Genomic DNA, 144,179 nt, shown 5'->3' with positions numbered 1-144,179 from the left:
CTAATGACAAATCACATCCAAGTAACTTTCTCGTATTCTCAGCAAATATACACCGGCAATTTGGTTAATAAACTTTTAAAACGTGTCAGAGGATTATTGGAATATTTTTTTTCTTTCTTTCTTTTCCTGATATTTACCCCGCCACAAGGCTAGTACGGTCAAAATTCCCATTAATAATTCAAAGCAGTGTGGCTAAAAATATCTTTGGCGTCATTTGGTAAGTAACGCTTCAGTTTAATGCGTTTCATCGGTCTTTAAGTCTTAGGCTAAGAGACAATCTGTGCTCTTTCAAATGGCATCCATCTCTTCTCCTACCATGCTCGGTCTCCTTCACCTTGTTGCGGTTTTCCTCACATTTTCTACTGCTCATTCAGTACTAGATTGCTACACATCCATCTTCAGCTTCGGCGACTCGCTTGCCGACACTGGTAACTCAATCCGTGAATCGAAAAATGCCCAGTTCGTGGGCCATTTCCCATATGGAGAGACATACTTCCATCGTCCCACCGGTCGGTTCTCTGATGGACGCCTGATAGTCGACTTCATCGGTATGATCTAAGAGATCTTAATTTGGATTCCAACACCTTTTGATCTAAGAGATTCTACCGTTTTCAGTTTATTTTATTTTATTTTATTTTTTACACGACGTACCCACACACTCACGCCACAGTGAGATTTCACCGCAATGGGTACTCAAACCCATGAACCCGTGTTGAAACTCTTGTGAGTCTACCACCGAGGCATGAGTAATGACCCTTTCAGGGTTAAATCTCTTAGATCCATTGGTGAGGAATCATGTGTCCTCAATATATATATATATATATATATATATAGAAATTTGAATTATACATGCATGTATGTGTATCTCTTTCATGGTACAACAGCACAAGAACTCGGACTTCCATATCTGCCTCCGTACCTTGGGTCTTCCAGCGACAGAGATTTCCATCGAGGAGTGAATTTTGCAGTTGGAGGAGCTACGGCACTCGATGCTGCTTTCTTCCAGGAGAGGGGGATTCGTAACGAGTTGACAAACAACTCTTTGGGAATTCAGCTGAGATGGTTCAAAGATCTGTTGCCTTCTCTCTGCCCCAATCCACCAGGTAACTCCTCTCTTTATTTGTTTATTTAAGAAATTTCAAAATTCAAGCCTCTTACTTTTCCATTTGTTTTTTTATTTTTATTTTTTCTACACCACACAAGCCACCGACTTCCGTAGCGGTTGACGTCACCAAGTTCTGTGGGCACCACCATGATCTATGTGTTATATCCACACCGTTCATCCATTTTGTGAAATTGTTTTAGGACATAAACCCAGAAAAAAAAAAAAAATCACATCCAAACATCAAGTGGACCATACCACAAAAAAGCAGTGGGACAAGGATGCCCACCGTTCAAACTTTCCTAGCGCCAACCATCACGGAGTCACACAGACCTGGATGAAGGAAAACAAAAATATCAGCTTGATCTAAAACTTCTGACCTCAATCTCCATTGCTCCTGGGGTGTGGTTCAATGGAGGTTTCTGATCTTTTTAGACTCATTTCCTAAAACGATCTTTTAAAATATGTATGGACCATTTGGATATAACACATACAGTATAGTAGGGCTCATATAATTTGATGACGTCAACACACCACATGGTCCACTTCCGATCTGATAGTGCTATCACGATGGACGTGATTGCATACTGACATTGCCAGCAGCGACATCACTACTGGACGATAAGTGGATTATTGGTGGTGTGCCACACGCCACTGATATCCATGGTGTGTTGGTGTCACCAAGTTTTATGGTTCTCACACTGATGCATGTTTTATATAAATGGGGTTTATTTATTTCATGAGATCATTTTAATACATGAGACAAAAATTATATGTATCCAAAGCTCAATTGAACCATACCACATAAAGCAGTGGGAATTGAATACTTATTATTGAAAACTTCTTAAGGGCACCGAAGTCTCAAGCTTATAACATGTTTTACCCTTCATCCAAGTATGTGTGAGCTTATGAATAAGTTGGACGCATATAAACATTATAGTAACCCTAGTAAGGTTTCAACAGGGCGCATCATTGACCCCTCTAATTTTTGTGGTGTAGTGCACTTGATCTTTGGATATGCATCATGTTTAGGCTCATGCCCTAAAATCATCTCACAAAAATGAATGGATGGTGTGGATATAACACATAGATCATGGTGGAGCCCACAGAACTTGGTAAAGTCAATGCACCTCCAAAGTCAGCACACCATCAGGCAATCCACATCCTACAAGACATGCTCTGTGGACCCCACCATGAAGTACGAAACAATGGTGATTGAACACCCACCATTGAAAACTTCTTGGGGGCCACAAAAGCTTTGGATCAAGCTGCAATTTGTTTCCCTTCTTCAACTTAATGTCACCTTAGCAACGGATTAAATGACAAATAAACATTACAATGGGACTTGCGAAGCTTCTACCAGTGGGCATTCAATCAACATCATTTTCATGTAGTGTGGTTCACCTGAGATTCGTATCTTCCTCATTTTAGGGCTTGTGCCCTAAAATCATCTCCCAAAATGAATGGATGGTGTGGATGTAACTCACACATCATGGTGAAGCCTAGAGAACTTGGTGATGTCAACAAACCACCAAGGTCGGCACACCATCACCCAATCCACATCATCATACCAGATGTGCTGTGTGGGCCTCACCATGAAGTAGGAAACAGTGGTGATTGAAAGCCCAGCATTGAATATATCAAGCTGCAATTTGTTTCCCTTCTCCAGGTCAATGTCACTTGATCAATAGATTAGATGGCAAGTAAACATTACAGTGGGACCTAGGAAGCTTTTACTGGTCGGTGTTCAATCACCACTGTTTTCATGTAGTGCGGTCCACCTGGGATTTGTATCTTCCTCATTTTTAGGACCATGCTCTAAAATGAGTTGGAAAAATGAATGGATGCCTTGGATATCCAACACGCCCAATGGTAGGGCCTCACCCTGCCTCACCTTATCTGCGCCCGTAGGAGATCAGTTTTATGGACCATTTAGAAAATGATGGCAGCTCATTGTCCTCACATGTGGCACTCGTGCATAAGTATCCAAAAGATCTAAATTGTGGATTAGATTGTGGGCTCTATAATCATAGTGATCTAGCAATCCTATCCGTCCAATTAATGTCTATTAAATGATAGGTAAACTACAAAAGTAAGTGACCCAAATTCAAAGGAAAAAAGAAAGGGAGGACGGTTAGCATTATCTTCTCAGTGTAATATTCAATTACGTTCCATCCATATATGGGTGGGACAGAAATATGGACCGTCTAGATTGCCGTACGACAATGTTTGCATTTTAAGAGTCACTACCATTTTCTAAACATAGTAGCTGACCTGTCATCAGAGAAGGGAGTTACATGGTACAAGGGGCTAGGCGCGCGACTCATATCCGCTTTGAAATCATAGACAGGGCACACTACTTAAATGGGCGCCGATTAGATACTGACAAGGTCAGTAGCCAAATCACTACTGAAGTGACGTCACCAAGCTCTGTGGACCCCACTGTGATGCATGTGTTGTATCCATACCGTCCATCCATTTGGAGAGATCGTTTTATGGCACGGTAAAAATAATGAGATAGATCTAAAGTTCAAGTGGACCCCACCATAGAAAACAGTGGGGACAGTGACATCCACCATTCAAAACTTCTTAGGGGCCATAGAAGTTTCCCATCAAGCTTATATTTTTGTTTTCACTTCATCTATCTATATGTTAGCTTATGAATAGATTGGATCTAAAAAATACATCATGGTGGGCCCTATAAATGCTTCAACGATGGGTGTGACTGATCCCACGGTTTTCTATGGTGGGTCCATTTTAACTTTAGATATATCTCATTTTTTTCTCATGCCATAAAATGATTTCTACAAATGGTTGGATGGTACGGATACAACACATGCATCATAATGGGTCCACAGAACTTGGTGACATCCTTCAATAGCAATTTGGCTACTCACCTTGTCAGTATCTAATCCGCTACCTACTTATATAATCACATTACATCTCGTCATGGGAAGCCTTTCGCTGTTAAGTTCCCGTGCACACTGAAACCTAGGTGGGGGCCAACCTGATGTTTGTGAGAAATCTATCCCATCCATCCATTGTTTTAGCTCATTTTAGAATTTGAGACAAAAATTCAACAGAATCCAAGACTCAAGTGGGCTGCACAAATGGAAAAGGTGGTTAAGAAAATTTCAACCGTTGAAACCTTCCTAGGCTTGACAGTGATGTTTACAGGCCATCCATACCGTTCATAACGCCATTCCTACTAAGATGAACTGAAAAAACAAATATTATACTGATTCTAAACTTATTTGGGCCCATGAATATTTCAACTGTGAACGTTCAATCCTCAAGTTTTTGGATCACTTGAGTCTTGGATTACGTTCATTTTTTACCTCATGTCTTAGAATGAGCGTAAGAAATGAATAAACAAACCAAATTTATCACAAACATCACGGTGGCCCCACTTGACTTTCCAGGGCAGCGACTTCATGCGAAAGGCTTTAGCAGGAAATCCGCGTCCCTTTTTGTTATGCATGTCTTTCTTTCCCACCAACCGGCTATATGCCACTTGTGTAAGAAATCCGTGCCATGCAGCCGTCAGGCCCCATCATTTTATCGCCCTAAAAGAAAAACATCTTGATATGCCCAGCAGGTGGGCCACATCAATTAGATAAATGGACAACCAATTGCCTGAGTCAGCACACAAGTGTGACCGATCTGATGAGTGGATCAGCCTCATTTTCGAAATGGTTGACATTTGTGAAGCAGCCTACTGCCTATCTTGTATGGATGTGCTCCACAATTATCATATTGGCACAAAAAATCTAGATATGCCAGCAAGACAGGCTATGGTGACTTTGACTGATGGTATTGATACCTGTAATATACTATGGAGTTTGGTGAGGTCGCTGCAATACAATGAAAACTCACCAGGAATATCATATATTAATGGAAAGCCACCTAACCTTATCTGTTTTGGACTTAGGTGCAACATGCACATCAAGGTGGGCTCCACCGAGGTTTTTTTCTTTTGTTTTTACTAAATTTGCACCGGCCAGGAAATTGGCGTCTTACTACATTCTGGGTCGGTCTTAGATTGATGGTTGTTTTCTGTTTGGGTAGATTGTGGAGACATCTTCAGAAGGTCGGTGTTTCTCGTGGGAGAGATTGGAGGCAACGATTACAACTACCCTTTCTTACAACGAAGGAGCTTAGAAGAGATCCGGACCTTGGTACCTTTGGTCATCAATTCCATTGGATCAACCGTCGATGTGAGTTAGAAACCAAAATTAAAAACAAAAAAAATAAGAGGAAAACAAAAAGATGAATGCAAGTGTGTAAAATGGAATGGTCAATAGTCCAATTCAACAATGGAGTGTAGCCATTAATAAAAGATAAAATACATATCCAATTCACTTGATTTTCGGGATATGGAGAGATCCGCAAATTGGACGGTAGTGTTCAGGCATATGTACCACACACCAGCTATATAGCTGGTGTATTCACGTCAGCAAGTAATGTGGGTCCCATCATCAGGTATGTGTTATATCCAAACCGTCCCTCCATTTGGCGATCTCGTCTTAAGGCTTGACCCAAATATAAAACAGATCTAAAGTTAAAGTGGACCACACTGCAAAAAGCAGCGGGGGATTGAACGTCTACCATTGAAACCCTTTTGGGGGTCACAGAAGTTTTGAATCAATATAAAAATTTGTTTTTCCTATTCACCCCGGTATTTGTGACCTTATGAACAAATTAGATGGAAAATAAACGATATATTGGGGAAAATCATTATACCCGCTGCTATTTTTGGTGTGGTTCATTTGAGTTTTGGATATGATTCATTTTTTGGATAATGCTCTAAAATGATCTTGAAAATCTGGTGAACGGTGTGGATATAATAAGTAAATCACTGTAGGGCCAATGCAACTTTGATCTCCTTTGAACCGTTCGTACAACTCGAGCTCGAGCGCTCGTCTTCGCACGACACGTATCTATACCAGCTATATAGCAGGTGTGTGGTACACCTGCCAATCCGCTTCCAATGAATAGTCATACTCCTTTAGGGAATCAAACAACAGTAGAGTGATTTGATATGCTGGAAGAGTATGACAAGCCACCCGCTGTACATTTACTTTTTTCGCATGTTGTACACATGGACAAGCAAATGTACCCGAAAACTTATGTTACGAAAATAGATTTTTCATGTACGGAAAATATAATAATTTTTAGGTAAAAACAACTGAAAAAGTATGAGTATTTTCATCTTTATTAGTTTGTTCATATAGGTAGAGGCTTAAATTTGTAAGGTAGGTTTGTCCCGGTAAAAATAAAATAAAATTGGTGGATGGAAGGTCTTATTTAGTTGGTTTCACAGTACATGTGGCTGGCCGCGCATGTAGGAAGAGATGGAAAGGTGAAGGAAAGATAAGGCGGTCCACATTTTGTAACGCCAATATTTTTTTTTAATAAAAAATTTTAATTTTAAATTTTAAGTTTTAAAGGTTAAGAGAGAAAGAGCAAGAGTTCTATTAAAACTGAAAGAAACAATGAATAACTCGTAGAAAAAGAATACGAAAGGAAAAATGGAAAGGAAGAATTTATTTGGAATTCACTTATTGAGGTAAGTAATTTTATATTATTTTTCTTATTTATTTATGCAATATGTAATTTGACATAATCTACACATTGGATGGATTAGATCAATTAAACATCCATTGTGTAGGTTTAATTAATTCATGTAAAAAGGTATGCACATGACTTACTAAAGTATAGAACGTGAGATTTTAAGATATGCGCAGGACTTCAAGGCTAATATGTAGAATGTGATTTCTTTTTATGATGGGTAGAGATCAGTATGATCTATACTGTTCATGGGTGTTATAAGAATTAATTATATAATATTTTTTAAGAATCAAATCAATTTGACACCTTAATAGACCGTACTAGTCATATATCTATCAATCTTCTTCCTTAACTTAACGAAAAAAAATGGAAGAATAATTCTCTGTGCAAGATACAATTTGGTATAGAGAATTATATGACATATTTTGAAATGTTTGATTAAATCATCATCATTCATTAGTTCCTTAAGATTAAAATAAATTAAAATCTTAAATTCAAGACAAATCAGACCATTGGATGAGCAATATTAATCTGAATAAATAATAAATCATACGTTTTATTCATTATATGTAATTGTAAAATTTAAAGAAAATTCTTATTTATGTAATTTTAGGAAGTCCTAATTCAATTTAAACCGTTGGTTCACGGAATCATCTCCACCACATAAGGTGAGTGATCCCGATGTGTTTCTCATCCATCAAATTAAAATAGATGGATTGTTGATGTATTGTATTATTATCCTGATTTAATTACTATGATTTAATTGACATAATTAAATTGCCATGTACTCTTAGTTGATTTAAAGGACTGTGATTTCTGTATTAATAATGATATGATTTAATTAATGTGTTAGAATATGTTAATTCAAATGTGATAATTAAAATAACCTATGCAATACATGATTCATGATTTCATGGTACATCTATTAATTGCATGCACAACACGTGTTGGATTCCTGAGGGACTTCTTTGAATGGTATATCCTGGTAGAATTGTTACCAGAAACCCACTATACTAGTTGAAGCCTACTCAAAAAGTAGATGGGGGCCTTGCCTATGCCTACCAAATGGTAGAAGTCTGCCAAGGGATAGATGTGGGTTGACGGGTTTCCAATTCAAGTAAGTGGACAGATTCCCACTTGATGCATTATTGCATTATATTTGTATTTTTTAAAAAATTTATATTGTGTATGATTATTGGGCATTTTATTATAATTTGATGTAAATAACTATGTCGGGAATTCTCACTAGGCTTAGCTAGCTTATCCTTTTTATTGATGGAAAAACAGTATAGATGTGAATGAGGGTGAGCCGGTGGCTCAACAATAGGAATACATGGCTGAGCCGAAAGAGAATTTAAGGGACACGTGGCCCTACTTGACAGAGGAAGAAATTACTGTCTTAGAGTAGCCATGATTTTTTTCTTTAATTATATTTGATTTTCTTAGATTGTTAATTAATTTTTTTCAAGTTGTTGGACATGTTTATTTCATTTCATAAACCCCGAATGGGAGGGTCTTCAACTATGTTTATAATTGATTATTGGAATCAATGGTTATTTCTTCTTTATGAGATGCTTCTTAGTATGAATGGAATATAGATCTACAATTAAGCTACTGGGTAGATGAGATTTTTTGTAAGCAATTTAATAGTTTAGTGTACAAGTCATAACATAGATCTCGAGTTCAAAGTATACGCTAGGTATCCAAAATCTGGGTCATGACACATTTGGCACACACGTGTGCCTTTGGGCCAACCAATGAATGGCATGGATCTCCCATGTGGACACGTAAGAACCAATGTTGAATCATTGAAATCCATTTAAAGCTAATCTATTATTTCAATGGATGTGTTGCATTCCAGACATTAATCAAATACGGGGCTAGGACACTTGTGGTACCTGGTAACCTACCAATCGGATGCTCGGCAGCATATCTAACGGTCCTGGAGAGCCCAAGAGGAGAAGACTACGACCCTCGAACCGGTTGTCTCACGTACTTGAACGAATTCTCCAACTATCACAATCGCAAACTGCTGCAGGAGCTGGACCGATTGCGGGCACTGCATCCAAACGCTACCATCATCTACGCAGATTATTTCAATGCTGCTATGGGCTTCTACCGCTCTCCACGCCATTTTGGTGCGCTCTCTTCCCTTTTAACAAATTATCTACCGGGAGGAAATATGTTATGTTGGATCCATCAATCGCCAGCCCAAACCCAGTACATTATGTTATGTTGGATCCATCAATCGCCAGTCCAAACCCAGTACATGTAGTAAACGGGCCAGGATTAATTCTGGTCCAAACCTAATGGATAATCCAAATACCCGTAACCCTACCCGACCCAATTAATTCTAATAGAGTGCTGAATGACCCAAGCTGACCTGGTACGATCCAACTTAGTTTGTTTTGGGTTTTGGGCCAGGTCGGGTCATCTAGCCTAGCCTATTGATTACTTACATGAGCAGGTCATGATGGGTAGGGTTCAATCCCGCCCAACCCAGTTCCTTATTACTGACCTGAGTCTTATTCCCATTGGATTATCCTACACAAATGACTGGTCCCTTCCTAGACATGGGCCTCGGTTGAATATGTCCACGTGCATTGCGCTTGCCGATTTAAATTTACTGGTGTTTATGGGAGGTGCAGGACTTCTGGCCTTTGTGAATATATGTATCTCTCTGTGTCATGTAAATGTAGGATTCTACGGCGGGGCTATCACAGCATGCTGCGGAGGGGGTGGGCCATACAATTACAACACATCTGCCAAGTGTGGCTACCAAGGGGCCACGATGTGCGACAACGCATCATCACATGTGGCTTGGGATGGAGTTCACCTAACGGAAGCAGCTTACAGATGGATCGCTGATGGTTTGATAAGAGGACCATTTTTCAGTCCTTCCATCGAAACCCCCTGTCTGTCATTGGGCAGCCGTGACCATTCTTACTACGAGTAAGAGAATATGGATGTACGGTCGATTCAAGAAAATGTTAGGATGTTACCTTCGGAATTTGGTGAATGTATACTCTATAATAGTTTTTCCTCAACTATTTTTTTTATTTTTTTCTGTGAAAGGTTGATATCTAATATTTGGTGGTATGGTACCCACCTTACAGACCATTGATTTGTGCACTGGGAATGAAAGCTGGACCATTGAACTGTTGGCATCTCTTGGATGAAACCGGGCCACATTGGAAATTCATGACCTTCCAATCTATGACAGCTTTTTATTCCTTGGACAAATCTGAGAACAAAACTATCCTAGAAAAAGGGTTTTAGAGAAACCCCATTTAGCATTGGCCCATCTGTGAGGCCAGCGTATCAATTGATCAGTGGGACTGATAATGTTTCTGATTCAGGCTGAAAAGTTAATTAGAGATGCAGCGGGATTTTAAGTGGGCCTTTAGGGGGGTGTTTGGATTGTAAGTTAATAAGTTACTTATGCCTCATGTAGCTTATCTTAGTTTCTACTTATTAAACAGATACGTGTGTGTATATATATACTTATCAGCTTCTCATCTCTTGATGCCTCTCTTCCGAAACTTATGAAAAGTAGAAAAGCTAAAAAGAAAAAATTTAACTGAAGTTATTAAGTAATTTTAAATATAAAAAAATTACTTATAACTAATCATAAACCAAACTTACTTATCTTAAATATGTTACTTATCTACTGCTTTAGATAGAAAAAGTAACTTATTTGGTGGGATCCAAGCGGGCCCTTAATTTAAGGTCCATTAACGGTCATTGCCATTATAAAAATAAATAGATCAACTCACAAGCTCAGGTGGGGCCATCAACAGGCGTGTGTAGGATTGTGTTAGGCCGGAATTTGAACTATTTTCTGGGCTGTCAAGGCATTCCCATTTAAAATTTTGTATTTGACAAACCAAGACAGCACAGGTCATGCCCTAATAGAAAATTCCATAAAATTTAGGCTCGGGCCTGAGACATTAACTAATTGGGCTTTGAAAAGGCACGTAGGTCTAACCTCTACGCATATCAGGGCGGGACCCATATGCCCAAGGACCAGTATAGCTGCTACCGGCTACCAAACTGCATTAGAAAAATTGAAGGAGAAAAGGGGGGTTCATAACTTCCATAATGGAGAATGGATCACCTGTCCGCTTGAACCATACTGCTTGCACAAGGCGCCTTCTTGAAAAAGGTGCCCGACTGTAAATTCTATATTAGGTAGGCTGGTTTTTTATTTTTTAATTTCATTTTGGTAAATTAGAAATAGAATGCGTGAATACCTGTGCAGCCTTTCTATATATTAGACGCTTTTTTTAATTTTTATTTTAGATTCCAGATCCATCTCATATAGCAAAATCCAAATCCCAATCCCACGTGGTACGCATGAGGTGTGTATATGACGAGTCTCCATCTAGTCTTTCGAGACTCAGTCTAGCTAGTCTCCTCCCGGCTATCTGGGGTACTGCCGTTGTCTTAGATATATAGATGGGGTTTTGGGAATATTAGGATGAGCTGATTAGGGGTGGTTCCTCCCTTGTATAGCTTTCTTTTATGATAGGCAGCCGCCTTCTTTTTAAGTTAGTGGGCCATCCGAATGTGGGTCTTCGGCCCTCCTTGTTTCCCTCTCGCCCCCTTTTCTGGGGCTTCTAATGAAAGTTTCTTTCAAAAGAAGAGAGAGAGAGATGTGTATACGGCGATTCAATCCATCATTCATCAGAAATAAGCAACGGTGGATCATAGAAAAAATTAGTAAACTTTAGTAATCCCGACAATCCAAATTAACTAATTAAAAATTAGTGTACTAAATCACTTAGTGTCCCATTTTTATTTTGGTTACTTAGGATTGTCCAATTACTGTAACTTTTGTCCATGATCCATTATGCAGTTGACCCCAATGAATGAACCATCTTGAATCATCATACATATGGTACATGTACAGTTTATTCTCTCGCTTCTTTCATTTATTTTAAATGAACCATGTCTACATAGACGGTTTAAAATTCAAATGTCTGCACCATCTTTCTCATTGTTGATAGAAATATCATGGCCCATCATATTTCTTCACTGTTGGAACTGCGAAAATACACACATAGGTGAATCAAGTGAAGTAATGCAATCACACCAACCAAGAACAATGCAAACCCACGTGATAGTTAGAGCAGGTGCCCTGACAACCAGTTGATATTTAACGTACATGTGTCGCACAACATACGAGGCAACGATCATGATCGTTGGTCCAGGGCATTTATACGGTGCCAGCCACCTAACGTGCAATTCTTTTTTACTTGGGGGGTCCCGATTCTTTCCTGATTCGATATTCACTTCTGGGAATTCCACGCACGTATGGTAAACGTCCATGGTTTTCAGGACCATTGATAAGTCTGGCTATCATGTAAAGCATTGCGACAAGCATATCCAAGATTTTGAAGATATCATGATATTTCTAAGAAAAATTCATCAAATGATCCAGCTGCAAGAATATCTTGTGACTTTCAAAATCTTGGCGGATTTACTTTTTCCCAGTAATTTCGTGATTTTAATGAAATAGGAAATTGAAGCTTTAGATTAATTTAATCTTCTTTGAAATTATTTATTAATTTATAATAAGTCATTTTGAACATGTAAAGTACTTTAAAATACATCCAACCAATCAGGCCTCCCAGAAAAGTATCAAGCCTGTCTAGCCGGCTGGCCGAAAAAATATCATCGACTAAAATCTCAAAGTGGGCCACGCCATAGGCAATGGTTGGAATAAAGAAATCATGAACCATGTGATGTTGGAATAAAGAAGTCATGAACCACGTGACATTTAAGAAACATCCAATCAATCAGTCCATTTTGGTAGGTGTAATAAAAACGTATTACCAATGCATAACTCAAAATGGGCCTCAAAGAAGTCCATTGTTGAAATCCTCTTGAATCATGTTATGTTTAGAAAACATCCAACCCATTCATAAGACAGGTGATGGGCGGTGATGGCAAACCCACACGCCTGTACTAATCATGTCCATCCACATGCAGGCAATCGTGCCAACATGGAATATATGTTCTTGATCAGATCTGTTCACTAGGTGGGTTGTAATTTTTAGATCTTCTTACTCAAAATTCAAGTCCTTTCACAAATAAAATAAATGGACGATCAAAAAGTCAACAGCATACAGAACAAATGTAGGCCCAGAAAGTTGGGCCCTAATTTTTGAAGCCCAAGATCGAAAAGATCAAAGAATTATTTCCTTGTAGATGGAAAGGTCTAGCATGCGGGGTCTATGTTAGCACAATATTTATCGGAGTATGGCGCTGCAGAGCCGTTGGTTGCTATCCGGAACCAGTGACGTGGGTGTGACCCTGACTGTAGGGCCCACCTCGATATATGAAATGTATATCCACGCCGGCCATTTGCTTTGGTAAATTATTTTAGGACGTGATCCCAAAAAAACTTCATGGGGCCAACTTGATATTGAAACCTCACCATTAAAAACTTCATGGGGCCAACTGGAATGTTTATTTTCCATCCAACTTGTTGATAAGATCACAAAAACCATACAAATATTAGTTTGATCCAAAACTTTTGTGGCCCATGAAAAGTTTTTAATGTTTGATGACGATTGTTTCTTGTATCATATTTCACTTAAAATTTGAATCTACTTCATTTATTGACATTGCCCAAAAATGAGTTTTCAAAATGGATGAACGACGTGGATATAAGGCATATACAACTAGGTGGGCCTTACTGCCAGGGATCCCGCCCACCTTGGTGGATCCGGAGATCCAATTAAGCCGTGCCCCGCTACAGGTTGGCTGACGTGACACGACAGGCTTTTAATGATATGGCTATCCTATGGCACTTGGGGTTTATTGTGATGTTTGAAATTTACTCCATCTATTTATTTTGATAGGTCATTTCAAGACACGAGACAACAATTTTTGTGGGCCACACAACTGGAGCAGTGGAAAGGTCAAAACAATAATATTTGTGGTCAACTAGGGGTAAGATTGACTTTTCAAATGTCATCAGATTCATGATCTGTTTAGGATCTATAAGTGCGAGCTGCTGGAGGACCTAAGTAAAATAGGTAGGTGGGTTTTGGTACATGGTTCAAAGGGTTTTAACTAACTGTACTAGTCTCGCGGTAAAATTTGTTCCCTCGACTATATTCTGTAATTGGCCTTCTGATTACTTTTTGGATTATTAGTGGGCAAAAATATCCATTCATTAGAACTTGGTTGCTTATGGAACTTTTTTTCTTTTTTACTTATTGATTTTCCTTGAATTTTTATTTTTTATTTTTAATTTCTTTTTCAAACATGTCTTTTAGGAAACTTTCATCGACTGTATTTTCCGGTGTACATTCACTACCATTAATTTCTCCGGCATATGGGTATCGCCAACAACTTCCAAGGGATAATAAAAATATTACTTTTGCTCCGACGACCACATTTCTTCGAGATAAAAGCCATTAATACGTGAGAGACATTTTAAATGAATTTTTTATTTTTATTTTATAGAATAACATTTCTTTAGATATGGAAGCCACTTTTAATTATGGATGGAGAAGGATGGTCATGGTTATTGTTATTGTGGGAAGAAGTGATTTTTGAAAAGGATTCAAGGTAAATAAAGATGGTTGTGATTGTTATGTGGAAGATAATTAAGAGGATAAAATTTGAATTTTGTAATGTATTGCCTAGGTTGAAGTGGTTGTCAAGTGTTAAAAGTCTGAATTATTTGTTTTAAAGGTATAGGTTGTCATGTGTTAAGGATTTGGATCTAAGTTGTCATGTGTTAAGAGTTTAGGTGGTCATGTATTAAGGGTTTAGGTTATCATGTGGATTTGGATTAAAGTTATCATATGTAATTAAGTGCCGGATCTAGGTTATCATACGTTAAGGCTTGGATCGAAGTTATCATGTGTTATGGGTTGAGGTTGTCATGTGTGAAGGGTCGAGGTTGACACATATATAGTAACTAGACCATTAACACATGACAACCTTGAGGCTTCAAATTAAAGCAATGGCTATGATACTGATGGTTACGGACTAAAATATTTTTTCGCTACAGATCTAGTTCGTATCTTTTGCTCCATTTTGATAGTGACTGCATGACAATCTCGACCCTGAAAAAGCAATGAATAAGATACCAATGATTATGAACTAAAATATTCTTTCACTATGGATCTAGTCGGTAGCCTTTATTCCATTTTAGTAATAAATACATGACAATTCGACCCTGAAAAAGCAAAACTATGGTACTAATGAATATGGACTAAAACTATAGATATTGTCTTTTCGCTATGGATTTAGTTTATACCCTTTGGTCTATTTTTTGTAGTGAATACATGACATAATTGACCTTTAACACAAGACAATCTCGACTCTTAATACATGACAACCTCGATCCTTAATGTATGACAACCTTAACTCTCAATATATGACAACCTCGACCTTAACACATGAGCCCCGGAAGGAGGTAGACCAAAGACTTAAATGGACTACACCACAAGAAACAATGGTGATTGAATTCCTACTGTCAAAAACTTCTTAAATGGACTACAAAAAAAAAAAAACACCTTCTGAGGGCATTTGTACACTATCTATGGGGTCCACCATTGTAAATGTGTGGAATCCACTCCATCCATTAACTTCAAAATTTTATGAAAGGCCATAGTTGGAAGCAAGATCAACATCCATTTGTCACATTGACCACATTACAAAAGAAAAGAAATTTGTATCGAACGAACAATATTAGTTATCAGGTTTTATAGGCCACAAAAAGATCATGTAAGCAACGAGTTAGCATCTTTCCATATAAATAGAGGGTTATAAAAAAAAATGAACGGATTAAATATAGGTTCCAGTAGGCCCAAAAGCCAATCTTATCGACGTCACTTTCTCAGAATTTGATATTACATAACTTCTTATTCACTCAAAATCCGCATAAATGTTGATTCAAGAATAGAAGTAATTTATTCCGAAAATGTTTTCAAAACCTTTTATATAACTAAAGTCTAAGAATATTTGAAACATCCGTTCCTTTTTAGGATTTTGACCACACTAATGTTTTAGTAAGGTCAAAATCCTTAGTTTAAAAGTACTAGGTTTTCAGTCCATAGCTGAAAAGGCAGGCTGCTTTTGAAAAAAATTCCTAAAATCTTGATCGGCTAGGGTTTCAACATGGACATTTTCATTCTCTGTTTATGGTGGCGTAGCCCCTTGAGTTTTGGATTTTCTATTTTCGAATTCCTGTCTTATTTTGATCTTGAGAAACTGTGGAGGAGTGGATTTGATGCGGAAATCTATGTGGGCCCAAGCAATTTGCAAAATCTTCTGTTAGTGGACTACTGTGGTGGTAGGTTTACAGTTGTAAGTACCTTTCCTGCCATTTGGTAAGTAACACTTCGGTACAATACACATCGGTCTTAAATTCTTAGGATAAGATATTTTAGCTCCGATCTATCTCTGCCATTTCAAAAGGCTTCCTTCTCCTACCATGTTCAAGATCATTCACCTTGTCACGGTTTTCCTCACATTTCCTATTGCTCATTCACTTGTAGATTGCTACACCTCCATATTCAACTTTGGCACCTCACTTGCCGACACCGGCAACGCGATCCTCCTAAGGAAGGAGCTCTACATGGCCCAATTCCCATACGGAGAGACCTACTTCCATCGTCCTACTGGACGGTTCTCAGATGGACACCTTATCATTGATTTCATTGGTATGATCTAAGAGATGTTAACATATTTGTGATTCCAACACCTTAGGATCTAAGAGATTTTAACGCTTTCAGGGTCAAATCTCTTAAATCTAACGGTGAGGAATCACCAGATCGTGTAAATGTAGGACTCTATGACAGAGCGCTCACAGCATGCTGTGGGGGAGGTGAGCCATACAATTACAACGCGTCCAACGATTGTGGCCACGATGGGGTCACAGTTTGTGACAACCCATCGTGGTATGTGTCGTGGGATGGAATTCACCTAACGGAAGCAGCGTACAGACTGATCGCTGATGGTTTGTTAAGAGGACCATTTTTAAGTAGTCCCATCACAACCCCGTGACTGTCATTGGGCAGCCGTGACCATCCTCATTATGAGTAATAAAACATGGGTGTGCACTCATTTCACAAATATGTTAGAATGTTTTTTTTTTTTTTTTGAATTTGGTGAGTGTATACTGTATGGTTTTTCCTCGATTGTTAAGTACTTGCTGCGAATGGTTGATATGTATATGGTAATATGGTACGCGGTACCCACCCTACGAACCATTGATTTGTGTAGAGGGGATGAAATTCGGACCATTGAACTGTTGGCATCTCTTGGATGAAACATAGCGCCAAGTTGAAAGTTCATGACCTTCCAATCCACAGTGCCGTTGTTTTTTTTTTTTTTTTCAGAATGTGGCCTTTTTCTATTAAAGAGAAAAGGCCTTACAAAGCTTTGGGTGGAGTTGTCAACCAAAAACAGAAGAACAGCCCCGCCTATCCTGAGATGAACCAGGAGGGTTATCCCTCTCTCAAACTGCCTAAACCTACCCTATCCTAAAACAGTAGCCCTCTAATGGTAGAGGGGAGATCAGACTGGGACTGGTATAATGTATGCATTTGGCAGTCGCTGGCTGGGCGAACTAGAGCGTTGACTAATACATTAGATTCTCTAGGGATGTAAGAAAGCTTGACCTCTAAGATGCCCGGGAGTCCCAAGATTTTGGCTTTCCAGTACCAGATGGTCCAAGCAGGAGAGGCAGTGTTGGAAAGGGTCTCGATCATGGGCTTGAAGTCACTCTCAATCTCCACCTTGTTGAGACCCAGCTCCACACTGCGCAAGAGCCCCTCCTAGATGGCTCTAATTTCGGCCTGGGTGTTGGATCTGCCATAACTAGTTGAGAAAGAAAATAGGACATCACATGTGCAATTTCTGTAGACACCACCACCCCCAGAGGGCCTAGGATTCCCAAGAGAAGATCCGTTGACGTTGATTTTGGTCCAGCCGCTCCTGGGGCTCGCCCATTTGACCACCTGGACTGGTTTCTGGCTCTCTGACCTCCCATGGATCCTCAGAGCTAAAAGGGTTACAGCTGTAGAACAACTAAGGACTTTAGGGAGAGGGAGGAGAGGGGCCCATCAAGGTGAACCAGTGGAAGACCTTGTGAATCACCTTATAAGCGCAAATCAAGGAGTCTTCAAAGCGAGCTAAGTTCTTGGCCAACCACAATTCCCAGAAGATGAGAGCAGGGTGAGGCCCTTCAGAATTTGTAAATGGTGGGAGGGGGCAGATGACGTCAACTATCTATTTGCCAGACGCGGGCCATCGCGTGGGCCGAATGGTGCATGCTGAATATGGGGTGGAAATAATTCCACACCGTAGTGGCTAGGGCGCCAGAGGAGAAGATGTGGTCGATGGATTTGACATGGGGAGAATGGGGAAGGTGGCAGCAATTGCATTTCGACGCCAAGGAGATGCCTTTGGCTTGGATCCTGCTATCCACGGGAACCGCGTTGTGGATGATTTTCCAAGTGAGGAGAGAAATTTTCAGTGGAAGTTTGTGGTGCCACACCCATTTGGACCACGAATTCTTCACCTCGGCATGTCTTGAAATCTGCCAAGCCGATCTGACGTCGAATTTACTCGACGGAGAGTCGATCTAAATCTGCCTATCCTCCACAAGGGATGTGCAGATAATTGCGTTAGCTATGTGGCCTGGCACTACTTGGGGGAGGAGGACTCAAATTGCTGCAGGGTCTCGCCAGCCTTGTGGCCCGATGTAGCCGCTAAATTGGTGGGCGAGGGGGCCCTAAACCTGTAGCCTCCAATCCCTGAGTGGCCCTATGCCCGGCCAGTCATCTTCCCAAAAGTTATAGCTGCCCCGACCGATTAGCCAGTAAGACCAAGCATCGATAATAGAAAGCACTTACAAATATTTTCCAAAGGGGGAGGCAAAAGATGTTAGGTTGGAGCCATCGTGTGCGTGAAGGTCGATGGAATATTTGGCCCTCATGAAGGCCACCCAACAGTTGTCCTTTCCTCTGCGCGTCACTTACCATGCCATCTTTATCCTGAAGGCTTTCATGATACTGCCCAGGTTTTTTACTCCCAGCCCACCTTCATCCTTCGGTAACGCAATGGATTTCCAACAGACCCAGTGACAACGCTTGCGGGGACCCTCCCAGCCCCAAAAGAAATCTGAGAAAGCACGCTCCAGGTCCCCAAGTAAGGACACAGAGACGTCAGTCACTGCCATAGTATGGACAGGAATGCTGGATAGTACATGGTTGATCAGAAGTTGTCCTTTCCTCTGTGCGCCACTGACCACCTAGCAGTTGTCCTTTCCTCTGCCCATCTTTGACCACGCCAACTTTTGGTTGAGTGCGTGTTTTTTTATTATAAGTTATTAGATTGTTCCACCTAGCTATAAAAGTTTCTAATATAGATCATTTGATTGGTCCAGCCTTGATTTTGTTTATTTATTTATTTTGTTTTTAATTTTGTTTAGGTATGCTCTATCCAAGATGTGAATCAACAGGGGAGTGGTCAAGAATACTATTAAACCAAAGGCCCCGTCTGTCGGAATTTGAAATTCCTGTGGCTTGGCCCAAATCAATCGAGTTACCACCGACTTTTCAGTACTACTCTACTCAGGATCCAATGAGTCAATTGAGTACTTGGGTCTTGTAATCATACCTACAAATGATCATTGTTGGAGTTCTGACTCTTATCTCATGCCACTATGATATAATCTTGAGCCGCGATAAACGTAAATCAATTATAAGTATTAGAAATTCAAATCTAACACTAACGACAATTTGTGCGCTTTATAGAAGCACGTTCAACGAAAATAGAACAATCACAATAACTAGAATAACCAAACAATCAACCGAGCAAATTAAAGTGAGCTGGAAGTGGATTTACTGGCTAGGAAGGATCTTCTCCTTGAGGAGTAGAGGCCAAATAGAATTTGTCCACATCTTTCGGGAAGGGAACGACCCGGTAGACTCGTTGGCCCGCCTTGGCAGCGACTCACAGTCCACCGTCTCTTTCAACTGTTTAGCAAATCTCCCGGCACAGATTCGCGGTATGATTTTACTTCATAAAACAGGGCTAGGTGCGATTGGACAGGCTTAGTGTGCTCTCCGCGCCTCTATCGGCTTCCTTTGGCTTCCGTGTTGGTTTAGTTCACCTTTCTTCTCTGTTGTAAAGCGATATGATAGGTTTCCCCAGGTCCTTTTTCTCCTGGGGTCTCCCGAAATCAGGGCTATTGTATTTCCCCTTCTTTATCAATCATAGATACATGGTTTTAAAAAGCAGGCAAATACAGAACACGATATTTTACATGGAAAACTCTTGTGGAAAAAAAAAAAAAAACTACAGCATAAAAGGACAAAGATCCACTATAATCAAAACATTAGAGTTTACATCACTTACCTTCTTCAATTATAGGATCGCTCGATCTTCTCTTACAATGCGTACTTAGGAAAAATCCTAGTCCTTTGAAAAAATTCATTCTCAAGTCCTTACAAGTGTTTAGAACCCTATCACCTCACAAAACCCTTGCTTTAAGAGAAAACACTCGTATTAACCAAGACCTAATCGAAATTAAAATTAAATATTCCAATTTGCACTAATCTACATAAGCATTCGGTTGAATTGAATGGAACCTTCGGTCAGACAAAAAAAAAAAAAATCAATTCGCACATGTCGATCAAACTGAAAACGTATAAATCTTCACAGCGTGTACACTGAGAATCCATTCCTAATTAGGTTGGACCAATGATATACTGGTTTAATGGAAACAGGCTTTTCTATACTACCAAATTGGCAGAATCCAAGGCATCTTACAATACAATCATTTCTCTATTTCAAATAAGAAGTTATTCAAATAAATTGCACAAGCATTGCTAAAATAATATAAATTTTGCGTTAAATACATTACTTCATCTCCACATTCTTTATTTTTATAGTTTGACTAAAATGAGAATGACGTCAATAAGCTAGGTGTCTTTCTATTTCCAATAAAGGAATACATTGAAGACTTGTTTTATAGATTTTCTGTTGGAGGAGTTTTAAAATATACCACTATAAGAAAGAGGGTTTTTAGCGACGAAATTTTTTTTCGTCGCTAAAAGAGTACCTTTAGCAATGAGACTTTTAGCGATGAAAGTTTTTGTAGCTAAAAATCGTGGACGAGACTTTTAGCGACGAAAATATTTGTCACTACAGGCTCAAAACATTTTTTGGACTATTACTTTTAGCTACGAAACTTTTCGTAGCTAAAAATCGTGTATGGGCGTCGCTAAAAGTAATTTCCCGCTTTTTTAAAAATTTTCCAGCTAAGACTTTTAGCAACAAATATTTTCGTCTCTAAAATTTTCCAGCTAAGACTTTTAGCAACAAATATTTTCGTCTCTAAAACTTTCGTCGTTAAAAGTGTTGTGTATTCCAGGTTGAAAAAGGTGGCCCTAACTTTTAGCGACGAACCAAAACCGTCGCTAATAATTGTTTATTTCGAGAAGAGTTTTAGCGACGAATATTTTCGTCGCTAAAACATCTATCTCAGTTTGAAATTTTTGGCCCTGGCTTTTAGCGACGAACCAAGACCGTCGCTAATAATATTTTGAGTGACGAAAAGCTTCACTGCTAAAAGTAATTTCCAGAAGAGTTTTAGCGCTAAAAAACAAAAATTTTGGCCCCGACTTTTAACGACGAACCAAGACCGTCGCTAATAATTTTCCCTTTTTCTTAAAAATTTTCCCGCTAAAAGTTTTAGCAACGAATATTTGCGTCACTAAAAGAGTTGTGAAAATCTTGGCCTTGACTATTAGCAACGAACCATTAAGATTTTTAGCGACGAAAAGTTGCGTCGCTAAAAGTAATTTTCCGCTTTTTTAAAAATTTTCCCTCTAAGGGTTTTAGCAACGAATATTTTCGTTGCTAAAAAATAGAAATGAAGTTTTTTGTATTTCGGTTCATTTACTTTTGGCCCTGACTTTTAGCGACAAACCAAAACCGTCGCTAATAATACTTTTAGCGACGAAAATGTTTGTCGCTAAAAGTAATGTTGCTTTTGAAGAAAAAATAAGAAATTTGAAATTTTTGAGAAAAAATTTATAATATGAGAAGTTTTTTGAGATTTTGAAAATAAAAATTCTAATTTGTATTTTAATTTTTTTGAAATATTTTATAATAAAAATGATATTTTATTAAAAGAGTAAAAAATTATACATTTTGGAAAAAATGTTATTTTTAAATGTAAATTGAAATTTATCTGTGAAAAATAAAATTACTAAATTATTAGGGAGATCCACTAATTGAACCTTTAATCAACTCTTTTTGGACAATTTAATCAGTTCAAATTGAACAGTAAATAACTTCAGATGTTTAAATCAAATTCACCAATTTCTCCCAAATTGGATCACCTGCCCTCAAATTTTAAAATCTAACGTTCAAATCCTTGAATTTGGTGGAAAAAAAATGAAGAATCAAGCATTTCTTACCTATTGGCACTAATTTGGTACGATTTGAACAAAAAAATGGAGCAAAATGCAAAAATATGACATTGAGAAAAACTTTGACAATGTTTGAGAAAAAACTTTGAAAACAAAATGATGCTCTTGGAAAAAAAAAAAATCAACATTTTGAAACTTTTGAGGAAAAAATTTAAAATATAAGATTTTTTTTGAGATTTTGAAAATAAAAATTCCGAATTTGTATTTTTATTTTTATTTTTTGAAATATATTATAATAAAACATTATGGTGATCCATGGGTTTGCCATATCCCGGGACAAATTCATCGGGTTTGTTTGGCTCGTTTGGCATATCATAGGATTTTACCATCCCATCCCTCTTAATCCCTCTTAATCTGCTTGGCCAAACAGGCCCTGAATGTATTTGGTCTATCCATGTCATCCATCCATTTTTCTATCTAATTTAAGGAGTTGAGCCCAAAAGATCAAGTGGATCATATCACTGGAAACAATAGGGATAATAATTTCCACCGTAAAAACCTTTATAGGCCCCACAGTGATGTTTATTTGTCATCCAACCTGTTCATAAGATCATACAGACATAGATGAAGTTAAAACACAAATATAAGCTTGATCCAAAACTTCCAAGGCTCCCAAGAATTTTTCAACTGTAGATATTCAATTCAATTGTATCCAGTTGTGTGGTCCTTATGAACATTGGATATGCCTCATTTTTAGTCTTAATCCGAAAATTTATCTGTTAAAATTAACGGATGGACAAGATAAAATACATAAATTATGGTGGACCTCACAGAGTTTACTCGTAGTGAGTTACTCACTACGCAATCCGCTTCAATGGTAATAAGCTATATGGGCCCATAGAAGAGTTCAAAAATCAGGCAAATCTAAAATTCAAGTGGGCCACACGTCAGACAAAACGGGCAGGATGGAACATCCACCATTGGAAACTTGGCAGGACATCGGGATGATATTTGTGCCCATGGTTTTATTTGTGTGGTGATAACCTTATTAACGGTTGAGATGGTGTATAAATATCATAATGGGTTCTAGGAAGTCTCAATGGTGGACGTTTCCATTCTTAGTATTTCACTCGGAGTGGCCTAGCTTAGTTTTGAACCTACCCGATTTTTAGACCCTGTCCCATTACGAGCTTGAGAAAATCATGAACAAAGTGGTTTTGTTACTGCATTTCTGTGGGCCCACATAGCTTCTGGTCACAAGAACTTCCCATGATGCATTTCGTCATCCATCCCTTGGCATGCATTTTGCAGTGAGGATTTTGACAACTCACGGTGCCCCTTATCAGCATACATTGCTGGGGTGGGTTTTCAATATGTTTTGCTACCTAAACTATGATCTCCCCTGTTTTTGTTATAATCATGCCATAGATGCTATGGTAGCAATGCTTCATTGTTGATCCTAACCTATCATGCTTGGATTCGAATATGAGCCATTTGATCTTTAGTTCTCAATGTTTTAAATTTTCTGTCCTAGACAATCATTAGTTCAGCGAATGCTTCTTAGTATACACTAGAATATGAACAGTTTATTTCATCATCTAAGATGTATTTCGAGTTCTAAACCCATCCTCGATGGCTATGGTATGGTGGGCACCATTCTCTATCAAACCTCAAAGTGGATAATTATTCCAATTCCACGGAGCTTTTCTATATTCTTCATAAAGATTCCTCGAATCCACGAGAAAAAATAGAAATAAATTCTAGTAAATTCAAAAATAGCTTAATTGATGATAAAAAAATGGAATTACATGGGTTTTTAATTGTCACTTGCACAAATGTGATTCTTTACAATTATAAGCAAACCATGATAATCCTAACAAATGGATGAATCGAAATGTTGATTGGACCTATTTTTGTATAAATGATCTTGATCGTCCATTTTTAATTCCATTTACCGAATGGTCAAATTTACTAAATCAGTGTGATATTTTCATGGTAGTTCTTGAAATATGGATTATACCTGATGAACCGTATTGATCAATGGTTTGGACTGCCTAGGTTCTGAATAAAAATGGGAGCACTATAACTAATTGTGTTCGTAGGCACCGGAGCATTTCTAAATAAATAAATAAAAGAGTCCTTGTGGAGCAACAATATTTATGGGAGATGTGTTGGTGTTCTCTCACATAAATTTTTTTTTAAAAAAAATTAAAAAAAATTAGGGCTTGATACCAAAGATGAGAGGTATATAAATCTCAGGTGGACCACACCACATGATAACAATAGTGATTGGATATCGACCATTAAAACCCTCCTAAGGTCCATTGTACTTTCTATTTGACATCAAATCTATTGATTAGGTCATACATGCCCGGATGATGGGAAAAAGAAATATCAGATTGATCCAAAAATGTATATAGCCCCCAAAAGTAACTTAATGGTCGACGCTCATTCAACACTGTTTCCTATAATATGGTCCAGTTGAGATTGGGATATACCTCATTTTTTGTCTCATACCATAAAATGATATGGAAAAATAGATGGACGGCAGGGATGAAACACATTCAACATCGTGGGGCCCACACAACACCGACCACCAGCCACGGGCGTTGGTGTCAGCGCGAGTAGAGAGGAGATATACTCTCCTGTCTCTCACTCTCTCTGTCTCCTCTCCCTCGCGCACCCTCTCTCTCTCTCTCTCGGTCTCTCACTCTCTGTCTCCTCTCCCTCGCGCACCCTCTCTCTCTCTCTCTCTCTCTCTCTCTCTCTCTCTCTCTCTCTCGGTCTCTCACTCTCTCTGTCTCCTCTCCCTCGCGCACCCTCTCTCTCTCTCTCTCTCTCTCTCTCTCTCTCTCTCTCTCTCTCTCGGTCCCTCTCAACCGCGCCCTCTCTCTCTCTGTCTCTCTGTCGCTCTCTCTGTCTCTCTCGGTGCTCTCTCTCTCGCGCATCCACTCTCTCTCTCTCTCTCTCTCGGTGGATCGGTGGACCGTGATCGGGTATCTCTCTCTCTCTCTCTCTCTCTCTCTCTCTCTCTCTCTCACTCTCTCTCTCTCTGACCGTTCTCACTGTTGACGAAAATCCCCAATTTCTGGATTTTGGGATTCGAAATCCCTAATTTCTGGATTTGGGATTCGAAATCCCTAATTTGCCTGTATGGGATTCGGATTTGAGGATTCAGAATCGAAAATCCCTGATTTTTTGATTTTGTGGGGATTCATATCTGAAAATCCCTAATTAACAGATTTATTAGGGATTCATATCTGAAGTGGACGCAATGTACTTTAATTTGATTCTTCAATAATATCTGTTGATCTGTGTTGCGTCATAATGAGTGGTGTACCTTAGCAAGCAATTTTTACCAAGGTGGTTTTATTCAATGCTAGCATGCTTTCAAAATTGTTTTTTTGTTTGTTAGCCTTTCCCCCCATTTACAGGTTCAAATCAATCTGTTGTATAATGACATTGGTTCTTTAGGTCTTTAAGATTATATTTTCCTTGAAACTGTGGCTATTTGGCACAAATAATTTTGAGCAAGAATCACATATGTCCAGCCTTTATTCATATTTCAGGTATATAGGTATGCTGTCTGATGTTCTGAAATCTCAACATGAGGAAGGGGAAGCTTGCTTGTCTGAAATTGATGTTTGGCTTTCCTCCTTTTCTTTACATATCTTCAGGTAAAAGATGATCTAGCTTCATTTGTTTGTGTGCCCGCACACATGCAGGAAGGAGTTAGAAGATGTGTTGTCTATAGATGATCTCGAAAGCCTTAAAAACTTGCCAATGGCTAGTTTTGAGTCAGAACTTTGGAAAGTAGTTGGCCAGAATCGTTTGCCTGAAACAGACAGAAGAAAGGTGATACTTCTTGTTTGATAACTGTCATTCTCATTTACATGCTATGTCGTATCCCATTAAGACTGAGAAGTCAATCTCAGCATTATTTACCTTGTGAGGATGTTCATTATGATTTTTGTTTTTGTGTATTTGCTAAGTTGTCCATTTCATTGTTCAAGTGAGCTTGCTTTGGAAGCTTGTTAAAGTTCCACATCCTGAAAATGTAAGAGCTCAGGAAGTGCTTGTGCTCTTCCTTCTGTCTACTGGAATCAAGAACCCAAGTGTTGAATTGGGTGCAACAGTTTGAAGTCGAAGAGTGCACTACACCAAAATCATAATCATTATCAAATTCTTTTTTTTTATTTTTACAAACATCATGTCAGACTTCTTTTTTACTCTGTTCCATTTTTCTGTTTGATTTTTTATGTCCAGAGATACAGGTTCATCAACGAAAGAATTCCATTGATACATTGCTTGCCAAACAGGCTGTCCTTGTGGATATCTGTACTATGGAGGTTCAAGGGTGGACCTCACACCCCCCAGGTTCAATTGGATATGTTAGAATGGAAATATATAACCATAGTTTTTCTTTTCAATGTTTTCACAGCTGTACGGATCTACGGCACCATACAGTTATAAGTAGATGGTACTTCAGCAAATTGTCTCTAAATAATTGATATCAACTGAGTCCTCTTTTAGAGGTTGTATTTCAACCATAGCAGATCCTGTCAATAGGCTTAATATATAAAGACCCATGCATCTGTTATTCAAGAAACATGGTGGAAATCAAAGCCTTTGGTAGTATTAAATGACCATAAATATCAGTCAGGTGGTATTCCGTAGTTGCATATTTTGAGGAAAATGCTCAACCAGGTTCTTTAGAGATGGTTCAGGGAAGATCACTTTTTGTTTTCCAATAGGCTTTGTTGAGCTGTATGTATGGACTTCTGGAGTAGACTATGATGATATTTTGACTGAATTGAATCAGTTTTCTTGTTTCCTTTCATAGATTTGATTTTCTATTGGCGTGATGGCTTTAGAGCCTCTTTGGTGCAATGCCTTAAGAGTTTTGTGGCACAATTCCACATATTTATCTTTTTATTTGTTGTTTTGTCATTACTGTTGGCTGTTGCTTCATGGTAGATTTGTAGTCAATGTCTAGTATGCAGCCTGAAATTCGGAGAAAAAACTCTGAAAAGATTCCTTTGCGTGTAACGGTTAAAAAAAGATTCCTCTGCATATGAGATAAAAACAGAGAGGGGCTCCACTTCATCCAGTGTAGAAAGGTATATGAAAGTGAAAAAACCAGACATTGGACATAGAGAAGTAAACTTGCTTTATAGGGCCTTCTCTTGTAAATGGTTAGGTAAAATTTTGATCCTGTGTGAATGGTTGGGGCTACCAAGTATGTTGCGAGGAGAGTTTGGTACAGAAAAAACATTCGCCATCATATAATATTCTTCTGGAAGGCTGTTGGAAAAAATTATAATGATTTTTCTGCAAGTAATTTTTCCAACCTGCATTTCCCACCCCTGAACATTTCCCCAAGGAAGCCTTGAGAAGTGAATGAGATGTTCTTTATGCATGACTAGGACCCTATAATTATGATCATGATACCACTATGTGCAGGAAAAGGGTTTCAGCTCAGGTGATATCTTTATCAAAAGAGTTGTCGCCAAGGTAGGGGACTTTGTCGAAGTGAGTTTCCCCTCCAGCTAATTTTTTTAAAATCACTTTCATTGATCAAGAATGATTCAATATGCATTTGATTCCATACTTCATTTTCTAATGCTAAGCATCGGACATGCATGTGTTTTGCCTTTTGATAGGTTCGTGATGGAAAATTGATGGTGAATGGAGTAATCCAAGATGAAGATTTCATTTTAGAGCCACTTGAATATGAAATGGATCCTGTGGTAAGTTCTCCTTTTATAACTTAAAACTTGGCAAGAATTTTCAGATTGTCTCAACGATTTTTTTTTTTTTTAAAAAAAAGAGAGGAAGAAACTAGATCAGTTTTTGGTGTGTTGCTCATGGGAATTCAGGAAGCAATGGTTCTGTGCAGATTGGTTTTTAAAAAAATGATGAGCTGAAATGCTTTGAAACTTTTGCTGACTTCTTGTAACTGATCCTTGACCTAACATGTATGATCACTGAAGCAATCATGCTGCTGAAATGCTTTGGAACTGTTGCTGATGTCTTGTAACAGATCCTTGACCTAACATGTATGATGGGCAAAGCAATCATACCACCTAAATGCGTTTAACTTATTTACATGTAAATGTGTTAGAAACTAGTGATGATAACTTCCAACATGGTGGATACATTGGAATTGTCTTGTGGCACTTAATAATAAGACTTCTTCTTATGGGGCATGCACGTCTTCTATTAAGAAAGAGCTGCAAAGTGTAGCATGAGGTAAAGAATTTCATGGCCAGCCCATGAGAAGAAATTGTATTCAACATTGCATGGAGGTATTTAGGTGGGATAGGAGCTCTCTTTTAAGTGAGTTCAAATAGCACGGGAATCTCTGCCTTGCCCTATGCCTCGCATCTTATAGGTTAATCAGATTTTATGACCGGTGGAGGTCCTACTTCCTGGCCCCAAGAAATAGGATTATAATAACTTTTAGTTAGATGACCATCAGCATGTTGCTTGAAAGCCTTTATTAACATAGTTTGCATTTCAAGCGAGCCATTTCCACCATGAGCAGGGATTTTGATGTGTATCGTAATTTGCCTGTAGTACCGGATTTATGTCGATCTTTATTGAATAATAATAATAATTTATTTTTCCATCATGAGCAGGGATTTTGATGTCTACATTTGACATGAAGGATGAATCCAAGGTCCATCTCATTCCAAAAGCATGGTTGATTATTTCTGCAGTTCCCTTTACTATGTTCTTCTTTTGGCATGGTCACATCCACATAATCCATGCCCATGTTGTGAAAAATACTCCTACTCAATAATTTTTGATTGACTGTTTTATGAACCTGCAGGAAGTGATTTGGCAAGGTGAGATTGGTGGAGTATATGCGGCTTTGGATACATTCAAGGCTGACAAGGCATTTCCTATGTGCAAACTCACACATTTGTTGCGTGATTCATTGGGTGGGAGGACTAAGACATGTATAATTGGTGGGCCTGTCAAAATTGGACTGGGCCTGTCCTGTTCATTTGGTGGACTTAAAAATAGGCCCGTGTTTGACTTGCAGGCCTAAAATTAGATCAAGTTGGGACCATGGGGGCCAGGTTCGTACAGGACTTGTCTCTATGGGAACTGCACCAAAATGTATGAATTTAGTTTTCCTTTAAAACAAAAAAAAAAAAATATTTTCTTGGTGATTTTTATTTTCTCAGTTCTCATTTATTGGATATGTTCATTTGAATCCTTTTCTTACGTACATAAGTGTATATGTTCCATGTTTATGGTGGAGATTGTTGGAGAGTAGCAAGCCTTAATCTCTAAGGAGACTCGTGGGGCTTCCAACCTTTTCTCAACAAACCTTCTTTTACTACTGGGCTACTTGGTTAGAGCCGAAGACCTTACCTTCTTTTTTATTCTTTTTTTTTTTTTTTTTTTGGTGATCGACGATTGCATCATATTGCATTTGCAACATCAGGTTTGTTCATTCAGAACTTGCACTATGCTGATCAGCTACTGGAATGATCTCTTTTTGATTATTTTTACCATTGTCATATTTCCAAGTTTTAAGTCCTTGACTTAATTACATATGATCAGATGTTGGCAGTGGGAGGAATTCTAATATTGGAAAGGATAATGGGGTCAATCAAAGCACCGACAGAGGCCTTACATCCACCTCTTCACCAGTTTCGCAGGACAGAGAAAATAAGGCAACCATTCCAACCATGAGGTAAACTTCATTTATAGATTTTTCTGATCATGGGACCACCAGCCTTTGAGGATTTTCAGCCTTTGAATTTGAGGACTTGCAGGGAAAATTACAACAGATCAACCTATGAGCTTTATTGCACATGTGTGTTTGCTTAGCAAAGCTCTGCAATTGTTAGTCTAATAATTTCGAAATAACCAAATCTTAATTCCCTCATCGTTCATGACCTGAGCTCCAAATGACAGCAATATTCCTTTCAAGTTCAACTGGAAAGCAATGTTGCTGCCATGTGACTGATGGCTACTTTCCAACTGTGAATGCTAGGAAACATCACAATTTGGTTGGGATCAATTGGATTGTATTGCCTTGCATTTCTGTTTCTCCTAATTGCACGAGGATCAATTCTTCTCCGCCTCATAGATGTCCCTTTTGAGCATGTAACAAGGTACCACATTTGGTTGGGACATGTCACAATGGGGATCTTCACATTGCCAATATGGTTAGGAGATTTTTAGTAGGTGGGCCACATTGTTTAAAACTTATGGCCCGAAAAATCAGGTTGTTTTACTCCTAGGTATGCCACAATATGGTAATCACAGGACTCAAGAAAATGGTTAGTAATAAAAATCCTAGGAAGAAAATGAAAATCAAAGAAATGATGATCTTTTCATGGAAATGCAAGAACTTACAATCACATATTATGTTTTTCCTCTCCCAAAATGGCTTTGAGGCAAATGCATACTGTTTCTCTTGTAATGTTTTCCTTTTGCCTGCCAACAGATGTTATCATGTATTTATTTCCAAGTGGATAAAATAAAAAAATTTGATGTCCTGGTTTGTGTCCTTTATATATGTGGACATATTAGTGCATCTTTCCCACATGGTAGTGAAGCAACCATTTATGGAAAAATTGAAATCCCTCATAATTTGAAAAAAATAATTAAATGTTGGCCAAGAAAGATTGAAAATTAAATAATTTTGACATTCTTGTGTCGTTTGTACTATTTAGGTACCAATTCTCTTGGAGGCTTATATTGGGGTTTTTGCCCAAATGTATCTTTGGTTCACATTTTACTTTAAGTCATCCAATTTTTTATTTTTTATTTTTTTGAATAAGAATTTTAGGCTGAAGGTCAGTTTGATAGATATCTACATTAGTATTTTAATTGCTTGAGATCTAATTAGGAGATTTGCCTTCCATCCAGGTGGGCCACAACTCTATAAGTCACATTGGAGAATCTCCTTCTGATCAACTGGAGGAAAATCTTAATCATTTATTTTTATAAGTTGGCTTATTTTCATTTGGTCATGTTTCTATTCTTAATAACTTCTCTGAACTCTGATCAGGTACACGAATCCTTGACTTCAGGTCCTTCTCATGCTATTGACATAACAAGGGAGGTACACATTTTCCTTGAAAGTATGATACGTGAGCCTAGTTCATTTTGTCAAATTCAATGTATGATAGTGATGTTAATTTTTTGTTTTTGTGTTACCATTTCACATTTGATATTGCAATATCTTGCCTATATGTCATCGATATTCTGGCAATTTCTTTGATATTTGTGATATTGCAACTAAAATCAGCATAAATCAGAAAAAAAATCCCCCCTTTTTTATTTTTGGATTCTCTTGTAGATGTGTGTTTTTTTAAAAGGTCTTTGTAGATGTGTTTTAACAACTCTGCTGAGTTGTTTCGCATCAAAACACTAATTTAGTTGAGACATTGCAGTCGGAGAGGGATATTGAAGCATAGTTGTGTCCTCTAAAAATATGGAAAGCTATTGTGCATAGTGTTTTTTTTTTTTTTTTTCTTTTGGCGGGGTGGGGGGGTAGGGTAATGTTTTAAGTTCTATATCCACAGTCACGTGTCTTTTAACATCTCTGTACGTTTCACTAAAAAAATCCACCATTTTTGCGAAGCTTGCTCAATGTTTCCTTCAGAGTGCAATACGTTATGAGATGCATGCAATAATTCCTGATGTTTCCCATGTTGTTTCTGTATCCCAAGTGTGTGATACTGATAAATAAAACACTGGAACAACCCATTCCCCTCCAAATACTGGAAAGGGTTGGTCAATTGATAGAGTGGCCACAGCCTCTAGAAGGTCAAGAGGTTGCATGTGAAATTGTGAATGTATCCTTTTTGTAGAGTTAAGGAACTGTATTTCTATGGAAAGATGAACCTCAAGGTATTTTTTGCTTTGTGAGTATGGTTGGAAACAATTAACAGAGGGATGAAAAGTACAGTTTATAGCAACCAAATTAAAGGCACCTCTGATCCTGTTTGGTGGCGCTGGTTGCTGTAAGTTAACCTCAGATAGGCGAAGAGAAATCAGTACGCGGGAGAAGATGAAGCTTACGTTGAAAGGAAGGTAGCTACTGGTTGATTGGTGGCAGATGCTCTTCATCAAATTCCATTGATTTCAACAGGAGGGTGGATCAATTGATGAATATACTAATAAATACTTTGAGTTGGTGACTTGGGCTGGAACATGGGAAGTCAATGCCTTGACAGCACTATGAAGCAGGACTTAAAAACATAGATTCAGGATGAGCTGGGAACAACAAGATTGTGGACTGTTCTGTTGAAGGGGTACATTAGAGATCCCCTACGAAATGAAAAAAAGCTCAACAAGCAGATGGCTATCTGAAAGCTTCAGCCAGAAATTGGTGCATGTAGTGGACTAAGGGAGATAATGGCTGTAAAGTAGCCACCTTCAGTCGCATGGATCAAAATAAAGAGTGAGGAAGAGATGTGAACAGGCAAAAAAATGCTGACATCCATTGCTGTTTTCCCAATGCGGGAAGACACAGCATATGGCACACGAGTGTCCATGATGGAAGCCCAATCTAATCGAAGGAGATGGAGGTTATGAAGATTTGGAACAAGGAGAAGAAATATTATCCTTTATGCCATAGTACAGGGTGATGGGAGCATTATTGTCATTTTGCAAGTAATGTCTACAAAATAAAATGAGTGCCAATTATTTCTGCTCAAGTGGTAATTTTGGTGAGAAGACGTGTTTGGTGGTGCATGGTGGAGAAACCAGCGCGAATTCTTTTTATGCAGAACTTGTCAAAAGGTTGAATTTGAACATTGAGCAACATCCTCGCCTCTACATGGTTTTTGTGGTTGAACAAATAAAATTAAAGACAAAATAACCTTGCACAATCTAATATACATGGACTTCCACCAGGTGCGATTCACCTCAAATTGTGCGGCCCTTGCTTCCTAGCTGTTTATGCTTGCCAACATTTTGAGAATTGAAACAAATGCTTCCATGCTTATGACCTCTTGCACCAATATCTGTTGCCTGCTTCACGCTTTGTGCAACTATAGTTATGCTTTCTCTACTGGAGGCCCCATGACTTGTTCAGGCAAGCTATTAATCGTATGAAGTGTAGTAGACTAGTAGATTTTTGGACTCAATTGGAGGTAGAGCAAATATTACACACTGATTCGGAACTAGAGAGTTAAAAGAGGAGGAAGTTGATCATGGGATATGTATCATTCATTTAACAAAACTTTGCTTAGTTTTTCATGAACTCGTCCTTTTCTTGACTTTGTTTGAGAGTGATTCTATAGGCCACATGAAGTGATTTTTTTGCAGGTTCTTTGGGTGATTTGCTAATCAATCTGTTTGGTAAGATAACCTGCAAATCTATCAGTTGTGTCCACACCACTGTTTTGAATAGTGTCGTAGCGTAGCGTAGCTACGATGCTAAAGTTAGCAAATAGCGTAAATTCCTTCTGGCGTATGCTACAGTGGTCGCAGCCTATGTAGCGTCATAGTGTACACTAGGTTTTTTTGTATTTATTAATGATAATTATATTTTGTATTTAATACTTGATTTCTTTTCATACTTGTGACTTAGTACTCAAGAAAAAGAAGTACCATGGCATACCATAGCATTCACTCGAAACTAAACAGCCCCTAAAGTTTTTCTTATTTATATAATATGAATGGCGCGTTTCCTAATATTTTCTTGTTTACTCCAAACCTTTGCTTAGTTGTTCCATGTAATGGCTCAATAGGCCCCAAGGTTGAGGGTTTGAGTTGGTGCTAACACCATCAAAACTTATTTAATATGAATACAATCAACTAAAAACTTTGTAAAATTGTCATGCGATTCTTGCATAAAACATATCTAGATTCTAGACATGCAGGCCCATTTATAGAAACCCTCTTTATGAGCAGTTTGGATCCTTGAAATTGGAAACTAAAGATTTGAGTATAAATAAGTTTTAGTAAAATATTTCACTTTATAATTTACCAAAATCCACAATCTTGAAGGGCTAGTGGTTTGATGCTTCGACATAAAATAAGAAACCAATCTGTTCATGGTTCATGATATATGACTTGTGAGAGAAAATAGGAATAAATGGAATAAACCTGTAGTGGAAGACATGATCCATGTGACAATTGGAAGCTGAGGCAATTATTACACCATATCTTGATCAGCATGCCTGTAGATGTGTGGCACAGTCATTTCCTGAACTCAATCCATGTCAGGTAACTTCTTACATGTATCTGACCAAACTTAAACATGATAACTTTTTCCACATTCCTCTAACCCCAAAACAAGCATAAAACCAACTCCACTTTCTAATTTAGGAGATGCATGGATGAGAGGATCTCTACCCTATGCTTCCCATCTTAGTACTTCATGCTCATCTTCTTGCTCTTTTTTTAATATTGAAATCTGGTCTCTGATAAAGTACAGCTAATTGTTCTCATGATTTCGAATCAGTATTTATTTAAACAAATTGGATGTCATTCCTATCTTTGTTCTTACAGCAAGATGCATTTTTATTTTCTTTTATTGCATGCTCTTATTTTCTGCTTGTGTGGTTGTCATGAAAAGCGGGATGCTGCCACTGCTCCAAATGTTGGGGATCGTGTTCTGTATGTTATTATTAAAGCTGCAAAAGGTGCCAAGGTAGTTGGTTATGTGATGCTTGTTCTTTGTGAGTTGTTTTTTTTCTGTGTTCGTTGGTAACGCTTTCAAATCCACTGGTTCATAATGAAACAGGCTTATGAAAGGTCGGGGGATCCTATCTTCGTGCTAGAGAATAACATTCCAATTGATTCCCATTACTATCTCGAAAATCAAATTAGCAAGGTGTTATTTGGTATTTCCTTCAAGATTTACTTCACTACTTTCTTTGATTGACCTGGTTATTGAGTATTTTCCATGTTACAGCCGCTTTTGAGAATATTTGATCCCGTTCTGAAGAATGCGGAAAAGGAACTTCTCCATGGCAGCCACACAAGATCAGTTTCCATTTCAACTCCTTCAAATAGCGGTATCATGAAATTTGCTAAGAAACAACTTTGTTGCATTGGCTGCAAAGCTCTAATCAAGTAAGTTTCCTACATTTGCTAAGTTATGGTCCTAGTGCATAATTGTCAATGTATCGTGTGTATGACATTCACCCTCTCCAATAGGTTGGTCCTGCCATGAAGATCACCTAGCACATAAATCGGGTATATCCACTCATCAGATGTGCCACACATGTACTTTGGATCGGCTGAGCGGTTGTCCATTGTTTTTTGTGGTTTGGCCTACTTGATTATTTGATCAACCTGAAATTTGCATCAGGTGTTTTCATGGAGGTGCCAACCTTTTTGATTGGTTGGATGTTAGACACGCTTGAAGCATTGAATCTTATGTGCTGGTTGGTCAATAACCAATAGTCCAACTAGTTGCACATGAGACCTCGTGTGTATCATCGTCATCATCATAGCCTTCCCTCAGGTATTTGGGTCAGCTTTGTGAATCTCGTTTCACCAATCAATCCTAAGGCTCTATGCTATGCAACCGAACAAGCCTTCATATACTTCCTCACCACCTTGATCCAAGACCTTTTTAGGTCTTCCTGTCATATTCTTTTTGAGGCCTTTCAACTCCTATCATATTCCTTGCTGGAGCTCTCTAGTCTTTGTTGCACATGACCGATCACCTCAACCTGCTCTAGATCATTTAATTTCTTATTGGAATTATTCTTATGCTGTTCCAATGAACTCATTTTTAATTCTAAACTTTCGTCCCAAGCATAGCCAGTCAAGTAGCTGTCTTATGAAAATTTCCTAGTTTCATTGACATAGGAGCCGATCAATTTCCTTGTTTCATAGACATTCCCATGATGAAGGGCTTGATCCAAAATGACATAGGAGTCGAGAGGAACACTTGTTTCATAGACATCCACCGATGGATAAACGAACTTATATGTATTTATGCGTAAATGAATGTGATGTGGATAAGATTGTTTGTGTTTGGATGAATGTACTTTTATGTTTGGATGGATTTACTAGTTTGGGTTTATATGGATGTGAATGTGAATGTGAATATGATGCAATATACTATATAACAGGTGTATATCAGGAAAAATATGATGAAATATATTATAACAGGTGTATATCAGGAAAAATATTTTTTTTGTGAAATTTTGTGCTGGAATATTCATTTTTTAAAAGAGACTTTTAGCTACGAAATTTTTCGTAGGCAAAAGTTTTGTAAATATTTTTCAAAATCTTTTGTTGCTAAAAGTCTAACAGTTTCTTCTCACAGACGTTTTCGTTACGAAAAGTGGAACGGTTTTTTAGCAGCGAAAATTTTCGCTGCTAAAAGTCTTGTAAAGTTTTTTTTAGCGACGAAAGTTTTCATCGCTAAAAGTGGACCGAATATTTTTAGCAGCGAAATTTTTCGCTATTAAAAGTCTTGTAAAGTTTTTTTAGCGACGAAAATTTGCGTCGCTAAAAGTGGAATTTAAATGAAAATTTTCACTGCTAAAAGCCTTATAAAGTTATTATTTTTGGCAGCGAAAATTTTCGTTGCTAAAAGTCTTATGAAGTTCTTTTAGCGACGAAAATTTTCGTCGCTGTAAGTATATAATTTTCGCTGGTAAAAGTCTTGTGAAGTTTTATTAGCGACGAAACTTTTCATTGTTAAAAAGATTACCTTTGGCGGCAATTTAAAATTTTCATCGATAAGACCCTTTTGGGCCGGTGTTTTAGCGACGAATTTAGCGACGAAAATGTTCGTCGCTAAAACTTATTAGCTACGAAATTTAGGCTTTTAGCAACGAAAATTTTCGTTGATAAAAGTGGAATTTCTTGTAGTGTACACATAGAAGGTTTGACAGAATACATGCTAATGCATCGCAATAAGATAAGCTGGGATTCTAGCGTGTCTTTTTCAATAACCTAAAATGTTTATTGATTGACTAAACCCACCGGAGTAACATCAGTGAAGATAGTAAGAAACTAACAATGACCTATTATTTAATGAGAATACAGCTCCTAATGGAGTAGGGTGGCCAAACAGGATTCGACCCCAACTAGTTTGGATGAAGCTTAGATGATGAAGATGATTTTTGAAAGACTCATTAAAAGATGATTTTTGTATGAATTAGATACCTACAGTAAGCCATTCAAATCATTTTCCACCTATATCAGGGCCCACAAGATGGTTGGTTTAGATTGCCACATCACCCAAAATGTAAAGAGTCCGGATCCTCTGCCTCCCGCAATCTCATTGGTCCACCTCACCGCTCCTGCCACGTAGGACTAGCCCATCTGTTTCCGTTTCATATTTAAATAAAGAAAAAACGAAAATCTCTCTCTGCCGTCTTCCCTAACGGCAATGGCACCACTAACGGCACTTTCCATTTCCGGTTCCGGAGATTTTTCAGAGATTTCTTCTTCTCTCGTTTCTAATTTCAAATTCCTTCCTTTTACAGATGGATCTCATCAAAGCGGAAGAAAAAGAGGGGTTTTTCCTTTTGACGATCGGAGGCTCTCTTTCCCCAATCTCTCACAATCCCTCTCGCCCATTTTCCACCGGGCAGCCGATAGTCGATTTCTACTATTTCGTCTATTCATCCATCGAAGATCCACCCCACTTCACAGGTATTTTAATTTTAATTTTTTATTTTTTACAGATTATTTATGATCTGCCTCCAATGCCTGTGGTATTTCTTCTTTTTTTTTTTTTTTTCTTTCTAATGCAGACTATTAAATGGGGAACATTAGATGCTGTTTTTGAATAGCCTATATGCATGTAGACTAATAGGAGATTTTCAGGATTCTTCCTATGGCGAATCTGAATTTTTTATGTTTTAATTTGTTTCCACTCATGCATTGTTTAATGTGATATAAAGATAGGTAACGTGGTTGGTGATAGATTTCTTTGGTTTTTATTTTATATGGTTTTATATTGATGATGATAGATTGATTTCTATGGCACATGTACGTTCTAAGTATGTCTTGTTTGTTTACCCTCATTGTGGAAATCTTATTTTCAACTAGTGCATGTGAAAAGTTCTAAATGGTGGGTCATCAAAACCTGAATTCAGGATATAGGCCTATTGGGCCCACTCTTGTAACCACTAGTGGGTCGGTCCCACGTAATTTACTCTCCGATATCCGCCTTTCAATTTTCTGTCAAACTTAAAATTGTGAATTTTAAATTCAAAGAGAAGAGGTTTGAAATAGGATAGATCGAATGTAATAAGGATAAACCCTACTTCATTCAAACTCCTCACATATCCTCTCCATCCCTCCCCATCCCTCTCTTTTCATAAAAGGAGGTATTCTTTCATTAAAGGCATTCCAATCTAGAGAGTTTTTCAGAGTAAAAAGAGAGGAATAATACTCATAGCCTGTTAAGCACCCTAGAATTGGGTGTTATTAGAGGCAATTGGAGGTAAATGCACCAAAATGGTGTTTTTACTGCCTTGGATTCAAAGGTAAATGAAAACACATATTTTGGAGTGTTTTGAGATCATTTTATTTTGTCGTGAATTCAAGCTAATTGGTGTGAAATGGCTATCTTGCCCCTCTTTTAAAAGTAAGAGAGTTGCACGAGTAACAAAGGTGTTATTAGGCTACTAATATACCATACACTTGGCATGCTAATTATACCCTGAAACAATTCATTCAGCAATTGCATCACTTAAATCACACCAATTGAATGATCGAAACTGTCCAGACATAGGTAATTTAAATGCACAGTTAAAAAACATTGACAAGCCACTCGTTTGTGATCCCTAGGTTTTCGGCCTACTAGAGGCTCGGAATTTCCTCATTTTAGGTGAAAATATATATTTCAATAGGCTTACTACGATCATTCTGTCAAACATCATATATATACACTAATTTGCGATATTAAAGTAGATTTAACTAATCAAATTAAGGTTCCTATGAATATACTAAAGAGTTCTAACACATTCATGACGGACATCTAAATACAATTTTTTTTTGGGATTAAAGCGCATTCCAATTACAAGCGGCCAAATTCAACCAAGGATTCTAATTCACATGGATTCCATTGTAATCGTGAATTGGATCCCAATGCATTCCAATTAAAAAGGTGCCAAACGAGCCCCAACTTTTGTCAAACTCTCCTATTCTTTACACACACACACCCTCTTCCTTGTTTTCTGTACGTCCTTCTGCAACAGCCAAAAGGCCTGAACAGTTTGTGTACAAATGAGAAAGAGAAATGTCATTTTCAGGTCTTCAATACTGAATTGATTGCACACATTATAAGGCGGATGCTGCTTCTTTCAGCTGTGGTGGTGGTCGAGAGCACCCGCTGGTGGTCCAATATCTGATGAACCTGTTCAAATATTGGCCGCCCGTGCGCCGCAATTGTTGGGTCCACTGGATCTATAGCAACAACAACGTCTACCATCCAATCTAGCTTCTGGGAGGTATTGTTTCCAATATCGCATGCTAGCTGTTGGAGAAGGGATAGCAGGACTCCTTGACTCAGAGGAAGAGGAAGAACTGATAGAATCGCTTGCAAATCAATCTGAAGAATGAGTAGGATAGGCAGATAATAGTAGAACATTGATTTTTCTCCCCGACAGGAGTTTTGAGAGGCGCTAACAATTTTTATATGATAAAACAAGACCTCATTATACACGAATTCTATGAGGTGGCTCCATCTAGCATGGGCTATGCTTAGTTACTCAAGACCATATTTAGCAAACACAAGACGTCAAAAGAATAGTAGGGGGAAATGTTCAGGTTTAAATAGGTCTCTATCATTAAAATTTTAGTCAAAGTTTGGTAGAAGAAAGAAAGCAAAAACCCAGAAATACGGAGAATGAAAAGTTTGGGTTTAACATGGTTCCAATTCAATAAAATGGAAAAAAAACAAAAAATTTAAAAAAATTTAAAAAAAAACAAAAAAACAAAAAGCCAGCTATATATGCATATGGGTTTGTTATATTTAAAATAAGGTTAAGGGTGAATATTTCAATTAAAACGGTTAAACTTTCTAAATGTATAAGCAACTATTATAAAGGTAATCGAATAGTGGGTTAATATTATCTTTTGCCTCTGTTAAATCCTTCCTTTGAAAGTATTCCCCATACAAATTGATCTGTTTCTTCTGAAATCTTCACTATCTGCCCATCTTCTTTAAAATATGGAGTTTTAATTTGGTTTGTCCAAATATTTATTTATTAATGCCTATCTTGCTAAAAATACAGAGTTTTAAACATTTAGTCAATTTACGCTTAAAAAAATAAAATTAAATTAAAATAAGGATTTTAAACTTGAGTATTGCTAACAAGGATCATGATTTATTCTGAAGAAAATGAAGGAGAATCTTAAATATGGAAGCTCATCATGGTTGGAGTGAATTTTGATTGTTTGCACATGGAGTCCTTGGAGGTGAATGATGATAAATGCTCAATTTTTTGATGTTATCCGGGCCAAATGAGAATGGGGGATTTCTTGGAGGTGGGGGTAAATGCCCATTGAAAAGGAGTGATTCTAGAAATGAAACGTCTTCCCACAACCAATTGGAGCCTTGGCCGCCATCTGTTATGTTTGAGAAGATTTACCATTTATAGGCTGAACATTTAGTTTACCCAAATGAAAAGGAAAAGGTAATGTCATGGCCAATACCTCAGCCACAGCACATGTTGATGATCTGCTCTGTAATGGCAACTCTTTCTCTATTTTGTACTAGTTGTCTTACTATAAAAACCCTTCACTAATTCTCAGAAAGAAAAAGAAAAAGTTCTTTCGTTAGAGATTAATGACAGGTACAAAATCTTTTTTTATTCTTCTTTTTTTTTTTTTTTTTGGAAGGATGATGATAATTCATTAAGCTAAAGGAGAGGAAGGTAATTCCCAATACAGAGGGGACACTGAGCCCTGGATCTCACAAGATTGATAACCAGAGGATTAAGTTTTCCGGAAGAAGGGGTAAATGAAATGATAGGTACAGAATCTTACCCACCAAAAGAGGACAAGATCAATGGTGCTAGTGGTAATGTGAGTTGGCATAGGAGTCTTTGAAGTTGAATCTACAGCACAGACAAGAAACATGGATGGCTCTTCATTTTCTGAATCTACAACACATACAAGTCCAGCCAGCAACTTATAGGATGGTACACAATACACAGTTTCGCATTTTTGGCATTCAGATGTGTAGAAGATCCTGAATTTTAGTAATTGAGTGTGATTGAATCTTATTTGGTTTCCATTCTCTTTTTTCTGATATGAAAACCTTAATACAGTTATTTGAGTTGAATTAGTAAGGACCATATATTGGCCAATAGGAATTATGCCTTGGTTCCAATGTAATTTAAGGAGGACCGTAAACTAGGCTATATATATATATATATATAGTTACTTACATGGAACTTTGGAAAATACAAAAGATTATCCATTTAAATAAAGTTCTTAGCAATTTAAAGCAATCAAAGGTGGATTGAGCTCTTTTAACTGGTACGCTTCCAACCCCTTTCGAGTGAACCCATTTTCCATCATAAGATATCATCACAATGTCTTAGTTTTGCTCGATCTTAAACCTCCAGATGCTAAATCCTTCCTTCAAATTTCTATCTTATAATTCTTATTGTTCTATCACAGTCTTGGTTTTGCTAAATCTTGAACCTCTAGACACTGAAGCCTACCTCCAAACCTCCAACTGGAACTTGTGAGTAAGCTGGTCTCGTTGACCAGCATTACACCATCCACGAACAACACCAAGAAGGGATTCCATCCTGAATACTACTGGTGAATAATCTATAACAGGTGCAAACAAGTGCTTAATGTCTACCCCTAATGAAGAACGGATGTAAACAAGGGCTTAATGGTTGCCCCAAATGAAGACCATAGTTCTAAAAACTCCATGCATTGACTCAAAAGTCAATTGCGGGGCCACTCGACTGGATTTCATGCTGAGTCATTAAGAAACTGGATTCTAAGTGCGACTCAGTCTTGACCCAACGGCATTCACTGAATTGCTGACTAGGTCGACTCAACGCAGCTCGCAACGACTCAAACCGAGTTTCGAAGGTGCAACCGCTGTCAGACTGGAAAGCATAAGCTCCACATCTGTTTATTTCAGAAACATGTTATATTTTAACTATACATAACCATTTTAAGTGTTTATAGAAACATAAAATATTATTAATTTAACTATTAAATATCGAGTAGAGTCAAGTAAAGACCTATATAAATCCTCACATGGGCCCAAGTCGATTGGAAATCAAATCAGGTTGATTTTTTTGTGCAGCATTAGTCTGTTCAACCATCGTCTTCTGAAATGCAGCATCAACTTGCTCAAACATTGCTTTGCATGCCTGCTCAAATGCAGGAATAAAAGAAGATGCCAAGCTAGCCCTGATTGCATCCTGCATGAATTTTATAGATACTGCTGATTAGTGGTAAAATTTTCATGGATGAAATGCACTTCCACAGGAGGCATTTAATTATATTTGAATTGGAGGTATGGTGCTAATTACTGTTAATTTCATGGATAAACACACTTCCACATGATAAGATACTCAATCATGGGTCTTTTCCTTATTTTGTCCAACCCAGCTTGGTTGCAGGTGGGATGGGACATCATACCCAGAAGGGATCATTGTGATGAGGTCAATCACCGTCTTCCTCAAGAATAACTACTCCAAATCCACGGAGCTTCACTGAACTCCTCACAGAGACTTCTCGAATCCACGAGGAAAGATAGAAACTATAAACAATTATAAAAATAAATTTATTGATAATTGATAGATCAAATAAACGAGTCTACAGCCCTTTAAATATGCAAGACTTGAAGAAGTTTAGGAATTAAACTATAGCTAAAACTCCCTAAAATTCATAACTCACTATAAATAGTAAATTTACTATTTATAGTAAGTGTCCTATATGGCTTAACCACGTTATTCTCCTAATTTTTCTAAACACTTTTCATGTTGGACACATCGCCTATAGCCCAACTGATGAAAAGTTACAATCAAACCAAAACTTACTAAAAATAGTAAAAATGGAAATAAACAGTAAAAATAGTTAAAATGTTTTGACTTTGAACATATGACCTGAGTAAATTTCCTGAGTGCCCATGTATCAAGCTTCCAACTCTGCCAGAGTATAAAATATGAATGTCAAGGCCATTTCGTTATTTATAGAAATCTTCGGGGCATAAGAAGGGTACGGGGAATCGACAGCAGGGTGATGTAAGTGTTTTATCCACGCCGTCCATCGCTTATCTTAGATCATTTTAAAGTATGACCCAAAAAAATGAGACGGGTAAAGGGCTTAAGTGGACCACAAAGTGGGGATTTAACATCCACCATTACAAACTTCTTGGGAGCTGGATAAGTTTTGGTTCAAATATCACATATTTTTTTTCCACTTCATCCAAGTCTACATGACCTTATGAATAGGCTAGATGGTAAAAAAAAAAAAAATCACAAAGTTGCAGTGCAAAGTGACGGGGTTCACTTATACAAATTGACGGCCGAATTTGCGAGATTCCATCAGATTGACGGTCGAATTTTCTGTTTATTTCCATTTTTACTATTTTTAGTAAGTTTTGGTTTGATTGTAACTTTTCATTAGTTGGGCTATAGGCGATGTGTCCAACATGAAAAGTGTTTAGAAAAATTAGGAGAATAACGTGGTTAAGCCACATAGGACACTTACTATAAATAGTAAATTTACTATTTATAGTGAGTTATGAATTTTAGGGAGTTTTAGCTATAGTTTAATTCCTAAACTTCTTCAAGTCTTGGTATCCATATTTAAAGGGATGTAGACTCGTTTATTTGATCTATTAATTATCAACAAATTTATTTTTAGAATTGTTTATAGTTTCTATCTTTCCTCGTGGATTCGAGAAGTCTCTGTGAGGAGTCCAGTGAAGCTCCGTGGATTCAGAGTAGTTATCCTTGAGGAAGACGGTGATTGACCTCATCACAATGATCCCTTCTGGGTATGATGTCCCATCCCACCTGCAACCAAGCTGGGTTGGACAAAATAAGGAAAAGACCCATGATTGAGTATCTTATCATGTGGAAGTGTGTTTATCCATGAAATTAACAGTAATTAGCACCATACCTCCAATTCAAATATAATTAAATGCCTCCTGTGGAAGTGCATTTCATCCATGAAAATTTTACCACTAATCAGCAATATCTGTAAAATTCATGCAGGATGCAATCAGGGCTAGCTTGGCATCTTCTTTTATTCCTGCATTTGAGCAGGCATGCAAAGCAATGTTTGAGCAAGTTGATCCTGCATTTCAGAAGACGATGGTTGAACAGACTAATGCTGCACAAAAAAATCAACCTGATTTGATTTCCAATCGACTTGGGTCCATGTGAGGATTTATATAGGTCTTTACTTGACTCTACTCGATATTTAATAGTTAAATTAATAATATTTTATGTTTCTATAAACACTTAAAATGGTTATGTATAGTTAAAATATAACATGTTTCTGAAATAAACAGATGTGGAGCTTATGCTTTCCAGTCTGACAGCGGTTGCACCTTCGAAACTCGGTTTGAGTCGTTGCGAGCTGCGTTGAGTCGACCTAGTCAGCAATTCAGTGAATGCCGTTGGGTCAAGACTGAGTCGCACTTAGAATCCAGTTTCTTAATGACTCAGCGTGAAATCCAGTCGAGTGGCCCCACAACTAACTTTTGAGTCAATGCATGGAGTTTTTAGAACTATGGTCTTCATTTGGGGCAACCATTAAGCCCTTGTTTACATCCGTTCTTCATTAGGGGTAGACATTAAGCACTTGTTTGCACCTGTTATAGATTATTCACCAGTAGTATTCAGGATGGAATCCCTTCTTGGTGTTGTTCGTGGATGGTGTAATGCTGGTCAATGAGACCAGCTTACTCACAAGTACCAGTTGGAGGTTTGGAGGTAGGCTTCAGTGTCTAGAGGTTCAAGATTTAGCAAAACCAAGACTGTGATAGAACAATAAGAATTATAAGATAGAAATTTGAAGGAAGGATTTAGCATCTGGAGATTTAAGATCGAGCAAAACTAAGACATTGTGATGATATCTTATGATGGAAAATGGGTTCACTTGAAAGGGGTTGGAAGCGTACCAGTTAAAAGAGCTCAATCCACCTTTGATTGCTTTAAATTGCTAAGAACTTTATTTAAATGGATAATCTTTTGTATTTTCCAAAGTTCCATGTAAGTAACTATATATATATATATATATATAGCCTAGTTTACGGTCCTCCTTAAATTACATTGGAACCAAGGCATAATTCCTATTGGCCAATATATGGTCCTTACTAATTCAACTCAAATAACTGTATTAAGGTTTTCATATCAGAAAAAAGAGAATGGAAACCAAATAAGATTCAATCACACTCAATTACTAAAATTCAGGATCTTCTACACATCTGAATGCCAAAAATGCGAAACTGTGTATTGTGTACCATCCTATAAGTTGCTGGCTGGACTTGTATGTGTTGTAGATTCAGAAAATGAAGAGCCATCCATGTTTCTTGTCTGTGCTGTAGATTCAACTTCAAAGACTCCTATGCCAACTCACATTACCACTAGCACCATTGATCTTGTCCTCTTTTGGTGGGTAAGATTCTGTCCCTGTCATTTCATTTACCCCTTCTTCCGGAAAACTTAATCCTCTGGTTATCAATCTTGTGAGATCCAGGGCTCAGTGTCCCCTCAGTATTGGGAATTACCTTCCTCTCCTTTAGCTTAATGAATTATCATCATCCTTCCAAAAAAATTTAAAAAAAAAAAGAAAAATAAAAAAAGATTCTGTACCTGTCATTAATCTCTAACGAAAGAACTTTTTATTTTTCTTTCTGAGAATTAGTGAAGGGTTTTTCATAGTAAGACAACTAGTACAAAATAGGGAAAGAGTTGCCATTACAGAGCAGATCATCAACATGTGCTGTGGCTGAGGTATTGGCCATGACATTACCTTTTCCTTTTCATTTGGGTAAACTAAATGTTCAGCCTATAAATGGTAAATCTTCTCAAACATAACAGATGGCGGCCAAGGCTTCAATTGGTTGTGGGAAGACGTTTCATTTCTAGAATCACTCCTTTTCAATGGGCATTTACCCCCACCTCCAAGAAATCCCCCATTCTCATTGGCCCGGATAACATCAAAAAATTGAGCATTTATCATCATTCACCTCCAAGGACTCCATGTGCAAACAATCAAAATTCACTCCAACCATGATGAGCTTCCATATTTAAGATTCTCCTTCATTTTCTTCAGAATAAATCATGATCCTTGTTAGCAATACTCAAGTTTAAAATCCTTATTTTAATTTAATTTTATTTTTTTAAGCGTAAATTGACTAAATGTTTAAAACTCTGTATTTTTAGCAAGATAGGCATTAATAAATAAATATTTGGACAAACCAAATTAAAACTCCATATTTTAAAGAAGATGGGCAGATAGTGAAGATTTCAGAAGAAACAGATCAATTTGTATGGGGAATACTTCCAAAGGAAGGATTTAACAGAGGCAAAAGATAATATTAACCCACTATTCGATTACCTTTATAATAATTGCTTATACATTTAGAAATTTTAACCGTTTTAATTGAAATATTCACCCTTAACCTAATTTTAAATATAACAAACCCATATGCATATATAGCTGGCTTTTTGTTTTTTTTTTTTTTTAATTTATTTTTTTTTTTGTTTTTTTTTCCATTTTATTGAATTGGAACCATGTTAAACCCAAACTTTTCATTCTCCGTATTTCTGGGTTTTTGCTTTCTTTCTTCTACCAAACTTTGACTAAAATTTTAATGATAGAGACCTATTTAAACCTGAACATTTCCCCCTACTATTCTTTTGACGTCTTGTGTTTGCTAAATATGGTCTTGAGTAACTAAGCATAGCCCATGCTAGATGGAGCCACCTCATAGAATTCGTGTATAATGAGGTCTTGTTTTATCATATAAAAATTGTTAGCGCCTCTCAAAACTCCTGTCGGGGAGAAAAATCAATGTTCTATTGTTATCTGCCTATCCTACTCATTCTTCAGATTGATTTGCAAGCGATTCTATCAGTTCTTCCTCTTCCTCTGAGTCAAGGAGTCCTGCTATCCCTTCTCCAACAGCTAGCATGCGATATTGGAAACAATACCTCCCAGAAGCTAGATTGGATGGTAGACATTGTTGTTGCTATAGATCCAGTGGACCCAACAATTGCGGCGCACAGGCGGCCAATATTTGAACAGGTTCATCAGATATTGGACCACCAGCGGGTGCTCCCGACCACCACCACAGCTGAAAGAAGCAGCATCCCCCTCATAATGTGTGCAATCAATTCAGTATTGAAGACCTGAAAATGACATTTCTCTTTCTCATTTGTACACAAACTGTTCAGGCCTTTTGGCTGTTGCAGAAGGACGTACAGAAAACAAGGAAGAGGGTGTGTGTGTGTGTAAAGAATAGGAGAGTTTGACAAAAGTTGGGGCTCGTTTGGCACCTTTTTAATTGGAATGCATTGGGATCCAATTCACGATTACAATGGAATCCATGTGAATTAGAATCCTTTGTTGAATTTGGCAGCTTGTAATTGGAATGCGCTTTAATCCCAAAAAAAAATTGTATTTAGATGTCCGTCATGAATGTGTTAGAACTCTTTAGTATATTCATAGGAACCTTAATTTGATTAGTTAAATCTGCTTTAATATCGCAAATTAGTGTATATATATGATGTTTGACAGAATGATCGTAGTAAGCCTATTGAAATATATATTTTCACCTAAAATGAGGAAATTCCGAGCCTCTAGTAGGCCGAAAACCTAGGGATCACAAACGAGTGACTTGTCAATGTTTTTTAACTGTGCATTTAAATTACCTATGTCTGGACAGTTTCGATCATTCAATTGGTGTGATTTAAGTGATGCAATTGCTGAATGAATTGTTTCAGGGTATAATTAGCATGCCAAGTGTATGGATTATTAGTAGCCTAATAACACCTTTGTTACTCGTGCAACTCTCTTACTTTTAAAAGAGGGACATGATAGCCATTTCACACCAATTAGCTTGAATTCACGACAAAATAAAATGATCTCAAAACACTCCAAAATATGTGTTTTCATTTACCTTTGAATCCAAGGCAGTAAAAACACCATTTTGGTGCATTTACCTCCAATTGCCTCTAATAACACCCAATTCTAGGGTGCTTAACAGGCTATGAGTATTATTCCTCTCTTTTTACTCTGAAAAACTCTCTAGATTGGAATGCCTTTAATGAAAGAATACCTCCTTTTATGAAAAGAGAGGGATGGGGAGGGATGGAGAGGATATGTGAGGAGTTTGAATGAAGTAGGGTTTATCCTTATTACATTCGATCTATCCTATTTCAAACCTCTTCTCTTTGAATTTAAAATTCAAAATTTTAAGTTTGACAGAAAATTGAAAGGCGGATATCGGAGAGTAAATTACGTGGGACCGACCCACTAGTGGTTACAAGAGTGGGCCCAATAGGCCTATATCCTGAATTCAGGTTTTGATGACCCACCATTTAGAACTTTTCACATGCACTAGTTGAAAATAAAATTTCCACAATGAGGGTAAACAAACAAGACATACTTAGAACGTACATGTGCCATAGAAATCAATCTATCATCATCAATATAAAACCATATAAAATAAAAACCAAAGAAATCTATCACCAACCACGTTACCTATCTTTATATCACATTAAACAATGCATGAGTGGAAACAAATTAAAACATAAAAAATTCGGATTCGCCATAGGAAGAATCCTGAAAATCTCCTATTAGTCTACATGCATATAGGCAATTCAAAAACAGCATCCAATGTTCCCCATTTAATAGTCTGCATTAGAAAGAAAAAAAAAAAAAAAAAAAAAGATATACAACAGGCATTGGAGGCAGATCATAAATAATCTGTAAAAAATAAAAATTAAAAATTAAAATACCTGTGAAGTGGGGTGGATCTTCGATGGATGAATAGAAGAAATAGTAGAAATCGACTATCGGCTGCCCGGTGGAAAATGGGCGAGAGGGATTGTGAGAGATTGGGGAAAGAGGGCCTCCGATCGTCAAAAGGAAAAACCCCTCTTTTTCTTCCGCTTTGATGAGAACCATCTGTAAAAGGAAGGAATTTGAAATTAGAAACGAGAGAAGAAGAAATCTCTGAAAAATCTCCGGAACCGGAAATGGAAAGTGCCGTTAGTGGTGCCATTGCCGTTAGGGAAGACGGCGGAGAGAGATTTTCGTTTTTTCTTTTTTCTTTTTTTTAAATATGAAATGGAAACAGATGGGCTAGTCCTACGTGGCAGGAGCGGTGAGGTGGACCAATGAGATTGCGGGAGGCAGAGGATCCGGACTCAAATGTAAACTAATGATGGCACTGCCATGTTCCAATTCCAGCAAGTGTTAACTTATGGGACCCACCCATGCTCTTGGTCTCCGTGGTAGTTCCATCTCGCCAACTACTACCCGATCCGAATCTCTAAGAACAGTAGCGTGATTCGTGAAGAAGCTGATATTAGATTTGGCTTTTTATAATGGGCTAGGTGTTTTCTAAACCACGCAATTATACAGGGGAGTTTATCTACATGCGTTTGGGATGCCAGTCATCCATCAGGTGGGTCCCACTGTGTAGATGCCCCTGCCAGTCATCCATGGGTGAAGATAGTAAGAAACTAACAATGACCAAATATTCAATGCTGTTAGAAACAAAAGGATGACTCGGGAAAGCTTGTCTCTCTCCATCCATTTGATTTGTAAACTGTAGCTCAACTGACCAGCATACAGGACCCATTTTTTGTTGAGCTCATCTGAATGGTGGGACTCATCTGATTGACAGCTTGGATCTTGCAGGTGCGTGCTACTTTAGCACATCGGTGGAGTACACATGAACCTCTTGAACACCCGCGTAGGCCCAGCAGAGCTCTTTGGGCTCACTACCTGGTGTTATTGATACCATTAAATTTATTTATTTATTTTACTAAATGTTATCAACTCATCCACTCCGCATGTAGACTATTGTATGTAAATCAAGGCCATCCAAATTACGGGACCTAGTGTAGATAGGTAAATCACGCTGCCTAGCTGAATGAAGCTGTCCAACTGGTACAGTCAAATGGACGGCTGAATAGTCATTTTCGGAGTCCAAATTTAGATGCAAAATTAGATGAGTGGATAAACAGATACATCACCTCGCCCTCACAGATTTTACCTTTTGTGGCTGCCTATTGGTCAACATCTTAAATCTACAAATCATCTGGTCTGTCGATGACAAGTACAATGCTATCGTAAAAATTCAAAATTTTTCATATTGGTTGTTGGATAAGTGTTGTGCTCAATGCCATCATAAGAGGTTCGATGCCATCAAAGGTTGTTCGATGACATCAAAGTACTATTCGATGCCATCCAAAAAATCAGAATTTTTTCATGTTTACTCGGTGGAACATATTGGCGTTATGTTCAATGACATCAACAGTCTATTGATGCCATCGAAGTCCCATCGAAGGTGCTATCAAACTATTGCACAGAATTATGTAGAGTTGCATATTTGGGGGATTTGTTTCCTATTTCGATTGTGATTATCATAGAGGTTATGTATATGGGTGTAATCGGGAAGAGGTGGTATCTCAGAACTTTCTAATTCATTCCTAGGGTTTTTAAGGACTTGTAAGAGGAGATTCGACGCTTTTTTGAATTAAATATTATCTTTCTCTTGTAATTTATGCTTTCATAGTGCATTATTGTTACTTTGTGCCGTTTTTTTTTTTTTTTTTTTTTTTTTTTTTATATCTTTCTCCTTTTCCAAAAGTGTTTTTCCATGTTAAATTCGAAGTCTCAGCGATTGGGCTTGATTGTACGATCCAAATACTTTGCTTAATTTATCTGTGCTTCTAAAGTCGTCCAACAGATCAACACTCATTTGGACCACACCAAATAGCATTAAATGCAAGAGTCATCCATGGCGTGGTCCACTTGAGCATTGGATCTACCTCGTTTCTGGGTTCATATCTTAAAATGATCAGGAAAAAGGGTTGGACAGCAGATACATCAGAGTGCCCATTCTACTTATAGCTTGAGGTAAATCTCAGTTACGTGCACAAACGAAGTCAATGAAAGCTTTGCCACTGGCATTAATCAATGGTTGGCTGGAGGGATTTATAGCACCTTCGTCTTCAGTTTGTACAACCATGGCTATAGCTCTCAAATCCAAAACGTTAATTCGATGGGACCCACCGTGGATGTCTCGTGTAACATGGATCGGCGTTGGGTGATTAGTTAAGAGTCAACGTGTTTATGTATCTATAAATGAAGGTCCACGCAAGCATTCAAAGCTCCAACAGCCCTTTAGAGTCATATATGTCGCAGAAGTAGAGCTTCCACCTCCTAATCAAATTCAATGGCTTCTGCTAAATCTCCTCTTTCTATAAAGATTCTTCTCTTCTTCCACCTCCTTTGCATTTTCTGCTTCCTACAGACACATTCCATCTCCGGTTCTTATGCATCGATTTTCAGCTTCGGCAACTCCCTGGCGGACACCGGAAACTTCCTCCTCACTGGCGCAGTCCGATTCCCGTTCATTGGTAGGCTCCCCTATGGTGAGACCTACTTTCACTACCCAACGGGCCGTTGTTCTGATGGGCGTTTGATCGTCGACTTCATTGGTATCATTCTCTTTTATTCCATGCTCTTTTTCCTAAATTGGTTTTTTTTTTTTTCAGAAAGGTGTGAGCATACCATATGTGACTTTATTGATATGAAAATTTTGATATACAATTATTCGAGTGGGCAACATAAAAAAAGGTGGGCCTTACCTATCTTATAATCCACAAGGAAAACTGAAAATTTACAAAAGGATTCAAAGCGCAGCATAGACAATTTGGTTGGTAGGTTTGAGAACTCAATTTCTAGTAGTATTTTTCTCATGCAGTTTATAGAAAGCATCGAGTCTTCTGTAATTTAGGGTGTTTTCTAACACTTCAGGAATTAATATTTTTTTGAGAAATATTTCTTCCTGGACTCCAAAACATCGCTAGAATTCTCTCTTGAGAAATGGGTGTCCAAAATTAGATCTTTCTCACTCAGCACACACCTAGGAGCTATGGGACGCACATGGTGGATGGTCCAAGCTCATGTGGGCCCAGCCTTTAGTAGTAGCTAAATAAAAAAGAAGAATGGTTTCGATCCATGGATAAAACTTTTTTGTCATAAAGAACACTAATTCGACTGCTAGGGTCATCGTATCAAAGTGATTCCTGAGAGGAAAGGGGAATCATAAGTGATGTTCATATGCTGGACAACCCATATCCATGGTTAGATGATTCCATAAATGATCTTGATCATTCATTTTCTTGGCCATTGATCACACGGCTAAGATCATCAAATCAAGATTTCCTTAAGACGAAGCAAGAAAGAAAAGGTGGGCCAGAAAATGGATGATATATATATATATATATATATATATATATAAACTATGCCTTCTATTTTTGACCATTGATTGGATGGCTAAAGATAACCAAAGGTCTGATCGGAGGCAGAAATGATCTGCACCATCAAAACTATAAAACAGTCGTATCTCGCAAATTGGGATGATTTTTTCCACATATCATATATAATTTTGGGGTAGAGAAACTACTTTAGCCAACCAACCCAGCTATGTGGGTTACCCCACCGGATTTACAAGATCCCATCAAATTGATGGTCAAAAGTCCTCTTTATTTTCATTTTTACAATAAATAGTAAGTTTTAGTTGGAGTATAACTTTTGATCCTTTGAGTTGTAAGAGTCATTCCTAACATGAAAATGGCTTAGAAAAGTTAGGAGAATAACATGGTTAGGCCAATTTGGACACTTAATATTTTTGGCCGGAAACCATGAAGCCGAATAGGAATGGAGATGGTCTAAAACCGTCTATAAATAGTAAGTTTACTATTTATAGTAAGACACGTTTTTAGGGTGTTTGAGTTGCAGTTTGAGTCTAAAACTCCATTCTAGGTTTGAGTTCATTTTATTATTTAAAGGGTTGTAATTTCAATTTTATCATTAATCAATTTATTTTAAATTTATTAGAAATTATTTCTATTTTTATCCCTCGTGGGTTCGAGCAAGGAAGCTCTATGAGGAGTCCAGAGAGCTCCGTAGATTCGGAGTAGTTATTCTGTAAGGAAGACGGTGATCGACCTCATCACATCCCTCCCTGCGTCACATATTGAAGCAATTCTTGAAAGAGATGACAAAACGAGAGGTGGAGCCCACAATATCTATGGTCTAAATCTATTATTAGATGACCTCTTTTCTTAAATGTTCTAGATTGTTCATTTTATTGGGAATTGATAGAATGGCTAAGATCATCAAATCAAGGTGATTCATGAGTCCGACAAGTATATTTAATACAGGGCTTGTAAGATGACTAGTCCATATCCATGTTGAAACAATTTGTCATAAATGATATGGACTATTAATGTTGTTGGCTATCTAACATTTTTAATCAATTAGGAAGCTACTAAATCTTTTCTTTCAAAGTATTTCAAATAAAACCTTATACCACTCCTTTGAGAAGACGATAATGAGAAATGAGTTTCTTCACTTCTGTTGTGACTCAAGATCATGCACATGTTACAACCCACTAAACCCCACATGATGATCTTGGGAAACTATACTACTTTTTCTTCTATGTGAAAATTAATATGATTAACAATATAAAATATTTAATTGATGAAAATTACTTCTAATACAAACAAGCAAATTATCAAACATGTATAATGTAAGAGACATTAAAAATTTTCACATGAAAAATCCTCCCATGTAAAAGGAAAAACAACGGGACCTAATTCGGCATAAAATCTATTATAATCAAAATAATAGAAATATAATCATCAAGAGCCCTCCCATTGATATTCCAACCACATCACTTAAAAGTGCATTACAAGTAACTTAAAAAAAAGTAATTTCTTACCAACTAGAGATTGTAGAAAGTCTCCAACACAACCTTTGGAGAAGATAATTAAAGAAACATTTTTTTTCTCTTATAAAAAACCCTCTCTCCTCTTTTCTTTCTCATATTTTTCTCTAAAAAAGAAAACCCTCCATGTTGCTACAAAAATCTTTCTATTTTCTCTTATTTTACTTGTTGGGCTAAAAAAATCAAAATACCTCTCACACATGTAGCAAAAGAAACACTAATTAAGCCACACATATAAGAATAAAAGACTGCTTATGCCCACACATGTGAGTCCCACCTCCACATGAGGAGGGACCCCAAACAGATGAGTGCTCTGATAATGAGAACCAGCCATGTCATGGATTGTATGCCATACATGATGAGACCCCTATAAAAGAGTTTCACTGAAAGGATGATGTGATCAACACATCCGTAGATAAATTTAGAAAAATGAAAAGGTCACTTGGGATAAATCTCATTCAACACTAAAGACTCAAGGTTAAGATAGATTATGGGGGAATACCTTACATATGGTGGTAACAATAATATGAACGGTTCTCACAGGACTATGTCATGATGTGGGCCCAATTGGAGGCAACACAGCCTAGAGTGCCGATAAAAGCAAAAGGAACGCTTATCTAAAACATTTGACCGGAAAGTCACTAACCGCAACCATAGTTAGCAACCATCTAATTTCGATGTGCGTGGCACGCATGTACAAGATCTAAACCATTAATTTTTGGGCCATTTGGCCCTACCGTGGATTGTGTATAACCGAGAAAGTCACATTAGTCGAGTAATCGGAACCGTTGGATGGATGACTTTTTGAGGATTGGTAAGTGTCGAAGAAGTCCCACCACTGCTAAGCATCCAACCGGTAGACTAAAAATAATAATATAGCATCATGTAACGAGTACAGTCTTGGCATATGGCCTATCCATGGTAGGACCCAACAGATGAACAGTTTGGATCTGGCACTTGTATGCTGTATTACCAAGATTCATTGCTTGATATCATATAACTTAGAGATTAGGGTTTTGCACCATATCCTAGGCATGCCTGTTGAACAGAGACCATCCAAACCTACCAAACGATGGGCTGTCTTGCATGGTCAACGGTTCTTAATTCTTTATTGAATGAGGCCGGTCCTGATGAGACTATCAAATGAGAAACTTATTTTACAATTTTGTGTGGGCCACATTGTGATGTAACGTGATGTGGTTGATCACTGTCTTCCTCAGGAATAATTGATCGCAGGGAGAGACATGATGAGGTAGATCACTTCTTTCCTGGGGATAACTACTCTGAATCCCTAAATCGGGGGAAGCTTCTGGACTTCTCACATAGCTTCCTTAAATTTGTTGGGGATAAAAAAATATAAATAATTTCTAATAAATTAGAAATAAATTGATTGTCCTCCACATGAGGAGGGACCCCAAACAGATGAGTGCTCTGATAATGAGAACCAGCCATGTCATGGATTGTATGCCATACATGATGAGACCCCTATAAAAGAGTTTCACTGAAAGGATGATGTGATCAACACATCCGTAGATAAATTTAGAAAAATGAAAAGGTCACTTGGGATAAATCTCATTCAACACTAAAGACTCAAGGTTAAGATAGATTATGGGGGAATACCTTACATATGGTGGTAACAATAATATGAACGGTTCTCACAGGACTATGTCATGATGTGGGCCCAATTGGAGGCAACACAGCCTAGAGTGCCGATAAAAGCAAAAGGAACGCTTATCTAAAACATTTGACCGGAAAGTCACTAACCGCAACCATAGTTAGCAACCATCTAATTTCGATGTGCGTGGCACGCATGTACAAGATCTAAACCATTAATTTTTGGGCCATTTGGCCCTACCGTGGATTGTGTATAACCGAGAAAGTCACATTAGTCGAGTAATCGGAACCGTTGGATGGATGACTTTTTGAGGATTGGTAAGTGTCGAAGAAGTCCCACCACTGCTAAGCATCCAACCGGTAGACTAAAAATAATAATATAGCATCATGTAACGAGTACAGTCTTGGCATATGGCCTATCCATGGTAGGACCCAACAGATGAACAGTTTGGATCTGGCACTTGTATGCTGTATTACCAAGATTCATTGCTTGATATCATATAACTTAGAGATTAGGGTTTTGCACCATATCCTAGGCATGCCTGTTGAACAGAGACCATCCAAACCTACCAAACGATGGGCTGTCTTGCATGGTCAACGGTTCTTAATTCTTTATTGAATGAGGCCGGTCCTGATGAGACTATCAAATGAGAAACTTATTTTACAATTTTGTGTGGGCCACATTGTGATGTAACGTGATGTGGTTGATCACTGTCTTCCTCAGGAATAATTGATCGCAGGGAGAGACATGATGAGGTAGATCACTTCTTTCCTGGGGATAACTACTCTGAATCCCTAAATCGGGGGAAGCTTCTGGACTTCTCACATAGCTTCCTTAAATTTGTTGGGGATAAAAAAATATAAATAATTTCTAATAAATTAGAAATAAATTGATTGTGATAAAAACGAAATTACGGTCATTTAAATAATGAATTTAAGCATATGAGTGGATTTTAGACTCAAACTCCCTAAAAAGTGACTTACTATAAATAGTATATTTACTATTTATATACTATCAATATTTCTACTAGGTTTCATGGTTTTGGGCCAAAAATAGTAAGCGTTCAATTTGGTCTAACATGTCATTTTCTTAATTTTTCTAAGCCATTTTCACATTGAGCACACTCCTAAAATTCAAAGTATCAAAAGTTATAATCAAATTAATACTTATCATTTATAGTAAAAATAAAAATAAAATAGACTTTTGACCGTGGATCTAATGGAATCTCATAAATCCGGCATGGGCAACATGGCATAGTGGATTGTTTGGATAAAGCAGCTTCTCCCACCCAAAATCACATATGATATGTTAAAAAAATCATTTCAATTTGCAAGATACATTGTTTTAAGGTTCTGACAGTCCAGATCACTTTCACCTCCGATGAGGCCTTCTTTGGTCCATCTTCGCCATGAAAGTGTCCTCGGCTTTATGTACATCATGTATAGCCCACATCCACTCCATCCATAAGTTGCGGTTATCCAAGTTCACCCTTGCTCTAAAGTCGGGATGACCCACAACACAGGTGGGTCACCCCACGAGGAACAGTTGGGATGGGCACGACTACCATTAAAATCTTTCAGATTTGTGTTTGGCCCACCATGTTCCAGATATGCCATCTAATCCATTCATAAGATGCACATGAATCCAGCATCAAGTGTCGATCGAAGACTTCTTCTTTTCTTTTCTTTTTGTTTGAAAGAGAGGAACTGGGAAATTATTTGTCTGCAAATCTGAGAGAGAAAATGCTAATGAACTATGTTGAATGCCATGAATCCAGCGGATGCATATGGTCTCCCAAAGCTGCTTCCATATCTTTCTCCGCATGCAGATTTCCGGCAAGGGGTGAACTTCGCAGTCGCGGGAGCTACGGCACTCGATCCCATCTTCTTCCAAGAAAGAAATCTTACTAGTGCAATGTGGACTAACATTTCTCTAAGTATTCAGCTCGGCTGGTTCGACCACTTGAAACCTTCCCTTTGTTACTCAACGGAAGGTTTGTAGAGATTTTCCTATTATTCTTACTCTTCTTCATCTCTCCTCAATCTAAATCTCATTCTCATGAATCTCAAATTTTTTTTTTCTTTTTATAGATTGCACTGATTACTTTGGTAAATCTCTTTTTCTCATGGGAGAAATCGGTGGAAATGATTACAACTATGCGTTATTGCAAGGAACGAGCATTGAAGAAGTTCAAACCTTCGTGCCTAAAGTTGTCGAAGCCATCGAATCAGCTACCAGTGTAAGAACTGAATAAAAGACTTAAGTGGGACAATGTGAAGCACCCACAGTAGAATCTCAATATGGTTGAATCTTGGCATAGTTTTGATCTTTGGTCAGGCAGTGATGGAAAGTTTGTCCCTCATGATCCTACCCTCTTAAAGACTAAGTGGGCCACACTTAACATTGCTATTTTATCTTGATCCACTGATTGGAATGTTTCACGCATGGTCATTTTCATCTTGTTTTTAGTTCATTAGGGTCACATAATCACATTGATTGGATGAGTATGACACGACTAATCAGACGATGGCTAACGATTTTCCAGAGATTGATTGAGCAAGGCGCGGTGGATCTTGTGGTGCCCGGGAATCTACCGATCGGATGCTCCACGATTTATCTGACATTCTTTTTGAGCCCCAACAAGGCAGATTACGACCAATACGGATGCATAAAAACCCTGAACCGTTTCTCTGAGTACCACAACACACTACTTCAACACTCTTTGGAGAAGTTAAGGCAAAAATACCCACGAACTAAAATCATCTACGCTGATTACTACGGTGCAGCCATGCGGTTTTTTCGCTTCCCTCTGCAATTCGGTTAGCTTCCCTTTCTTCTCTACACTGCCTCAATTTCACCATGGAATTCAAAAATCATGACGATCCAACACTCAGGTGGGCCCAACTTGACTAGAATCGCTCTAGTCAACCTGACAAGCTGCCAAATCTTGTACAAGTCTTCAACGTGTATTCATGGGAATTCCTATCGGAATGTCTTCTTACTTGACCTTTTAAAAATCTTCATTACCTTGTGCTTTTATTAGTCAAGATCAGCCTTTGAACAAATCTTTATCTAACAGCCGTTGGATGAAGTGTCCAATGGGACACAGTTAGGGCTGTCAACGGGCCGTGTTTGGACTGGTCCGAGATCTGTCCAAACCCGGCCTTCAAAGTAAAACTTACAACTGAGGTCGGTCTAGGCATGTGAGGGGCCAAAACAAACAGGCCCAAGGTCAGCCCATGATGATTATCCATAGTCAACCTGACAAGCTGCCAAATCTTGTACAAGTCTTCAACGTGTATTCATGGGAATTCCTATCGGAATGTCTTCTTACTTGACCTTTTAAAAATCTTCATTACCTTGTGATATGTCATTGAAGCCTTTACATGGGCCGGGCTACATACAGCCACCGGCCCGTAATAAAGGAGCTTAAAATCAAAATGGGCCGAGCAGGCCCATTTAAAACTCTAGCTATGGTAGCTGGTCCGAGATCTGTCCAAACCCGGCCTTCAAAGTAAAACTTACAACTGAGGTCGGTCTAGGCATGTGAGGGGCCAAAACAAACAGGCCCAAGGTCAGCCCATGATGATTATCCATAGCCAGAGCCAGAGCCCAAGCTCCGCCACCCTCTTTTGTGTAAGATCTGGGTTGTTCTTAGGTATACCCAACCATGCATGATACTGAAATATGTCATTGAAGCCTTTACATGGGCCGGGCTACATACAGCCACCGGCCCGTAATAAAGGAGCTTAAAATCAAAATGGGCCGAGCAGGCCCATTTAAAACTCTAGCTATGGTAGCATGTCTAATCCTCACCTTTAACTGTTTGCAGGATTCAGCAGTGGGGCCTTATCGGCTTGTTGCGGAGGGGGTGGGCCATACAATTTCAACAATTCAGCACCATGTGGTTCTGCTGGTTCATCGGTGTGCAGTGATCCGTCAACATACGTGAATTGGGATGGCATCCATTTAACTGATGCCGCTTATCGAGCCATTGCCACCGGTTTGGTGTATGGGCCCTACTCTACTCCACCAATGGCGTCCCCTCATCTCAGCTGATTACAACGGATGGAAGGAGAGTGGGATGTTATTGCTTTTTAGTGTTCTGTTCCAATAATGAATAAACTGGTTGATTTCTGTATTAACATTTTATCTAATATCTAATGCTGTATTTGTATATGTGTCACACATTCACGAGATCCAGACCTCTCATCTGTTGGACTGTCACAGGGATGGTTCACACCTCAAATCACAACGGTTTGATGAACCTAGCCAGCAAATGGGGAATTCTGGTCATGGAACAAGTGATCAGATTGGATTTTCAGAAACAAAGCACGGTGTGAGTCCTATCTCATGGGACGAACCACTTCGCTGACACCCCCCAATTGAGGTGAAGGCGAATTGGGTACTGCCCTCGGTAGGAACTAGCTAGAGATGGACGGTCCTGTTAAGGGGTCTGTGGGGCCCACTGGGATGTATATGCTTTTTCAGCTTGATTAGAGCATTCTGTGGATCCTCTACTTGCCACAAACAGAAAAAAAAATATGTTTTCTTGCATTGTGATTGGTCCACATCATCACTGCCCTGCCCTTATCAACATTAAATATAATTTGTGATGATGTGGCCTAATCACATTATACTTTTCCCTCTTTGTGGCCAATAGAGGATCCGAATTCAAAAGAACTTGTCATCTTGGCACACGTAAATTTGACAGGTCAAGAATTCCCTTGATGGCTGTGTGGTGCAGCACATTCCGGAGTGAGAGAAGAAAACCCGGACGTGTGAACTTCAGTAGTGGCAATATCATGATGTATGTATCAGATTCACATGGTCCCTCCATTTTTCCATGTCATTTTAGGGCATGGGACAAAAAAAATGAGACAGATATAAATCTCAAGTGGGCCACACAACAGGAAACATTGGGAATTGAATGCCTATTGCTGAAAACTTTTTGGGGACATAGAAGGTTGTGATTGATCAAGCTGATATTTGTGCTTTCCCTTCATCCAGGTCTATATAACCTTATGAATAGGTTAGATGAAAATATATATATATATATATATATATATATGTCGGTGAACCTTAGAAAGGTTTCAACTGTAGTCATTCAATTCCCACTGTTTTGTGTGGTGTGATTCACTTGAGCTTTATATGTGCCTAATTTTTGGGCTCATGATCTAGAATAAATTGAAAAAATTGATGGATAGTGTGGATCTAACAGGTAAATCGTAGTGGGGTAGAAAAGTTCACTCATTAAAAGTTGTAGAGTGGGAGAGAAAACCGGTGCGTTTTATGAGCTACGTCAGCACCGATGACATAACCAATGAGTAGCCACATCATGCAATTTACGCCACTCACCTATGCCTTCAACACAGACCATCCGGAATTGAGAGGAAGAAATCCGGAGAATATAGAGTTGATTTTAGGATATTTTGCTAGGCGAGTATGTACTCTGCACATTTGCAACCGGTTGCAACTGATCTCTACGTAAATGTATGAGAATGGATGGGTTAAGGTAAAACGAATGATTTAGTAAATACAACCTTTAAAAGGAATTTTATAGTAAAACTAATATCTGAGAGTAATGTGCAGTCGTCTAACAATCTAAACCATCTAAAAATGGTGTACGAGATCACAATACAAAAGCTACCAATAAGGTGTAAAAGTGGCAGGACGAGAACAGGTGGACAAGATACCCACTCTTGCACTAATATTGCAACTCCTTTTATCTCCTTTTTATTTGATTTTTTTTTTTTTTCCCTTTAACAAACAGCAAAACAAATACTCGTAACTCCTTTTATCTTCTTTTCTTCTTTTTCATTTGAATTTTCCCATCTAAAGTAATCTAACGGTATCATTTAAGATTCAAACGTCCACACCATCTTCCTCATGGTCCACTAAATGCCATGACCCATCATCAGATTGCACCATGCCCTTATTTTTCTCAATCCACCAAGAAGTGGGCACAAGATACTCATCCTTCAATGCATCAATCCCTTTATTCACAAGCGCAATATCACGTTTCACTTCAAGATTAAAACCTCCTTTACTCCCTTGTGTCCCTGCAACCCCATGCAAATAAGCCTCCAAGTTATGCCAGCTCGACGCATTGCCCAGGCTCTTCAAGTAGTCCGATTTTCGGGTGTCGATCTGCAGCTCAATACCGATGTCGGTGTAACCCAACAATGGGTAGTTGGGAACGATGTCAGGCGCGTTCCTGATGCGTAGCAGCCGTAGATCTTGCATTGCGGAGAAGGCACGCTTGAAGTTTAAGTCTCCGACTCGAGGGCTTGCGAACACGATTGCAGTCACTGGGAAGGGCTTGTCAGGGAAATCGTTGGCCTTGTTGTAGCCGTTTGCAACAATGTCCGCCGCGTTGAGAGTGCTGAGGGCTGCACCCAAGCTGTGGCCTGTTATGGTTATGCTGATTTCTTCGTTCTTGAACTCTTCCACGAGTCTTGTTACCTCGCTCAGGACCTGCAATGATCAACCACTCCCTTTGTTCTTACCACAGCTACACAGTGGTTTCTCATTAAGTGGACCCCAGCACGAATCTTAAATGGACCAAAAATCAGGACGGCTCAGTGGCCTGCGATCTACATTCAATGCACAGGAATTGCATGCTTGATTCCTGGATCAGGAATCGAAGACTGAAATATTGGAGGTCCACTTATCAGCTGGGAGACAAGTGCCCCAATTGTAGGTTGAATGTTTCTTTTTTTCTTTTTCCTTTTTGAAACCATTCATTTTACTTATGCACGAGCGGCCCACCTAATGAGTGGTCAAAACTGATTTTTGGAGCAGAGAATGCTGGAAGGATAGCTTTGGACCCCATCTGATGGATGTCCTGGATCGCGTAGTGGACTTTCAATCACTGGACTTTGATGCAACTGTCGCAGGAAGTTCCTGTGCTCAGACGCTAGGTGGGCCCCACCGTGATGTTTGTTAGAAATCCACCCCATCCATCTGTTTTTCCAGATCATTGTAGGTCATGATCATGAGGCAGATTCAAAACTGAAGAGGGCCCCGCGACAGGAAATGTGGGTAAGGAAATGCCTACCGTTTAAGCCTCCCTGGGGTCCACTGTGATGTTTATATGCCATCTATACCGTTCATAAGCTCATTACTACTGGGATGAACTGAAAACACAAAAATATTAGCCTAGTGCATTTTTCAGCGTGAACGTTCAATCCTCCCTTTTTCCTGCGTGCGGCCCACTTGAGTTTTCGATCTGGCTCATTTTTATACTAATGTCTTAATGTGATCTCGAAAAACGGATCAACGGGGTGGATTTCCCACAAACTTCACGGGTGGGCCGCACCTATACTGTGACAGGGAAGCGACTTGGGGATCCACCGCCTGACAGTGGGGCCCACCGTGATGTGTGTGCGTTACATCCATGCCGTCCATCCGTTCTGAAAGCACATTTAGGGCATGATCCTAAAAATGAAGCCGATGCAATTCTCAGGTGGACCATACCATAGGAAATAGTAGTGATTGACAATTAAAAGTTTCTTGTGGGCCAGACAAAGTTTCCAATCAATATGATACTTATGTGGTCCCCTCTTCCAGGTCTTTGTGACCTTATTAACCGGTTGGATGGAAAATAGACATTCCGGTGGCCCCCACGAAGTTTTTGATGGTTGGTATTCAATCACCACTGTTTACTTTGGTGTGGTCCACTGAGATTTTAATCTGCTTAATTTTTTAGTTCATGACATAAAATGATCTATGAAAACGGATGGACGGCTTGGATTTAAATAAAATACATCTCGTGTGCCCACACTCAGGGATCCATCGAAGCCGCGTCCCTACCAGACCTTGTCGCAGACAACCCGTGTCCAGACGGGGAAGTCATGTTTCGGAATTACAGTCCCAAAAAAAATAAAGTCAAGTACTCCATATTCGCTTGTGGGTTGCTAATTGCTATTTGCTTCATGTTCATGAGTGGAATTCAAAAGCCGTACACGGCCCGTGCAACAAAGATGCACGCGGGGTCTAATTTTGTTGAGGAAGCGGTTGCATGACATCTACCTCATCTATCGTCTACGCCAGTATTTTTTTTTTTTTAGAGCACACAACCTGTATGTATATTGTTTAGGTAGCTCATGTTAGATGTGATCTCCAAAATAGATCGACACAGAACTCACGGGGAACAGCGGACATCTGTGCGTGCACCATTGAAACCTTCCTGGCTCACCCTGATTTCGTTTGTATGCCATCTAACCTTTTCATAAGGTGAGTCCCCCCAAGATGAATATCATCCTGATCCTAAACTTGTGTGGCTTTAAGAAATTCAGTTGTAGGCGTCTCATCTCCTGTTTATCCTATGGTGTGGCTCACCTAAGTACTGGATCCTCCTGATTTTTATTGTCACGTTATAAAATGATTGGGCTCAAATGATTAGATGGAGTAGATATGTCACATACATTACAGTGAGCCCCAAAGATCATTTTGTTGCGGCTCCCTACAGCAGTTCGCGTTGGACGTATAGATGCAGACATGGCACATGTCAGCAAGATACGTGGGCGTTAGTGTGATCTAAGAACGGTTAATAGTTGACATGGGCACACCGGCTGCAGGGTGGTCTCATCCAGATTTTTGTTCGAGTTCGTTTTGCCTACGTTGCATGTGTCGTCCATTGGGGCCCACAAGCAGAGATAGCATTCTAGTGGAGACCGTCCATCTTCTTGTGCTACCATAAATGAGCGAAGATGAGGCATTGAAGTGATCTTTTCAACGTCATACATGCCGCTACACATCGTGATGATCAAGAAGATGGACCGTTCAGATCGTGAGACCATCACTACATGTGGGCACCAAGGGGCGACATATGCTGGCGATCCACAGTTGGCCTGTACACCCCGGTAGGAACTGGCTTCCAACTGTTAGTACAAAGATAAGCTCCACCATTGTTTCATGATCTCCCAGGTGGAAAGATTGTAGCGGTTCATCCAGTGTACTACAAATAGACGGTTAGGATAAAAGATACAGCATAGCTTTTATTGGATCTTTTTATCTGGAATACTTCCAGGGCATCCCATGTTCATGTCATGATCATAAAATCAACGGTAACCATAAGTGGACCTCACAGCTTTCTGGACACCTGATGCATCGGAACCAATGATTCTTCATTGCTTTTGTCACGCGAACTTGACAAAAAGAGAACTTGATTCCGACTAAGGAATGAGTAATGCTTTTGAAAAAAAAGAGAACTTCATTCATCCAGTGTACTACAAATAGACGGTTAGATTACTTAATTCCGACATAGGAATGAGTAATGCTTTTGAAAAAAAAGAGAACTTCATTGACACGCCATGGAATTCCATAATGCGCATAAGGAAACACCTTGACCCCACATGTGGGATGTGGCACATGCGCATGGCGATTTGGACTGTTGATCTGGTTGGCCATCATGTGGTGAGCTAAAGTCCAAAAGGCAAGGCAATAGGACGATGGTAGCCATCCAGCTGATGGTGGCATACTAATCACATATAACCCAAAATCAAGTGAAGAATGATGAACGGACAGGATTTTCTTCTCTCCAATTAGGCTATAGTCCATCCATATGTTGACCCAACAGATCAACCATCCAGATCATCCGGTAGACGTCTGCAACATGCATGGCGGGGACCAGTGTTGGTAGAACTTATATGAAGCGTGCATCGTAATAAATTTCGTATGTATGTTTCAAAACTAGCTTAAAACGAGGGACGAGCTCTTGTGGTAGGTGCTATGTCCATATCAACAGAAAAGTGCTAGAAATGCTCACGAGCTCTGGTCCTAAGGGCCAACATGTCATGTTAGCACGACATCGCACTCGTCCAAAAGGTTGGACCTTCCTTGAAGATTCAAGCTCAACCACTCATAAGGTAGACCACACCATAGAAAACAATGTCAATTGATCCAAAGTACAGTCGTGGTCCTCCTGATGAGAGGATTGGGGTGACTTTTCCTTTGGACAGGTTGGGATCGTAGTAACATGAAACATTGGCACATTCAAGATAGTTGGACCATAACCTACCAGTCCAACTAGTTGTATGTGAACATTTTTCTACTAAATACGTAAAATACTGTATGGGCTGTAGATCACGTCCCATCGGAAAAGACAGTGGTCGAAACTCACCTGATCTCTGGCACTGGCTTTATTGAACGGTGATCGTGGATCTTCCGAGGTGTAGATAGAGAACCAGCCCTGGTGCACTTTCGGATCAGTAGCAACATCCCCAGAAGAAGCTTTACCCAATAACTTGGAGGCAGAAACAAAAGAGAAATCAAGATCATTCACCCATTCCAATGCCTGGACTGTCCCACGCCACGCGATTACAATGTCCCTCCTCCCTAGGGCCACCTTGCCTTCATCAGTGGCTACAGCGACGTACCCTATCCAGTTCGATTCTCGGCTCCATGCCTCCCTCGATAAGGACTTTATGATGAATGCATCTGGAACGTTGATCTTAGACGTTGCATACAAGAACTTGGTTACCTTGTATTTGTATGGATTTCCGTTCACTAAGCCCACCTTAGTGAAGAAGTCTGCCCGCCCATACCGGCTGCTTCCAGCGTACTTTGATGCTTTCTCCATGTTGAAGGCATCATAGGCAGCTTGGGTCAGCTCACCGTAGTGAATGATGCTTTGCCTTAGATGGATGTCGAGAGGATCAAGGAGGTTCTTCCAGTTGTCACGCCCGTTTATCTCCCGCCATCGCCTCGAAATGCTGCCCAGCATTCTTCACAGCTGAAATCAGACGTATGTATGTGGAAAATGTTGTATGTTACACCTTTAGCACTCGTTACAGCCGTACATCTATCTATTTATAAATGCCCAAGCTATCAAAACGAGTTTGGTTGTATAACATTCTCATCGATTGCTAAAACTATATATATCAAAGGGGGGGAGTTGTTTGATGCCCTGGCTACACGTAAAGATTGATACTCAGGACCCAGAATGAGTGCGGATAGTCTGCGTCGAAGGCTCTGGAAAATTCAGTGCGGTCGCTTCTCATTGATCCACGTCATCGCCGATGACGCCATCTTACAAAACACGCGGATTTCGCTTTACCAATCCGAATTGCGGACTACACAACCCAAAATTTACCGTGTGAAACTTGACTACTCCCACCGTAATTTATGTATTAGATCCACATCATCCATTAATTTTTTCAGATTATTCTAGAGCATGAACCTCAAAATGAGGCACATCCAAAGCTGCCACACCACAGGCTTGGAGAGGTTTTCAACTGTAGTCATCAAATCCCCACTGTTTTTTGTAGTGTAGCCCACTTGAGCCCTGTTGGTCTCATGCCTTAAAACGTATGGCAAAATGGATGGACGGTGAGGATCTAATATATACCTACATCATGATGGCCTATGGAAGTTCCACGTGTCAACACTTCTTTTCTTCTCTTGCAAGCAACTAATTTCTTGAAGCGTGAAATTTAAGTGTGCACCCCCACACCCTCACGACCGTAGTGGTATATCACCACCTATGCATACTAACCCTTGACCGGGTGTTGAAATTCTTGAGAGTCTGCCACCAGAGCAAGATCCATTTAAGTGTGCCTTGTGATGATATATTGCTTAGATTCACACCGCTTATCCATTTTTCAGATTATTTTAGGATGTGAGCCTAAAAACAAAAAAAAATTCAAATTTCAAATGAGCCACAGAACAAGAAACATTAGGAATTAATGCAAACGGTAGTAATTGGTGCTACCAATGAAAACTTTTTGAGGCCAAAAGGCTCTAATCGAGTTGATACTTGTATATTACATTTGTCCATATATAGGTAACCTTACGAACAGATTATAAGCCTCACTGTTGGCCCTAGGAAGGTTTCAAAGACAATTTGTTTGATCCCCATTGCTTTTTGTGGTGTGTTCTCCTTCAGCTTTGGATTTATCTCAAGTTTGAACTTGTGCTCTAAAATTATCTAAAAATTTTGATGAATGGTGTGGATATAACACAAAGATCATGGTCGGGGCCTAGAGAGGTTCCACGTGTTAAAAGTTGTATTAATGCGTGAACGAGAAAATTGGCCTATTTTGTGAGCCGGAGTCATCAGAAATTACCTGTACCAATGAGAAGCGCTAGCACTGGAATTTCTGATGCTCCTCACACGGGATCCGCACTCAACAGGAATTATTAGTGCCGGTAGTTTCATTGGTACATGTGATCATTGTTGATCAGACCAGCTAAGGAAAAAAACAACGTGAATTTTCTCTTCCCGCACACTACACATCACAAGTTTTAACGTGCGAAGCTTCTCTATTCCAATCATGATTTATGTTAGATTCACACTATCTATCAGTTTTTCCAGGTCATCCAGCAATATGAGACAAAAAATGAGGTACATCCAAAGCTCAAGTGCAACACAGCACAGAAAGCAGTGGGTAATTAACTAACTACCATTGAAACCGTCCTAGGGCCAACTGTGGAATTTATTGGTCATTGAACCTGTTCATAAGGTTACAAAGACCTAGATGAAACGAAAAAACAAATATCAGATTGATCAAAGCTTTCTGTGGCGCCAAAAAGTTTTCAACGGTAGGCGCCAATTCCTATTGTTTCATGTGGTGTGGTCCACTTGGAGTTAGAATCCACCTTATCTTTGGGCTTATATTCTATAATGATCTGAAAAAAAGGATGGGTAGTGTAGATCTAAGAAATACAATCATTGTGAGACCCGTATAAATTTCACACGTCCAGAAAACAGGAAGTGTTGACATATGGAACTTATGTGGGCCCATCATAATGCAGGTGTCAGATCCACATTGTCCATCCCATTTTCCATATCCTTCTAGGGCATAAGACAAAAAAATGAAGCAAAAAGAAAGCACATATGGGCCACACTATAGGAAATAGTGTGAATTGGATGCCTATCATTGAAGACTTTATGGAGCCTCAAAAGGCTATCATGAAGCTAATATTTGTTTTTTTTTTCCTTAGTCCAGTTCTTTCTAACCTTATAAAGAGGTTAGATAGCAAATAAATCTCACCATAGACTCTAGGAAGGCTTCAATAGTAGTTGTTCAACTCCTATTTTCTGCATTGCGGTCCACTTGAGCTTTCGATGTACTTCATTTTTGGGCTCATTTCTAAAATGATTTAGAAAAGGAAATGGATGATGTGGATTTAACATATAAATTATGTTGGGGTAGAGAAGTTCCACACATTAAAAGTTGTAGTGTAGTATGCAATCTATTTGGGTGAGAGAAAAAGGGTGTATTTTGTGATATGGTGTCATCCGCAATGGGAGCCTAATATTTTCATGTGCCTTCAGCATATATGATCCGCACATCAGCCATACATCATCTCAAATTAGAGCAGCAATTTGTGGGAATCTTTTTGGCTAAGTGGCATACCCAAAATCAGATTGATCGCCCAATCTTAACCTTTGATTCTTAGTCACTTATTTATTGAAAAGGCCCCATTGGATATGTTTATTTTCAACTGTCCAGTAAATTTCCAACAAATCGAGACAGTCATCTAATAAAGTAATAGTAATTTTTGGTTCATGACACATCTAAATTTTACCCACTTTTTGCACAGTTTAATTAAATTGTTTGTACTCCACGTGTGCATTAAATTGCTTGTACTCCACATTCTATTGCCATTGGAAAAACGAAAATACAATGAAGGGAGCCGGGGAATGGTACTAGGATGTCGACCTCACGAGAGCTGCAATGATGTCGAGCTGCGTGGGCCCCACCGTGATGTGTATCGGAAATCCACACCGTGCATTTGTTGGGTCCCATCTAGGTTATGGGATATCCAATAAATAGGCTGTATCCGGAACTCAAGTTAGTCACACCATTTGAAATAGTGTGAAATCATGACTAAAATATCTAAAAGCACTTGTTGGAGCCACCTGAGTTTTGGACATGTTGGAAACTTGTTTTGACCCGTAATCCAAGTGGAACACACACAATAGATGGGCTGGATTTCTAAACAACATCTCACTGGTTCCTATAAAAGATCATGAAGATTTCAATGAGTGAATATCTACTCTCAATTATTGCCTATGGTGTGTCCCAGCTAATTCCTGTATTTGCCTTACTTTTAGGCCCGTGGCCTATCAAGAAATGATGCATGTGATTGATGGGGTGAATGTCAGTGGCCTACCAAGAAAGGGTGCATCTGATTGATGGGGTGAATGTCCTTCACACATCACAGTGGGGCCCACACAACTAAGTTTCTTATTACTTCCACTCATACCTTTTTCCGATGGAGCCGTGGACAAAGAACCCACGTCAAGGCCCAAAGTTGGCAATGTATGTTTATTTTAGGTAGAGAGCTGTATGGTTGCGATGTCTATACCTACCTCCCGTTGGTGATTGTTCACTTTCTTTTCGTGATTCTCATGCTACATCAGTGTGGTGGTTGATGTCTGAGGCGGATTGCGCCTGTACGATAAGAAATCGGATTGCGTACTGAGTTACTCAGTAGGCTTTTATCATACTGAGTAAACTCAATTGGGCCTACCGTGAATGTGTGTGGGTTATCCACGCCCTATATCCGTTTTCCAGCTAATTTTATTAGTTGAGTCGAAAATCGAAGCATGCCCAAAGCTCGAGTAGACCACACCACAGGAAACAGTGGGAATAATGACTTCCACTGTTGAAACCTTGGTAGCCCCACAGTGATGTTTATTTGTCATCCAACCTGTTCATAAGATTACACAGAAATGGATGAAAGGAAAAAGTAAATAACAGATTGATCCAAAACTTCTGTGGCACCCAAGAAATTTTCAATGGTATAATTTCAATTCACACTCTTTCCCTTGGTGAGGTCTACTTGAGATTTGGATATAATTAGTTTTTTGTCTAAAGCACTCAAATTATCTTTTAAAATGGATGGACGGAGTGGATAAAATATGTAAATTATGGTGAACCCCACAGAGTTTACACAGTAAGCTTAGGGTGCTGATTTACTCAGTAGGCAATCAGCGTCCATACGATAATCCTTCTAGGCAGGACTCCTGGGATCACTATAATGTATGTGTTTTATCCATGCAGTATATCCATTTTTCTAAGATAATTTTTTGAGAAGGAACCCAAAATTGAGGAAGATCCAAGCCTCAAGTCGACCACACAGTGGGGATTAAACTCCAACCGTTATGAGTGGCAAAAGTTTTGTGATCAATTTGATATTTGTGTTTTCCCTTCATCCAGGGCTATATGACCTTATGAATAGGTTGGATGGCAAATAAACATTACAGTGTTCCCTAGAAAGGTTTCAACGGTGACTTTAGTCCACTTGAGAATTGTACCTGCTTAATTTTTAGATTCATATCTTAAAATGATATGAAAAAAATTGATGAACGGTATGGATAAACCCATACATCACAGTGGCTGCCTCTGATCCCGTTCCTGGACGTATTAAGCATATAATGCGCCAAGGGGCGGTATGCAATCCACTTCCGTTGATGTCCAGGGTAAATTTTATTTAAGTCAAATAAAGCTAAATTTGGGCCCAATTAATGTAACAGACGTATCAAACTTATGTTAGCTTTGCACCGTTTAAAAAAAAAAAAAAAAAAGAGCATAACTCTAGAAACATTCACACGGAAAAGTTGTACCGAAAACCATATGGTCCAAATGACTGACCCAACTATGAATGGATCATAGTCGAAATTAAATTGGATCGAGGAGATGATAATAACTATCTGATTTTTCGTTTAAATTTGTACCTAGAGCTAGGCAAAGGATGGCTGGACTCGTCTGACTCATTCAGACTCAAGTCAACCTGAAATCTAACTCGGAATTGGGTTGACATCTTCCAATCCAAACTCAAACCCAGTCGGGTTTAGGTTATCTAGTAACTCGACTCGACCTGAAATCTAACTTGGTATTGACCCGACTGAATCCGTAACCTAACTCATACATTTTAAAAAGAAAAAGAAAAAAAAAAAACTCACATACAATGTGGCTCATAAAGAGGATGCAATTCCGGCAGGTGCACTTAGATTCTAAGCTATGATTTCAGCCCATGGATACTCGCTGCACCCAACCCGACTTGATGCTGACTCGACCCGACCTAGTGCTGACTCGACCCAACTCGGTACCTATGATTGGGTCGGACTCGGTCAAGATTAGTCTAGGCCAGAACCAGTGATGTAGAGCGGGTCGCGAACAGTTACATGGCCAAGATGGATCAGAAAAGGCCCGGTCGATGATAGAAGTGATCCAGACCATCGAACCTTAAATCGGGCGTATCTTGCAATCCGGAATGAGTTACCTGACGTAAAATATATGATTTTGGGGTAGAACGAGCTACTGAAGCCAACCAACCCCGCTATGTCGGATTGCGCAGCCCGGAATTGCGAAAAACCCCTGTATCGACGGTCGTTTCCCTGTTTTAATTTCGTTTTTACTATAAATAATAAGTTTTAGTTTGATTATAACTCTTCATCCGTCGGGCTTTAAGAGTTGCGCCCAACGTGAAAAAAGTTTAGAATAATTAGGAGAACGGTTTGGTGAAGCCAAATAGGACACTTACTATTTTTGGCCGAAAACCTTGCGCACTAGTAGACATCACGACCGTCTATAAATAGTAAGTTTACTATTTATAGTAAGTCGCGGATTCTAGGAGTTTGAGTTGTAGTTTGATTCTGATTTCTTTCCCATTGCTTGGTACCCTCATTTAAAGGGTTGTGAACTCATTTTTATTCATGAAATTAATCAGTTTTGAATTTCTTAGAATTTATTTCTATTTTCTGCTTTCTTTCCTCGTGGATTCGAGAAGTTTCTGTGAGGAGTCCAGAGAAGCTCCGTGGATTCGGAGTAGTTATCCTCATCACGTTCATCCCTGCGTCAACCGGACTCGAATGGTCAGTCATGCTGGACTCAGTACCGAGTTTCGGGTTAGATCTATTTCAAAACCCGATCAAGACAGGTCAACCCTAACTCGCTCTGACTCAACTTATGCCCAGCTCTATTCGTACCCCTCTCTATTTTACTTCAAACCTCTATTTGATAGCTATTACTTAGATGGTTAGGATTGCTTGGTTGGTGTGATTTTAGATATATGTTCCATCGATAATGGGATCAATTTGGATGGTCTCGATAGCTGTACGTCACGTGTGAGGAGAGCCACCACATTTTTTTCAGATGGTGCAAAAGTTCAGCTGCCAAGAAAAATCTCATGCTTCTTTCTCCATCTCTTCCCTTATTTAGGCACTTTATCCAAGTGGGTGGATGAGATTACGTGGCCATTAGAACTTCCTGTATGAGAATTACATGACGTCCAAACGTACCTCCATGTACTTCATAAATATAGTTGTGATTTGATAGAACACACTGCCTTGATTTTTTTGGTAATGGGACAGTTAAAATACAGCCCGAGATGGGGTGCGGCTTCCTTGACCGTGGGGCCAACGACAATCTATGTTACTTATATCCATGCCGTCCATCCGTTTTGAAAACTCATTTTAGGGTATGACCCCAAAAATTAAGCAAAATCTCGGGTGGACCATAATACAGGAAACAGCAAAATCTCAGGTGGACCATAATACAGGAAACAGTGGTAATCAACCATTAAAAACTTCTCTAGCACCACAAAAGTTTTGGATCAAGCTCATATCCGTGTGGTCTCTTCATCCAGGTCTTTGTGACCTTATCAGCAGGTTGGATGGCAAAGTAAACATTCCAGTGACCCCCATGAAGTTTTTAATGGTGAGGATACAATCAGTACTGTTTCCAGTTGTATGGTCCACCTAAGATTTCGTTCTGCTTCATTTTTGTGATCATTCCCAAAAATAAGCTTTCAAAATAGATGAACATTGTAGATGTAATATACACACAGTGGGCCCCACAGTTAGGGATCCACCCAAACCGCACCCATGAGATGGAGGGACCCGTAGACAAAGATCCCCCATCAAGGCCCATGGCTGCCAATATTTATTTTAGGTAGGCAGTTAGATGATGGCGAATTTTATGCCATCTACCTACCACTAATGGTAGTTCATTTTCTTTTTAGTGATTTTGATGCTCTGTTAGAATGTGATAGTTGATGTAAAAGCATTCACCAGTGTATTATACACGCACTATACATTTACTCAAACAAAACCGCTGAAATTTGAGCCTAGTTTATGTAAGTCATGTATTAAACTTATCCTGACATATGATTCATAGGAACTTGTTTGCTTAATATGGACCGTTGGATATTTTCATCTCAACCGTTCATAAAGGTTATTAGCAAATTAGATAGCGGCCAACAACAATTAGGACAGTTTTACTTTTTCGACAGGTCTACAATTTCTTAGTTCCTGAAAATCAAGCTTATACTCCACCAGAGCATCAAAGTTCTTCCATTTTCTTCTAGAAGCGTCGATCCATAGACAATGCAATCCATAATAGAAAATTAAAATGGCATGTACTTTCATGTGGTTATGGTTGGGGATCTTATATATATTCAATGGTGTCCATTTTCATTCATAAAGTGGAACCCTTGGTGCACTCTACTTTATAAAAACTAAAGAGACAAGCCTTTTCTTCCAAGGGAGAGATATGTGATTGAAGAGGGGTTACGTGCAAGTTTCATTGGCTACATAGCAACCGGATGGTGACTACCTGTGTGTCGATCGAGTAAATGGACACTTGTCTCTCGACGCCGTCTATATATTTCTTCTATCTTGGGCAACGTTGGGTGAAAACTAGGTGATGGGGAGTACGTGTTGAACGCCTTGCCTCCACATAGTATAATGTTGAGCCACGTATGCAATGCTAGCAGGCATGGATAGGATTGTGGGGACTCGTGTGATCTAAGGTACAGCAACACTGAGATGAAAGAATAAGTGGAATGGTTGGCCGTGGATTTATTTATTTATTTATTTATTTCGGTGGAAGTTGGTCTATCAAAGGGGTTTGAATATTGAGAAATTTGCAAGTTCAACTAAGAGGCCATTTGAATGCAAGCAAAGTTATGTTCAGCATGAGCTGTCTAGGCCATATTGTCTTGATCAATAAGCAATGCTGGTCATGCTTTTTTTTTATTTTTCAAATTTTGATTTTTATTTATTTATGTGTGTGCGTGTGTTTTGTTTGTTGTGTTTTTCTTAATTGCAAAAATAAAAATAAAAAATAAAAAATGTATGATTGAAACAAAAGAAACTCACCAAAAACTTAGCTGCGCGCATCAAACATGGCAGATGGAATATAGCAAATAAGAGCTACCTAAAGATAGTTGGTAGAACATGTGCACATTGACACGAGTGGTACATGATCCATACATGATCAGATGAACATGGCAGATTTGGCACACGCTCATGTAGTTGGTGGGCTGTCAATTGGCTGGGTAAGATCCAATTTTCCATCAGGCCTGGCCTAACCAGTTCAAAATCCAGGCCTAGGTGAACCTAGGAAACTGATCCGCAGCACTATCTAGCACTCTACTGGATGATATGATCAACAACAGGATCATAATCCTTCAAACGACAACGTGCTGTGCTAGGAAAACACATGTAAATTAAGTTTTCAAGAAGTAGAAACCATTTTCATATATAGAAGTCGACCCAACTAATTGAAACAGAAACGATTAGCGTGAACCCTTGTCATCCTTCTTATAAACTATTCCAATCTCGTATTAACTAAATCTTCAGGAAATGGATGAATTACAATTCTCTATGATTAATAGAGGATTCTACTTTATTAACTGGGCTAGCTAGGAAGAGAAATCATGCAATCAATAGGAGTTGAATTAGAGAAAAAAAAAAAGAAGAAGAAGGGAGAAGAGGCAAAGCACCAGATTTAGTAAGGTCACTGCTACTTTTTATTATAGATTCCAGGTCTACACTCTGCATACGCTTATTCTAATTAAACAAGAAAACATTCAAGAGGACAAAGTCCATTCATCCATAGTACACATGACATATGTGTATGGTGATCCAAATCATTCATTCACCAGAAACAACCAAGAATGGATCATGGACATAATTCGTAAATTACATTGATCAAAACCATTTAAAAATTGGTGTACTAAATCACCTAGTGCACCATTTTTATAATGGTTAGGATTGTTTGAACACCGCATTTTTTGTCCATGATCTATCCCACGGTTGAACACAATGAATGAACGGTTACATATGGCACGTATACAGTTTATTCTCATATTTCATTTATTTATTGTACATGACCCCATCTATTTAGACCACTTAAAATTCAAACGTCTGGGGTGTCTTCCTCACGGTCGTCCAAATGCCATGTCCCATCATCATGTTGCACCATACCCTTATTTTTCTCAATCCACCATGAACTAGGGATGCTATAGTCATCCTTCAACGCATCTGTCCCTTTATTCACAAGGTTTATGTCACGATTCACTTCAAGTTCAAACCCTCCTTTACTCCCTTGCGTCCCTGCAACCCCATGCAAATAGACTTCTAAGTTGTGCCAGCTCTTGTCAGTGGACTTCAAGTAGTTCGAATCTCGCGAGTCGAATGATAGTTCCACGCCGACCTCCACGTACCTAATCGGCTTTAACAGGTTGTTATTAACAAACCCAAAAATAGGGAGGCCAGGGACAATGTCAGGGACATTTCGGACACGTAGCAGCCGTAGATCATTCATCGAAGAGAAGGCGAGCTTGAAGTCGGAGTCCCCAACTAGAGGGCACGCGAAGACGATGGCGGTGACTGGGCAGGCCTTACCAGAGATATCATTGACCTTGTTAGCACCATTGCCCACAATGTCGGCTGCATTGATAGTGGCGACCGCTGCACCCATGCTGTGGCCGACCACAGTAATGCTGATCTCTTCATTCTTATATATTTCCACTAGTCTTCTTACCTCAGTTAAGACCTGCCAGAGATGAAGATGACACATTTCGTTAGTCTGTCGAATCCAGTTCTTTTTACTCTCTTGCAGAACGGGCCAATGTGTTATATGAGTGGGGATCACCCTTTTTTTTCTGTTTTCTTTTCTTCTTTTTTTTGATTTATGGACCCCGTGGTGAGCCTGAGATGGTCGAAAAGTCAGGTTAATGTACCAAGCATGCATTGAAGGAACGCACAGTTAAAGGTTGGTTGGGGTTACAAGTTTGTGAACCTTTCTAGTGGTACGTACCTTAGTAGGTGCGTGTATAAAATAAAATATTACTATGTTTTTTTTTTTAAGAATAGCCCTTGAATTTATTACGAGAGAACTGGATAAAAATAAGAGATGAAATTGATATGATTGAAGAAATACTATTTGTAAAGACTTCTCATATAAGTTATAGAAATTGTAAAACCTAAATCCAAAGCTTTCTGAAAATATTAAACTTTCTAAAATAATAATTTATTAAGAATTCTTAAATAACTTTTTAAGCTAAGTCAAATTCTTTCTCATGATTCAAATAAAGACTATTATACTTTAAAAATAATGAAAATCTTGCTTTATTAGAAATCATAAAATTTAACTTAAAACTTTTTTTAAAAAAATTTGAAATAATATATTATTGAAATTTGTTTGGAGCAATTGCCTTGCATTGGCTAGCATGTGAAATTCATTGATGGCTAATACAATATTGAAACTCGTGTCATCTGCAACTCGGGACAGCCCAAATTTATAAGCTCCTATCATCATAATATATGAATTAAATCTACATAATGTATCCATTTTTTCATATCAATTTAGGGAATGAGACAAAAAACATGGCAGATCGAAGGCTCAAGTAGGCCACATTATAAGAAATAGTGGAAATTGGATGCTTACCGTTAAAATTCTCTTGGGACTATAGAAGACTCTAATCAAGTTGATATTAGGGGTGCACACGGGTCGGTTTGGTCTGGTTCTGGAGTGAAATCAGAACCAAACCGTTCCTAATGGCTCTAGGATATTTGGAACCGAAACCGGACCATTAGTACCCTAGAATCGAACCGAAACCAAACCGTTAAAACCAGTTTGGTTCTGGATCGGTTCTATGATTCTGGGCTTTTTATAATTCAGCCCAATTGCATTTTTTATTTTATCATCTAGCCCATGTCTATGCATATTGTGATCCATTTGATGAATGATTTAGATATTGTATAAGGTCTGCAAAAATACATTTATAAAAACAATCAAATTGTGCATTATAAACCATAAATCATGAGTCAAATATGAAAACAATTAACGGGTTCCTGGTTCGGTTCCAAGTTCGGTTCTAGGTTCGGTTCCACGGTTCGGTTCTACGGATCAAATCCATGGTTTGGTTCTACGGATCGATTCATGGTTCGGTTCGGTTCAGTTCTACATACCCCCAAACCGAGAACCGAACCGATGTAATCAGTTCTTTGATTTTTGGAACTGGCGCACTCTAGAACCGGACTAAACCGGACCATTTGGTCGGTTCCAGTCTGGTTCTACGGTTCTACCGGTTCGATGTGCACCCCAAGTTGATATGTATGTTTTTCCTTTCATTGAGGTATTTGTAACCTTGTGAAGAGGTCGTTAAATGACAACTAAACCTCACTATGGGTCCCTGCTCGTGGGTTAGTGGTAGACTCACAAGTGTTTCAACACTAAGGTCATAGGTTGGAATACCCATTGAGGTGTGGGTGGGAGTAAAGGCATTTAAATAAATAAATAAACCTCATGGTAGGCCCTAAGATGATTTCAACAGTAGTTGTTCAATCCTCACTGCTTTTTTTGGTGTGGTACACTTGAGCTTTGGATGTGTGTCATTTTTAGGATCACAATCTAGGATGATCTGAAAATTTTAATGGACAGTGTGGATCTAACACAAAAAAACATGGTAGAGCAGAGAAATTTTATGATGTTAAAAGTTGTGTGGTGTATTACACATAAAATAGGTTGTTTTGTTAGAATTGTGGTGCGCATTCAACGCAGACAATCCGTAATCTTCATTTCTCTGGTTACCTCAAAAGTGGATAATTTATTTCTCATGGTTATCGCAGCCGGACACGTGAACTTAGTTTTTAGGACACGATCGACTTGAGTGGAGCCCGGGATTAGCTCAAATATCCATAGCAGTTATGTTTCTGTGTCCATTCATTTCGCATAGAAAATTATTCCAGAAGACGCTTTACTATTATTCCATGAAGAATTCTTCTTCAATGTCGGCTTCGTTGAATTCCATGACGTGTACAGTGTGCACATGCACATATCACCACACATGTGTACACGTATGTGGTTGTTAGGACCGTTGATATGGTTGGCTATCATGTCAATGGGGGCGCCATAGCCCAAAACACAAGGAGATCACAATGATCCATCCATGTTGGTACGACAGATCAACCATCCAGATCATGCTACTGGATACATGGTGGTTGTTTGGATTTTTGGTCCCATATACTTTGTATGTGGTTTTCGATCCCAAGCCTAGCCAAAACCAAAGCACTAGCTCAGGTCACGCCTCAAAAGATCAGGTACACTAACCAACTCAACTTATGAGCTGGCTGTTTTGCTTACTGTCTCTTGACAGTAAAAGGCCATTGTCACGATTACTAAAATTCTCTATGGAATCATTTTAGTGCATCCATGGGCCAACCCACATGTTATACAAAATCAGAAGCCAAAAATTTTTGCTTAAAACCCAGATTGGCCATTTCACTGTGGGTGATTGTCAACATGATCTGAACACGACGCATGGACGTGATGAGGTCAAGCAGTCTTCCTCAAGGATAACTACTCCAAATTCACGGAGTTTCTCTGGACTCCTGACATAGATTACTTGAAGCTACTAGGGAAGAAAATAAAATATAATTTCTAATAATTTCAAAAATAAATTGATAATAAAAATAAATTTACAATCCTTTAAATATTAATATCAAACCTAGCATTAAGTTTCAGAATCAAACTCAAACCCACACCCTAAAATTGTGACTTACTATAAAACTTACGATTTATAGACCATCATGATTTCAACTAGACTTCATGGTTTCGGCAAAAAAATAAGTGTCCAATTTGACCCAACCACGTTGTTCCCCTATTTTTCTAAGCCTTTCATGTTGGGTACGACTCCTAAAATACAATGGATCAAAAGTTACTATCCAACTAAAACTTACGGTAAATAGTAAAAATGGAAATAAAATGAATTTTCAACCATCGATCTGATGGAATCTCGCATATTCATCATGGGCAACCCAGTGTAGCAGGTTTGTTGGCTAAAGTAGCTTCTCCTACCCAAAATCATATATGGTATGTCGAATAATTCATTCTGATTTGGGAGATATGCCTGTTTTAAGGTTCTGATGGTCCGGATCACTTCCGCATCTGATCGGGCCTTCTCTGGTCCATCTTGTCCATGAAATTGTCGGCAACCCACGCTACATCACAAATGATCAGATGGTACTGATGGTATGTGACCCCATATTGACTACCTTGAAGGTGATAAGGTCACTACGGCAAGCTTTGGGTGTAGGGTGTTTACACACTGGAGAATTACTGTGGTTGAAAGCATACCTGTTCTCTGGCACTAGTCTTGCTGTAGGAGGATTCTGGATCAGTGGAGGTGTAGATTGATAAGAAACCCTCGTGCACTTTGGGGTCTTTGGCGCCACCTCCAGTAGAAGCGTTCCCCAATATTTCAGAAGCCGAAACCATGTTGACAGTGATATCGTTTATCCATTCAGAATCCAGACGTGTTCCGCGCCAGGATATCACTATGTCCCTCCTCCCCAGCGCTACCTTCCCTTCATCAGTGGCCACTGCAACGTATCCTATCCAGCTCGAGTTACTAACAAAGAGAATTTCAGGAAGATCAATCTCAGACGTTGCGTAGAAGAACTTGGTCACTTCATATTTAAATGGATTTCCTTTCACAAGGCCCACCCTATCAAACAAGTTGGCCTTCGAATACCGGCTAGTGCCGTAGTTCTTCGATACCTTCACATCGTTGAAAGCATCACCAACTGCTTCATTCAAGTTACCATAGTTGAGTATGCTTCGTCGTAGGTCGAGGTCGAGAGGATCAAGCAGATTGTTCCAGTTATCCTTGCCGCTGATCTCCTCCCATCGGTGAGCGATGTTTCCCGCCATTGATGCTAGCTGGCTATGAATAATGAAGTGGGTGGCTTGTGTCCCTCGTTGCTCCCATGCATCTATTTATAGAAAAGGAAAACATGGAAACGAGTTGCCCGATCGTGAAAAACATGTGCCTTGTATCCATCAGGAAAACGATGCCATGAAGTGAGTCGGTTGATATTAGCGTTTGAGCTGAACGTGATCAGCATGCATTACACGCTCCCAACTTAGCTCTCGAGCTGAACTTGATCTTTGATTGGAATTTGAATAGCGTGAAAAGCATCCCATGAATTGAGGCTATTGTGTTAGATACGGGGAGATTTGCAAATCCAAAAACCGTGTGCAGCAAGCTGTTAGCTTAGATTTTTTCTTCTTCTAAGATTAGATTGCTAGCTATGAAGATTTCTTTCTAGATTTCTCTGAATTATTTTTTCTTTATTTAGCTACCCCTAGGATGAATCTAGACAGGGATAGTTTAGTAATTGCACACAATAAGAAAGCCTATAAATAGGCAGCAGTGTAATACGATTTTCTCATTCCAAAAGGCAGTTGCTGTTCTCTCTTCTTCTTCTTCCAAAAGTTGCTGTTTTTGTTTCATGGTGGCTGCAGCCACACGTCAGCAGGAAGCTGGGTTTTAGACCCAACAAAGTGGTATCAGAGCCGACGATCCTTGGGCCTCATCAGCAAGAGGCAGATCCTGCACTCCCGGTTTTCAAAAAAATCAGCTTTTTTTTTTCAAAAGAAATCAGATTCCAGCCGCAGGTCTTCAAAAAAAACTGTATTGAAAAAAATTAGATTGCAGCAAAAAAAAAAATCTGTTTTTCAGAAAAATCAGATTGAAAAAAAATCTGTTTTAAAAAAAATCAGATTGAAAAAAAAAGTCTGTTTTTTTTTTCAAAAAAAATCAGATTGTAGCAAAAATCTGTTTTCAAACAATCAGATTGAAAAAAATCTGCTTTTTCAAAAAAATCAGATTGCAACAAAAAAAAAAAAATCTGTTTTTTATATAAAAAAAATCAGATTTCTATTTCATCCATCTCCCTTCATTTTTTTTTCGAAAAAAAAAACAGTCATTCCTTTAAAAAATAGAAAAAATGGCTAGCACAATCCAGCCGCAGGTTCCTAAGTTGTCAAAGGACAACTATGAAAAATGGTGCATCCAAATGAAGGCATTGTTCGGGTCGCAAGAATTATGGGAAATCATCACGGATGGGTATGAAGAACCCACTATGGAAGAAGAAGCCGTCTTCACCAATGAAGAAAAGATCACTCTAAAAAATCAGAGGAAGAGAGACAATAAAGCTTTGTTTCTCCTCTATCAAGGGTTGGATGAATCCACCTTCGAAAAGATTGCCGAAGCAATATCAAGCAAGCAAGCATGGGATACCCTTGGCACCATCTTCAAGGGTGTAGATCGAGTGAAGCGGGTTCGCCTTCAAACATTAAGAGCCGAGTTCGAAGCAACTCACATGAAGGAAGGTGAGAATGTTACTGATTATTTTTCGCGTTTGCTTGTAACTGTCAATAATTTGAAAAGAAATGGTGAAAAGATTGAAGATGTCCGAGTTATTGAAAAGATACTTCGATCCCTCACAACCAAGTTTGAGCATGTGGTTGTGGCGATCGAAGAATCAAAAGATATTGAGAAACTCTCCATTGAGGAGTTGATGGGATCGTTGCAAGTTCATGAGCAACGAATGCAGAAGACTGTTCGGTCCATGCCGATGGAACAAGCTTTGGAGTCAAGATTGACTCTTAATGATAGCAATGGTGGACGTGGAAGTTCACAACGTGGTGGACGGTTTGCTAACAATCGTGCAAGAGGCAGAGGGCGCGGATACCAACAAAGTCATGCCCAAAACCAACAGAAAAATACCAATTTCCATGGAAGAGGAAATGGTAGAGGTAGATCTATGCGTGGACGGGGAAGTACAAAGAACATCCAATGCTATAATTGCAACAAGCTTGGCCACTATGCATCTAATTGTTGGAGCAAGCCGATGAATCAAGACGAGCGATCCAACTATGCCGAAGCATCAGGACATGAACAAGAAAGCTCCACACTTCTCCTTGCACAAGAGAAAGGTAGTGATCAGCAGGACGTATGGTATCTCGACACGGGTGCAAGTAATCACATGTGCGGCGACAAGAAACTCTTTGTGGAACTCACAGAAGGAGTTCATGGCGATGTAACGTTTGGAGACTCATCAAAAACACCTGTGAAAGGTAAAGGTAAAATCCAAATCTTTCAGAAGAATGGTGTTCCAAACTATATCTCCAATGTGTACTATGTGCCTAACATGAAGAGTAACATACTGAGTCTCGGACAACTCCTCGAAAAAGGGTATGTCATACACATGGAGAACTCTTCTCTTTCCATTAGAGATTTGCATGGACGTTTGATTGTAAAAGTCCAGATGGCAAAGAACCGTATGTTTCCTCTCCATATAAACACAATGCTTGAGAAGTGTTTTTATGGCAAAGCAAAGAATGATTCCTGGATGTGGCATCTTCGCTTTGGCCATCTAAATTTCAGTGGCCTAAAACTTCTGTCCTCATCAAGCATGGTGCATGGTTTGCCTACTATTGAAGCTTCAGAACATGTGTGTGAGGCGTGCACACTTGGGAAACAACAAAGAAACTCCTTTCCGAGTGGAGTATCCCGAAGAGCAAGAGAACCGTTGCAGTTGGTTCACACTTACATCTGTGGACCATTAGAGTCAATCTCTGTTGGAGGTAATAAATACTTTATTATCTTCATTGACGATTTCAGTAGAAAATTGTGGGTCTATATAATTAAAGAGAAGTCTCTGCTTTTACTATTTTTAAAAATTTTAAGGCCCTTGTTGAAAAAGAAAGTGGTCTTAAAATCAAAACTCTCCGATCCGACAGAGGTGGGGAGTACACCTCAAATGTTTTTCGAGAATATTGCAGGGAACATGGCATTAAGCAACAACACACTGCAGCGTACACGCCACAACAAAATGGAATTGCGGAACGAAAAAACCGCACCATCCTCGATATGACGAGGACCATGCTGAAGGAGAAAAGTCTGCCAAAGAATTTCTGGGCAGAGGCAGTTGCATGTACTGCCTATCTGCTCAATAGGTGTCCAACCAAGAGTGTCAGATTCCAGACACCGCAAGAAGCATGGAGTGGATACAAGCCGAGCGTGGCGCACCTTAAGATCTTTGGGTGTGTCGCCTACGCTCAAGTTCCAAAAATGAGAAGGAAAAAGCTTGATGATCGTGGCGAGAAATGCATCTTCATCGGCTGCGAAGAGTCAAAGGCATACAAGCTCTACAACCCACTAACCAATAAGCTGGTGGTGAGTAGAGATGTGGTATTTTGTGAGGAAGAAGCATGGAAATGGAACGAGGGAAACTCAGCCAAAGAAAAGCAAATCGAGGTTGAAGAATATGAAGAAGAGAGACATGAGAAGCAAGAGCAGACACCCACATCACCCCCTTCGGATCACAGAAGTCCAGGAGTACGCTCCATCTCTCCTGGAAGTACTTCATCAAATCAGAATTCATCCAGCACATCTTCATCCGATTCTCCTTCACCCTTGGCTCCCATTAAAATGAAAAGCCTCAACGACATCTATGCAGAAACCGAGGAAGTGAATTTACTCTGCCTGTATGCGGACCATGAGCCTCTCACATTCGAGGAGGCTGTGAATGAAGAATGTTGGAGAAAGGCGATGGAAGAAGAGATTCATGCCATCGAGAAGAATCGAACATGGGAGTTGACCTCACTCTCCAAAAGCCAGAAGACCATTGGTCTCAAATGGGTGTACAAAATCAAGCGGAACGCCGATGGTAAGATCGAACGATATAAGGCAAGGCTCGTAGCAAAAGGCTACAAACAGAAATATGGGGTAGACTATGAAGAAGTTTTCGCCCCAGTTGCTCGCCTTGACACTGTAAGAATGATTATCTCCCTTGCAGCTCATCACAGTTGGATGATCTACCAACTGGATGTGAAATCTGCATTCTTAAATGGGGTACTCGAAGAAGAAGTATACGTTGACCAGCCTGAAGGCTTTGTCATGCAAGGGGAGGAACACAAGGTGTATCGGCTAAAGAAAGCCCTATATGGGTTGAAGCAAGCTCCCGTGCTTGGAATGCACGGATTGACAGTTATCTTCAAGAGAATGGCTTCGTCAAATGTCCGTATGAGCATGCAGTCTACACAAAGAAGAATGCCCGTGGTGATATCCTTATCGCTTGTTTATATGTTGATGATCTGTTGTTCACTGGGAACAGCCAGGCGATGTTTGAAGAATTCAAGCAGGCTATGTTCAAAGAGTTTGAGATGACTGATGGTGGATTGATGTCTTTCTTCTTGGGCATTGAAGTGAAGCAACAAGTCGACGGCATATATATATCCCAGAAGAAGTACACAAAGGAACTTCTTGAGAAGTTTCAGATGGTCAATTGTAAAGCCGTAAATACACCTATAACAACAGGCCTGAAGCTCACAAGAGATGGAGAAGGAAGAAACGTCGACTCAACCCTATTTAAGAGCCTAATCGGAAGCTTAAGGTACCTCACAATCACTAGGCCAGATATAGTCTACAGTGTTGGGATTCTAAGCCGGTATATGGAAGCCCCAAAAGAGTCACACTGGCTAGCTGCAAAACGAGTACTAAGGTATATCAAAGGGACTATTGAATTCGGTCTCTTTTATCCATACGATGATGAAGCGATGTTGTATGGATACTCTGATAGTGATTGGGGTGGTGACCAAGATGAAAGAAAAAGTACCACAGGCTATGCTTTCTATCTTGGGTCGACAGCATTTACATGGAATTCAAAGAAGCAGAGTGTGGTCGCCCTGTCCACATGTGAAGCTGAGTACGTAGCAGCTTCATCCACTGTATGTGAGGCGATCTGGCTAAGGAATCTGCTAAAGGAGCTGAAGCATCTACAGGAGGAATCCACTGTTATATATGTGGACAACAAGTCGGCAATCAAACTTGCCAAACATCCAGTTCAACATGGAAGGAGCAAGCACATCGACACAAGATATCACTTTCTTAGAGATCAAGTAAAGCAGAAATTGGTAAAGCTGGAATACTGTCACACCACTGAGCAAGTGGCAGATATCTTCACCAAAGCATTGCCAACTGACACATTCAGGAGACTTAGATCAATGCTTGGAATGAAGCCGGTTTTGGTTTGAAGGGGAGTGTTAGATACGGGGAGATTTGCAAATCCAAAAACCGTGTGCAGCAAGCTGTTAGCTTAGATTTTTTCTTCTTCTAAGATTAGATTGCTAGCTATGAAGATTTCTTTCTAGATTTCTCTGAATTATTTTTTCTTTATTTAGCTACCCCTAGGATGAATCTAGACAGGGATAGTTTAGTAATTGCACACAATAAGAAAGCCTATAAATAGGCAGCAGTGTAATACGATTTTCTCATTCCAAAAGGCAGTTGCTGTTCTCTCTTCTTCTTCTTCCAAAAGTTGCTGTTTTTGTTTCATGGTGGCTGCAGCCACACGTCAGCAGGAAGCTGGGTTTTAGACCCAACATATTGCATGTGCACATACTGACACAATCTCATTCTTGGTAATTTCTTGGCTGAGGAAATTTTCGTATGGTTTTCAGAAAATTTACTTTCTTCTTGTGGAATTTTTGAGAAAATCTAGCCGAAAATAAAACAATAATAATATTTGTTATTAAATTAATAAATAGTTTTAAAATTACAGGTATAAAATGGTGAGAAATGCTCCAATGCCATCAGAGCACAATAGATTAATTGTGCTCTTCCTTGACGGTTAATCCACTGACACTACAAAAAAAAAAAACCCTTTTAGGGGAGCATTTTTTACCAATGGCCATCTCTAAATGCCGGTGATAATGGGAATTACTGGCGGTCATCAAAATCTGGATCACTTACGAAGTCCACAACACATTCCACGTGATATATCATGCAAAAATCTGGCCAGATGTCTAATCAATCTTGATTGGGTGTTATTTTCTATAGCCATCCTTTTCCCTAAGCTATGGATGTGATGGTTAAAATTGGCTGGCAAAAGTGATTCATTATCTAATAAGGAATCCTTGATGGATCCTAAGAAATAGATGGATCAAATTAGGGCTCTCAATGGGTCAGATCTGGATCAGATATGGCTCCAAGTTTGAAAATCTTTAACCGGTTTCGGATTTAGATTTGGATTCAGATCGGACTCAAATCTAAAAAGCGATATACATATCTGATCTACTTATAAATAACCAGAATATAAATAGTCAGATCCATTTCTGATCCAAAAATTCATAGAATCATCGAATTCAGGTCGGATCTAGGTCCCAATACACCACTTTAAAAAATATATAAGATAATATATTTAATTTAGCAACAAAATGGTACAATTTGAATCATGCAAGAGAATTGAAGTCTAAAGAAGTCGAACAACTACACAGAATTTATTACTATGGAAGTCAAAACGATTAAAGGCTTGAAAAATGCAAGAGTGGGGATCCGATCAGATCTCACTACTAGATCCAGATCCGACTTGAATATGATTCGAATTTCTTTTTGTGAACCCGAATCCAATTCATTTAATTAATTGGACCTATTTTAATATTAAATTCTGCATTAAATGAATTCAGAACGAATCAGATCTCAAATCTGACCCGCTCCATGAGAGCCCTAAATCAAATCATTCAATGGACCAATTTTCTTTAAATGATTATGATTGTGTATATTAAAAGCTATTGATCAGATGGTTAATTGTCTAGTTGGTGTGATGTTAGCATGGTAATACATTAAAATTAATTGTGTTCGACCTCATGAACAGTATAGATATTAATGGACTGGATAGTCTAAGAGCTCCAATGCAACTAGGTGCCCTACAAATTACACTGCTATGAGAGTACCCGAACATTACTCTAAAATGATACGTTTTTTAAATTATGATACTTTCCCGATAAAATCATGAAAATTTTGAAAATCTGTCATTATTATCTCAACAATTTATTTCACCAAAATCTTGTAACAATATTATAGGATTTTTGCAAAAGGTGGGAGCACACCACCATTTAAAATAATAATAATAATAATAATAATAATAATAATAATAAATAAATAAATAAATAAATTAGAAATTGTATTGATGGAACTTGAGATGTACAGCCATTCGGGTGGGCCCCTACAAACAAAAGACTGGGGCCGTACCTATCATATAGAAGATGAGCAAGCTAAACAAGGGAAACCAAAAAATTAGGAGACATAGACCAAGGGGTAGCTGAGCCAGAGGCAAAGGGAAGGGGAGCTACCCTATCCCTGTCTTGTGTTTGCTGAGCCGAATTTGACCCATACCGGCCTTGTCAAGAAGCAAAAATCCTTTGATACGCCTTGGAAGGTCAGCTGAGTTGAGGAAGATTCTATTAGGGGTGCCGCTGCTAGCAATATTGGCGAGGCCATCCGCCACAGAATTACCTTCCCTAAATGTGTGGCTAAAGTGAGGTTAAGGGACTGTTTGATTTGATGGATCGCATCAAGGGTGTACCACAACTTCCAACCACATGAGGCTGATTGGTTGGAGACAGCTTCAAAGAGGACACGAGAGTCGGTTTTGACGATAATCTATTTGAGCCCCAAGTCCCTGCATAAATTGAGGCCAACAACACGATGGGGCATACCACCTGTAACTTTAAACCCTGATCCTTTGTAAGATCTGTTTAACGCAGCAGCGGCCCAAAATGTAAAAAAGGCTATTGATGAACCTAACATGAATACCCAACTCTATGTAATTGGGTCCACTCACATTCATTAAGTCAAAATGTTGGTACATTTGGACCCTAATCCTCTGCAAGACCTGTTTAATGCAGTGGACCAAAACGCAAGCTCTTTGGTGCCCACCACCTTTTATTTGTGAAATCTACTCCTTTATCAAGCTAGCTCATCAATCTGTCTTTAGTACAAAAATCAGCTAGATCCACAACTCAGGTGGGTCACGTTACAAGGAACGATGGGGTTGGGATGCTGAATATATGCTTGTGTGTGCAACCATTATAGTTTTAACCTTTCGTCAAAGCTGTTCATCAAGTTTGAGTCATTAGGATGAAGAGAAGAAAAATAAAATTGCTTGATCCAAAATTCTGGCAGGCTGCAAAGCATGGAGTAAGAGATTTTAGGTACAATTTTACATTGTTTCAACCAGATGTATTTACACCACAAGGGTTCTCACCCGATGGATAAAGTGGATTTCACGTCTATAACATGGTGGTACCAAAGAGCATGGGTATTTTACATTCTAGATGACTCCAACTTCATTGCCAAGTTGGATGGTGCGCATTTAGAAGCTAGCTCGGGACTATTCATTTGGTAGTTACCTATTATTAAATGCCATAGAAGAAAAAAGGAATTTAAAATTTTTAAAAAAAAAAAAACTATAATTTATCTTCCCTACCATTTTAAAATATAGATAATTTGCAGAACATGGTCATCCATGTGGAGGCATCTTGATAGGGGTGAAAAGTGTGCTGGGCTCAATGCTTTGGTAAGACTCCGGATTGAAAGATGCCGACACTTGGAAATGGTGGCAGCACATGGACGGTCATGACGGAAGTACAGATAGCGGACCATGTTGTTCGACGGTGAATAGGTCAATGTCAGAGAGTTCGAAGAGTGCAAAATTTTCAATGCCTAAGATTTACTATCCATCCCACAATAACAAATGAGGCCTATCAAATGAATGGTTTTAATAATTGAACCATGGACCCCATATGCATGATGTTCTTATTCACATCCCTCTGCCTATTTAATTTTCATTACGCTACTTATACTCCCATTTGGATACCAGCAAATAAGTTACTTTTTAACTTAAGTATTTAAGTTACTTTGTTTTTCTTCTTTTTAGGTAAGTTAGTTTGGTAAGAATTAATGTAAAATAACTTAGGTGCAAAAAGCAACTTATCTTAATAAGTAATTTTATTATTACCTTTCTATTTCTTTCTCTTGCAGTACATGTCAAAGGAGGCTCTCTCTCACGGTACATGTCAAAGGAGGCCCCGTGTGGTAGACTGGCCACGCTGAAGGTGGGCCCCCCACATGATGGATACCCTATATTAATTTGGGCCCACATATGGATGATCCACATCAAAGGTTGGCCCATAATGATAATTTAAAAGCCCACATCCAAAGTGAGCTAGTATGATGGATGACCCACTTCAAAGGTGGGGCCTATATGATGGACGGTCCACATCAAAGGTGGGCTCCACGCCTGGAAAACGTTGCCATAAAAAGAACGAATGTATTGATACACCTACCAAGATAATCAGCATTTTACAAACACTCCAATTGCAACTCTACCTAAGGCATGAAAAACGCGCTCATGAAGAGGCTATCGATGCAACTTTCTATTTCTCCTTTCTAAATATGTGAACGGTACAACTTAGACATGAATATATTATTAGGATGCCTGGCGTAACAAAAAAAAAAAAAAGATAAAAGGTAACAATAATCTCATCCGGAGGTTTCCATTAGGGGACCCATCTGACTGTGATTAACTTTCTGGTCGTCAGCTAACCTAAAAGCATTAAAATATAACAAGGGCTGCTGAATGATATTCCTTCCTGTGCATGTATCATGAATCTAGGGAGTAGATTAGGTGTTACCTGGGTGTTACCCTCACGACGTGGCACTATTTCATTGGCGCTGAAAAGCTGTCAGAGTGGGACCATCAATTTTTCATGGGTCGCATAGGTGGGACCCGATTAGGTGTCACCCAGGTAATAGCTTAGTAGGTCTTACCCTAGCTACCCCTATGGACCACCTTGATGATGCGTTGTGTATGCATGCCGTCCATCCATTCCATACCATAGGAAACAGTGCTGATTGAGTGTCTCACCATTAAAACTTCCAAAGGGCCCATCATAAGGTTTTGGTAATGTTTATTTGCAATCCAACCTGTTAATAATGTCAAGATGATTGGATGAATGAAGAATAGGAACATCATATTAATCCAAACGAAGTTAAATTAAGATAAAATAAGCGTTCATGTAAGACAAAAAAAAAAAAGCTAAAATAGATAACATCGTACTAAATAAGAAATTTATTTGACCCGGAACTCTTTGTTATCCGTAGCTTTTATAAACTTTGACAGGTGATGGGCATGCGTATGTCCGCCTTGGCTTTCGAGATTGATTAGCCGTTTAATTAATAGTCTCAGCCTACTACGATTCGAATTCAGGATGAGGCTATTATTATCGTATCTAGTTATGTTTTTATTTCTCGATGGCTTTTTTTATCTACCGCATTGCAGATAGGTTTCTACACGTGTGGTCAATCATATCTATCCATGTGTCAGTACGTTATCGTCCTAGCGTTACACATGGCTCATATCCTTTAGTCATGTGTCACTGGAAGAATTACCACCTCCAGGGCTTTTGTCTTGCGTTCATTTCCAGGTGCTATGAAACCCCTAGTGAGACATGTGTCCATGATGGTGTCCTCCAAATACATATAATCTCACTTTGATTCCGTGAATACCTTTTCTAATGTTCTGTACGAGGGTACTAACATGTACCCATTTGTTTGATCTGACTCTGATAGGTTTGCTTTAAATAGGACCTACCTTGTGAATAGCACAAATCCCTTCCAAACTGGCCACATTGGACTTTCTCTCCTTTTTAAAGGCAGAAAGGGATACAGGACTGTGATGACGAGTAATCCCTATCTTCTCTTATGAGATGGAAAGAGTATGGCATGGTGTGGAGAAGGTTAGAGAGCTAGAGAGAGAAGACAGTGTAAGGTCTGGGCAGAGAGAGGGTACTATGCATAGTGTTTAAGGTAGAGAGATGAGAGGGTTTGTGGTAAGCAGAGGACTTACAGAGTATTTATGGCCTGCGCCTAATAATTTTGAAGATACCCAGATTTGGTGAGTTTTAAAAACTATATTTGATGAATATTTGCATAAAATAGAAGAAGCTTTTTCATTTTTTTCGAAAATATATCAATGTCTCACAACATAAAGGCCTGGTGGGATATTTTATGACGAACTGCGAAAAAAAGAAAGAGCTAATCCAAAGATACAAGGGAGTGGGTTTTATTGATATAAGACATAAAACAGGGATTATATATGTAAATACCTAAATATGAAAAGCATATATGAGGTTTTTTTTTTTCTTTTCTTTTTTTCTTTTTCTTTTCAAAGGTGAATACATACACTCTTACACCCACGCACCCACATGGGTTCGAAACTCAGAGTGGAAACACACAATGAGTACCTCTGAGCCATGAGTAGATACCCATGTATATGAGTTTTCTTTTATAGGAATGCCTTAGATTGTACTGGTGCATGCCTCCTCCCAAGCGCATGGCACTAAAATGCGTTCAAGTCTAGTCTATCTAAATGATGAGACCATTCAATCCAGTCAGCTGCTCCAGCAGTAAGGCACTAAGAAGATGATGCTCACCATTTAATATTGACAATCTGCACATGGACTTTTATGAACTTTTTTCTCGACTCAGACATTTAATGGTCACCAACAACACTAAAAGGATCATCTTATAATTGTATTTTTGGGCCATGTCATATACACAGAAGAACCTGCAATTTGGAGGTTCTAGATTTGACCTAGTCAGGGCTGTCAATGGGCCGGGTAGTCCCAACGTGCCTTCGGGCTTGGCTGGTATTGGCCGGGTTTGGGGTGGTGTATCAGGCCCGATGCTTGGCCTCGGGCTTAAATCATGAGCCCAATTGTAAATTGGGCTGGATAGGGCTTAGCACCCCAAAACCCCATAAACCCGGCCAACCCGATAGGTCTTTTCTAAACCTAATTTTTCCCCTTTTCTTTCATTATCTTCCTCTCTCACAAACACATGAGGCACACCAAAATATCATTTATCCACAACAATATTCAAGGCTCCAGCTCGGGCGGACTCGGGTCAGGCTTTGTATAAATGTCCCAGGCCGGATACGGGCTGGACTATTTGAGCCCGTCATGGGTCCGAGCTGGATTTGGGCTTAGGTTCAGAATTGCAGGCTGGACTTGGACGGAGATTGGCCCGAACCTAACCCGGCCCATTGATAGCCCTAGACCTGGTGAGTGCCGTGCATATGGTGGATATGTTGGTGAGTAAGATCCACCGTACACATGTACACATGCACAGCACACTTAATACAAGGAAACATCAATTTTCAGCCTGTTCGAATTCCAAGTGTCTCTGTTTCTGAAGCAGGGCCCAAAGCTCACATTGAATGGACGATGGTCTCAGTTAAAGATGTCTATTTGCCCATTTAATTTAGTCATTCCATCTCTACGGTGATCTATGATATAGGAATTGATTTGGGTGAGAGTAGGTGAGTAGGGAATCTTGGTCGCTTAGGGTCACGGAGACGAGGCCAAAAGAGGGTTTCAGGCTTGAAGACTGATAGAATGCATCCAATGTATAGAGTTTGGATATAGCACATACCTCATGATGGGACCCACAAAACTTGGTGATGTCAACACACCAACTAGGCTGGTGGTGTGTTGTACACCAGCCAAACCACTTCCGAACGAGTGGATGTCACCAAAATAGAATGGCTTGTTAGCCACTAAGTGGTCAGTGCTCTGTGGGCCCTACCATGATGCATGTATTTTATCTACACCTTTTATTTATTTTTCCATTTCATTTTATGATATGAGCCTTAAAAATGAGGTAGATCTAAATCTCAACTGGACCACAAGTGTTGATTGGCAGCCACTAAAGTTTTGGATCAAGCCGATATTTGTTTTCCCCCCTCAAATAAATATTAGGTAAGCCCTAAGTAGAGCTGGGCATCAGACCGAGTCGGATCGGATTTGGTCCAACTCGACCAGGTTTGAAATTTGTAGGTCCTGACCCGAATTCGTTCCGATTCGGGACCGGATCTGGGTCATTTAACTCGAACAGACCCGAACTTCTTCTGGCCTAAATCGATCCAAGTTCGACTCGGTCAGGAAAACCGAGTCGGATAGGATTGAGTAAGGTTCGGATAAAAACTAATGGACGGTGTGGATAAACCAAAAAAGGTTCAAAATGGGCCCCACATAATTTACTCAGTTGGAAAGAATCGGACAGTTAACTTCTTGAAGAAGCTTTAACCACAGGTAGATAGCTTCTTGGAAGAAGCTTTACACCACAGACAATAACTTCTTGAAGAAGCTTTACACCACCGACAATAGCTTCCTGAAGAAGCTTTGTAACTCTCAAGTGGCTAGTGGTCGGTGTTTTGTGGGGCCCATCGTGATGTATGTGTGTCATCCATGCCGTCCATCTATTTTTATATATTATTTTATGATATAAGAAAAAAATGAAGTACATCTCAATCTTAAGTGGACCACATTACAGGAAACAATGTCGAATGAATTTTGACCATTAAAAATGTTTCGGGGGACAATAAGAGTTTTGGATCAAGCTGATATTTATTGTTTCCCTTCATCTGAGTCTTTATGACCAAATCAACTGATTAGATTTCAAATAAACAGTACAGTGGGCCTTCGAAGGATTTTAATGGTGAATATCCATTCATTATTGTTTTGTTGTGGTGTGGCCCACCTAAGATTTATATCCCTATACCATTTTTTTTCAAGCCCTAAAATGATCTGTAAAAATGGATGAACGGAATGGATGAAACACGTACATCATGGTGGGGCCCACAGAGCACCGACCATCAGCCACGGGGATGTGTCACTCTTGCTGTCTGTAGCTAGCAGCCTAGCACCAGCTATATAGCTGATCTAGGTACGTGTCGTGCAAAGATGAGCACTGACGCTCCTCAAGCTCCGAGTTGTACGAACGATTCAAAGGAGATCCATGTTACATGGCCACACAGTGACGTATTTACTATATCTACACTGTTCATCAACTTTAGAGATCATTTTAGAGCATTAGCCAAAAAATGAATCATATCCAAAGATCATCAGGACCACACCATAAATAGCAGTGGAGATTATGATTTTCACCGTTAAAAATTTGTAAGGCCCACCATAACGTTTATTTTACATCCAATCTATTCATATGGTCACAAGTACCTGAAAAACATATTTCATAAGATCACAAGTACATGATTGAAGAGGAAAAACCAATTTCATATTGATCCAAAACTTCTGTTACCCTAAAAAGGGTTTCAATGGTAAACGTTCAATCTTCCTCTAGTTTTTGCAGTGTGGTCCAGTTGATGGTTAGATCTATCTTATTTTTTGTCTCAAACCTTAAAATGAGCTGGCTAATTGGATGGACGGTTTGGATATAACACATACCTTGTGATCGTACCAACAAAACATGCTAACGTTACCTGAGTCCATCCGCTTCGTACACCGATCAAAGCTGCGACACTCTCTCTTTCCCTCTTTCTCTATATATCTCTCTCCGGCAGATAAATCCAAGCTCCAAAACCTTCTTCTCACCTTCTTCTTCAACAGAAACAGAGAAGCAGATATGGAGAGAGAATCACAGAATAGAAAGATGGAGAGAGATAGGGAGATAGGGACAGGCTAAAGTATAAATTGGGCGGGATTTTTTGGCGCCCGAACGTAAAGGTAAAAGTAAAAAGAATATATATATATATATATATATATGCGGTCCGGATCGGGTGAGTGCCGTGCATATTGTGGATATGTTGGTGAGTAAGAACCACCGTACACATGTACACATGCACCGCACACTTAATACAAGGAAACATCAATTTTCAGCCTGTTCGAATTCCAAGTGTCTCTGTTTCTCGAGCAGGGCCCAAAGCTCACATTGAATGGACGATGGCCTCAGTTAAAGATGTCTATTTGCCCATTTAATTTAGTCATTTCATCTCTACGGTGATCTATGATATAGGAATTGATTTGGGTGCGAGTAGGTGAGCAGGGAGCCTTGGTCGCTTAGGGTCACGGAGACGAGGCCAAAAGAGGGTTTCAGGCTTGAAGACTGATAGAATGCATCCAATGTATTGCAATATGCTATTTAGTACTTTAGCCTTTGATTTGGGTCATCTTCTGGTTATCCAAATTATTTATATGACAAGTCTCTTTTCCTATTGGGGAAAGACAACAAATAAAAGCTCTCAATTAAATTACTTCAATCATTAAACAATGATGCGCTTTTGCTTGGAATGTGATTGGTCACCGTTGATACTAAAATCTAGACCACCCTTCACCGAGCTCCGAGTACTTGAAGCAGACCCTGAATCCTGCAACAAAAGGAAAACAAAGGAGACCCTAGCTAGAGCAAGGGACCCTCTGATGTCAAAGTCAGGCTGGGAATCTAGGTTTAAGTAGTGTAATGTAGGTTTAGAGTGCAAGATATTGCGTACCTGTTCCAATAGAAATGATTCTTATTTATACCTTTTATCTAAAGTAGACATGCCCGTTATTCTCAGCACCTCTTTAGGCCTTAACCGTGAATGACGGAGGTCGCATGAGTGGAGGTCATGTATATGTTGTGCAGATACGGACGGTTATGCATTTATCCTGAGAACGCGTTGTCGGGGATGATCCGAGGTCCACCTCAGAACGGTCCTAGTCGGTTCTAGCAATGGTGGCATCCCTTCCGCCAGACTTGGAGGGAGAGCCCAATACTATACTTCTATTCCGAGCCTGATCACACTTTTCTAAGGAGTTGGTGGAGATTATACCACACTGCGTAGTTCTTCGTTGACCCCAACTGCTCGGTGCACAACATGGGTCGGCTCGGAGTGACATGTAAACTCCCCCATAACAGTCACCATAACTTTTATATAATCAAAGAGTTGAACCCTGATCCATAGGTCAAGCGGTAGATTGAGTGAAGATATCTCGTTTCAATACTACGGTCTTGGCATCGATTTCCTAGTGGGGGTGGCTAGCAGTGGAGTGTGTATTGACAGTGGCTTGTTGTGTACTGCGCGACTTGGTTGGTGTGGGTACTAGTTGTGTGAAGACCAAAGAATATTAAAATTATATGGACCCCACAATGATGTATTTATTACATTGACATTGTTCATCCATTTGACAAGATCATATTTGGGCTCAACTCAAGTGGACCACACCACAAATAGCATTTATTTTCCATCCAATTTATTCACAAGGTCACACATATCATATTGATCCAAAACTTCCGTGACCCCCAAAAGGGTTTCAATGGTAGATGTTCAATCCCTCACTGCTTTTTACAGTGTGGCCCACTTGATCTTTGGATCCGTCTTATTTTTTGGCTCAAGCCTTAAGATGAGCTCACCAAATGGACAGATGCTCAAGACTTTAGATGAGCTCACCAAATGGACGGAAAGCTTGGATATAGCACATACCTCATGATGGGACCCACAAAACTTGGTGATGTCAACACACCAATTAGGCTGGTGGTGTGTTGTACACCAGCCAATCCACTTCCGAACGGGTGGATGTCACCAAAACGGAATGGCTTGTTAGCCACTAAGTGGTCAGTGCTCTGTGGGCCCTACCATGATGCATGTATTTTATCTACACCTTTTATCTTTTTATGATATGAGCCTTAAAAATGAGGTAGATATAAATCTCAAGTGGACCACGAGTGTTGATTGGCAGCCACTAAAGTTTTGGATTAAGCTGATATTTGTTTTCCCCCCTCAAATAAACATTCGGTAAGCCCTAAGAGGTCTTTAACTGTGGACAATTAATCACTACTATTTTCCCATGGTACGATCCACTTGAGATTTGATCTACCTTATTTTTTGGATCAAGCTCTAAAATGATATGTAAAAGTATATTGACAACGTGAATAAAACACACGTTACGGAGGGGACCACAATCACTAGCCATCTGACTAGTGGCAGCGTCACTAGCCAAGCCACATCAGCCAAACCGCATCAGGATGTGTGTGCCACTAGCCAAACCACATCCGCCAAACCACATCAGGATGTCTCACACACATCAGGGTAGGCCCCAAAGAGCTTTTTTTTCACGGGTTCACTACAGGGACATTTCTTCGGTGCTGACAGGTTGGTTAGGAATTTGTAGGTGTTTACAAAGTGACCGGAATTCCCAGAGAGAACTGCCAAGTACTGTGGGACCCACCAGTTGTATATGTAAAATCCATTCCACACTCTATCCTCGATTCTATTTCGTACTGATAAAAATAAACTAGATTTGAAACTCAGGTGGACCGTAATAAAAGGGGAAAATGAGAATAAGATGCCAACCATGGGTTTTCTACATAAAGTGATCATTGTGTGAATCTTTCATCAAACCTGTTAATCAGGCTGAAATACTTCGAAGTTTTAAGAGTAATTTTACAACTTTTATTGGTGTGGTCCATTGTAATATTTTATAATGTTCATATTTTGTATGTACAGTTCAAATAAAATATCAACAGGTTTGATGGGCCCACAGAGCTTAAGTGCTTTGTGCATGTGCGTAAAACAGGTGTTGTACACAATTCCCGTCCCTTTCAAATGGGACGCACGTTTTGGACCCTCTGTTCTGTAGGACGTAGATTATCTACTGACAAGTTCAGTAGCTAATCTGGATTAGCTACTGAAGTGACGTCACCAGGTCTTATGGGCCATATAAATGTGGTATGTGTTGTATCGACATCATCTATTCGTTTGAAGAGACTCCTTTAGGGCAGGAGCCAAAGAATGAGTCAGATACAAAATTCAAGTCAACCCATAATAGAAAACAGCGGGACGATGACACCAACTATTGAAACCTCCCAAGAGCCTGTTGATGTTAATCTGGCGTTCAACCTGTGCACAGGTCAACTAAGACACGGACTTAGTAAAACACAAATATCAGCTTCACAAAAACTTTTATGGCTCCCAGAAAGTTTTTAACTGTAGTTGTTCAATTCTCACTATTTACAATGGGCTTCCTTAAGCTTTGGATCTACCTCCTTATTTAGCTCATGCTCCAAAATGGTCTCTTCAAATGGATGAACGGTGTGTATACAACATATACATTAGAAGACATACAACATACATTATGTGGGGTCTACAAAACCTGGTTACGTCAATACCGAACCAGTCAGTGTCTGGATGCCGATTAGCCACTGAACCCAACCGAGTATTGCTACTGGAGTGATGTCACCACGTTATGTGGGCTCCACCATAATTTACATGTTGTATCAACACCATACATTTATTTGGAGAGATAATTTTAAGGCATAAGCCAAAGAATGAGACAGATCCATAGTTCAAGTGTACTCTATGTAAAAAAGTGGGAACAGTGACACTCACCTTTGAAACTTTCCTGAGCCACCATGATGTTTATTTGAGATCCAACATGTTTAGTTAACACAGATATGAAATAATGAAAACACAAATATCAGCTTGATGAAAATCTTATGTGGCCAAAGAAGTTTTTAATGGTAGCCGTTTAACCTCCACTGTTTTTTTTTGTGTGGGGTCCACTTGAGGTTTGAATATGCTTCATTCTAAGTATCATGCCCTAAAATAATCTTTCCAACTGGATGGAAGGTGGGTATACAACACATATATCATGGTGGGGACCACATAGTGCAGTGACGTGACTTCAGCAGCGAGCTCCTGTACAGTTCAGTGGCTAATACGCGTCCTCAGTAGGACGCGTCGCATTCAAATCCGGAAGCGCTGCGACGAGAACGTCAAGCCAAAAAGTTCACGAGGAAAGCGAGGGGAGACTATCGCCATCCACCTCGACATCGCTCCAATCTTTGGTCTCGGTTTGGCTAGGGACCCCAGCACCAGCAGCTAGCTGGTGTCAAAGCTCTGTGGCCCCACCATGATATATCTGTTTTATCTAAGCCGCCCATCCATTTTTTCAGTTCATTTTATATTATTGGCCCAAAAATGAGGCGAATGTAAATTTCAGATGTACCACACCACAGAAACAGTGGGGATTCAAAGCTACGTTGGAGACTATTTCGTGGCCACGGAAGTTTTTGATCAAGCTGATATTTGTGTTTTCCATTAAGAGGTTCGTGTAACCTTATCAACTTGTTGGATGGAAAATAAACATTACATTGAACCTTAGGAAGTTTTTAATGGTTGTCATTCAGTCAACACTGTTTTCCAGTGGTGTGGTCCACCTGAGATTTGGATCTGCCTCTTTTTGGGGTGCATGCCTTAAAATTAGCTGAAAAAACGTATGGACAGCACAGATAAAAATGATACATCATGGTGTGGCCCACAGAGCTTTGACAGAAGCTAGCTGGTGTTGGGTCACCAGACAAACCGCGTCCCCCATTTATCATCTCACCGCCAAACAACCATCGAATCTATGGTGATGTAATTAATGAAACTCAATACAAATGGTCTTACACGGGTCTCATGACAGATGGGGTGGTAGAACCAGAACGTCCATCTGAAGCGAGCCTTATGCAATGAGTAGGCTTTTCTGGCGATATGGGTAGTAGCCTTCAAATGGATGATAAAAAGGGAGATGGCTAACGCCCACATTAAATAGAGTCAGTTGCTGGCCAGGTTTTTCCATGTAGAGATCCGTCGAAGTTTTGGGGCCATGGCCCATTGGTCGGATGGGTTTTGCTTTCTTTTTTTTAAAAGTTGTTCCATATGACAGGATTTTGAACCATTGACGTCTGCAGATGTGACCCACTAGATGGACTCTCTAGATTTACCACCTTCGTGAATTGCACCCCATTGAGTGTCAAGTGCACTAGATATGGGACCGGAGTTATCTACAACATCTGTTTTATTTCTTGCTTAAAGCACCCTAGTTCTGTGGGGCCACCATGTTGTATATGTATTTATCCATTCCGTCCATTAGATGAGAACCTTTATTTAAACTGCATATGCAAAAAATCATCATGATAAAATGGACTCCAATGAGCCACACCGATGGGAACTATGTAAAATTTCTCACACAAGCATCACAATAGGCTCCAAAAATCAGTCTTCCAAATACTTTCACTAAGACATGAGCTACAGTACACAAAAGGAAGATAATCGATAGCAGGCTACTAGCATCACTGAAGTGAAAAAACACAACATCCTCAGTTAAAGAGCTAGCATCATCCCTAAATTAGTAATAAACGCTTCACCTAAGGCTAATTGTCAAGGGTAAAATTGACCAAAAGCTAACCGTGTTACATGAGTATAGATACAGAAATAAATACAACTTTTGTTACTCGTGTTCCTAATAAAGATATATTATGTATTTTTATCCTATCCTCTACGTGACGTAGTTGCTTTTCCCTTTTTGTTCCGAAGCCATTGCTTTTGTGAGTGAGTGAGACAGATGAGGCCTCGAATCATATCTCATGGATTACCATTCTTACACCGATATCTGACCCATTTGATGCTATCTCGGCAGGTCAGCGGTCCAAAACAAACGCATGTAGTGTTTAAGATACAAACACCAATTAGGTGGCTTTTTCATCGCTTGAGGATCCATTGCTTAGATGGGCCATGATGAGGCCTACTCGGGTGCACCGTCAGATGACCAATGGGTGGGCCTAATAGTCGATGGGGCCATGGTACAAAAATCATGACAATGGAGAAAATACTGGCAAACCGGTTTCTTTGTACACTAATTTTCTTTTCAACCATCTTTTTGGAGATGCCGCGACTGTGGATAGATTGGATCTTTCAGATGATGCAATATGGACATTGCTTGGTCTTCCATTGCAAGACCCATTAGATGGACGGTCTCGATTATCCGTTCAGGCAGCTATGTGGCCTCCATCATGGAATGGCCAGGCAACAGGCGCCTCAAGCACGAGGGACCAAAATCACCCAAATGCCAATGTGCCTGCCTTTCTTGCGTTGAAAGAGCCCTACACGTTAACCTAGACCGCTACATGTAGTATCATCAACGTGTGGAAAATACCAATCCTTTTGTCCTAGTCTCTTGCATGGAAAACCGTGTGTGCATGCTCTTCCGTCGCACTCCGTGCATTGACAACTTCAGCGACTGATGGGCCCCACATTATCTCATTAATTCACCATGTCCTGTTCCTTTCATATAATAAAAAACAGACACTGCAGGTAAACACTGGCATATTGTACTGTAGATAGAACATCAGAGCCATTCAAAAGATGGGTCAAAATAACTAGAAAAGAATATTAGACTAAATCATTGTGTCAGGCCATTGGCTGTCCATTAATTTTTACGTTGATTTGATTTAGAAGTGGAAATCCAGGTGTGACCCACTTTTTGCATGGATTTCCATCTCTAGATAAATGCAGCAGAGAGGGTAGTGGAAGTGGATTGCATCCGGCCCCTCCTGGGAGATAATCCATCCTGGCAAGACTTTATGGGGCCATTGTGATGTATATATTTTACCAAAGTAGTCTATCCATTTTTTTAGATCATTTTAGGTTAGAACTCAAAAATAGGCCGATCCAAGTGGACTACACTATCAGAATTTAATACCCACTACTCTGGAGCCACATAGGCGGATCCAATGTTCAAGTGGACTACACTATCAGAATTTAATACCCACTAAAACTTCTCTGGAGCCACACAGGCAGATCCAATATTCAAGTGGACTACACTATCAGAATTTAATACCCACTAATAAAGACTTCTCTAGAGTCACATAGGTTTTAAATAAAGATAATATTTATGTGTTCCCACCATCCAGGCCTATATAACCTTATTAACAGGTTGGATGGAAAATAAACATTGGCCCCTAGGAAGGTCTCACTTATCATTGTTGCTTCATGTTGTGTCATCCACTTGAACTTTGAATTTGCCTATTTTTTGGATAATAGTCTAAAATGATCTTAAAAGATGAATGGACAACATGAATAAACCTATACATCATGGTGGACCCTATAGGGCCCCGCAATCAGCTTATTGTGGTACCCAACAGATGTGTGGCTTATGTAATGTATTAAATCCATCCATCAGGGATCGCTTCATATAACCCTTGAGTGTTAATTGTGAGCCCGAACCAGCATTCAAGTAAGCCACAACACTAGGAACAATGTGAGAGAGGACTCCCACCCTCGATGTACAAAGGAGCCCAACTGAAATTTAAAAAGGTTTGGTTTCATCCTGCTGTACCCTAATTCGGGCAATTTTGTAACGGTCACCTATCACCCACATTCAATGTGTAGAGCTATCTAGCTCCCCTTCAAACTCATAAATTGGACGTTGCAACGGTTACCCATCAACGCTCCCCTCCAGATTCATAAATCGAACGGTTGCAGTGCAACGATTACCTTTCACCTCCTAAGTAACAACAGCAACGAAGAAACGAGGGCTTGTTTAAAACAATCCCTTGAGTTCGTCATTGCAGTTTTCAGTAGTCACGCGACTCACGAGAAATTGTCAGTGTATTCATGGACGCGCGGAATGCCTGTGCCTTGGAGCACACGAAATTCATGTAGTGGGAAGCTGTGTGGGGTCCATAGAAATGCCCTTAAAAAATCCACTCCGTCCATTGGTTTTGCAAGAACACATTAGGATAAAAAAATCAAGCAGATCCAAAACTTATGTGGGCCACACCTAACGAAAAATGGGAACAGAAAACATACACCATTGAAGCCTTCCTGGAGTCGACCATGATGTTTGTATGTCATCCAAACCATTCGTAGGGTTATTACCACTCAGATAAACTGTAAGCACAAATATTATCCTGATACAAAATTTTTGAGGCCCTACAAAGCTTCCAATGGTGAGTGTTCAATCCGTGCCGTATGGTGTGATATGGCCCACATGAGGTTTTGGATCTGCCTAATTTCCCATGGTTGGTGTTGAATCGGTGTTGTTTCCTGCAGTGTGTTCCACATGAGTTTGGGATCTGCTTGATTTTTAGATTCATGTCCTACCGTCGTCTTGTAAAATTGATGGATGATGTAGATTTTCACAAGAATTATTGTGGGCCCAACATACTTTGACCACAGGAACTTCCTCCACTGGGGGCACAGGCAATCCACATCCCGTAGATGCTCTGGCTGGATATTGTTATCAAGACTAGTGCACGTACATCACCCTACTATAAGTCCCAATTTAAATAAAATAGGAATTACTTATGTTGGGAAGAAAATAGATCGACTCTGGAGACTCGGCTATGGAATGGACCAACTCTGCTAACATTGCCCGGGATCTTGAGGCAATGGGCCTGACCGAGGGAAGCATACCGGAAGCCTAAAGGAGAGACTTAGCTCGGTTTATAAGAGACAAACCCTGACCGAAGCTTACAAAGTCCAAAGCCATAAGGTTGAATCTGTAAGAAGCACGAAGTTGACTCGGTAAATAAGGCAGTAACATCCAAAGAGGCCGACTAAGGCCCGAAGCTCACATGCCAAACGACCGATTATAACACCGACCCATTTCGAGGTCGGTTACTAAGTCGGCAATTGGATTAAGAAAGTACATTGGTCACGGATCAATATCATCTCATCCGACAGAGGGCAGGTAGCTCTACATTTTAGAGCCAACCGAGACTCGCTCCTCAGTTGAGTCGGCCAAGCCTGATCTAAGTAAGAAAGTAGCAGTGTAAAACGGAACCCTTTCTCGAAAATCTAGTAAAAAGATCTCCGATCCCGAAGATCTCGGGATCAGCTGCAATCTAAAATTGGATTGACATCGAATCTCCAAGAGATTAGGAAAAGAATCTTGGCACGATGAGATCCTCCCCCTCCTATAAATATGAGGAACTTCAAAGATGAAAGGCACGCAAAAAAAAATATCCCTGAAACCCTTCTGAACGATCCCAACTCTGACTTTGGCATCAGAGGGTCCCCGGCTCTAGCCAGGGTCTCCTTTGTTTCCCTCTTGTGCAGGTGATAGGTCGGCAAAGGGGCGCGTCAAATTTTTGCATCAACAACTTGTAATACTAAAATTTCTCCAAAATAGAAATCTTAATTCAAATAGAATATAATTTATAAGGATATTATCAATTTAATTATTGCCAACACAAGAATAAAGAAATAGGTTAAAAATGAAATTTTCTATAAAAAAAATGATTTTTTTTCTTAATATAATAGTGTTTATGTCACGTGAGTGTGTTTCCTAGCAAAATGGATGAATTCAGCTAGCATAGTAGGCTAGTTAATCCCAAAAATATCAATATATAAATGTTGAGGGTCAGATATTGTATATCAGATCCCAATTACTACCTGGATTTATGAACATGATATTGTTTAACGGCCCAATTTAATCGTGTTTGTGATGCGGAGTGTATTTACGAGCATGGACTGAAAAAGGGTGCTTAAAGCATGGATTTAATACTCTGATGACACCAAAGGCAAGAGACAGACTCTAAGGGACCAAGATCGACGGAATTACACGCCAGAGATCCGAGAAAATCAGGAAACTGAAGCTCAAGTGGCCCGAAAATTATCCAGAATGCAAGATCACGGGGTTCCCACCATCCGTTCCGCTTGAAACTACATACATGGCTTGAAGACCATAAAGTAACCATACACATCGAATTTCGGCCGTTGGATATTGGTGAAAGTGGCCCAACAGATAGATCAGCCTCTAAAATCTTGATTTGGGGCTCGCCTGATATCTGGATATACTTAAATTTCATTGTCAATGCCTTAAAGTGGATGGGGAAAAGGATGGACGGAACGGATTTCTCACAAACATCACAGTGGACCCCACATGAGGGTGTGCATGCATACAGTGCACGCACACTCGAGCCGCACCGGACGGTCAGCCCGGTCAAAGACGGGCTGACCCGTCTCTCCTTCTCCTTCTCTGTTTCAAACAACGGACGCATCCGGTCCGCCGGTTTCACGTAGTGGGCCCCACCCCTCATCCAAATATTTCATCTGGCCCATTCATTATGTACAGATGGGAGGTATTAACCACACCTAGGTTCCCTTTTGGTCCTATGCATGCACTCAGGCAATCTCCACCGTCAAACGCCAGATGGACGGTGGAATAGAAGATCATGTGGGCCACACCAAATCCAATTCAAAAACATTCATACCCGAATGATTTTTCGAGCAGCATGCAGTGGACGGCGTTGATTTCTCAAAACAGCAGTAAAGTGGGCCCCACCAACGTCACAGCACCACTGCGTAGGCTCTGTTTCACAACAGAGCCTGCGGAGGGATTTTTGTAGGCCACCATCAGGTATCAATGGTCCAATCTGGACCGTCCATTAGGAGTCCAAGGACCCTCTCGTTCAAGCCTAGGTGTCCTTTTATTTCCATGCACGCGAGCACGTGTTAATCATGATCAAAAGAAGGATGGACGGCGGAATGAATTCTTCCCTGAGCTGCATCGACAGACAGCCAAAACCGACTGTCTCCACTGAAATTTCGAGGAGAAGCTGGTGAACGGAGTGGATCTCCTGTCTGACTCAAGAAAGGGCCCCTAGAGAACATCAGCGTAAGTGAATTTGTCTCCTGCTGCAACAGGGAGTGTGTAAGAGCCTCTTACGCACTTCCAGCCACCGACTGGAACATCCTATAAGTGAGAAAGGTGAACGTGGAGCTAAGAACGGGTGGAGTACGGGCAATCTTTAAAGAGTTCCTTTTCTTCTCTTTTACTTAATTGTTGTTTATATTTATTTGAGATTTAGCCTAATCATGGTCGGCTAAACCTCTTAGCTAGGGCTAAGAGGTAAAGCTTGTAGTGAGATGGGAGACTCTATTTTACGCCTTTGATTTAATTTTAATTTGTGAACTAAACTTGATATTAGTTTGATTATTAAGGGAATGTTTTTAGTTTTTAATGATCTGTTGTGACTAAAATTACAATGGGTCTACGATAGCTTTGGGTGTGTTCATTTCCTTTTATGTTTATGATGTCAGGAAGCCCTGTTGTGCACCATCGTCTCCTGGGCATGGTTAGATGACAGTACCCTTACTAACCTTCGTACATTGTTGATTGGTTAGTAATTAGTTTAATTCGGTTGTTTACTTTGTCTTATGGGCATGGTTTGGTGATGGAATCCACTTTAATTCATATACCTTTCATCTCTTAAAAATTATATCAAAGGAAGTTCAGTCTTGATTTCTATGGTTATATTCTTCAACTGGATGAAGATGGGACTGTAAGTCTAATTGAGTTCTTGATGCAGGCATAAGATCTCCCTGATCTCTACAAGTGGATCCTCTGAATCCCTAGTTTCCTTTCCCTGAATTCTTTAAGTTTTAGATAATTATTTCATCATTATTCATCAATTTACACTCAATTTAAATTTCATCTTAGTCTAGTTCTAGTTCTATTTAGTTTCAGATTACGTACAGGTATCAGTCCCTTGGGATTCGACCTCGGTCTCACCGAGTTTATTACTACATCATAACCCTATACTTGGGAAGTGATCAAGTTTTTGGCGCCGTTGCCGAGGATTAACGGTTAGGAATCTTTGAAATTAATTAATTTTAGAATTAGTTTGAGATTAGGATTTTACTAACTTTAGTTTTAGATTTTTTATTTCTATTTGATTTCTAGAACTAACTTGTTTCCTATTTTGTATGATCCTGAAATAAACTTCTAAATTGGTAATCCTTTTCTAATTCCTCTACTTTTTCTATTTTTAGAATTAGGGCTTGAGTTTTAGAAATTTTCTAATTCTAGTAGTTTTCTATTTTTAGGAAATAGTTATTTTTAGAAACTTTCCTCTTTTGTTTTTAGAAACTAGGTTAGTTATTTCCTTTTTTAGAAATTCTTTTTAATTTTTGAAACTAACTTTCTATTTTTTATTTTTAGTAATTTTCTAAATCTAACTCTTTTAGAATTTAACTTTGTTTTCTAATTTATTTTAGAAATTTCCACTTTCCTTTAGGAATTTTTTCTTTTAGAAACTAGTTTACTTCTATCTTTCTTTTTAAGGATTTTTTAATTCTAGACATTCTCTATAGAAACTGACTTGTTTTGTTTTCGTTTGTAGGTTTTTAACATAGGGACTCTAATTTGGTAACTTCTTTCCAACTCTCTCTTTCTTTTAAGATTTTTTTTTTCCTTTCTTTAGATTAAGTTTTGAATTTAATTGAGGGCTGCGAGTGTTTCATGCCCAAGTGGACTCGTGACAACACTCGACATCTCTTAACTGAAGGAGGATTGGTTGAGGGGTTAACTATCCATCGCAGGACTAGACACCACTCGAAATCCCCTGAGTTAATTGAAGTGATGGCTGAAAACCAACCTCTTCTACCCCAACCTAGGGTGGAAGACATTCAGGATGAGAATGAGGTCCATCAAACACCCCCGCCTCGTACTTTACGAGATTATTTACAACCAGCAGGGGTGAGTACGCCCTCATGCATGATTTTTCCTGAAAATACAAGATATATGGACATCAAGCTAGGGGTTATTCAACTCCTTTCTAAGTTACATGGGCTTGAATCTGAAGAACCATATCTACATTTGAAAGAGCTTGATGAGATCATAGCCACTTTATATTTTCAAAATGTGTCTGAGGACACAGTCGGGCTGAGACTCTTTCCTTTTTCCTTAAAGGAGAAGGTTAAGACGTGGTTACATTCACTGCGTCCTAGATCCATTGGCACATGGAATGATATGCAAAGGGAATTTATAAAGAAATTTTTTCCACATCATAAAACGATTACCCTTAGAAAAGCAATCATGAACTTCACCCAAAAGGAGGATGAAACATTTTACCAATGTTGGGAAATGTTCAAGGATTTGGTCAGTTCATGCCCACAACACGGCTTTGAAACGTGGCGCATCACAAATTTTTTCTACGATGGACTGACATCTTCCATGCGCCAAATGGTCGAGACAATGTGTAATAGAGAATTCATTAATAAAAATGTTGATGAGGTATGGGATTACCTCGATAGTCTTACTGAAAAAATGCAATCATGGGATTATTACCCAAAATCGAACACCACGTCTAGACCAACTCAATCTAAGGAGAAAGGTGGATTGTATCTCTTGAAAGGAGAGGATGATCTCAAGTATTAAGTGACTACGCTCATAAGAAAAGTTGAGGCCATGAAAGGAAAGAAGGATAAGGTTAATGAAAGTATTTGCGGCATCTGTGATTACAACATTCATACAACTGAAAATTGTTCTACGATACCAGCCTTTCGAGAAGTGTTGAATGAACAATCCAATGTCATAAATACTTATCAAAGACCTTTCAATGGACCGACCTCTAATACGTACAATCCTAGTTGGAAAAATCATCCAAACTTTAGTTGAAGAAATGGACAAACTGCTACCCCTCAAAGTTTCTTCAATCAAAATCCAAATTAAGGGAAATCTCAAGAAGAACCGGTTCAAAATTTCATGTAAGAGCTGACCCAGGCAATGTAAGATTTTATGCAAAAGATGGATTCACGTATGACGGTTATAGAAAAGGGGATGCTTCCTGCACAACCACTCCCCAATCCTAAACCGCAATACGAGATAAGTAATCCTAGCTCTTCAAATCAAATAGAGTACGCTAAATCCATCACCACTCTTAGGAGTGGGAAGATCATTGATAAAACCCTTCCGATTAGGCCCAAAAAGCCTCAAGAACCAGAAGAGGATAATAATGATGAACCTAGTGAGGCCCCACAAAAATTAGAACCGGAACTTTTAGAAAAGTCAGTTGCTCCATTTCTGCAACGATTGGTCGCACCAAAACCTCTCTCTAACTCTCAGGATATCTTAGAGGTATTGAAACAAGTGAAAGTCAACATTCTTCTACTTGATGTCGTAAAACAGATACCTTCATATGCCAAATTCTTGAAAGACTTACGCACGACCAAACGACTGCAGAGTATTCAAAAGAAGATCTTCTTGACCGAGAAAGTGAGTGACATCCTAAAGGAAGACGTGCCACAGAAATTCAAAGATCCTGGTAGCCCAACCATATCATGTGTAATCGGGGACCATCGAATTGATCATGCACTTCTTGACTTAGGAGCGAGCGTCAATCTGATTCCCTACTCGGTATACAAACAGTTAGGTTTGGGTGAATTAAAACCCACCCTAACCACACTACAACTTGCTGATCGCTCTATTCGTGTACCAAGAGAGATAATTGAGGATGTGTTGGTCTAAGTTGATAGATTTTACTACCCTATAGATTTTATCATCCTGGACACCAAACCCATCAATAACATGAACACTCAGATTCCTGTCATTTTTGGTCGCTCATTCCTTGCCACTTCAAACGCAATTATCAATTGCAAGAATGGTGTCATGACTATGTCTTTTGGGAATATGACATTGGAGTCAAACATCTTTTTCCATAATGGCAGGAACTTAAAGGATGATGACGATTTCCATGACATTAACATGCTTGACTCTTTCGTTGAAGATACGACACCTCTGAACTTATCCTCTGACCCTCTAGAGACGTGCTTGGCCCACTCCCATGATTTTGATGATGATATGATTAGGGAGACGTGTGCCTTGCTTGATACTGCACCGGTACTTGAAGTTAACCGGTGGAGGCCACAATTTGAAGAGTTGCCCTAAACTGATGTAGTGCCTCTACTGTCTAACCTCAAGCCACTGAAGCTTGACCTAAAACCTTTACCCTTTGATTTGAAATATGTCTATTTAGGTCAAGATGAGACATACCCGGTGGTGATCTCTGCCCACCTGAAAAAAGAACAGGAGAGTATGCTCATATCTACTCTCATTGACAATAAGGGAGCCCTTGGATGGACGATAGCAGACTTCAAGGGAATTGACCCCTCGATTTGTACTCACCGCATATATCTTGAGGATAATGCGAAGACCGCTCGGTAATCACAACGTAGACTAAATCCAAACATTAGGGAAGTGGTTAAGGCTGAAATTCTTAAACTATTGGATGTGGGTATCATATACACCATATCCGATAGTCAATGGGTGAGTCCAACTCAGGTAGTTCCTAAGAAGTCTGGGATCACCATCGTAGCCAATGCCAATAATGAACTCGTGCCAACTAGAGTTACTACTGGTTGGAGAATGTGCATTGACTACAGGAAGCTAAATACTGTCACGAGGAAGGACCACTTTCCTTTGCCCTTTATTGATCAAATCTTGGAAAGGCTAGCTGGTCATTCCTATTACTGTTTCCTTGACGGGTATTCGGGCTACAATCAGATCGAAATCGCCCTTGAGGATTAGGAAAAGACCATATTTACATGTCCCTACGGCACCTTCCCCTACAGAAGGATGTCATTCGGATTATCTAATGCCCCTGCCACCTTTCAGCGATATATGATGAGTATCTTTTCTGACATGGTGGGGAAATATGTAGATGTCTTCATGGACGATTTCTCTGTTTTCGGTTCATCTTTCAGCAAGTGTTTAGAAAGTCTAAAATGTGTGCTGAAAAGATGTAAAGAGAAGAACTTGGTACTTAATTGGGAGAAGTGTCATTTCATGGTTCATAAGGGAATTGTCCTTGGACATATTATCTCGTCCAAAGGAATCAAGGTGGATAAGGTAAAAATTGATCTTATCTCTAACCTACCTCCACCCAAGAACATATGGGACGTGCGATCCTTCTTAGGACACGCTGGGTTTTACAGAAGATTCATAAAGGACTTTAGTCTCATCTCTCGTCCTTTATGTAATCTACTTCAAAAGGATGCACCATACGAGTGGACTGAGCCATGTCAGGAAGCTTTCACTAAGCTTAATGGCATGTTAACTAGTGCACCCATCATACATTCACCCGACTGGAGCCTTCCTTTTGAGCTTATGTGCGACACTTCTGTTCACACCCCAAGTGCAGGGTTGTGATGTAGTAATAAACTTGGTGAGACCGAGGTCGAATCCCAAGGGACTGATACCTGTACGTAATCTGAAACTAGGTAGAAATAGAACTAGCCTATGATGAAATCTAAATCAAATATAAATTGATGAATAATGGTGAGAGATTAATGTAAAACTTAAGAGAAATCAGAGATAAGAAACTAGGGATTCAGAGGATCCACTTATAGAGATCAGGGAGATCTTAGGCCTGCTTCAAGAATCATCGAAATTAAACTGAACTTCCTCTGATATAATTTGAAAGGGATGAAAGGTATATGAATTAGAATGGATTCCATCACCAAACCATGCCCAGGAGACAAAGCAAACAATTGAATTAAACTAATTACCAACCAATCATCATGCCATGAAGTTTAGGAAGGGTATCATCATCCAACCATGCCCAGGAGACGATGGTGAAAAACATGGTTTCCTGACGTCATAAACATAAAAGGAAAAGAATATGCTCAAAGCTATCGCAAACCCATTGTAATTTCAATCACAACAGACCATTAAAAACTAAAAACATTCCCTTAATAATCAAATCACAATCAAGTTCAATTCACAATTTAATAGTTAAATAAAAAAATAGAGCCTCCCATCTCACTACAAGCTTCACCTCTTAGCCCTAGCTAAGAGGTTTAGCCGATCACAGGCATGATTGGGCTAAATCCAAAATAAACAAAAAGAAGAAGAAAAGAAAAAGAAAAACCAAATAACTCTCTCTCTCTCTCTCTCTCTCTCTCTCTCTCTCTCTCTCTCTCTGCTCACGTCCAGCCCAAGCCTTCAATCCCTGTCCCTCCTCCCGGATCTTTCGGTCACGTGCGAACAGAGCTTTCGCACTTCTTACACTGTGATGATGGTGGGCCCCAATTAGCTATCTTTTTGAGAAATCCACTCCGTCCATTATGATCCTCTCGAAAATCCATTAGGGAATGGATGGTTTTGGATTGATTTATGTGTGGCCCACAGGAGTTTTCTCACTGCCGTCCATCTTCCGTTTTGACGGTTGAAATATGATATACGTTATCTCCTAAAATTTCATCACCTAGGCTTTGGTAGTAAGGCCTTTGAAAACCTAACGGACGGTCCGGATCTTCTAATTACATGATGAGTGGGGCCCACTAAGCAAACCTAACGCCGGACAACGTTTGGAAACTTTTGAGTTTTTGTCGGTCAGCGCCCGCTGACCGACTTTGAGTGCATGGGTGCATGGCTGGTGCACATGCACACTGTGCACATGCAATGCACATGTGGGGTCCATCATGGTGTATGCACAAAATCTCCTCCGTCCATCTAGTTCTTCATATAATTTAAGGTGTTGAGACCGAGGATGAGGCATATCCAGAGATCATGTGGGCCCCAGATTGATGATCTGTGGGATGATTTGTCCATTGGGCCACTCCCACAGGGCTCCAGGGGCTGAAATTCGACGTGTACGGTTAATTTATGGCCCTCAGGCCATATCTGATATTTTGAGTTGAACGGATGGTGAGAACCTTATGATCTTGCATTCTAGACGTCTTTTAGGCCACGTGAGCTTTAGTTTCTTGATTTTCTCAGATCTCTGGTGTGTATATCCATCGATCTTGGTTCCTTGGAATCCGTCCTTTGCCTTAATGATTCCAAAGCATCAATTTCATGCATTTAACATCTTTTTTCAACTCAAGCTCCTAAAGTCACCTTGCAACACACACATGATTAAAATAGTTTGTTAAATAGTATCATGTTCATAAATGCAGGCAATAACTAGGTCTAATATGCAATATTTGACCCTCAACAGCTTCTGATTATGCTCTTGGAGCGGTTCTAGGTTAGAAAAAAGATAAGAGGCCTTACGTCATTCATTATGCGAGTAGGACTCTAAATCCTGCCCAAGTGAACTACTCGACTACGGAAAATGAACTCTTAGCCGTAGTGTTCGCTTTGGACAAATTTAGGTCTTACCTGATCGGATCCAAGATCATTATGTACACAGATCATGCGGCACTCAAGTATCTTCTTTCTAAGAATGATTCTAAGCCCCGCTTGATAAGATGGATCCTTCTACTCCAAGAATTTGATTTGGAAATTAAAGATAAAAATGGAGTAGAGAACGTAGTGGCCGATCATCTTTTTCGCCTTAATACCTCTGATTCCCTTGAGGTGACTTATATTAATGATATGTTCCCTGATGAACAACTGTTCAGAGTCTCTCATTCACCTTGGTTCGCTAATATTGCTAATTATCTTGCCACAGGTTTCATACCGATACATTGGACTGCGCAAGATAAGAAGAAATTCTTTACCAAGATACGCAACTTTTTCTGGGACGATCCATATTTATTTAAATATTGCCCAGACCAAATCTTAAGGAGATGTGTGCCAGACATTGAGCATCAGGGTGTCATCTCTTTCTGTCATTCACAGGCCTGTGGTGGTCGTCAAAAAGACCATAGCTAAGATTTTGCAGTGTGGCTTTTACTGGCCCATTATGTTCAGGGACACTCATGAGTTTTGCAAAGCTTGTGAGCGTTGTCAGAAATTGGGAGCGTTGTCCCGTCGAAATATGATGCCCTTGAATCCCATTCTTATCATCGAGGCATTTGATTGCTGGGGCATTGATTTCATGGGACCATTCCTCCAATTTTTTGAAAATCTATATATTTTGCTCTCTGTAGACTATGTCACTAAATGGGTTGAAGCGATTCCGTGTCGGAATAATGACTATTGCACGGTCATTAAATTCCTAAAAGAGAACATCCTTTCCCGATTCGAAACGCCTCGAGCTATCATTAGTGATGAGGGCTTACACTTTTGTAATAGACCATTCAAAAGCTTAATGAAGAAATACCGTATCTCTCATAAGGTGAGCACTCCATATCACTCACAGACAAGTGGGCAAGTTGAGATTTTCAATAGGGAGATCAAACACATTTTGGAGAAAACGGTTAACCCTGACCGTAAGGATTGGTCAATCCGATTGACCGATGCCTTATGTGCTTACCGTACTGCATTTAAAACCTCTATTGGAATGTCTCCCTTTAGACTTGTTTATGGGAAGGCCTGCCACTTACCTATGGAGTTGGAACATAAAGCCTATTGGGTGATCAAAAAATTGAATTTCAATCTTGATAACGCTGGCTCGCTACGCAACCTTCAGTTGAATGAATTCGAAGAGATCCAGAACGACGCATACGAGAACTTGAGAATTTACAAGGACAAGATAAAGGCGTTTCATGACCAACATATTCTACGAAAATCATTCACGCCTGGTCAGAAAGTCCTTTTGTATAATTCTCGATTACATCTCTTTCCAGGTAAGTTTCGATCTCGTTGGACTGACCCTTACATTGTGGTCACTGCATATCCTCATGGGGCCATTGAGATAAGAGATCCTGACAATGGCAAGGAGTTTAAAGTAAATGGACATTGCTTAAAGCCATTTGTCGAGAAATTTGATTTAGAGGACATGTCCATACCTTTGACTGATCCTGTTTACCAGGATTGATCTCCTAGTCTGATGGAGGTATATATAGGTTTCCTGTTTTCACAGGACTAGGGTAGTTTGCTTTATGCTGTTCTAGGTTAATTTACTTTCTACATTGTTTAGGATAGTTTTCTTTTGCTGGTTTCTCTCTTGTGCTGACTTGCTTTCATGCTGAGATTCTTGTGTAAAAACTTCTTGAATCCCTCGTCCAGGTACAATCTTCCCATCACTTCTCATTTACTTTCATTGTCTCATGTACATTGCGAGCATATCTTTTACATTGAGGACAATGTAGATTTTAGGTTGGGGGTGAGAGATTAGGTTTTCTAATCAGTATTTTCTTGGTTTTGGGAAAAAATTGTGAAAAATTTTCAAAATTTTTCTAAAATTTCTTGTGATTTTGACGGCCATCTAGGGCACTTAAAATTTCAAGATACGTGATGTTGGTAATTTCTAACTCTTAGATTCAGTATTTGTTAGATTTCACAGTTAAGTTTGAATTGTTAATCTAGAATTAGAAGTTTTAAATATTGATTGAGTCATGATTTCACAAAACACATGTCACTTGCACATTAAGGGTTCAGTTCGATATTAAAGGATTAACTTGGTGATCACTAAGCTTGAAAGGAACCAACCTGAGAAATTGAAAGGATTAGGTGAATGGTCTACACCATAGGTTTGCTCCCTATAGGTGTAGATTTAATTCCCCATGAATGATATGTGAAAAAAGTTGGGTGTACAGTCTTCACCATAGGTGCCCCCTATAGGTGAGGATTTGATTCCCCTTCTGGGCGTTACTTTTAATAGAAAAATCAAAAGCAAAAAAAAAAAATTAAAAAAAAATGAAAAGATGATCTGTGAGGCAAGTTTTGGTTTAAGTTTTGGTAATTCTCGTGTTAGTTACCAATGACATCCTGAAATAGAAAAGTGAATTTTAATGATGATAAGCCGAGATTAGACTATACACTCATGGACCGTAATGTTTAAATTTTTTTTTTTAAAGTGATGGAATAATACTTTGAACTTGACTATGAAGTTTACCATGCGCTTGAGTTTAGGAGAAATTAATGCCCAACATTCATAAATCTTAAGATTCTAGCATCTGGTTTATTTTTCAAAAATCACTCGAGTTCATAGAAATTGTCCTATAATTCTCAACTTATTTTTCGCATGCCTTGCTCGGGACTAGCAAGATGCTGGTTAGGGGTTGTGTTGAGGGTCAAATATTGTATATCAGACCCCAATTACTGCCTAGATTTATGAACATGATACTGTTTAACGGCCCGATTTAATCGTGTTTGTGATGCAGAGTGTATTTACGAGCATGGACTGAAAAAAGGGTGCTTAAAGCATGGATTTAATACTCTGATGACACTAAAGACAAGGGACGGACTCCAGGGGACTAAGATCGACGGAATTACACACTAGAGATCCGAGAAAATCAGGAAACTGAAGCTCAAGTGGCCCGAAAATCATCCAGAATGTAAGATCATGGGGTTCCCACCATCCGTTCCGCTTGAAACTACATACATGGCTTGAAGACCATAAAGTAACCATACACATCGAATTTCGGCCGTTGGATATTGGTGGGAGTGGCCCAACAGATATATCAGCCTCTAAAATCTTGATTTGGGGCCCGCCTGATATCTGGATATACTTAAATTTCATTGTCAATGCCTTAAAGTGGATGGGAAAAAGGATGGACGGAACGGATTTCTCACAAACATCACAGTGGACCCCACATGAGGGTGTGCATGCATACAGTGCACGCACACGCGAGCCGCACCGGACGGTCAGCCCGGTCAAAGATAGGCTGACCCGTCTCTCCTTCTCCTTCTCTGTTTCAAACAGCGGAGGCACCCGGTCCGCCGGTTTCATGTAGTGGGGCCCACCCCTCATCCAAATATTCCATCTGGTCCGTTCATTATGTACAGATGGGGGGTATTAACCACACCTAGGTTCCCTTTTGGTCCTATGCATGCACTTAGACAATCTCTACCGTCAAATGCTAGATGGACAGCGGAATAGAAGATCATGTGGCCCACACCAAATCCAATTCAAAAACATTCATACCCGAATGGTTTTTCGAGCAGAATGCAGTGGACAGCGTTGATTTCTCAAAACAGCAGTAAAGTGGGCCCCACCAACATCACAGCGCCACCGCGTAGGCTCTGTTTCGCAACAGAGCCTGCGGAGGAATTTTTGTGGGCCACCATCAGGTATCAATGGTCCAATCTGGACCGTCCATTAGGAGTCCAAGGACCCTCTCGTTCAAGCCTAGGTGTCCTTTTATTTCTATGCACGCGAACACGTGTTAATCATGTTCAAAAGAAGAATGGACGGCGGAATGAATTCTTCCCTGAGCTGCATCGACAGACAGCCAAAACCGGCTGTCTCCACTGAAATTTCGAGGAGAAGCTGGTGAACGAAGTGGATCTCCTGTTTGACTCAAGAAAGGGCCCCTAGAGAACATCAGCGTAAGTGAATTTGTCTCCTGCTGCAACAGGGAGTGCGTAAGAGCCTCTTACACACTTCCAGCCACCGACTGGAACATCCTATAAGTGAGAAAGGTGAACGTGGAGCCAAGAACGGGTGGAGTACGAGAGATCTTCAAAGAGTTCTTTTTCTTCTCTTTTGCTTAATTGTTGTTTATATTTATTTGAGATTTAGCCTAATCATGGTCGGCTAAACCTCTTAGTTAGGGCTAAGAGATGAAGCTTGTAGTGAGATGAGAGACTCTATTTTATGCCTTTGATTTAATTTTAAATTGTGAACTGAACTTGATATTAGTTTGATTATTAAGGGAATGTTTTTAATTTTTAATGGTCTGTTGTGACTAAAATTACAATAGGTCTGCGATAGCTTTGGGTGTGTTCCTTTCCTTTTATGTTTATGACGTCAGGAAGCCCTGTTGTGCACCATCGTCTCCTGGACATGGTTGGATGGTGGTACCCTTCTTAACCTTCATACATTGTTGATTGGTTAGTAATTAGTTTAATTCTGTTGTTTACTTTGTTTCATAGCCATGGTTTGGTGATGAAATCTATTCTAATCCATATACCTTTCATCTCTTAAAAATTATATCAAAGGAAGTTCAGTCTTGATTTTCATGGTTATATTCTTCAACTGGATGAAGATGTGACTTTAAGTCCAATTGAGTTCTTGATGCAGGCATAAGATCTCCCTGATTTCTACAAGTGAATCCTATGAATCTCTTGTTTCCTTTCCCTGAATTCTTTAAGTTTTAGATAATTATTTCATCATTATTTCTCAATTTACACTCAATTTAGATTTCGTCTTAGTCTAGTTCTACTTCTATTTAGTTTCAGATTACGTACAGGTATCAGTCCCTTAGGATTCGACCTCGGTCTCACTGAGTTTATTACTACATCACAACCCTATACTTGGGGAATGAACAATAAATATTGATGTCCTGTGTTTTGTGATTATAGTGGAATCAAAGTTATAATTAATCTACGGTTTGCTCTTAGAATGTAAATTTCTCCTTATCGTGGATGAATTTTTATAATTTAGATATGTTTCAAGCGTCATGTCCTATGTAGGATTAGGCTTGGATTTGACGGACTACTTCCCCTTCCATTCAAGTTTCTTTCAGTTCAATTATGCTGAGAATGTCCTGCAGTAGGCTCTACATCAAGTTCTGTCTAATTTTACTGAGAAAGGAGGATGCTACCGGAATTCCCTCTTTGAGGTGCTGCACAGCCGATAGGTGGTGGGTCCGTCTCCTGTCCACGAGATCGCCTGAGGATATGGAAGTTGACCTTTTCCCAATCAATGGCCACACTCGCCAAAATGTTTCCTGGACAAATGTGATTTTGTACATGGCAACTCATTTGATCCCATCCTCATTGTGGGCCACATCCATTTCAGTGGGCCCACTGTGAACGTGTCCCGGAAGAAACGGGTTCATCCTTCAGTCGGCTCGCACCTTCATAAGATAGATGGGGTACGGACCAACATCCATGATGAATTTACGCGTCCCATCAACCAATGGCTAATATCTCATGCACCTGTGCCATGTACGCTGATTGACTCACGCATGGAAATATGCATACATATGAGAGATCGGAACTATTATCATGTAATCCTCACAGCCTATATCTTGTGTGTTAAAAAAATCAGGCCATTAAGATAATCAAGTGGTCCACATGTAATCGATTCATTTATTTCTGTAGAAGTATGGCCCCCTGATGATCAATCACATCAGCCAATTACTTGGGTTATGAAATCTACAAAGTGGGCCTGTTGCACCAGCGACTCTGATCTCAGATACGTTATATCGTCAATGCCGAATTACGCCGGAAATCATGGAAACGCTCGTAGCATTCCTTCGCATCAAATAATTCGTGCCTGTTAAAAAGACGAAGACATGATATGTTAATCCCTAGTGGGGACGGTCTGGTTCGCTTGGCCAGAGAGGCGACCATACAGCTGTGTTTTGATAGAACGGTGTCCCTGCAGCACAGATACCATACAGGGCCTAATTACCACTTATGGATGGCACGCATGTCAGAAACTCACCAGAGCCTGCTGCAATGTTTCTTTGCAATCCAAACTATTGATAAGGTCAGGTAGATTTGGATGAAGGGAAAAAACAAATATCAGGTTATTCGAAACTTATTTGGTCCATTAATGGCCAATCACTACTGTTTCCTATGGAATGGTCTACTTAAGAATTGAGTCTGCTTCATTTTTGGGATCATGCTGTAAAATGATCCGGCAAAACAAATAGATGACATGGATACATAAATCAAGATGAGCCCATGGTAATGGCTATACCTAATCCACTCCTTTCTAAGATGAGCTGAGCGTCCAATCTAACGTTGTTTTGACATCCAATCCTTCCATGATCATATGGGCCACCACCATGTTTGACATTCAATCCATCCATCACATGCGCCCTTTAATTATCTCTCCATCCATCTAAAACTAAGGTTAGTCAAGCTAAAGGGAATAATTATGATGGGGGCACTTACCATTAAAAACCTTTTAAATTGTGGGGGTTGTATATTTTATTTTTAACGTACACCCATCCACACACACTCCACATGGGCACTCGAACTTCTAATCTTATTATTAAAATACAATGCGTCTACCACTAAGCCATGCAGTGAGATCCTTGCGTGCAGGACCTGTATTTCCAATGTGTAATCTAATCCATTTAAAAATGCATCGGATGCAGATGAATGAAGATGCAAGAGATCAATGCATTCCAAAATTCGGTAGACCCACTACACTGATTATCATGTTTTAGCCTAATTTTACATGGTGTGGCTCAACTGAGTTTCGGATCAAGGAAAATAGGAGATGTTGCATATGATGGGCGGATTAGATGTCATTAAATTATAATGGTGGGCTCCACGTATTGATTTATATAGTAAGCTTGTCATAGTAAAGTCTTTATAGGATCCAACTCAGGACAAAAAAGTAATACGCGTGACTGAATAGGAATACAATTGGGGAGATAGGACGAGGGTCAAACCATCCATTATATATATATAGACACACACACACAGAGTATACTCAGACTGCTCTGCATTGATTATTTTACATGGCATGTTACCAGTGTGAATTACCAAATGCATATCCAAAGTCCAACGCACGTATGCCATATGAATCATTCCGCGTGCCCAGTCACAGGAGGTTCCTGTAGTCGGAAGCAATGTGGGGCTCAAAGATGTGACCGTGATGAATCCACTCCGTCCATCAGTTTCACAAGACCAAAATAGGATAGAAGTATGAAAATCAGGCATATCCAATAGTCATGTGGGCCACACTACACGAAATAGAGGGGATTGAGCACCTACCATTGGACGCCGTTTGGCGAGTGAGGCAGCCACCAGCCAGGTGGCTAGTAGTCGGTGCTATGTGGACCCCACCATGATGTAAGTGTTTTATCCAGGCCGTTAATCCATTTTAAAAGATAATTTTGGGGCTTGATCCCAAACATCAGGTAGATCTAAATCTAGGTTGACCACACCACGGGAAAACAGTAGTGATTGAATGTCCTCCGTTAAAAAACTCCTAGGTCCCACTGTAATGGTTATTTGACATCTAACCTATTGATTAGGTCATACAGACTTGGATGAAGGGGAAAAAATATATCAGCTTGATCCAAAACTTGTGGCCCAAGAAGTTTTTAATAGTGAGAGTTCAATCAACACTGTGCGGTCCACTCGAGATTTGGATCAACCTCATTTTTGGGTTCATACCGTAAAATGATCTAAAAGAATGGGTGGACGGCATAGATGAAACACATACATCATGGTGGGGCCCACAGAGCACGGACCACTATTGGAAACTTTTTAGGATCCACGGCAGTTTTATGTTAGGATGATATTTGCGCCTACGGTTTATCTGAGCAGTGATGACTCTACCTGGTCGGCTCCATCAAGGTCTCAACGGTGGACGTTTCCGTTCCTACTATTTCGTGTTGTGTGGCCTACATGAGTTCTGGACCTGGCTGATTTTTATAATTCTGTTCTACTGTGGTATTTCAAAGCGGATGGACGGATTTGATATGTCACGAGAATTTCTATGGGCCCACACAACTTCCGACCAGAGGAACTTCCAAAGGAACGGCGAATCCACGCCTACGGCTCGCGGAGAGGTTCCGGCCTCCTGTGGGTGATTGGCTCTTGTGGTAGAATGTATCCTAAGGAATATCGCAATAGGATGAGTTGAGGCTTCAGCCGTTGGATCAGAGTCCTTTCAATGACCCAAACCATTTATAAGATGGGACACACCATGGACAGGGACACCTAAAGAATATAGTATATTGAAACATTTTCAACCCTTCAGTTGATTGGAAGATCACGAAGACTGTACATGTCCAAAGAAAAGACAACAATGATCAAAAGGTTAGAACACTTCAGTATAAGAGTTAATAATCTCTATCCCTCATCAAAGTAAGGCCCACCGAATGAACGGTTTGATCATAAAATATTACTTAAGGTTTAAATGAGAAAACACTATAGAGAAATACGCCCGAATGTATCCTACCAAACCTCATTGGTTCCAATTTTTCCCTCCTTCCGGATTTTAATATGGGAGGTGCTATTTACACCCGCCTCGACAGATAATTGCTCCAATACTTCCACTTTTGGTAAGAAAAAGTAAAAATGTGTATTTCATCCATTACAATAAGTAGAAAAGAGAGGGTACATTTAATAGGCAGGTGGGTATTGATATCAATCCACTTTTATCTTTCTCCCCTCATCCTTTCTTCAAACAGGATCCAAGAAGGACGACCGTTCCTCGACTCCTGCGTAGCCCCTTAACTACAGTGCTTCCTCTTGTCTGTTTGGTAGAGGTGGATTTCTAGCTATTTTTCGCGGAGGACAGGAGAAAAGAAGGCAAGAAAAGGAGAGTTCTTTTGCTCTCGGTTTTCAGCCATGGTTTCTGGTAAGGTAAAAGCCGTCATGGGATTTCAGAAAACCCCACCAAGTTCAAAACCAGAGACTCCCAAGCATTTCTCCTCCTCTCCCAGCTCTCAAAAATCTCTTCCTCTTCCTCCTCCTCCTACCAAGACTGTCTTCTCTCGTTCCTTTGGCGTCTACTTCCCTCGCTCTACTCAAGTCCAGCCCCGCCCGCCCGACGCCATTGACCTCGTTCGACTGGTCGAAGAACTTCAGGAGAAGGAGTCTCGCCTCAAAACAGAGCTCCTTGAGCAGAAGCTCCTCAAAGAGACGGTCAAGATCGTCCCTTTCCTCGAGAACGAGATCGCTTCCAAGGATGCCGAGATCGAGCGGTCGGCGCGGAGGATTGGTAGTTTGGAAGCTGAGAATGAGATGCTGAGGCGAGAGGTGGAGAGCTTGAAGGATAGGGTTGTAAGAGAAGGGGTGGAGAATGAGAAGAAGGTGAAGGAGATGGAGGATGAGATTGCAGAGCTAAAGAGAGGGATAGAATCGAAGGTGTTTTGTACTGAAACGCGGGAGATTGCGGAGATTGATGACTGCGCGTCGTCGCCGCAGAGGTTCCAGGGCCTGATCGACGCGTCGGCGAGGTCTAATCTGGTAAGAAGCTCGACGAAAGGGGCGAAATCGAACGGTGTGGATTCGAATCCAGAGAAAGAGAAGCTGGAGATTACAGATCTGAACGGAAAAGATGTGGAGGCCGAAGTAATGCAGCAATCTTGCTGTAGTCGAGAGATTTCAGAATCGAAACCAAAACCGCCAAGAGTTCCTAAACCTCCTCCAAGACCTTCCTTTTCTTCTTCTTCTACTGCGGATACGCTTGGGATTGCGAAAAGCAGAGCGTCTTTGGAAAGTGCGAGCCTGACGGAAATGCCGCTGATTCCGCCGCCATTTCCGGTGGTTTCTGGCGCAAAAGCGCCGATTCCTCCCCCTCCGCCTCTTCCGCCGGCGAGGGTGAAGAATGCCGGTGCGGCGGAGGTGAGGCGAGTGCCGGAGGTCGTGGAGTTTTACCGTTCTCTAATGCGGAGGGATTCGAAGAGAGAGTCCGGTGCTGGAGTGCCTGACCTCCCGCCGGCGGCGAACGCGAGGGACATGATCGGAGAAATTGAGAATCGTTCCGCTCACCTACTCGCTGTAAGTCCAGCCTGTTACTTTCTCTTCCCTAAATCTACGAAACTGCCACCGCGTTCATGTCAGTAGTCTCACAGCCGTAACTGGTTCAGTAAGGCTTGTGTCAGTGGTCTCACTCACAGGAACTGGTTCCAAACTGAATGACTAAACTACCCCTTGCGTGCCTGTCTCGCCCGCGTCAGATAGGGCATTCACATACCAATGTGGCAGTCCTTACCGTTCGCCATTGAACCCAGATTCAGCAGGTTCGCCGATTATGTGGGCCACATATTTCCTTGGACTGCAGTCTAGAAAACGTTGCTAACCGTCTGTTTTTCCTACACTGGGCTGTCCCATCTGTTGTGGACCAGCCTAATTTATGGGTCAACGCACATTCACATCTGCCTCACTTGATGGACGGGCTAGACCGTGCACCGTCGAGCTGGTAAGAAACCCTCAAATCTCACATGATCATGTCCGGTTTTTGGGCCCAGTACACTTTTTACCAAAACCCATTAAACTGCTTTTGTTTTTTTAAGTTACGCGTCGCCGTGAAATCCGCGGATTTTGTGGTCACTAGTTGCCGTTTTGTAATGTGGCTACGATTGTAAGTGCCTCGAGCCGTCCACTCTCGAATTATGTCGGGCCTCAAATCCGTTCTTGATTTTTTCACACGCACTCACACACCGCACACGCCCGCGCCCCTACACTTATAATCGGTGCTGGAACCATGACCTCGCGTTGAAAGACTTGTGAATCTATCACTGAGCTATAGGGTTGCAGGCCTATGTCAGGCCTCAATCTTCACCGTACACATATACGGTGGAGATGGACGGTTACACGAGGGAGATGATTGCGACTGTTCACCCTGCTACATTCCACCGTTGATGGCCTAGAAATCGCCATGGTCGCTACCAAAGTTAACGTTGGGTCCTCGACATCTTCCATTGGATTGTGCTGTGGCCTGCCTATGATGGATTGTGCCGTGTGTATGGTTTCCATCTTCATTCAGATTTCAAAACGTTCATGCTAAGATGGCCCCGTGATATGAACTTGTCCATCATCTCCTTCTCGGAACTATCAATGCTTTAGTGATGATACTCTCCTCCGATTTGTAAAGTTGAATGTGGACCATTGAAAATCGTCATTTTAATGTTTTGAAGCCATCTCAGTTCACGGTAAGTTTCTTAATATGGCTAGTAAACGTAGATCATCGAGCCTTCCCAGCATTTGGGCCCCAGTGGCTCTGGCCATCAGAGTCCCGCAGTTGCAAAATGCGAATGGATAATCGTAACTAACCCCTCTATTTATTATTATTATTATTATTATTTTTATAACAATTGTAGACGCCTAATCCCTGGCTGCTTAAGTTTTAAATAGATAATTGTAACCACCTCCCCTTGGGTTTCAAATATTTTAAACACCTCTTTGATTTGGGGAGTCGCTGAATATCCTCCCACTAGAAAAAGAAAATTAGCTGGCTATCATTTTATAAAAGACCATTTTGCTCCTTAAGGTTGAAGTTATCTTGCTCGTGGGGTCAAGGTGAGGGCTATGCATATAGGGTGAGGCACACATGTGGCTGTGAGGGTAAGGTGGGCCCCACACATGGCTGTGCAGCAGAGGTGGACCATCTTCGGTGAATCCAAATTATCTTAATATTGGAAAGCAGGAGTTTTGACCACGGTGCCGGCACACCGGTCAACATTGTTGACATGGCTTGACTAATTGGGCAGAGACCGAACTGATCAATTGAGCTCCTATGAGTCCAAATGTTATAGGAGAAGTGAAGCCTTCCTAAGAATTGCGCTGTGTACAAGGTAGCAGCTCATCACTTGCTCTTATGCCTCACATGCACAAGGATGATGGGCCCACCATGTACACACAGAGGCCACATGTACACGCAAGATGGGTCCACCATCTGCATGTTCATACCACGTGTACTACCAAGCAAAGCCCATCATTTGAGCTTACTTGCAATGTGTACAAGCAAGACAAGGCAACCATTTGGACTTATATACCTCATGTATGTGCATAGTGTGCCTCATGTATATGCACAATGTGCATTCACACGTACATGCCGCGTGTAAGTAAGATGGACCCATCATTTACACTTTGATGCCGTGTGTATTAGCAAAGAGGCCCACCAATTATAGTCACAAGCCTTGCCACATTTATAAGCCAAGGCCCATCACTTGCACTTAGATGCCATGCGTATAAGGTGGGACCATCTTTTGCACTTGCATGCCATGTGTACAATAAAGGTGGATCCAAATTTTGTACACACTTACCATCATTCCTTTAAAATTTCAAAAACTAGAGAGATCCCAATTGCACACACTTTCCCTTTCTGTTGGTAACCAACTGTGAGAGGTGTTAGGAACCTTTTTCTTTGGCAAATGATAAGCATATCCTTAAATTACGAACTTCCCAAACTCAAAACAATACAAATGTGAGCCCCCTTTGCTTGTAGACATGCATTCGGTATAAATTGTGGGCCTGGCGTTTACATGTGAAATGGTATATGAGCACAAATGGTGGACCCTTGTATTTACCCGTGGCATGGTATATGAGTATAAATGGTGGACCCTTGCATGGACACGTTGCATGGTATATCAATACAAATGGTGGACTCTCTTTGCTAGTACATATGACATGTGAGTGTAGATGGTGGGCTCGCCATGCTTGTACACCTGTCATGGACATGGTACATATATGTAGATGTGGACCATGATGCTGGTATAGATGGTAAGTGCACTCGGTGGGCCTAATTTGTATGCTGGTTGCCTTGCTTGTACATGTGGCACAAAGCATTTCTTAGAGAAGTTCTACTTCTCTTAGTCACATGCATTTGGGATTCTAGGGAGTCCAATTAATCAAATCCCAACTGCACATTTGCTTTCAATTCTTTTATCAATGTCTGCCATTGTAATTTTGAGGATATTGCTAGTTTGTACAAAATAGTCATTTATGAAAAAAAGAAAAAAGATAATGGTTAATACAGAGGTTAATTTTTTTAGCAGATGAATAAATAATAAATCTCTAAACTAGAAGGGAGTTGTTTACAGTATTTGAAACTAGAGAGACGGTGTTTACAATATGTAAAAGTGGAGGGGGAAGTGCTTATAACTGTCAGAACCAATGAGGAGCTGCTTGTAGTTATCCTTACCATGAATGCATCTTCTCACTATGGCAATTCTGTCATTTCTTTCCATCCGGACTTCAGAAGAACAGGATCTCCCGCCGAGGTCCTAACATTTTTCTTCCTTTTCTTTTCGTGGTCAATCGAGTTAAGTGAATCCAAAGGCCAGATCAGCCTTTTACGCTGTTGGAAGCTAAGTAAACCTGATTTCCAAGTCCTAGTATAGAAATCGGATTGCGTACTGAGTTACTCAGTACGCTCTTATCGTACTGAGTAAACTCAGTTGGGCCCACTGTAAATTTACGTGGTTTATCCACACCTTCCGTCCGTTTTTCCACCTAATTTTAGGCATTAAGCCCAAAATTGAAGCTTATAGAAATCTCAAGTGGACCATTCCACAGGAAATAGTCAAGATAATGATTTCCACCGTTGAAACATTTCTAGGCCCCACAGTGACGTTTAGTTTTCATCTAAACTGTTCATAAGACCAAAAAAACATGGATGAAGGGAAAAAAACAAATATAATCTTGATCCGAAACTTCTGTGGCTCCCAAGAATTTTTCAATGGTATAAATTCAATTCACACTGTTTCATGTGGTGTGGTCCATTTTAGCCTTGCAATGATTCTTTTTTGAGCTAAGGCCCTAAAATTATATTTTAAAATGGTTGGACAGACTGGATAAAATACATAAATCACAGTGGAATCCAAAGAGTTTACTTAACGTACTGAGTTACTCAGTACCCAATCCGCTTCCCTTAGTATAAATAGGAGTACAATTAGTTACCTTATAAGTGTTTATTTTGAGTCCAATTTGGCTTTCTATTTTCAAGTGTAAGTTGTGTTACTTCATAAATATTATAATTGGAGAGAGAGAGAGAGAGAGAGAGAGAGAGAGAGAGAGAGAGGAAAAATCAATAAAGTATTATTATTATTATTTTTTTATTTTAGTCTCTTTTTCATCTGTTTTATGTGTGTTGTGAAGGTCAGTTCTCTTAGAACTAGACGCATGACTCAGTTGATTCAAGTTGCCATAGTAACAGGAGTGGGGTTCCATGTCATTTTCTACATACAATTTATACAATTCATTTTCTAATAATTTCAACTTTCCCCTTTCATTCTACCAGATCAAAACAGACGTAGAAACCCAAGGGGATTTCATTCGTTTCCTGATAAAGGAAGTGCAGAATGCAGCCTTCACTGACATCGAGGACCTAGTTGCATTTGTCAAATGGCTCGATGACGAGCTCTCTTTTCTGGTATTCTCTCCAAACACCTTCAAAACAGGACGAAAATTTCTACACTTATCCTTACCATGCTTACAAAGATGGCCACATAAACTCTTCCAGGTGGATGAGCGAGCAGTGCTAAAGCACTTTGACTGGCCTGAGCACAAGGCCGACGCAATGCGAGAAGCTGCATTCGGCTACTGTGACCTAAAGAAGCTCGAGTCTGAAGCCGCCTCTTTCCGCGATGACATACGCCAGCCATGTGGTCCCGCTCTCAAGAAGATGCAGGCCTTGTTGGAGAAGTAAAATACCATTTTCTTGGCTACTTCCATCTTCATGGAACACTTATATAATAACAGCCACAGCAAAATCTTGCTATGGGTTTTCTAATTTAAGATTTGACTAGACCAATAAATTACTAACATTGTGGGGCTTATGTCGTCGTTTTTGATGTGGTTGAAATAGATTGGAGCATGGTGTGTACAACCTCTCCCGTATGAGAGAAGGTGCAACGACACGATACAAAGGATTTCAAATCCCTTGGGAATGGATGCTCGAAACTGGATATGTAAGCCAGGTACGTTCATGTTCAAGTTACGACGTTGCCCTTCTTTTCATTGCGTTCTTCCCAAACTAGTCTTTCCTCTTTCCACTATCGAGTGCTTATTTATGATTAAAGAAAGCAAAAGTAGATTCCTTTGACTTTGGTAAGGGATTAAATAAGCTTCGGACAAAAACGACAAGTTAGTAATGCACGCGAGCACGCTGGACCCTTCGCTTTCCCATTTCTCTAGGTTAAAGCGGTCCACGAGGTCTTCTCTTGGCATGTTCAGTCTCACTACCATAGTGAAAAATCGTTGTTCGGCAGTTTCTCGGCGCATATATTTCTGTGGAGATTTTCGGATTTTGAGGTTTTACTCGGGATATCATCAATCAGACAATTCTTGCTAAATTTTTAAAATTATAAAATTTATATTTATTTTAAATATATATATTTAGAAAACAAATTTCTTAATTTTTCTTATATTTTTTGAGTTGATAACGCTGTAAGAACATTATATTTTAAAATCTACTGAGATTTTTGAAAGATCCGCAATATTGCGACAATATGGTCTAATGTATTTCCCGTGAGATTTTCAAACTCTCGGCGATATTTGTCACACTGCTCACTACCAGCCCCTCGGGTGAAGGAGTAGAGCATGTGTCGGAGGTTTGGCAAGATGGCAACTATCAGAAGCCCAAGTCACTCTTCGGGCTGTGCACACCGGAAACGGATTGGCCATTCACCCTGCCACTAGCCAATGGCTAGTGGTCGCTTCTCCGTGTGCCCAACATGATGTATGTGTCTCATCCATGCTGTCCATCCATTTTTCCAGATAATTTTATGTTATGAACCAAAACTGAGGTAGATCAAAATCTCAAGTGGGCCACACTGTTGATTGAAATCTCACCATTAAAAAGTTCCTAGGGCTATAAAAGTTTTTGATCAAGCTGATTTGTTTTTTTCCGTTCATCTAGGTTTGTCTCACATAATCTACGGGTTGGATGTCAAATAAACATTACAGTGGGCCTTAGGAGGTTTTTAATGGTAGACATTCAATTACTACTGTTTTCCTATGATGTGCTTTACCAAAGATTTTGATTTGCTCATTTATGGGATAAGGAATTAAAATAATGTATAAAAATGGATGGACGGTGTGGATAAAACACATAGATCATGTTGGGGCTTACTGTGCTCCTGCTACTAGCCACCTGGCTGAGGTCAGGGTCACTAGCCAAACCCCGACCGTGTGCACTGTGAAGATAAAAATGGGTACGTTCAAGATAAACTGAGCTGCACATCCACGGACTGCTGGACTTCTTTAACTGTACATCACACCTGTCTTATTATTATTTCTACAGTAATTTATCCATGGCCATGTTCTTGGTCCTCTAGCTGATTAGTTGCCTGGATTTCTAACACGTGTGATGGACGTGCAGATATTTGACACGCATTGCATGGGTGCTCTTTACCAAAATCTTGGAAGAAAAGTATTTTCAAAAGTTGCTAAACACCACACACAAACAATCGAAATTTCATCTATTTTATATGCACGGATTCATTCACAGGCAGCTGGAACTGTCAATCATTGATGGGAATTTGCTACAAGAGCACAGCACTTGTTGTGAGGGGTCCTTCCAACAAAAAGTTGTGGTGCTTGCCATGATCTCTATTTGACTTGCATTCCAACCATCAATTGCACCAACATATGTTAAGACATGAGTCGCACTGAAGGTTTTGGGTCCCGCTGGTGAGTCTTAAGAGACCAGATGGCATAAAACATCAAGGTGACCCTCGGGAATTTTTCAATGGTGCCATACACATCCCCACTGCTTCTAGTGGTTTGGTATGCTTGAGTGGGATCTGCCTAATTTTTGGCCTGGCATCCTAAATGGATGTCAAACAGCCATCATAGTGGGCCCTATAACTTTTTATTTTATTTCTCAAGCTCCTTACAACAAGCATCATAGGAAATTTGTGTCCATCATTGATAGTTAACGAGGTGAGCTTGGACCTAGATTTTGAATCAACGAATTCATATTAGTGACGATGGCCGTAAAGATCCTCACGGTTGTCGATATGGGTATCGGGTCATCAGCCATAATGACCAATACATGGGTGTAATAACCATTACAACCACCGTATCGAAACATTTGAATTTTTTTATTTTTATTTTTTGTCTAAAAAATTTTTAGTAAAAATATATATAATATAGAATAATATAAATATTCTAAATATGTATTCATTTTTTAAAAAACATGTCATGGTAGCGTAACAGTCCACTCTTTTTTGAGAGTGTTGCATCTGATTATCTAGTGAATTTATAAACATGTTATGTCTCTAATGTTTACACATCACAAATAAGTATTAGAACTAGAAATTGAAAAAAGAAGGCATAAATATTATATATATTTTAAAAAAATTTCAAAAAATAGTTCTGGGATCTTCTATTCGCCTAAATCGCTTCAATTTGTGATTTTAATCATAAAAAAAAAACTATGGTAAGGGTGGTTGAAATTTGTTATAGAATGATCTATAAAAGTTTTTGAAATAAGAAAAGTGGAAAAATGAAGAGAAGATTGAGTTAAATAGAAAAAAATTGGTCATTTTTCGACTGTAACAAGGGTAGCAGCCCTTACGCCTTCGTAATGGTTGTTATGGCTTTATAACAGCCAATACGATCCCAAAAAACCAATTGTCCCGTTGACCCCCATATGGCGCAGTGTATGACTATTACTAATACATATCGGCTTTTATGGTTGTATCATAAGAAATACAGAACACCTTGTTTTGGATTGATAAGGACGAGGCTGAAGGTTTTACTTCTGATTTAAATGGGCCAAAGCCAACCTAAGTAAGAGTCTGTCAAGCATCATAGGCCCTGTAATGTAGTTTACACACAAGTGATACATAACACATACACCCTGCACGTCATTAATATGCATTGTTGTTACCATCACATGAGCCCAGTTTGAGGAATGGTACTAAGTTGATTCCTGATCAAGGTGAAGCTTCCACCTGACCTGACCTAATGTACTTGGGAATTTAGGCACAAAGCCAAGCAACCAATTGTTTAGCCACTCAAAATAACTCAAGCAGCATTGAGGATTTTGATTGTCTGATGAGTACTTATATGTAGTATGTGCTGATGACCTCAAGTTTTCTTTTTCATCACCTGCTAACAAGGTATTCCCTATCAGTAACGGTGGCCGTAACGGTCACCACTGTTACCGCTATGGGTATCGACCATAACAACCGATATGGGGGTGTAACGACCATTGTAACGACCATTACGAACCCCTATAACGTTTGAAAAAAAAATTGCCTGAAAATTTCTGAAAAAATATTTAGAAAATTTAGAATAATATAAATATTCCAAATATGTATTCATTTTTTGTTTTGAACATATTTATTGTAGAGTAACCGTCCACTTTTTGGTGAGAGTGTTGTATATGGCTGTCTGGTGAATTTATGAATATGATTATGTCTCTAATATTTACACATCACAATCAAACATTAGAACTAGAAATCGAGAAAAAAAAATATAAATACTACCTTTTTCATTTTTTTGAAAATATGACCCTCAGAGCTCCTATTTACTTAAATTGTTTCCATCTTTGGTTTTAATTCTAAAAACTATAGTAAGAGTGGTTGAAATCTGCTATAAAATGTTCTAAGAATGTTTTAGAATTAGAAAAGTGAAAAAAATGATGAGAAAAATGGATTTAAATGGAAAAAAAGTAGTCATTTACTGTTACGGGAATAATAGCTGATAAGGCCCCTGTAATGGGTGATGTGGTCCAAAAAAAAGAAAGTAGTCATGGCCGTAACCTATACACATCGGCTTTTGTGGCCATATCGTAATGGATATAGAACACTAGCTTGCTAACCCTAAGTTATAGGATAAGCAAAACGGACTATTCTAACTGCACTCTTGAAAATATCGTACTATAGGCAGTACACAGATAGGTTTTACCTATAACAATCTTAGGTAATTGGCATGAGGACATCCAATTGTCTCATTGAACCTTGAGCCTATGCAAGTGGGTCCTGTGTGGGCCAAGATAGCCTTAGCGGACCTTGATTTCATAGTCTAATCTGTTGAGAATTATTACCAAGTCCTAATTTAATTACCTATTTAATTATCAAGCATGATTTGGTTGAGTCAAATAAGGAAAGTAGTTAGTAAATTTCGTAAGAGTTATCTTCTATATAGAGGCTTAACCTAATGCTTACACCACTAGATATGAATCAAAGCGCTCTCATCTTTTTCCTCTTACCCTTTTGATTATAGTAGTTTTTAGTTTTTTAATCTTTTTAGTTTCACTTTTTCACTAGGACTGACTCTCTTCTATTTTTTTCATTCTTCTTTTTTATGGATGCTATGATTCTCCTCTTCATAAATTATTATTATTATTATGATAATAATAATAATAATAATAATAATCACAATAATAATAATTTTTTGTTATTAAGAAAGTCTAAAGGCAGAAAAAACATAGACAACAATCCACAACGAACCAAAGACCACCCCCTTAAATCAAAGGAGCCCATTTCCTTGAACATTAGGACCCCACGGGGGTAGTCAGAAGAGATCCACCACAATTTCTGAAATAGAAATTGTTCCTCTTGGTTCAAAGAATCCGAAGACCAGCGACTGCCATCTCGGGTTTTGTTTCCTGCCAGAGATGCCTTCATGCAAAGTCGGGAATAGCCCTTATATGGAACCTGGCATCACCCAAGGGTTTTTGTTTCCTCTCCATGATTTGCTTGTATGATTCTAGTAAATTTGTTTTGCCCACATTCCAACTGTTGATCATCAGCCGCAACTGCTGAGTAGAAATTGTCGCCAGAAGGAAGTCATACCTGGGTGCTAGGATGAATGTTACCATTTGTTCGTGGAGTCGAATATGGAGCTTGAAGACTTTATTTGCTCACATCACCATTCTAGACAGTCTCAATCATCCTCCGTTTCTTGTTTTACTGGGCATTCCTATAATTGGACAAGGCTTATACGTTGAGCTGTGCACGTAATGTGACCCCACAAAACATAGTGATTTTTCATGAATCAGGACAACATGGGCATCATGAAAAAATCTCTTATGGGTGATATTCTCAGTTGGCCCCACCACAAATGATGGGCATATAATGATCAGCTACTCCCCAATCCTTGCAAACATTCCTAAAAACATTCCCTAAATCTAACGTGGACTTCTTGATGACTGTATTAGCCAGAGCTCTTCTTGGCTTTACAAAGCCTTAGATTTGAACTCACTGGACATGTAAGAATGAGAAGAGAAACTTTGCTATTTTTTTACTGTTGCTTACAAGCTCACTGACGTTGCTTTTCTTTTTTACAACCGGATACACAAGATGCCAATTTATAGGCATTTGAATGTAATGTGAAAAGACAAAACTGCCCCTACTTAGGAGCTTCCAATATTAATATTCCTAGAAAATACACAAGCATTTTTTATCTTCCAAAACAGCTCCATGGGAAGTGTTGCTGGGCTTTGGTTTGCAATTCCAACACTCCCCTTCAAACCAAAACCGGCTTCATTCCAAGCATCGTTCTTAGTCGTTTGAATGCATCTGTCGGTAATGCCTTTGTGAAAATATCCGCCACCTGTTTCGTAGTATAACAATACTCTAATTTCATTGTTTTCTGCTTCACGTGATCTCTCAGAAAATGATATCGGGTATCAATGTGTTTGCTTCTTCCATGCTGCATTGGATTTTTGGATAGCTCAATTGCCGACTTGTTATCCACACATATGACTGTGCATTCTTCCTGCGGATGCTTCAGCTCCTTTAGTAGGTTTCTCAACCAAATTCTTTCATAGACAGTGGACGATGTTACCACGTACTCCGCTTCACATGTGGACAGAGCGACCATACTCTGCTTCTTGGAATTCCATGTAAAAGCAGTCGTTCCGAGATAGAATACATAGCCAGTGGTGCTCTTTCTTTCATCTTGATCACCTCCCCAATCACTGTCTGAGTATCCATATAATATTGCTTCATCATTGTACGGATAGAAAAGGCCGAATTCCATTGTTCCTTTGACGTACCTAAGGATTTTTTTTTGCTGCTAGCCAGTGTGATTCTTTTGGTGCTTCTATGTACCTACTTAGAAGCCCAACACTTGTGATTGTGAGGTACCTTAGGCTTCCAATCAGACTTTTAAACATAGTCGAGTCAACGCTTCTTCCTTCTCTGTCCTTTGTCAGTTTTAAGCCCGTTGCTACAGGCGTGTTTACGGCATTGCAATCAGCCATCTTGAACTTTTCAAGCAATTCCTTGGCATACTTCTTCTGGGATATATATATATATATATATATATGCCACCATGTTGTTGCTTCACTTCAATGCCCAGAAAAAAGGACATTAGACTTCCGTCGGTCATCTCGAACTCCTTAAACATGACCTTCTTGAATTCATCAAATATCGGTCAGTTATTTCCTATAAACAGCAAATCATCAACATACAAGCATGCTATAAGCATATCGCTATGAGCATTCTTCTTGATGTAAACTGCATGCTCATATGGACATTGGGCTAAGTTGTTCTCTTGAAGATAGTTGTCGATGCGTGCATTCCAAGCACGTGGAGTTTGCTTCAACCCATAGAGGGCTTTCTTCAGTCGATACACCTTGTGTTCCTCCCCTTGCATAATAAAGCCTTCAGGCTGGTCAACATAGACCTCTTCTTCCAGAAATCCATTCAAGAATGCAGATTTCACATCCAGTTTGTAGTTCATCTAACTGTGATGGGTTGCAAGGGAGATAATCATCCTCACAGTGTTAAGGCGAGCAATAGGAGCGAAGACTTCTTCATAGTCCACCCCGTACTTTTGTTTGTAGCCCTTTGCTATGAGCCTTGCCTTGTAACGATTGATCTCACCATCAGCATTTCGCTTGATCTTGTACACCCATTTGATGCCAATAGTTTTCTGGCCATTAGGAAGCGTAGTCAGCTCCCATATGTCATTTCTCTCAATGGCATGAATTTCTTCTTTCATAGCAATTCTCCAACATTCTTCTTTTATGGCCTCCTGAAATGTCAGAGGCTCATGATCTACATACGGGCAGAAAAGATTGACCTCTTCAGTTTGCATATAGATGTCGCTTAAGCTTTTCATTTTTATAGGTGCCATGGGTGAGGACGAGCTGGCCGGATTTTGACTTGATGGAGTACTTTCAAGAATGATGGAATGTACTCCTGGACTTCTGTGTACTGATGATGCGGCCGAAGAAGGTGTTCCGGGCGTTTGCTGTTGACGGTCATGCCTTTCTTCATGTTCTTCTGTTTCGACTAGAATATCTTTGGTCGATTCTTCATCATTTTATTTCCAAGCTTCTTCCTCACTACAGACCACATCTCTACTCACCACTACTCTATTGGTTAGTGGATTGTAGAGCTTGTAGGCTTTAGATCCTTCATTGTAGCCGATGAAGATGCATTTTTCGCCCCGATCATCAAGCTTCCTTCTTCTTGCTTCTGGAACTTGAGTGTAGGCAACACACCCAAAGATCCTTAGGTGCACCACGCTCGGTTTGTAGCCACTCCATGCCTCCTGTGGTGTCATGTTTCTGACACTCTTGGTTGGACACCGATTGAGCAGGTAGGCAGTACATGCAACTGCCTCTGCCCAGAAGCTCTTTGGCAGGCCTTTCTCCTTCAGCATGGTCCTCGTCATGTTGAGGATGGTGCGGTTCTTCCGTTCCGCAATGCCATTCTGCTGTGGCGTGTAGGCTGCAGTGTATTGTCTGTTTCGCTTCTAACAGTTGTGCTACCGACCACGTTGGAGGATCTTCTTGCTCTGATACCAGTTTGATGGTTGTATTAGCCAGAGCTCTTCTTGGCTTTACAAAGCCTTAGATTTGAACTCACTAGACACGTAAGAATGAGATGAGAAACTTTGCTATTTTTTTTTACTGTTGCTTACAAGCTCACTCACGTTGCTTTTCTTTTTTACAACCGGATATACAAGATGCCAATTTATAGGCATTTGAATGTAATGTGAAAAGACAAAACTGCCCCTACTAGGAGCTTCCAACATTAAATATTCCTAGAAAATACACAAGCATTTTTCATCTTCCAAAACAGCTCCATGGGAAGTGTTGCTGAGCTTTGGAAGATGAACAGTCACAGTAAATGCTGGGCTTTGGTTTGCAATTCCAACACTTCTGATGGTATCTATTATCAACCATCTGTTTGTGCCCCACCATAAATGACAGGCATATCGAGATTAGCTACTCCCCAACCCTTGCAAACATGACCTATATCCAACGTGGACTTCTGATGCTCTCTATTATCAACCATCTGTTTGTGGAACCAATGATCTCAGGGATAAGGTTGTCCCGTAAAGGAGATTTCGGGGGCATGGTCATTCAACCATGCGTCCATCATATTATGGGTCATCTATTGCGGGTCCTAAGATTTTTCTTCTCTTCCATTTTGCTACTTTGGGTTTTCTATTGCGGGTCGATATGATTTTTCTTCTCGCTGTTTTGTGGCTTTTGCCAATGTTGCGATGATGCAGAAGCCCATTAAATAAAACCACCCATAGCTATTTTGGGATCACCTATGGTCTAGTGTTGGATCACATATTATCCCGTAATCGTGCTGTATGAAGGATGACCCTGACTATTGATTTATGGACTCACACGTTGGGCAACTGTACATAACGATGGCGATGTCATGGAACCACAACATGGACGGCTCCTACTGTTGGATCATATAAACATATGGTGGCACATGATGGTTTGTTATTATGATTGTTATTGTTGCAATGAAAGTTCAATCAATGTTATTTGTTGTTGTTGTTATGGAAGTTCAATCAATGTTGCAAACGTATATGCAGATAAAGCTAGCATCTGTTAAGCTGGCGATGAAGTACATGAAGAGAGTGTCTGCTGAGCTGGAAGCTGTTGGTTGTGGCACCGAAGAAGAGGAACTGATGCTGCAGGGCGTCAGGTTTGCCTTTCGAGTGCATCAGGTGATTCTCCTCTCCTATCAATATCCAGTAACAGATTCTTTGTTTCCCTAGCATCTATCATCTTGACGGGTGTTTTAGCAGTCTCAAAGACAGTTCCTAAGTGTTTTTTCCTTGGTCACTGCCAGTTTGCAGGAGGTTTTGATGTGGAAACAATGAGGGCATTTCAGGAGCTAAGAAACAACGCCCGTTCCTGTCATCTTCAGTGCCAAAACCAGCAGCAACACAAGCTCATTTGCAGGTCTACATCTTGCTAACCTTTGACAAAAAAATGCTTCTACCAACAGCAGATTTCATTGTAAAGATCCATCACGTTTTTTGATGAAATGCACCATCCATTTCATTTTCATGACCATGCCACTTAACGATATAAATGCAAAAATAGAAACACTAGCATACATCTAATATATTATACATAGTTCTCCATTTCTCCGAGACCCGAGCATGTTTGGAGATTTCTAATCCTTCTGGTTGGGGCCTGGACCGATCGCTAGATATTTAGTTGTCTGTACTATCTCAATCACTGTCTCGCCCACGGCTTCAAGTAAGCCTTCTTTTTTTTCTTTTTTTTTGTTAGCTTGTTAGTACACCCCACTGTCAGTTGACACTTCACTGTCTCGCCCACGGCTTCAAGTAAGCCTTCTTTCTTCACTACATCTGTCTTGACTTTGACACACTCCACCGAACCAATTTCATCTTCCTTCAATCTCTCCTTTTCTGATTTCTGTAGCTCATCTTCTGCACCCTTCCAATGTTGAACACCTGCACCATCATGCGCCTCTTGGGCAGCAGCTGCATCTCCATTTATCTCCTCTTTTCCTTTGGTTGGAATGTTGTATGGCTCCTCTTGAGTGGCTTGTCCCTGCTCTCCAAGCTTTTGCTGTATATAGCCCCACCATTCGAGGTAATGAAAGATGCGAGCTACCCCATGGCCACACCTAACAATGCAGGGGATTCCTAATAGGGCGTTGTGCCACCTACCACGGCTCTGCCGGTGGTGTGAATCTGTAGGTTGATCTGAACTATTTGTGTTCTCTTTACTACCGTATAGAAGCTGATGGACTTGTTTGTGCTTCGTTAATGACCCTGACTTTTGAATCTTGGATTTAAGTATAAGCCATTAAATATTCATCTTCATGTACAATCACTTGCTCTACAAATGTTTCTTCCTATAGACAGGGTAGCATGGAATCCAAACCATGTCACGTACCAAAAAAAAAAAAAAATTAGTGTAACACCTCCATCGAGGCTAGCATATACTTGAATGTGGATTGGATTTCCTTTTTAACCGTTCATTTTGCTAGTACGAGTACGATCAACCTGATCAACAGACTAGCTTTATATTTTGGTCAAGGGCAGTTTCACAGTGACTAAACCTGATGATTGGCTAGGATCTCTTACATGTATGCCGTGGGACCATGGGAACCAGGCCTCACATGGTAACTTTAATCCGTGCCATTCTATCATATTCCCTGGAAATTAGTTTGTCCATGTCACTAGGACACGTGTGGAAACATCTGATGTCGAAGATCGATCTAGCTTCCACATTGGATGTGGCAGCTGGATCTCTCAGATAAAAACTAAATGAATGGCCCGGATCTGACATGCGGGTGGCGCATTGGCATGCATGGTTGCCATAGTATTCCGAGGGGACAAACGATACAGCGGAGCCGTAAGAATAGATATGTGGTTGGGTTATCTCTCCACATTACAAGTTTCCTGGTTATCCCCCAATCAGAACTGTCCAACTAGTGTGGCCTCATTATGGTTGGGCGATGTTTCAAAAATCATAGTTTATCAAATGGCCATATATTCGTTACTTAATCTTTATTGGCCCTTCTTAAATCACAAGGTCAGGCTCAGATCATGCTTTGCATTAATAGTTTAATTTGGGCTGATCTGGCCCAGCCCAAGCCTGGTCCATTAACACTTTGGCCAGTCACTTGGTCTTCATGCACACATGATTCGTAGCCAAATGCAGCTTATCTCGCTTGAGAGCAGCCACGTGAAATTATGGACCTTATTAGAAAAATTTGTAGAATGTAATCAAAGGCCTGACCCATTAGCTAATTGAGCCTTTAACAAGGTTAGGCCCAAACTATGGACCTTTATTACAGGCTTAAGCCCGGCATTTATCAAGCTCGAACTACTCAGCCGGTTTGCTAGTCTTTGTTGGGAATTACTGCTCATATCAGATGAAGGGGACAGTGCTTTTGATTATCCTTGTTTAACATCATTTGCAATTTCAACTGGGTTTTATACAGGACTGGCCCAGACTCAAATCAAGCCCACTCCCACTTTGGGTTACGTTTGATGTGATCATTCAGAGTCAAGGGCATGACTGGCTCAGGCGAACAGTTTTTACATTCTAGGCCTTGTTTTTTTTTTTTGGTGGACACTGACTTGGATTGATTGACGCTTTCCCACCTTTTTCACTGAGGATTATGTCGTATTTAAAATTGTGACGGGTAATGTCCAGAAAGATGAGAAGGCTTCCATTTGCTAAGATAACGTAGAAAGAGGGTCGAAGGGACGTGCGCAATATAACTTTAACGCATGCAAACAGAATCAGTGTGCTTTCAACCTGGAATGATAAAGATAGCAATCATCACACAATAATCGAAAGGTCAGGGTTGTTTTCGTTAGTGCCCCATTTTTTCATCTTATCCTAGCCCTGGTTTTCTAATAACTTGATAAAATATGCAATAGAAGAGGAGAATCTGATTAGTCTTTAATGAGATGCTAACATCATATCAATATTTTATCAATTTAATTAGCCTTAGGGCCTGTTTGGAATCCTGGACCTTTTTTTTTTTTTTGGAGGAAGATGGTGTTTTTAGGAAACAATATTTTTAGTAACAATGAGATATGAAAAGCCATTTGCATTAAATATTTTTCAACAAGATATCTATATATAAAAAACAATCATTCTTCTTTATCTTTGAATCTATTATTTGGAAAAAAGTTTTAAAAAATAAATTATTCTTTATTTTTAAATATATTTTTAGAAAGAAAATTTTCATGAAAATTTTACTTAAAGATAGAAAAAGAAACATGTCACATTGTCGGATGTAATCAATTGGACATACAGGACACCGTCACACATGCAACGCCTAAAGATGAATGAGGTCACATGATGCACATGTGGCATGTTGACATGTGTAGCACATTGGTACACTTGACAATGGGTGATTTTACATATCACACATATGACCTGTTGGTATTTGCATGGTATAAATACGTTGAGGCATGTGGGATATTTAAATAGAAGTTTACATATATGCAGGATATGAATGTGGTCAGTGGCACATGTTGCATATGTTACACATTGGCACATGTTATATATATGAAATGCATAAAGACGGACATCGGTAATGTGACACATGTGGCTCAATGGAACATGTGGTACTTATATAGCATTTAAAGATGAAGGTGGCACATGTTGCAAATGGGTATTATGGTGTAACAAATTGAAAATGGATCATGAAAAGATGGGAGATGACACATGCTATACATGTGGCACAATGGCACATGCATAGCTTTTTAAAATGGATGGTGGGATATGCTAGTTATGTAGCACATTAGCACATGTGAGCGGCTTCAAGGCAAATGGTCACACATGTGAGCACTTAAAAGAGGAGCGGTCATTCATGTAGCTACTTTATAAAAAGTGGTTATTTTCACTTAGTTCACTCTCTTTTTTAGAAATGACGTTTTTGAAAGAAACAGAATAAGAAGAATAATAATGGTTATTTAGGGGTGCAAATAGGTTGGGTTGACCTGACTTGATGATTAGTGGGCCAGGGTCCAAAATTTAGACCCATGAAGCAGGTACGGATCCAAAAAGTTCGACCTAAATTTGTAAATGGCATGATTTTGGGTTCTTTGAGAAACAATCAAACCTAAATTTGTAAATGGCATGATTTTGGGTTCTTTGAGAAACAATCAAACTTGGACCTGCTTTTAATAGTTCAAATTGAGGTATGCTAAGTTGGACTAGATGCCAACACAGCCTGAGAAAAGTAGTTAAGTGAACATGTGAGTTTTCTTTCGTAGCATTCACATCAATGGTCCACCACCTGTTTTTTTTTCCTAAAACATGTTTACCCATTCAGTTGTTGTGACAACCTGGACAATGCAATCGTGGGTTATTATCAATTGAGAAGATATAAAAAAGCCACACTAATTGGAGAACAACAACCATCTTACTTGTTGAGTTTGGATTACTTGGATTACTGGCCTTTTTATTCTTTACTAATAAAATTGAAAGCTATTAGCAATTGGATATCTTGGAGCTTTATTTGTGTGAAAACTCAAATTGTTATTTCTCTATACTGGACCCATAAAGCACAACCTAGGCCTACAGCATGTGATAAATGGGTTGGTTTGGGTACTCTCATACCAGCCCTGATCCATTTAATAAATGGGTTGGCTATTTTTACCTGATCCTGCTATCTAGAAGATGAGTGGATTCTGACCCAAAATGTTACTCGACTGTTTACACACAGGGCTATTCCATATGGTGGTAACTTTTCAACCATACACACGGCATTTGTACCACAATCCAGACAGACATAAAATGCACTGAGAAGGTGATATTACCAATCTGATTTTTCCATTCAAATTTATACTCATTATTTTACTTGTACCTTCCATTTGATAGCCATTAGCAGGTATAGTTGGGCCAGCGTCAAACCCAGCCAACTCGAAATTGATATATATATATATATATATATATATCCATCCAATGCCCGATTAGCACATAGGCCAAGCCCAGCCCAAAGCCCGGTGGGGATAGTCCCCGACTAGGGACGCGGATTAGCTACTGAAGTGACGTCACCACGCTTTGTGGGCCCCACTAGGATGTATGTGTTATATCCACACCGGCCATCCATTTAGAGAGATCATTTTAAGGCATGAAACAAGGAATGGGTTAGATCCAAATCTTAAGTGAACCTCACCGTAGAAAACAGTTGGGATTGAACCACTACTCTTAAAAACTTCTCAGAGTCATAGAAGTTTTCGATCAAGCTGATATTTGTGTTTTTCCATTATTCCATGTCTTTGTTAATTTATAAACAGGTTGGATCTCAAATAAACTTCATGACGGACCTTAGGAAGGTTTAAACGGTGGGCCTCATTGTCCCCACTGTGATCCACTTGAGCTTTGAATCTCACTTATTCTTTTGTTCATACCCTAAAATGGTATCTCCAAATAGATGGACGGCGTAGATACAACAAATACATCATGATGAGACCCACAAAACGCGGTGACGTCACTTCAGTCGGAGTTCGCTAATGTCGGGTTAAGCAGCTAATCCGCGATCCCTGGCTAGAATGTGAGTCAGCAAAACTCCCGTGAAAGAGAGAAAAATTATATTCAGTGGCAACGTAAAACAGAGAGCCGATCCAGTGCAGTTGGAGGGATGGCTTTGTCGTACCTCAATGATACCATACATGTGTCTCATCCCAACCATTCATCAGAGGGATGTCTTCACTGATTATCGTTACTAAAACTTGCTTTGATTGGACCAAATGAAGCTTTTTTCATTAGATGTCAGCCGTTGATAATGTTCTGTCTTTTGCATTCTACTTTTATACCACAGATTAAAAGGTTAGGCTCGTTCTCAACATTCATTTTTCTCCAACGGCCCATTTGGAGTTGGACCCATCGAATTAGCGGTTTTGATCTTATCCACACATGCCAAGTGTGTAGTAAAGACCTGAAGGCACTGTGCCTCCAATGTTCCCTGTTGCGCAAGATATGCCGGTGTTTTCATTGGAAGCGGATTGGCTGGTGTACCACACACTACCGATCTGGCTGGTGTGTTTAAGTCTCCAAGTTCTGTGGGTCCCATCATGAGCTATGCTATATCCCAACCGTCCTTCCATTTGGCAAGCTCATCGTAAGTCTTGAGCCAAAAAATAAGATAGATCAAAAGATCAAGTAGACCACAGTGCATCAAACAGTGGGGAATTGAACGTCTACAATTAAAACCCTTTGGGGATCAATATGATTGTTTTGACTCTTCATCAAGGTCTGTGTGACATTAAGAACAGATAGGATGGAAAATAAACAGTATGGTAGGCTATATGAATATTTTAACAGTGAGAATAAGTGTCCCCAGTCATTTGTGCTGTAGTCCACTCGAGATTTGGATATGAATCATTTTGGGACGAAGATCTAAAATGATATCATTTATTTTGGATATAATAAATATATTATTATGGGGTCATGTAACTTTGATCCACTTGGATCATTACTCTTGCTCCGGTGGTAAACTCTCCATAAGGGTTCGAGAATCCATAAGGTGGTGAAATCCCACTGCGGCGTAGATGTGTGGGGGTGTGTCTGCGTGTGTATTAAAAAAAAAAAAAAAAAAACCTTTGATCTACTTTGAATTGGGCCGTAGATTTCTACGGCCTAGAATTTGTAATTAATAGTACCGAGAAATGCTGTAGTGCTCTTAGAGGACTATAATTTATAGTACTCCTAGTTGCTTAATTTCGGCTAGACAATCCAATTAGTAGATCTGAAATGTCCATTAAGTCAAGAATAAATATCTCCGGTCACTGTGTAGAAAAAAGAAGCATGGATTGGATGATCCAATCTAGCATTGATTTGGACTTATTTTCCATACCTATCCTTTTTCTAGGCCACGGATTGGATAGCGACGGTTAAAATCTATGATGATCTCTAACTAGAAGATGGGTCAAATGGTTGATTGGACATATTTTTATGTAAATTATTTTAACCGTTCATATTAATGATCATTGATCTAATGGTTGCTATTAGTCATATTGTGTGATTGTGTCCTGGTAGAGCAATGGATATGTTTTGGACATAATGAACGGTCTAGATCTACGGATTGGAGCACATGGATGCCCCAATGCAACTAAACGCAACTAGGAGCACTAACAGTGCTATCAGAGCACCGGAGCATTTCCTAATAGTCTAAAAAGTACATTAAAGCATTAATTAAAATTTAAGCATGAATGTCGGTGTTTTTTAAAGCGTAATAAAATGAGCCGCGCTAACCTAACTCGCGTTAGGTACCTCGCTCTTGAAAGCCAAGTGGGTGGAATTTTCATGAGATCCACTCCGTCCATCATGTACACAGCATAATGTTTACTATGGTATTTG

General features: G+C 39.7%; 7 protein-coding genes and 1 non-coding gene across 9 annotated transcripts in view; 4 read left to right on the top strand and 4 right to left on the bottom strand.

Annotated features, from left to right (window-relative positions):
* The window catches only part of LOC131241057 (GDSL esterase/lipase At1g28600-like), a 26,685-nt gene extending 16,643 nt beyond the window's left edge, over positions 1 to 10,042 (top strand). Inside the window, exons 1-5 of one of the 2 annotated variants that reach the window (XM_058239686.1) lie at positions 216 to 548; positions 885 to 1,103; positions 5,171 to 5,319; positions 8,535 to 8,811; positions 9,373 to 10,042. In XM_058239686.1, the coding sequence (XP_058095669.1) occupies positions 293 to 548; positions 885 to 1,103; positions 5,171 to 5,319; positions 8,535 to 8,811; positions 9,373 to 9,629 (1,158 nt within the window). In that variant the 5' untranslated portion in view covers positions 216 to 292 and the 3' untranslated portion in view covers positions 9,630 to 10,042. Of the gene's footprint in view, positions 1 to 215; positions 549 to 884; positions 1,104 to 5,170; positions 5,320 to 8,534; positions 8,812 to 9,372 lie in introns of those variants that run through there. The other variant, XM_058239687.1, reaches the window with a different exon arrangement.
* A 29,238-nt stretch (positions 10,043 to 39,280) lies between these two features.
* On the bottom strand, positions 39,281 to 41,270 carry LOC131241058 (varicose-related protein-like). Its single transcript, XM_058239689.1, has 2 exons — positions 41,038 to 41,270; positions 39,281 to 39,598 (listed from the first exon to the last, which is right to left on the bottom strand). The coding sequence occupies exons 1-2, from the start codon at positions 41,128 to 41,130 to the stop codon at positions 39,296 to 39,298; spliced, it is 396 nt and encodes a 131-aa protein (XP_058095672.1). The 5' UTR covers positions 41,131 to 41,270; the 3' UTR covers positions 39,281 to 39,295.
* Positions 41,271 to 45,337: 4,067 nt separating this feature from the next.
* Positions 45,338 to 47,662, top strand: LOC131241060 (uncharacterized). The gene is made up of 2 exons (XM_058239690.1): positions 45,338 to 45,654; positions 47,095 to 47,662. Exons 1-2 carry the CDS (start codon positions 45,343 to 45,345, stop codon positions 47,395 to 47,397), a joined length of 615 nt encoding a protein of 204 aa, XP_058095673.1. The 5' UTR covers positions 45,338 to 45,342; the 3' UTR covers positions 47,398 to 47,662.
* A 3,753-nt stretch (positions 47,663 to 51,415) lies between these two features.
* On the top strand, positions 51,416 to 59,902 carry LOC131239143 (GDSL esterase/lipase At5g45910-like). Its single transcript, XM_058236700.1, has 5 exons — positions 51,416 to 51,719; positions 57,409 to 57,624; positions 57,722 to 57,870; positions 58,177 to 58,450; positions 59,464 to 59,902. Exons 1-5 carry the CDS (start codon positions 51,455 to 51,457, stop codon positions 59,688 to 59,690), a joined length of 1,131 nt encoding a protein of 376 aa, XP_058092683.1. The 5' UTR covers positions 51,416 to 51,454; the 3' UTR covers positions 59,691 to 59,902.
* A 1,316-nt stretch (positions 59,903 to 61,218) lies between these two features.
* Positions 61,219 to 66,497, bottom strand: LOC131241056 (phospholipase A1-II 1-like). Its single transcript, XM_058239685.1, has 2 exons — positions 65,758 to 66,497; positions 61,219 to 62,108 (listed from the first exon to the last, which is right to left on the bottom strand). Exons 1-2 carry the CDS (start codon positions 66,358 to 66,360, stop codon positions 61,497 to 61,499), a joined length of 1,215 nt encoding a protein of 404 aa, XP_058095668.1. The 5' UTR covers positions 66,361 to 66,497; the 3' UTR covers positions 61,219 to 61,496.
* Positions 66,498 to 75,359: 8,862 nt separating this feature from the next.
* Positions 75,360 to 80,620, bottom strand: LOC131241055 (phospholipase A1-II 1-like). The gene is made up of 2 exons (XM_058239684.1): positions 80,015 to 80,620; positions 75,360 to 76,429 (listed from the first exon to the last, which is right to left on the bottom strand). Exons 1-2 carry the CDS (start codon positions 80,588 to 80,590, stop codon positions 75,791 to 75,793), a joined length of 1,215 nt encoding a protein of 404 aa, XP_058095667.1. The 5' UTR covers positions 80,591 to 80,620; the 3' UTR covers positions 75,360 to 75,790.
* Positions 80,621 to 107,974: 27,354 nt separating this feature from the next.
* LOC131241773 (small nucleolar RNA R71) lies at positions 107,975 to 108,081 on the bottom strand. The gene has a single exon (XR_009169340.1). It is a non-coding gene; the product is annotated as a small nucleolar RNA R71 (small nucleolar RNA).
* A 13,789-nt stretch (positions 108,082 to 121,870) lies between these two features.
* On the top strand, positions 121,871 to 137,472 carry LOC131241054 (protein CHUP1, chloroplastic-like). Its single transcript, XM_058239683.1, has 6 exons — positions 121,871 to 123,151; positions 127,395 to 127,526; positions 127,617 to 127,798; positions 127,962 to 128,073; positions 136,904 to 137,038; positions 137,164 to 137,472. Exons 1-6 carry the CDS (start codon positions 121,997 to 121,999, stop codon positions 137,290 to 137,292), a joined length of 1,845 nt encoding a protein of 614 aa, XP_058095666.1. The 5' UTR covers positions 121,871 to 121,996; the 3' UTR covers positions 137,293 to 137,472.
* Positions 137,473 to 144,179: the final 6,707 nt, after the last annotated feature.

This window comes from Magnolia sinica, chromosome 3 (genome assembly GCF_029962835.1).
Source record: "Magnolia sinica isolate HGM2019 chromosome 3, MsV1, whole genome shotgun sequence".
NCBI classification, from domain to species: domain Eukaryota; kingdom Viridiplantae; phylum Streptophyta; class Magnoliopsida; order Magnoliales; family Magnoliaceae; genus Magnolia; species Magnolia sinica.
The sequence above is the reverse complement of the archived record's forward strand: the minus strand, read 5'-3'. Positions and strand labels throughout refer to the sequence as shown.

Bases quoted from the DNA above. Each gene is read 5' to 3' on its own strand.
- LOC131239143 (XM_058236700.1), top strand. From the start codon at position 51,455: ATGGCTTCTGCTAAATCTCCTCTTTCTATAAAGATTCTTCTCTTCTTC. The intron at 57,625-57,721 runs GTTTGTAGAGAT...TTCTTTTTATAG, and splicing joins CCTTTGTTACTCAACGGAAG to ATTGCACTGATTACTTTGGT. The intron at 57,871-58,176 runs GTAAGAACTGAA...ACGATTTTCCAG, and splicing joins CCATCGAATCAGCTACCAGT to AGATTGATTGAGCAAGGCGC.
- LOC131241060 (XM_058239690.1), top strand. From the start codon at position 45,343: ATGGTCCTTACTAATTCAACTCAAATAACTGTATTAAGGTTTTCATAT. The intron at 45,655-47,094 runs GTAAGATTCTGT...CTCATTCTTCAG, and splicing joins ATCTTGTCCTCTTTTGGTGG to ATTGATTTGCAAGCGATTCT.
- LOC131241054 (XM_058239683.1), top strand. From the start codon at position 121,997: ATGGTTTCTGGTAAGGTAAAAGCCGTCATGGGATTTCAGAAAACCCCA. The intron at 123,152-127,394 runs GTAAGTCCAGCC...TCATTCTACCAG, and splicing joins GTTCCGCTCACCTACTCGCT to ATCAAAACAGACGTAGAAAC. The intron at 127,799-127,961 runs GTAAAATACCAT...TGGTTGAAATAG, and splicing joins ATGCAGGCCTTGTTGGAGAA to ATTGGAGCATGGTGTGTACA.
- LOC131241058 (XM_058239689.1), bottom strand. From the start codon at position 41,130: ATGTTTCTTGTCTGTGCTGTAGATTCAACTTCAAAGACTCCTATGCCA. The intron at 39,599-41,037 runs GTAAGATTCTGT...CTCATTCTTCAG, and splicing joins ATCTTGTCCTCTTTTGGTGG to ATTGATTTGCAAGCGATTCT.
- LOC131241056 (XM_058239685.1), bottom strand. From the start codon at position 66,360: ATGCTGGGCAGCATTTCGAGGCGATGGCGGGAGATAAACGGGCGTGAC. The intron at 62,109-65,757 runs GTGAGTTTCGAC...TGATCATTGCAG, and splicing joins AAGCCAGTGCCAGAGATCAG to GTCCTGAGCGAGGTAACAAG.
- LOC131241055 (XM_058239684.1), bottom strand. From the start codon at position 80,590: ATGGCGGGAAACATCGCTCACCGATGGGAGGAGATCAGCGGCAAGGAT. The intron at 76,430-80,014 runs GTATGCTTTCAA...CATCTCTGGCAG, and splicing joins AGACTAGTGCCAGAGAACAG to GTCTTAACTGAGGTAAGAAG.